Source organism: Coenobita brevimanus, chromosome 110 (genome assembly GCF_032717465.1).
Source record: "Coenobita brevimanus isolate Jiangsu-jjx chromosome 110, ASM3271746v2, whole genome shotgun sequence".
Classification (NCBI taxonomy): Eukaryota; Metazoa; Arthropoda; class Malacostraca; order Decapoda; family Coenobitidae; genus Coenobita; species Coenobita brevimanus.
The window spans coordinates 48282874-48427052 of NC_137063.1; the positions used below are offsets into that span (position 1 = coordinate 48282874).

General features: G+C 41.3%; 2 protein-coding genes across 2 annotated transcripts in view; both read right to left on the reverse strand.

Annotated features, from left to right (window-relative positions):
- Positions 1 to 3392: 3392 nt before the first annotated feature.
- On the reverse strand, positions 3393 to 80928 carry LOC145417476 (uncharacterized). Its single transcript, XM_080286182.1, has 19 exons — positions 80582 to 80928; positions 74413 to 74514; positions 69668 to 69895; positions 68271 to 68387; positions 60118 to 60138; positions 56109 to 56288; positions 55671 to 55831; positions 53033 to 53238; positions 44376 to 44603; positions 41630 to 41741; positions 39448 to 40331; positions 29624 to 30299; positions 24512 to 24662; positions 12183 to 12474; positions 11664 to 11883; positions 9791 to 9941; positions 9314 to 9457; positions 4673 to 5247; positions 3393 to 4270 (listed from the first exon to the last, which is right to left on the reverse strand). The coding sequence occupies exons 1-19, from the start codon at positions 80777 to 80779 to the stop codon at positions 3835 to 3837; spliced, it is 5082 nt and encodes a 1693-aa protein (XP_080142308.1). The 5' UTR covers positions 80780 to 80928; the 3' UTR covers positions 3393 to 3834.
- A 54627-nt stretch (positions 80929 to 135555) lies between these two features.
- Positions 135556 to 144179, reverse strand: part of LOC145417581 (glycine receptor subunit beta-type 4-like) — a 311160-nt gene continuing 302536 nt past the window's right edge. The window contains exons 9-10 of the mRNA XM_080286285.1: positions 138418 to 138677; positions 135556 to 135741 (exon numbers count right to left, since the gene is read on the reverse strand). Of these exons, the coding sequence (XP_080142411.1) occupies positions 135556 to 135741; positions 138418 to 138677 (446 nt within the window). The remainder of the gene's footprint in view (positions 135742 to 138417; positions 138678 to 144179) is intronic.

The following is a 144179-nucleotide window of genomic DNA, read 5'->3' on the forward strand; positions in this document are numbered from 1 at the left end:
TTCCCAGCTTTGGTGACCACAAAAGACTTAAAGTGCAATGTCTCCAACCCCATACACCCATCCGTCTGCATCTTTCTAAGTCTCTATCCTATAATGCATACTATATGAAACTTAAAAAGGGCTTTGAGGGAGGCATCACTAGCAGAGCTGCCGGAAGTTAAGCTTGAGTACACATCTAAAACAATGAAGTTCTCAACTGCAACTCTCATATTTGTGTACTGTATGTACCTGATTACTCACCATTCCACTATATGGGAGTATTAGCAGCTCAGAATTAATAATAACATATGATACCGTATTAAAAAAATAAATAACCATTGGAAGATCAAATTTACTTATCAAGCTACTTAACATGATTAAACTTGAGATGTAATAATAATCATCTCTCTGTAAATTACTGACAGAAGTGTCTTGCTGGTTGTATTTGTAAACTGCAATAGCTGCCAACACTTTTATTTCTATTCTATAATTTCAATGAAGCTGTCTTAGCTCAATGCAGCACCTAGACATCCACCAGAGATGAACAAGAATGCTACAAAAGTCAAACACATCATTTTTGCATACACACTTTCTTAGTACTGCACCAATTTCCACATTACCAAACTGACTAATGACCTGCACCTAACCAGCTTGGATATATATACAGGGTGTCCCTAAAGTAACCACTTATAGTGGAGTCGCCTAATTTGCGTATCTGTAAGCTGCGGATTTGTAATCTGCGGTACTTTTCCCAAGCAGTCCCTATTTTTTTACTCCATGGAAAAAACTTGAAAACCACGGTTCTTAGGTTCCAAAGTGGCTCATTTTCAGGAAGATTTATAATATCCGGGCACCCATGATGTATTCTGCGGCTGCTAGCCAATCACAGACAACCTAGACCCAGCAGCCAATCACAGCCCATGTTTTGTTTACCTCCTGTCCTGCTAACCACCAACTACGCATGTTCCCCTGTGAGTTCTAATCATTACCTGGCCTTTTTTTTGTCATGGTTACCTCTCCCTGGACTCTGTTATGGATGGCCCCAACCCCCCAAGGCGACGTTCGACCCAGTTGGGGTCCAAGAAGAAGGCTCCTCTCAGTTAAATACATGCACTGAATATTTCTAAGATTGTTTGTGTTTGCTGATGGCTAGTTAGGTGTAGGTAGGGTGCTGTAGGGGGGTTCCACGAGGGTCCAAACTAAATATCCTTTTTTCCCATTGGTTCATAACTTTGTAAACCACAGATTTCATAATTCACAGGTAGGTACCAGTCTCTAATTGCTGCAAATTAGGCGACTCCACTGTATTTTGGTGAAACAGGGCAATTTTTAAACATCTGTTCTATAGGCATTATTGTACGCATAATTTCGAACAAAATATTTCCTTACATTTAATTTGTTTAAAACTCATTATTTTAAGTTTTTTATATTTCCAAACTTTTCTTTTTCTTTTCAGACCAATTATTGAAGATGAATAAGCAAGAAAGACTTCTTTCATATTTACAGGCAATTTAAAAAGCATGAAGTGTAATAAAATTAGAGAAAAGTTTGAAAATTTCAGGCAATTTAAAAAGCATGAAGTGTAATAAAATTAGAGAAAAGTTTGAAAATTTCATAAGACAGGTCAATGAGACCATTATGCCACACAAGTTCGAGAGTATCTCAACACCTGCTTTCCTGGTTGTTGGATGTGCCGTGGAGGACCTCAACCATGAGCTACATGTTCACCTGACTTAACACCCTTAAACTTTATTGCTTGACATTTCATTAAATACAGTTTGCAGTGTACCGTACAAGAATTAGAGATCTTGCTCATATTCGTAACTGTTGTAACGAAGTGGTGCAAAAAATCACACATGAAATGCTTGAAAGCATCTTCCATGAAAAATTTGACCACATCTGTAGAGACACTCATGGCTGCCACACAGAATCTAATAATTAAACTTGAGCCCCTATTGTTTCATTCACATAGTTTGTCAATATACTGTATATATATATATATATATTTGTTTCTTAAAGTTTTATTTTATAAATTCCTATTATTTTTTAAAACAGATGGTTACTTTAGGAACACCCTGTATATATGCATATATACATTATACATATATATACTGGTACTGTATATGGTATATTTATACCACCATTTACACAAAACACATGAAGCTAAAACCCCACATGTGGATATAACTTAATTAGCAATGTATAGCATACTACAGCAGAGATATTTTATGAAGATTAATTATTTGATTTTCTTCAGTGGAATTTTTACTTCATTCATAACCAATCCTCTCTGAACTATACAATCTAAATCCGAAGTCACCATGAAACCAATCTATCCACTTCTCTATGCTACTCCATATAATTCTGAACCAACACTGAATCACATTTACCATCTCAAAACTACTTCAATCATCCCACAACTAACCCTCAACCAAATATACTACCAATGATATGAACCTCTCTTTTTTAATCACATATTGTTATACAGTGTGAGTAAGGATACAAGATCCACACACTAAATTATGTATGGAATTAAGAACTACTAATGAAATAAAGAAATTTAAATGTACAATGAATAAAGTGTACATAAGTTAATATGATGTGTAAAGAAACTTCAGACACACACACAGGCACTCTGCTAACTCTGAATCTTACCTCTCAAACTTCAAAAATTACCACTGATAGCTCACAGTGAAGAGAAAGTCCAATATAAAAAATAATAATAAGAGCTGTCTTTTACCAACTTTGTTAATTTTAAGTATGCTTTACTGGTGTCTTCTTAAACTAAGATTATGAGCCTACCCAGCTGATACTCTAACGTACTGAAAACACTACCATACATCAGAGTAATATTTCTATCTATCAAATCTTTAGTTTATGAGAAGCTGTGTCAAGGAGAACTCAAGGAACTGGATAGCTTGAACTGGTGATGGTGGTAGGAATCATGGCCACAGACTAGGATCCATACCTCTTTTCGATTATGGGGGCTCCCTAACATTCTTCCTTAGCAGTGTACTGTACTTTGTTATTACACCTTTCTCTCCTTCTTCGTGTTACATAAATCATTGTAATATCACTATACTCTGCATATATGAAATACAAATGGATATTAACCAGCTGTACCCAAAAATAAATTGCTAAGAAAAACATGGCAAGGACTCTCCTTAACCAAGAAGAATATGGGCCTAGGTGGCACAGTAGACTACATGGTGTCTCCTCCTCAGCAATTTATTATGCATACTGCACCATGATATCCTCTTTTATGTTATTCATACATTTTTAGTACCAACATACTTTACATCAGTTACATCCCAGAGTAAAAAAGTATCATCATCATAAAGTATAATAAGCAAAATACACTGCTATGGAAGATGAGCATGGAAATCTCTAACAATTTAGAATACAGCCCTCAGTCTGAGTTAGCAAAGCACCAGAGTGGTTTAATCCCCCCTCCCCCCATGTGAGTGCCTTGATTAAACCCCTTGAAACCGAATGACATCCTTTTTAGTTTATTCCTACTCATAAACTGATAATTTGATTCAGTTTTGGAAGAGTCTCCAGTAATGAAGGGGTTAATAAACCCTCTAACCCCTCCAGACTGGCATGCCTCTCCTAACCTGAATAAAACTGCCTAGAAACAGCAAGAATACTATACAATCATAAACAGATCACTGGATTCAAGGGATTAACTACAGACAATTCTAGCTACATTCTGATGTGCTGGTGTCATGTATAACCAACTGGTGAGAAGCCTATTATCTTGGTGTGATTAGCCTCATCCCACTCTGGCTGAACTCCCCTTCAAAAGCCTTGATTTAAAGAGGGTAACTTTATCTAAATCGTGATGTGCTGGTGTCACGCATAACCAACTGGTGAGAGGCCTAAGATTTTTGTAAGATTGGCCTCATCCCACTCTGGTGAGGTTGGGGAGGCCAAGCCAACATGTGAGGCTGAGAGCTGTTGTGCACCATCACTTCTCAATGGCAGGTCTTTGGGTCTGGGTGATGAAAGGTTAGGATGGTCACTGTGTCGGACTGAGGAGAGGTTGGACTTCACGCCCCGGAAGGCTGACCTCCCTAGGCCACCATCTAGACTTGAGAGGAATGTGTGTGCCTCTGGGGCAGGTAGAGGCAGGCCTGGGGCAAGGGAGCGCTGGATGACCACATACAGAGCCATGTTGACCACTCGAGCTTCATCCACCTCACACCCTACACTGGATCTCCGCCACACTCCAACCACCTCTGTCTGGATCTCACTGCTTATAATGTTGTTCCAAATCTCAGCTACACCCCTGCAATAAACAAGAATCGTTAGTATGAATGACCCTACCTGCAACTCTACCCATGTTTAGAAATAATATCCACAAAACAAATAAAATACCATATATAATTTATGTCAAGGCAATTATTCATCAAACTGGACAAAGAATAAATTATGCAAGTCTGTCATTACCTTGATACGTACCTAGGCCAAACTGTGCCATCATCATCGCTAATCTGCGATTCCTTGCTATCCTGAAAACCACCCCAACAGGGGACTGGTCATGGCAATCATTTTCAGGCTACTTTATCCTCACATACCTATCTCCCTCATTCAAACACTCCTCTTCTTCCTTCTCTCAACCCAATATACTGTCCCTGTCTCTTCTTCTCTATCACTAAAGGGCTGCCTCTTCCAAAACAATGTGCCTGACCTGAATATGTCGGCAGGAGAAGCTGCATGAGTGAGGATGCGTGCCAGAAGACGAGGGCCATGGAGAGCTGAGGAAAACCCAAGTGCCATTAGTGTTGCAGCAAGGCGGCCCCAGGCAGCAGCAGCCCAATCCAGCGTACGGCGGATGTGGGAGGAAGGCGAGGGGATGAGTCCAGCATGGAGGGATGCAACGTGGCGGGTGAGGGCACGTGCCAGGGTGGAGGTCAAGGGTTCACGATCATGCCTTAGCTGCACCCACAATACTCCACCTTCTATCTGGCCTCCACCTGGTCGCCGCCATGCATCCATAGTGGCCAGGACTGTCCCAGCTGCTGCTCCCTGCACAACTGCCCACACGCTTGCCCATGCCTCTCGTCCCACTCTCTCAAGCACCACTGGGCCCCCGCCACTCTCCACCACCCCTCGCACTCCCTCCATGGTCGCCCCTTGCCCTCCCAGGTCCATAACCACTACTCCCCGACCTTCCCCAGCTTTGAGGTGAGCTAGGGAGCGTACCAGCGATCGTTTCCCACTGTCTCGTGGACCGTAAACCACCACACATGCGCACTGACCACTCTGGGGCATAAAGATGAGGACATAAATCAGTATAATATAAACAAATATCATCATCATCATCATCATCCTGACCTCTATATTCTACTTGCATCCTTCCACCTCTACGATGGACGCGTAGCATCCATCTAGCAACAAAATCGCATCCCTTTTCTGTCCAACTCTCTCACGCAAGAGTTAACCGTTACTCCCAGTCCTTCATTTATGCAACAGGTCAACTCTGGAACTGTCTCCCTCTGTCTGTATTTCCTACTTCCTATGATTTCCAGTCTTTCAAATGCAGTGTGTCAAGGTATCCCGAAATGAATGGATCTTGAATTTGGCTCTCTTTTCTATTATTTTTGTTTTTTTTCTTGCAAGGAACTGTTTTGCAGGCTCAGCCTTTGGTTCTTTCTTCCTCACACACACACACAAAAAAAAAAAACATGCACATCCAAAGCCACTCCAACATTACAATCACACTTACAAGCACTTCTCACCCTCCAAACAATCTCTCTATATAATATAATTTTTTGCTGTATATATATATATATATATATATATATATATATATATTTTATGCGAGGAAGAAGGAACCAAAGGCCATGAGCCCGCAGTAACAGTTCCCTCCAAGAGAAAAACAAAATACAATATAGAGCCAAATTCAAGATCCGATCATTTTGAGATGCCTGGACACACTGCGTTTGAAAGACTGGAGATCATAGGCAGCAGGAAATACAGACAGAGGGAGACAGTTCCAGAGCTGACCTGTTGCATAAATGAAAGACTGGGAGTAACAGTTAACTCTTGCATTAGAGAGTTGGACAGAAAAAGGATGAGAGTTTGCTGCCAGACGGGTGCTACGCGCCCGTTGTAGAGGTGGAGGAATGCAAGCAGACAGTTCAGAGGAGCAGCGACCATTAAAGTAGCGATAGAAAAGAGATAAAGATGCAACAGTTCGGCGAAGAGACAGAGGTTGAAGGGAGTCAGTAAGAGGAGAAGAGTTAATGAGACGAAAAGCCTTTGACTCCACCCTATTGAGAAGAGCTGTATGTGGGGAGCCTCCCCACACTTAAGAGTTGTACTCCACACAGGGGCGGATAAAACCCCTGTATAGAGACAACAATTGTGCAGGGGTAAAGAAAGAGCGGAGTCGGCTTAGCACACCCAATCTCCTGAAAGCAGATTTTACAAGAGATGTAATATGATCTTTCCAAGATAAGTCCCGAGTAAATGAAACCCCAAGCATGTTCAAGGATGATGCAGGATTAAGATGAATATTATTAAATATTAGTGGGTATACCTGTGAAAGATTTTGTCGGGTTGATAGGTGTAAGAACTGAGTCTTAGATGCATTAAAGACAACCATATTATTTTTACCCCAGTCAGAGATACGAGCCAAGTCAGACATTAGGTGTGCCATATATATATATATATCTATTGCCAGATGCCTCAATCCCGTTCGGGGTGGCCACAAACAAATCGCCTCCACGTCGCCCTGTCCCCCGCCATTTCACTGCCCTGCTCCCAACTCACACCCCCCTTTCTCATATACCTCTCCACCCCATCCCTCCATCTCATCCTCAGCCTCCCCCTCCCTCTTCCCCCCTCCACCTCACTCACATACACTCTCTTCGTCAGTCTTTCACCCTCCATCCTCTCCACATGGCCAAACCACCTCAGTGTGTTCCTCATAACACTTCCTATCACATCCACATCCACACCACAGCGCTCCTTTATATCCTCATTCGTCAGCCTGTCTCTCCATGTGACTCCACAGGCTCCTCTTAAATACCTCATTTCCACTGCTCTCACTCTTGACTTGTGTCCTTCCAACAACGTCCAAGCTTCACTTCCATACGTTAGAGTTGGTATCACAACACTGTCATGTAGTAACTTTTTCACTTCCATGCTCACTTCCCTGTTTCTTATCACTGCTTTCAAAGAACCAGCAACCTTTCTTCCCTGCTATACCCTTTCAAGCACTTCACCCTTCAAACCTCCATCCTTTCTCATCACACTACCCAAGTACTTAAACATACTCACATTTTCCAATTCCTCACCATCCAACCTCGCTGTACATTCACTGACTTCACCTCTCTCAAAGACCATCACTTTACTCTTCCCTACATTCACCTTTAGAATCCGTTTCTTACACACTCTCCCAAACTCATCCACCAAGCCTTGCAGCTCCCCTTCGTCATCACTCAACAACAGTGTATCATCTGCAAACAACAGTACAGGGAGTTTCCAAACACTACCCTCTCTCACTAGGGCCACTCCAACATCCACTACCCTACCTTGTACCTCTTTTATTACCCCATCTATGTACAGATTGAACAACCATGGAGACATGACACATCCCTGTTTCAACCCAACCTTCAAAGAGAAAAATTCACTCAGTTCACCATCCACACGCACTGTAGCCTTAGCACCATCATACATACTCTTCACAGCATTCAACAATTTCCCATCTACTCCATATATTCTTAATACTTTCCACAATCCACCCTGTCATATGCTTTCTCCAAATCCATGAAGGCTGCATACAACTTCTTTCCCTTCTCTAGTAACTTTTCCACTAAGATCTAAGAATGAATATCTGATCTACACAACCCTTTCCCTTCCTGAAGCCTCCCTGTTCTTCTCCAACTAATTCCTCTGTTTTTTCTCTAACTCTGTCAATTAGTATCCTACCACACACTTTTCCTATTATACTAAGAAGACAAATGCCCCTATGATTACCACACACTTCTTTTTCCCCTTTTCCTTTGTACAATGGAATAATTATACCTGACTTCCAATCCTCCGGGACTCTACCTTCCTCCCAGGCCAATCTGCACATCTTCCACATCCATTCTACTACTATCTCTCCCCCATGCTTCAGCATTTCACCACACACTCCATCAATTCCTGGGACTTTCCCCAATTTGACTTTCTTCATTGCTTCCACAACTTCTATCCTACTGATTTCTTCCTGTCTTCTCACCTCCCTCCTTCTCCCAGCCATTCCCCAGCCACTTATACTCGCATTACTTCCATCCTCTATGTTCAACAACTTAAAGTGTTCTCTCCATCTGCTCACTTTTTGTCCCTTCTCCACAAGTAATCTACCATTTATATATATATATATCATCCAGATCTCCTTTCCCACCCTAAATCAGGGTGAGGAGTAGCAATGTCCACACAGCCCAAATTTGCCCAAACCCAATGGGCCACAATTCCATTCACTCTCCATTCAAGTATCTTGAATCCTGGTTCTGATACATCAAAAACATTCCCCACATTTTGTAGCTTCACCTAAATGTATCCATCCTTCTTTCCTTCCGTCCTCTTCTGTCTTTCTTTCCTTCATTCTTTCCTTGTCCTTCTGCCTAAGGGTGACTTTACACTCCCTCTTCAGTCTTTCTTTCCTTCATTCTTTCCTTTTCCTTCTGCCTGTGGGTGACTCTAAACTGAGTGACAAGCCAAATGGTTTCCTGTACACCATGAAACCATTTACTACGCTGGGTGGTAACCAAATAACCAAATTTTGGCACCTGGTGGTTTAGTGGGTAATTATTGTGCTCCAGTCGGATTGAGCCGGTGAAGGTTTATATCCAAGGGATGATTGGGGTTGATTGCTCATGTAATGCCACTCAGGGATGAGTGAGGCTGGTCACTCTCATCTTAAATGTCGAGACCATCTGTCTAGCCCTGGGCTCCTACGCTCCTCGTAGGGCAATGTAGGATTGGATGATGGATGGATGGGTATACATATATATATATATATATATATATATATATGCTTTGCTCTCTAATGGTAACCTGTCAGCAAAGAACAATATAATAAAAAATTAACAAAATATAATGTCACTCACCTCTCTCAACACAGCATACAATCCTACAAAATCAATCCTGATAATACAGACTCACTAAAAGTCAGTTGTAGTATATATTGCCAGGACACTAATTACATGGAATAACTCACCATCCTCATCATCAACAATCTCCTTTCCTGCATCACCATAATCATCAACCTCCTCTTTTTCTCTGTCACTGGAAGTAACAGCTCTTCGAAACAAAAGTGGAACAGTACAGGTAAACTCACCAAGCGCAGATAGTTCTTGAGTGTAGGCAAGGGTATGAGCAGGGAGTAAGCAGCAGCCTGGAGATGGTGCAGGTGGATACAAACAGTTTGATCGCTGTTGTTTACCAGCAGGTCATATGGCCCACTTACTAGCCCATACTCACCCTATCAAGATACACAGATTTATAAGATTTATTCTGTTTTTTTCCAAGTATGGTACAGTATTTTCATCTCAGTAACCTAAATCGTAGTTACACATGACAGATATCAAATACAAGGGTAAAGTTATAAAGTATGCAACATAAACATCTACACTCTATGTATAACCTACCAAAACATATGACAATTTTAAGTGTTAAGTGCCAAGATACTGAAATACCACTATACTGAACTGTAAGGAACTTACTGCAGTGTATAGTATTTACAAAGGACTCACCATCCTCATTCCAATAGCAATCTTCAGTAACATCATAAATAATAATATCAGCAAAATCTCACCCGTGTCCACTTATGGTGCCCTATGGAAAAATGACTGATGGCTGCCTTAGTAAGTCCAAGGCAGGGTGGGCTGACCTCTGTATCCTGCAATGGGTCAGACCTGCGACGCTCACCCCGTGTCCTGCTGCTGTTGGTGGTCCCACTACCCTGCCTGTAAAAAATAAGTAAAGGGCTGAGTTTTAAATCACTATTTTTACACTTTTATCTGCTACTACATGCATAGGAAACTACATAAATATGCCTATTAAGTTCTACAGCCACATACAGAGCCAATCAGCCAGTTTCCCACAATTTACAGTGCAACCAACCATCGTTTTTCATGGTTTTGACTTAGTCAATATTGGTTATTTGGAGATGAGTAAACCATCACAAAATAAACTATTTTATGGCTTGTTTTGAGATGACTTCTTTTTTACAATCTGAAAGTATGCTTTAAACAAGTATCTTCTACAGTCTAGTAATTCTTTAGGGCACTATAATGAGTTTTTAAGCACCTATATAGATAAAAGCACAGCTGTGGGGGCCCTTTTAGATGGTCTTCATTATTTACAGATTTTGATCATTTGTGAGTGTCCGTTCCCTAACATGTCAAAAAACAAGAGATGACTAACTTCTGTAGTTGCATGGGAACAGTTGTGATATTTTGGAATAAACCCCTGGCTTTAATAGGCAATGATTTACCATCATTAACTCAACAGACTGGTGAAACAGGAATAATAGAGAGAATTTCAAGGAGGGGGGAGGCGAGGTAGGCCAAGGAGAAGGTGGAGGGGTATGGTGGACGAGTGTGTCAGGAAAAGAGGTATGGAATTCAGTAAGGCTCGGGGACTGACGAGATCAAGCCAGCTGGATGAATGTTGTAAGAAGTGCATGATCAGCGATTTGCCACCCCTTTTTAATGTGACAGCATCCAGACTGACTCTATTGGATACGTTTATGTGAAGCTACAAAATGAGCTGAAAGTTTTTGGCATATCAGATAAAGCCAGGAATCCATGGGGCTTGAATGATAAGTGAATGGAAGCATGGCCCATTGGACTGGGCAAACTTTGGCTGTCTGGACACTGCTACTCCTTGCCCTGCTCTATGGTGGGAATGGAGGTCCGGATGATGATGACGATGATGAACTCAAGCAGGTTTGCCATTAATAGCAGGGGATAATCAAGAAAGGAAAAGGAAAGAATAACAATCAGACAATCTTGAACTATTACCATCCATTCATTCATCACCATCAGTTTAGATAATGAAATTCACGTGAACAGCAATGAAATCTTTAACACACAGTAAACTCATAATTATCCATCATTGTAACATCCAGCCCAATGCAATATCCAGTGCTCCTGGCTCAGATCTATTAAGACAATATCTGGCAAAATTATGCAATATCCGGTGTCGAAATGGGACGTAACCGGCAGTTCTACGCAATATCCAGCATTGAGTTGTATCAACCGACTTGTAAACAGTAGCCAACTGGTGCTGTATTACTGTGCTGTATCATTACCTTGATGTATCAAATGCTTAATTTTCAGCTTTTACTCATGGGATAGTTTGTAGGACAGAAGTTCGAGATGGACAGCAACGCAATATCCGGCTCGATGCTGAATATTGTGCTGATGAGAGATACTATGCAATAATGCAATATCAGGCATTTTACTTTAACCAGTGTAGGGCTTGGCTAAATTACACCAGATAATTGAGAGTTTATTGTACTGAGATAATAAAGCCACAAAGCACAGTGTTCCTGGAGCTAATAATTTAGTACCAATACACAAATGAACAATGCTATGACCTCTGGGAAAATTAAAGAGGAAATTAGAGAAAACATTACAATATTCCAGCAGCTGACACAACAAATGTAAGCTGAGGTAACATACCGAGCCAGAGCATCCCAATGGTGGAGTGCAAGAGATGTAAGTGTGTCCTCAAGGGCAGCCCAGAGTGTGGCGGGTGTAACACGGACTGTGCCCACTGCCCACCTCTCACCCTGTCTATTCTCCTGCTCTTCTGATTTTTCCCGTCTCTCCTCATCACTGTTGGGTGTTTGAGACAAATCCATGCCCTCCAGCCACACAGCGCAAGTCACCTCACTCCCGCCTGGTACAGGAATAACCATTTATACATAAACATTAAGTGTAAACTTTACCATAATTATTTGTATACCACTGTTAGTCCTATACACACCTATATATCTGTACCCTTCCATGAAACTGCTGGTATACTGTAAATACATCAGATTCTCAATCTGCTGAAAAAACACTTCTTCATTATCATCCTAATTCACTTCTCATGTTATGAGGATGTATAGATTAAGGCTCTGTGATCTCACTAAGGAGAGAAATGCAAAGAAGAGGAAAATGTCCCACTGGTACAACATCCCTTGCACCTGCACAAACCTGCAGAGGAAAGGAAGGCAAGGGCAGCAGAAGATGCCACATGAAGTAGCCCGGGAGAGTGACTGAGCAGGCCAGGGATATCGAGGCCAGCATGAATAAAGGCCGCCAGGATGTCTGTGGAGGGCATGGCCAGGGCGAGGGCCAATGGAGTAGTGTGGGAGTGATCGGGACTGCACGCCAGCCGCTGCAGCAGGCCAGGCCCATCTGGTGTGGCTGCCAGGTGCTGTAGCAACACCTCAACACACTCTACCTCACCAGACTTTACAGCCGCATGTAAAAAGTTGCCGCCATCCTTAAAATAACACAAACATGAAGGATATCAGTGCATCAGTCCAGTGTCACCTATTTTGAGTATTTATGTCATACACTATTAGCTGCCACACAGAATAAATACCAGATTTCATAGTCAATAACAAGCAAACAGTCATTTTACATGAAAAAACTACTCTAACATTACCTGCTATGTGTACCCAGTAATAAACTAGTTTATTATCAGGTACATAATACAAGACCTCATCCCTATGGATGTACTCGAGTGGAGGGGTTGATACTGTGATGCTTATGGGTTATACTAAAGAAAGTAGGTGGGTCCCTAGGGATGCTTAAAAAATCTAAATTAATATATAATACCTGGTTTTGCAGGACTATGGATTAGGTGAACTACAGGATTATGCATTAGGTGAACTAGGATTACCGGTAATATGTTTTCTTGTTCATCTAAATAGAAGTACAAAACTCTATACCCACCACACTCACAACATAAGCTTTACTGAGGTATAAGAGCTCAAAAACAGGCTACCACACTCCGTGGGTAGATTAATTAACAATCTATCTATCTATCTATTGCCAGACGCCTCAATCCCGTTTTGGGTGGCCACAAACAAATCGCCTCCACGTCGCCCTGTTCCCCGCCATTTCACTGCCTTGCTCCCAACTCACACTCCCCTCTCTCATATACCTCTCCACCCCATCCCTCCATCTCATCCTCGGCCTCCCACTCCCTCTTCCCCCCTCCACCTCACTCACATACACTCTCTTCATCAGTCTTTCACCCTCCATCCCCTCCACATGGCCAAACCACCTCAGTGTATTCCTCCTAACGCTTCCTATCACATCCATATCCACACCACAACGCTCCTTTATATCCTCATTTGTCAGCCTGTCTCTCCATGTGGCTCCACAGGCTCCTCTTAAATAACTCATTTCCACTGCTCTCACTCTTGACTTGTGTCCTTCCAACAATGTCCAAGCTTCACTTCCATAAGTTAGAGTTGGTATCACAATACTGTCATGTAGTAACTTTTCACTTCCATGCTCACTTCCCTGTTTCTTATCACTGCTTTCAAGGAACCAGCAACCTTTCTTCCCTGCTGTACCCTTTCAAGCACTTCACCCTCCAAACCTCCATCCTTACTCATCACACTACCCAAGTACTTAAACATACTCACATTTTCCATTTCCTCACCATACAACCTCGTTGTACATTCATTGACTTCACCTCTCTCAAAGACCATCACTTTACTCTTCCCTACATTCACCTTTAGATTCCATTTCTTACACACTCTCCCAAACTCATCCACCCAGCCTTGCAGCTCTCCTTCGTCTTCACTCAACAACACAGCATCATCTGCAAACATCAGTACAGGGAGTTTCCAAACACAACCCTCTCTCATCAGGGCCACTCCAACATCCACTACCCTACTTTGTACCTCTTTTATTACCCCATCCATGTACAGACTGAACAACCATGGAGACATGACACATCCCTGTTTCAACCCAACCTTCAAAGAGAAAAATTCACTCAGTTCACCATCCACACGCACTGCAGCCTTAGCACCATCATACATACTCTTCACAGCATTCAACAACTTCCCATCTACTCCATATATTCTATACTTTCCACAATCCTTGTCTATCCACCCAGTCATATGCTTTCTCCAAATCCATGAAAGCCGCACACAACTTCTTTCCTTCTCTAGAAACTTTTCCACTAAAGATCTAAGAATGAATATCTGATCTACACAACCTCTTCCCTTCCTAAAGCCTCCCTGTTCTTCTCCAACTAATTCCTATTATATCCCTAACTCTCTCAATAAGTATCCTACCATACACTTTTCCTATTATACTAAGAAGACAAATGCCCCTATGATTACCACACACTTCTTTTTCCCCTTTTCCTTTGTACAAGGGAATAATTATACCTGACTTCCAATCCTCCGGAACTCTACCTTCCTCCCAGGCCAATCTGCACAGCTTCCACATCCATTCTACTACTATCTCTCCCCCATGCTTCAACATTTCACCACACACTCCATCATTTCCTGGGGCTTTCCCCAATTTAACTTTCTTCATTGTTTCCATAACTTCTATCCTACTGATTTCTTCCTGTCTTCCTACCTCCCTCCTTCTCCCAGCCATTCCCCAGCCACTTATACTCTCATCACTTCCATCCTCTATGTTCAACAATTCCTTAAAGTGTTCTCTCCATCTGCTCACTTTTTCTCCCTTCTCTACTAGTAATCTACCGTTTTTATCTTTCACTCCCCTGCTAACTTCACTTCCAACATGTCTTACTCTCTTCACCTCTTTCCAGAACATTTTCTTACAGTCCCTCCAATTTACACTCAAATTACCTTCCAAATTCCTCATCCACTCTCTTCTTAATTAACAAACTTCCAAAAAATTCCCTCTCAACTCTATTGTGTATGTTGCAAGAAGGAAAAAAGAGAATTTGCAGTTTTCCCACATTTTTCACTCTTCCAATAAAAATAAATCTTAGTTACGAAAGGAAAGTTATTGTAACTTTTTTTCACCCTAAGAATCACCAGCAATGGACTGGGTGAGTTACAAGACTCACCCAGTCACGTGGTTGTTTATGAATCTGAGCTTAGAGCATATGAGGGTCAAAGAGAGATCTACAATACACCCCTGGCAGCAGTCTAAAAAAACGATTTGAGCCAAAGTGCTTTAGGCACAAATGACCAACTCCAACAAGTGCACTCTACCACTAGACCCCCAAGTGCTTAACATCTTCAATCTGATGTACAGTTTTTTTCATTTTATTCAAGCTATTATCGATGAATCTGTTCAAAATTTAGAAGGGGTTATCAGACTGACAAAAACGTATCCTTTAAATTTCATACAATCCTCCTGCGAGAGTACAAAATACAATACAGGTATATGCCATGATACTCAAGGAGTTAAGGTGAAGATAGCAGGTGCTAACACTGAAAAGCAGTAAGTGAGGAGGATGGAATTATCTCGATGTTGTTACGATGACAAAGTTGTGTTAAAGTCAAGTGGGCTAAGAGAAGAGAAGGAATAATATCTAATGCAAGAATACATTACTCAACTTCTTTTCCTGAACTTACTTATACAGCATCACTATGTATATATTTATACACACTGGTTCAAGAATGGCTCCTGTTTATTTACTCATCTCCTACACATGGGTGATACACTCTTATTCCCTCCTTCCCACCTCTTTGACCTTTGGGGTAAGGGATTTATACCATGGAAACCTTGCCACCTACAATTCTGGCTAGTTGTGTTCAACTGAAAAGGCACAGGGAGTTAAAGCCTGGGAACATGGGACAGTAAGGACACGATCATTCCTTGTTTTAAATCAGGGTTGAGTTCCATAATATCATGTTCTTTTTAAATACAATCGGTACTGTAAATTGGAGGAACTTGTAAAATAATCTATATAGGGTATCAAAGAAACTTTAATTGGCATGTCCACTTACTGTGGACTTGAAAGAAGAAGAAAAGATCATCATCATCATCATTATAGGGACCTCCTTTCCCACCTTAGGGCAGGCTGAGGAGTAGAAATGTCCAGACAGCCGAAATTTGCCCAATCCAATGGGCCACGCTTCCATTCGCTCACCTATTCAAGTCCCCCGAATCCTGGTTCTATCTGATATGCCGAAAACATTCACCACATTCTGTAGCTTCACATACACATATCAGACAGAGTCAATCTGGAAACTGTCATGTTAAAAAGGGATGCCAAATCCCTGATCATGTGCTTCTCCTCACAATATTCATCCAGCTAGCTCGATCTCTCGTCAGTCCCATAGCATCACTGACTTCCAAACATCTCTTCCTCACATAATCATCCACCATATCCCTCCTTCTCCTTGGCCTACCTCACCACCTCCCTCCTTCAAATTTGCTCAGATATACCTTTTTCACCACTCTATTGTTATCCATTTTCTCCATATGACCATACCATATCAGCACACTCTCTTCGATTCTGGCGTCCACAGACTTCCTCACTCCACATCTTTCATGAATCACACTATTTCATAGCCTATCCAGTCTCTATACTTCACATAGAGTCCTCAGCAGTCCCATCTCCACTGCTCTTACTCTTGACTTTTCATTTTCATGCCACACCATAGTCTCACATCCATATGTTAAAGTTGGCACTAACACTCTATCAGGCAAGCCTCATGCAGCTGCAATACTCAAGCCTCTGTTTCTTATCAAGGCCTTCATTGTACCAGCTACTTTCCTTCACTGTGTCACTCTACTTTCCACTTCTTTTGCTCATTTTTCCTCTTTTTTCTATCGCTGTACCATAGTATTTGAACTCTCTCACTAATTCCAATCTCTCTCCATTCACTGTAACACTGCACTGGGAGTCTCCTTCTCTCTCAATAACCGTCACTTTACTCTTTTCTACATTTATTCTCAAGGTATGATGCTCACAGACCTCAGCAAAACTCCGCACTACTCTACCAAGCTCTTGTCCGGTACTTGCAAATAGTTTTGCATCATCAGCATACAACAAATTTGAGACATTCCATCCATCACCGTTCATTACCAATGCCGTCCCCCTCTCCATTACTCGTGTTTTTACTTCTCTCAACATCCCATCCATATACAGTATATACTGAACAACCGTGAGGATATCACACAACCTTGTCGCACGCCCACACCAGTTGTGAACCTTTCACTTAGATGCCCATTAACCCTTACACATGATTCACTACCATCATAAAAACTCCTGATGGCACCTAGCAACTTACCATCTACACCGTATATGCGCAAAACCTTCCACAATCCTTTTCTGTCTACTTTGTTATATGCTTTTTATAGATCCATGAATGCCATAAACACCTTATAGTCCTTCTCACAAGCCTTTATCTGTCTCACTGCAGATATTTGATCCACACATCCTCTGCCACTTCTAAAGCCGCCCTGTTCATTACTCACTAGGACTTCTGATATCTCTCTTACTTTATAATAACTCTTCCATATATCTTCCTTACCACACTGAATAAACTTATACCACGATAATTCTTGCACTCACTTAGCTCACCATTATTTTTGTACAGAAGTACAATCACAGCCTTGTTCAATTCTGCTGGCACAGTTTCACTCATCTATGCCTTCTTACATATCTCCAACAAGCACTTCATTCCACTCTCTCCACTACACTTAATCATCTCTGCATACACCTCATCAACCCCAACTGCTTTCCCATTTTTCAGCCACCTCACAGCACTCTACACATGTGCATGCGTCACATATCCTGGCACTGCATTCTTTCTCTGCTCACCCCCCAAACCGATCAAGTTTACAGTGGCTCTGCTCTTTATTCCCATTCATCAGGTTTTCATAGTATTAATCCTCATGGGTTAATAGTCTACCACCTGCATCCTTCACACCTTCACATTGCTTTCCGCTTTCACTTCTACACTTCCGCACCACTTTCCAGAATAACATCCTTTTTCCAGAGTAGTTTGCATTCATTTTTCTTCCTAGATCATCATTTACCACCTCCTTTTTCCTCTTCACTAGTCTCTTTACGTGCTTCTTGCTCTCTATATATTCAGTTTGTATTTCAACTGAACCCCTGTCCTGTAACCACTCAAGCCACTTCCACCTATTTTCCTCCACTGCTCTCTTAACCTCCTCATCCCACCATGTCATACCTTTCTTTGTTGTTACTCTTGCCACACCACACACCGCTTTATCATTCCTAACTAAGCAATCCCTATATGCATTCCACGGGCTGTCCAGATCCATTTCATTCCACTTCAATGATTCTAACTCCTCCCCTACTTTGGACCTGTATTTATCTGCCATTTCTTTGATCCTCAGCTTCTCAACTTTCAGTCTTTCTCCCTGATTGCTCCTCTCTCTCTTGGTCCACCTCACTCCTCTCAGACTGATCTTGCATACCACAATCATATGATCTGACAGACCTCCACATCATCCTCTCATGGCCCTCGTATCAGCAACCATTCCCAGCATTGATCTCTCTATTAGCACGTAATCAAGCAGACTCCTTTCAACAGGATCCCAGTTCCCACTATACTATGTATATTTATGTACACCTTTGTTTGAAATATGAGTTACAAATGCACAACCTCCTTTCCTGACTCATATCTTTCAGTTGCTTCCCATTATCATTTTCTCCTGGTACACCATTACAACCCATTATGTCATCCTCAGGACCAGTGCCTACTCTTCCACTCATACCACCCATTATGATCACTTTATAGCTCCTGGGCATTTCTCCCACTACTTCATCCAGGTTATCCCAAAACCCGAACTTGTCTCTCTCACTCCTGTCCTCACACAGTGCATACAGTACACTACAATCACCACCGCTTTCACCTTCTCAAACTTGAACTCGACATACATACACCTCCAGCTGACACATTTGTCATCTCTCATTCCACTCTGCCACACCTCATTCATCAACAAAGCAACTCCTTCCTTGCATCTTCCTCGCCCATTCATGCCCGATCTTACACATTTCACACCCTTCCACTAATCCACTTCACACCGTTTCATCTTTTTCTCACAGAATGCCATCACGGTGTATCTCGCACTCTTGAACACATTCACCATTTCCACCCCCTTGCTCTCCTCATTCACACTTCTCAAATTCCACACGGCCATGCAAATCTGCCCATTTGGTTGGGGCCCTGGGCAGGTGTTGGGCCCTACGAGGCTCTCCGAAACAAATGCCATGATTAAGTGATTTTAGATAGGGGAATCTGGGGGACACTTAACCCTGGACAAAACCCCCGGTTACATGGTTACCACCCAGCATATTAAATGGTTTCCTGGGTACAGAAAACCATTTGGCTTGTCACTCAGTGTAGAGACCATAAGGCATCCCTACACTGAGTGGGTGAATGATGGGTGCCCCCATCCACCACATAATAATAAGAACAATAACAGGAACCTAGTGCCAAAATCTAACACAAAGCCGGATCATCGGCTACAAGTTGTGTACGTTGGGTGGGCCGGGAGCACAGATACGGCGTTGTGAAAGAAATGGGCCAATGGAAGAAGTAAATCATATCTCAGATGGGACTAATTAAGTAAGGAAAGGAATTAGATGTCAGAAAGAAGACCAACAGAAGTATGGAAGGACATGATATTATGGAAGGAAAAGTACGGTGATTCTCGGAGAAAGTCTGCAACATCCACCACATTAACCTTTAGCCGCTGGGGGGTTCCCGGCCGCTCCACACTCCTCCCTACGGGTGATTTCCTAGATTTTGGAAAAAATACCCTTACTTCAAACCCTTATATCTGACAAACTATAATAGCTAGAGAATTCAATGGAAGTTCATAAGACTCACCAACTCTTCCTCTTTCCAATGAAGGTATCCCGAGGTCTCTAGGTGGTCCCGTCGATGAGTAAGGATGAGTTGAAGACAAGTGGTTTTCACATTTTGACGCCCGGCTCCAAGCGTACGCTACTGGCAATGGCCTTGGCCCGGCCGGCTAGCGTTGGCAGCACTGACTGGAGTGGTGATTGTAACACTGCCCGTGCATCCTTGGAATGTGGAATATTCCACTCGTTTTTTCTACTTCACCCAGTTCGTGTGGCTCACCCAGGGATTTACCGCCCACACCACCATGCCACTATGCCTTGTAGGTGTGTGGGAAAGGAAATATCTCGTTGTTTTTCTGTACTCACTTCTTCCTTAAATAATCATATTTCTCCTTTACTATGACACTTAGAGCTGCACTTTACATCACGATTACAGGTAACTGCACTTTGACAAGTAAGTGCTGTTGCTCTTTCACGCATGATCGTAAAGTATGAGGTAAATAATTGTACTCTAAATCAGACTGCTTTGTACTAATCAGGGTTATAGTGACAATCATACAACTGTTTTACACAACTAACATTATTTGTACTTCACATTACAGATACACTGATGCTCATATTTGGCACAATCCCCCTGAGTATTGAGTGAAATAATTTAGGTACAGCAAAGCTTGTATTGTTCATTGTGGCCCACTCACAAGTGGTTTTCTTTCAGGTAACAGGTAGGCAAACTCAAGGTATATCCAATAATTTTAACAAATATCCAATAAAGAGTATCAACTCCTGTATTGCACTTACTATAAATCACTTATATGCATTTGTAGAACTTATAAAAGACTTATATCTAAGCACTTTCCATAATTCACTTATAATATCACACATTTCACTCATTTATGAAAATACACAAACTTCTGCACTGCTGTACACTATTTACACTTCCCCTCACACCTGCTCAGTACTCACACCACTCCCAAAGGGCCTCGTTGTGGAGATTCTGCCCTTGAAGTGGTAGGCTGATGTGTGGGAGAGCGCTGGAGGAAGATATGTCGGCAAGCAGGCGGTGAGAGTGTGGGGGAAACGGCTCAGCAGCGTTTTTTTCCGCAAATGACCACCAGGTCCGCAGTCACTTTCCCGATGTCCTGGGTCATCTTGCGTCTCCTCATCGCCGAAATCATCACTCTCGTAGACTGCCCCTTCCTCCTGGAGAAGTCGGAGAGCCCTCTCTGATCTCGGAGGGCGGGTAGGGGTTGGAGGGCAAGAAAGCTCGCTCTCCACGTCGCAGCTTTTTTTCTCCTCAGAGGACGTACTCTAGCTGAGTATACGAGAGGAGACAGTATCGTCAAGGGCATGTCCTATGGCACTATCACTAAGCCCTTTACCTGGCACTAAGTGCTGAATTTTCGCGGGGGTTGATGAGGCAATCAGCCCTTCATGCAGTGGGACGGAATCGGATGATGTCGAGGAAAATGACACAGCTCCTCTCGCTACCACTGCCGAGCACAAACTGAACCGCACAACTGTGGGGTACCTGGAGGTCCTACCTACCCCGTAGGTATCACAGAAAATGGTCCCGCGCTCAAACAGTGGCGGGAAGGCGAGTGCGGTATATCAAGTCAACCGGCGGCCCTCCGCGCCCTGAATCCTGTCATGCATACACGGCAGCCGGCAGATAGGGGTAAAAAAAAAAGTCAATAAGGGCAATACCTTGTTTTGTGTAACCCCAGTCTGTTGAAATGAGCAGACCTATCAACTGCAGGTACGCAACTGCCTCTGCAGGGCTGTCCCGTGCAGTAAATCAATGTTCCCTTCAGGGGTGTACCTAGAGATTTGGGGGCCTAGGGGGCTAGGCTCTTTGCGGAGCCTGGGGGGGCCCCGCAAAGAACCTAGCCCCCCTCATTCTCAAAACTTATCTACTATCTCAGCCGGGATTGTCAGGATGATAAATACAGTATATATATACAGTTGGGTCTGGTTAGTACTTGGATGGGTGACCGCCTGGGAACACCAGATGCTGCTGGCATCCCCACGTGTCAAGTGGGGTTGGTGGAGGATTAGTGCCCCTCCCTGTAAAACAATTAACTCTAAGCCCTTGGCCACTCCGTCTGGGATACATGGCGTCTGGCAATGAATGAATGAATGGATGAATATACAGTGGGCTCGCACAGTGCGCGAGAGATTGGGCAAGCACGAGCTCGCGCACTGGGAATTCGCATACTGGGAAAACATAATCTTATGGGAATAATTACATATGGGCGGTACCCCCTCATACCTGGACATTTTTTGGCCCTTAGAGACATAATAAAGGTCATATGTTTCAGACATTGTACTAAAGCTATAGCTACAATAACAAAATATGGGTAGTCACCTTAACAACAGTAGACAACAGGCCTGATGACCTTAAATAACAGGGGCTCCGAGGCACGGCAACACTTACAGCGCCGCACTCCCCACCGCACCTCCCACTGCACCAACACTTCCCTCCACAGACTTCTCCTGAGCACCTTCCCCAGGAGCATCAAAGTCACTCACTTCGGCCATAAACCCTTCAAAGTCCAATGCTGACACTTCTGACATTGCATCCTCTTCATCCTCAACAGGAACAGGAGCAGATGATGTCGATGGTTCCGCAATTTCACCAACTTGAGCCCACTGTGTGTAGCTTGTTACGAGCGTCTGTCTTCTCCTGTTTATTTCTTCCCTGTGCCTGTCTGTGTAGAAACCAACCAGAAGTTCCTCCGTTCTTAGATTGCTCACTTCCTATTCCTTCACCTCTTCCTTGAGCTTATCCACGGCAGCAAGGATCTTGCTAATGTTTGACATACACAGCTCAGTCCTGCTTTCCATCACGCATCAACATGACAACACGTGACGCGCTGTGTGAGGGGTGGTCGCGCACTAGTAGAAAATGGCATTTTTGAGCCACTCCTTGCCTCTGCCTCGTGTTCTATGTGGTAAACTCGCGCGTTGAAGGGTTTTTGGTTATGATTTTTGGTCACTCGTGCACAAGGCAAATCGCACACTGCGATGATGCGCACTGTGCGAGCCTACTGTGTGTGTATATATATATATATACACACAGTAACCTCTCAAATAACGCGAGCGTTAGGTTCCTGGAGAGGTCGAGTTAGTTAAAAACACGTTTTTAAAACAATTTTCCCATAAGATACGATGGTAATATTGGGGGTTACGTTCCTGGACTCTGGGAAAGTCTACCCATCTGGGGAGTTATGCTACTCTAAACTTAAAAGCAACAATATTAATTTGAAGGAAAATCCACGTAAAGAACAAAAACAGTATATCTGGGGAGAAATAAACAACATTTGAGCCCTAGTTGGGCCAAAGCGTAGTTACTTCTCCCCAAATACATACTGTTTTCGTTTTTTACGAGGATTCTCTTTCAATTCTGCTTCATTCAAGGCATTGTGAAAGTTTCTCAACATTATTAATGCATTAGTAGGTCATAAAAACATTACAGTAAGAGCAACATTTTCACAGTAAGTAGGTCACAAACAATAACAACACAGCCTCACTTCAATCTATGCATCACTCGTCGTCTGCTGCTGTCCCTCCTTACCCCTCTACCCCACCTCCCGCCGCTCCCCATCCCAAATTTGTTGTCCCTCCTCGCTCTGCTGTCCTTCCTCTTCCTCTTCCTCTGACTCCCGTGCTACTGGTGATGAAGACAACTCCTTTTAGTTTTCTGTCTTCTTCATAAAGAGCTGCTCTATCTTGGTCTGAGTGGTTCTCTTCTTTCTGTTCTGCAGCATCAAGTTGTAACAATTTAGATCTACCATCACTTTCCTGGCCAAATTTTGTCCGAAAATGAGCCAAATTGTTCAGAATGGGGCCAAACTTCATTTTCGAATATTATAGTTCGAATAAAACCAGTTTAAGCAACAGACAAATAAAAAATTGTATTTATGCATAAACTGCCACACACAGTCTATCAGCTCAGGACTGTCCAAGGCGCGCGCAGCTAATTTGAAACCAACACGTAGGTGTAAAGTCGCGTTAAATCAAGAAACCCTTGTTAGTTAAACATATCTCCTTAAATATTTGCTCGTGTCAAAACGAAAACGCGTTTTTAAAACTCTTGTTAGTTGAGAGGTAACTGTACATATCTATCTATCTATCTATATATATATATATATATATATATATTTAAATATTAATAAAAAAACATAAATTTTTAAGGATTTTTGGGGCCCCCCCTCAATTGGGGGCCCGGGGGGCAGTTTCAAACAGTCCCCCCTGCCCCCCCTCAGGTACGCCACTGGTTCCCTTGTGGCAGACAATACCTCACCACAGAGAAGAACATGGAAGAGTGTGGAAATTTGGTTCCTAATTGGACACCACACTTACGTCTCCCCACCCGTTAACATGGGCACCAGAGTAGGCTTTACATCACCCCATTACTTGGTTATATTGTTTCTACCCAGTGATGTAAATGATTTCCTGGATTACAGGAAACCATTATGCCTATCACTCACGGGGGAGCCACCTGAAGTGGAAATAACAGTAATAAAAAGTGAGAGGAAGGATAGGAGAAATTTAAAGAACAGAAGGCAGACAAAGGAAGAAAAAATATCTACATAATCTATTAAAAAAAAAATAAGTGATGGAAGTAGGCAGCACTACATCAAGTGCATGCATGATGGTCACTGCCACCTACCACCCAAAGGTGACTTGTAATATGTACTAACTGTAAGGCCATTACGGTGAGGTGACTGTGCATAACTACCTTGGTGGTGTGCTCTAAGGACTGAGGGAAGGTGAGGAGGGCAGCAGCAGCAGGGGTGCAGGCATACAGGAGGGCCAAATAGGTGGGGGTGCGGCCCTCATCATCCTCAGCACTCACACTGGCACCACAACGCACCAGCATTGGCACCGAGCTGACAGAACACAACAGCTATACACCTTACTCAAACCCATTCGAGTTATCATACTTTCCATCTAGTCTATCCAGCTATACATGTTACTTGTATCCATTCAATCTATCGTACTTCTATCTAGTCAATACAGTTATACACCTCAGTCATACACATTAGTTGCTATACTTTCTCTCTGCTCTATAAAGCTATACACCTTTATTATACCCATTCAGGTTAGTGCATGTTCATCTAGTCTATACAGCTGTATCCCTCAAGCCACTTCTATTTATCATACTTTCTTCTATGATAGTGAAGATCGTAATACAGAATATATTGTACTTGAAATGATACTACAGTGCAGTATGTTATTAAGAATCAGTATACCGGCAGTACTTAGTGCTTTTGCTTTACACATCCTTCATCTCAAGAAACTATGAATCACATACTCACCTTCCATACCTGTTCTTCAAAGAGCTTCTCCTAGACAAGAGTCTGAACATTCTAGGCCTTTCACTTGATGCAGTAATGACCTCTGCACAATACATAAGAATAATTGCCAAAAATACATACCATCCATCCACCATCCAATCATGTGTTGTCCCAAGAGGAGCATAGGAGCCAGGGGATAAGACATATAAGATGAGAGTGACCAGCCTCCCTCATCCCTGAGTGGCATTATGTGAGCAATAAACCCCAACCACCCCTTGGATATAAACCTACATAGGCTCAATCTGATTGGAGTGCCTTAATTACCCACTAAACCACTAGGCATCAAAAATTTGGTTACATTGTTACCACCCAGAACAGTAAATGGTTTCCTGGTGTACAGGAAACCACTTGGCTTGTCACTCAGTGTAGAGTCACCAACAGGCAGAGGGGAGAGGAGAGAATGAAAGAAATAAAGAATATAAACCTGAAATTATAAATGAAGAAAAAAAAAACTCTAGGCAACTCATAAAACCAAACCATCCACCCATCCATCCATCATCCAATCCTATGTTCCCCCATGAGGACAGCACGGGCCCGGGGCTAGGAAAGTTGGTGCTGACATTTAAGATGAAAATGACCAGCCTCACTCATCCCTGAGTGGCATTAGTGTGCAATAAACCCCAAACATCCCTTGGATATAAACCTTCAGTACACAGGCTCAATCTGATTGGAGTGCCGTAATTACCCACTAAATCACCACGACCAAAAATTTGGGTATATGGTTCCTACTCAGCGTAGTAAATGGTTTCCTGGTGTACAGGAAACCATCTGACATGTCACTCAGTGTACAATCACCCACAGGCAGAAGGAAGAGGAAAGAATAAAGGAAAGAAAGACAGAAGAGGATGTATAGTCACTCGAGTGCAGAAGGGAGAGGAAAGAATGAAGGAATGAAAGGTAAAAGAGGAAAGAAAGAAGAGAGGAAAGGGCAGACACCCAAAGCAGCACTACATCAAGTGAGTCGATAGTGAGCACCCCCACCTATACTATAATGACAAATTTTAACAAATAAATAATATACAGTATACACAAGTCCCTACACCTATATTAACATCTGGAAAGGTACCATACGATATGTCCTAGTTAATGTGGACACCAAAACCACCTAAACAAACTGCTGTGTGTTAATACACTATTGAGAATATGATAAAAAAAAAATTTAAAAGATAAATGTCTAGCCCCTTAGTCTCTCAAGACTGCATACTGCCCATAATGTAATTCTCATGATTTAAGATGCATATCATTTTTACCTTAACTACCGGGTATTACCGTAAGCCTGTTAAGTACTGTACAAACAAATGTAGAACCTACCCAATAGTTTCAATTAAAATAAAAACATTTCTCTGGTTTCCACCTTACATTGAATAAATTTGTGTGCTGAACAAGTACAAAACCTGGAATGTAAATTTTTCATTACTTTACTTATTACCACCTGAAGCTCTGTGCTGGGATATAAAAAGCTTTACATTTAAGGCAACTACAGTATGATTCTTAAACTTCCATGCTGTAAAATATGGATATCCTCCAGACTAGAGCTATGTGCTACGCTCTATATATAACAGTAACTGCAACATCAGAGCTCAGACAATTCAATTATTTCGGTTCTGATTCCTCAACTTGCTATGGTACTCTTACTTATAGGTTATGGTAAACTGTATATACAAACATAAATGAAATCATAAGGTTGCATAAAAAACTTCCATTAGACAATATAAACATCACTAAGCATATATATATATATATATATATAGTACAGTATATATATATACAATAAGTATGTTGTAAGAATTGTCTAAGGCCTCTGATGTTCAATGATTCTACCTTCTGCAATAACGCTACACATGGCATAATAAGACTAACATGTCACTCACTTGACATTAAGGATCGCATCTTAGGCCGGGCCCTTGGATTACTATAGAAAAATATGCAATGTCAAGAACTGGATAGTCAAAAAGGGAGAAACCTGAGGATTAGAAAATGATAATATAGCGAAAGACATGAAAGATCAAAAGCAGAGGTAATCAAACTAAGAAATGTGCCTTTGTACTGAAATAGTTAACTGCATCAAAGGGAGACCATTCTCTACAAAAATACACATGGCATCTGCCAATGGTAATAAGTGCATTACTCACATCATACACACAAACCCCTCCACCTGCCCCCACACAAACACATACTGTATATATAAAAGAAGCACATGAGGAGATGGAGAGAACACTTTAAGGAATTGTTGAACATACAGGATGGAAGTAATGTGAGTATAAGTGGCTGGGGAATGGCTGGGAGAGGAGGGAGGTGAGAAGACAGGAAGAAATCAGAAGGATAGAAGTTGTGGAAGCAATGAAGAAAGTCAAATTGGGGAAAGCCCCAGGAATTGATGGACTGTGTGGTGAAATGCTGAAGCATGGGGGAGACAGTAGTAAGAAGGATGTGGAAAACGTGCAGATTGGCCTGGGAGGAAGGTAGAGTCCCGGAGGATTGGAAGTCAGGTATAATTATTCCATTGTACAAAGGAAAAGGGGAAAAAGAAGTGTGTGGTAATCATAGGGGCATCTGAATTCTTGGTATAAAAGGAAAAGTGTATGGCAGGATACTTATTGACAGTTAGAGAAAGAACAGAGGAATTAGTTGGAGAAAAACAGGGAGGCTTTAGGAAGGGAAGAGGTTGTGTAGATCAGATAATCATTCTTAGATCTTTAGTGGAAAAGTTTCTACAGAAGGGAAAGAAGTTGTATGCAGCTTTCATGGATATGGAGAAAGCATATGACAGGGTGGATAGACAAGGATTGTGGAAAGTATTAAGAATATATGGAGTAGATGGAAAGTTGTTGAATGCTGTGAAGAGTGTGTATGATGGTGTTAAGGCTGCAGTGCGTGTGGATGGTGAACGGAGTGAATTTTTCTCTTTGAAGGTTGAGTTGAAACAGGAATGTGTCATGTCTCCATGGTTGTTCAATCTGTACATGGATGGGGTAATAAAAGAGGTACAACGTAGGGTAGTGGATGTCGGAGTGGCCCTGGTGAGAGAGGGTTGTGTTTGGAAACTCCCTGTACTGTTGTTTGCAGATGATACTGTGTTGTTGAGTGAAGACAAAGGAGAGCTGCAAGGCTTGGTGGATAAGTTTGGGAGAGTGTGTAAGAAACAGAATCTAAAGGTGAATGTAGGGAAGAGTAAAGTGATGGTCTTTGAGAGAGGTGAAGTCAGTGAATGTACAGCAAGGTTGGATGGTGAGGAATTGGAAAATGTGAGTACGTTTACGTACTTGGGTAGTGTGATGAGTATGGATGGAGGTTTGGAGGGTGAAGTGCTTGAAAGGGTACAGCAGGGAAGAAAGGTTGCTGGTTACTTGAAAGCAGTGATAAGAAGCAGGGAAGTGAGCATGGAAGTTAAAAAGTTACTACATGACAGTATTGTGATACCATCTCTAATGTATGGAAGTGAAGCTTGGACGTTGCTGGAAGGACACAAGTCAAGAGTGAGAGCAGTGGAAATGAGTTATTTAAGAGGAGCCTGTGGAGTCACATGGAGAGACAGGCTGATAAATGAGAATATAAAGGAGCGTTGTGGTGTGGATGTGGATGTGATAGGAAGCGTTAGGAGGAATACACTGAGGTGGTTTGGCCATGTGGAGAGGATGGAGGGTGAAAGACTGATGAAGAGAGTGTATGTGAGTGAGGTGGAGGGGCGAAGAGGAAGGGCGAGGCTGAGGATGAGATGGAGGGATGGGGTGGAGAGGTATATGAGAGAGGGGGGGGTGAGTTGGGAGCGGGGTAGTGAAATGGCGGGGAACAGGGCAACGTGGAGGCAATTTGTTTGTGGCCACCCCGAACGGGATTGAGGCGTCTGGCAATAGATACATAGACATAAGGCATGAGCAGCATAGGACAAACCATGTTAGTATAACAGATATTAAACATCTTCTTTAGTAGATTTTTGCTGCATCCACAGGGGCAGCCCAATCCACTGTATATGTCTACATTACTTAATCACTCACTCACCAAGTTTCTATACCTTTCAAGGGATAAAATCTGGTTAGTTGTATAGTTTTATGAGAGTCACACTTAAGGGGTGTCTTAGGGAGTGGGGGGTATTGGTGGTGTCTTGTGTGAATCTGTGGTGTGTGGTGTGCCTGGGACATGTCCAAATACAGAGGACATCTTTTGGGACACATTGGGGTGTGGATACACCTGGGGTGTGTGTGGCTATCAAAAGTGTCCATTTGTCACGCTTTAACAGACGGGTGAATATAATACAATATAAGAAGTTACTACCGTTGTTGTTATTGTGGCTCCAGGTTCATCTGAATGTCAACTTGTTGGATGATTCTGCAGTCCAACATCCTCCAATCAGGGGACAGGGAGGGAGTTGAAGAACACTTGTATAACCAGGCAGCAGAGACATCCAGTTATATCCATGCTACCACATGAAGGCATCCCTTTCCAACATCTAAAAGATCTATATTAAAAGAAACAAAATACTCTTCAATACTTACTGCCAGTTATTGCCTTGTGCAGCAAGGTGAAGGGCGGTCATTCCATCAACAGTGAGTGGGGTCGAGACGTCCAGTGGCGAATGGGGTGGTTCAAGGTCCTCTCCTTCCATGGCCGTCAATAGAGTGGATGCGTCGTTCAGGAGTATTGGGGTTGGGGGACTTGTTGGTGAAGTGGGGAGAAGGCTGGTAGGGGATGAAGGTGGGGGGGAATGACAGTGGTGATTGATGGCAGAGTTTGATCTTGCAGTCATGCAGTTCTGGGAGTCGCAATCCAATGTAGGGGAATTTAACGGTGGTGGTGATGATGAGGGCAGAGGGGGAGGGGAAGGAGAATGTTGTGTGGGAAATGATGATGGGGCCTGAGATGAATGAGGGGTTAAATATGAGGGTGACAGTTGAGGTGAGCTTACATAAGACAGAGTTGAAGATGATGTTGCTGACAACTGATCTGAGAAGTTAAAAGCATGAGACATTGGAGCTACAGTGCAAGCAGGAGGGGTTGCCAAGGGTGGAGGTGAGAGGGGAGGGGGAGGTGGTGAAAGGGGTGGCAGCAGCAATGGCAATGAGGGCTCCGATAAAGGGGAGGGAGGGGGTGGGGGTGGAGATGCGCTGGGGTTGGGCGTGTCAGGGGCAGGAACTATGGCTGGGGTGGTGGGAACTGCTACGTTTGAGGAACCTGAAATACAGTCATTCAATTAGCTACTTTCACAAAATTATCACCTAAATGAGCCTGTAAAAAGAACATGGAAGTATGTAACAGTAACATCAGCATAAAAACATTCTCACAAAAATACTTTAACACCACAGCTTAATAATGTTGTACATAAACAGAAATACGCAAGAAAAATATAAATGAAAATTTTTTGCAAAATTTTTAATATGAAAGAAGAGATGCAAAAACTTTAAAATTTACTAGTACCAGGAGAAATTTAAATTCTAAGCATGAGACTGTACACAGCTGTTCTGAGTCCTGTGCAGTGAAATACTGTATACAAAAGTGAGGTAGCATCAATCATTCTACGGCATGCTGACAGTATTACTAGTCAACCAGTTCAGTTAAATCTAATCACATGAGGCACACTATAACCAACCACACTATTAAACCTGACCCTAACTACCAACAGATCTTGCACCTTACCAACAAACCTTACAACTGAATCCAACTTCAATTGCACTGCCAATATACACCATAAAAGACAAAAATCTTTCCTCAAATTATTAATAATGATTACTGAGTGATATGAATGGTGATATGAATGGTAAAGTAGGATTTGTGAAGGTGGATGGAACAGTTGGTAAGTGGGGTGTGTCTGCTGAAAGAGATGAGAATGGCATTAGTTGACATTTGTGCCACGAGGGGTTGGTGATAGCCAATACCCTCTTCAGGTACAAAATGATCCACAGGTATACATGGCGAGTGATGAGAAGGGTGGGTGGTGAAATGAATAAAAGGAAGGCAGTGATTGATTATGTGCATGTGGATGAAAGGATGCGAAGGTGTGTAATGGATGCAAGAGCTTATAGAGGTTGGGGGAGTGGACTTTCTGACCACTACCTGGTGGTGGTCAGAATCAAGATCCAAGTAAGATGGAGAAATAGAAGAAGGGAAGGACAGGAGGAAGAAGTAGTTGCAAGGAGAGTGGAAAGGTTACAAGAGGATGAGAAAAAGCCAGAATATGAAAGAAGTGGAGGAACGACTGAGTAAATATGAAATGGACCAGATGGGGGAAATGGAAGGTGTGTGCAAGATATTCACAGAAGAAACATGTGCAGCATGTGATGTGGTGTGTGAGGTGAAGAGAAGACGGAAGGGGGTGCAAGGAACAGCGTGGTGGAATGAAGAGGTGAGACAGGCTGTGGCACAAAAGAAGAAAGCATTCGATGCATGGATGAGAAATAGGGGCGTGGAAGAAGTTGAGAGGCGGAAGAGAGAGTTATATGTAGAATGAAAGAGAGAGGTGAAATGATTAGTAAGAGAGAGTAAGAAGAAAGTGAATGAGGAATTTGGAAGGAATTTGAGTGTAAAGTGGAGGGACTGTAAGAAAATGTTCTGGAAAGAGGTGAAGAAAGTAACTGAGGGTGGCAGTGAAGTTAGTATGGGAGTGAAAGATAAAAATGGTTGATTACTTGCGGAGAAAGGAGAAAAAGTGAGCAGATGGAGAGAACACTTTAAGGAATTGTTGAACATAGAGAATGGAAGTAATGCGAGTATAAGTGACGGGAATGGCTGGGAGAAGGAGGGAGGTGAGAAGACAGGAAGAAATCAGTAGGATAGAAGTTGCGGAAGCAATGAAGAAAGTCAAATTGGGGAAAGCCCCAGGAATTGATGGAGTGTGTGGTGAAATGCTGAAGCATGGGGGAGAGATAGTAGTAGAATGGATGTGGAAGATGTGCAGATTGGCCTGGGAGGAAGGCAGAGTTCCGGAGGATTGGAAGTCAGGTATAATTATTCCCTTGTACAAAGGAAAAAGGGAAAAAGAAGTGTATGGTAATCTTAGGGGCATTTGTCTTCTTAGTGTAACAGGAAAAGTGTATGGTAGGATACTTATTGACAGAGTTAGGGAAATAACAGAGGAATTAGTTGGAGAAGTACAGGGGGGCTTTAGGAAGGGAAAGGGTTGTGTAGATCAGATATTCATTCTTAGATCTTTAGCGGAAAAGTTTCTAGAGAAGGGAAAGAAGTATGTGGCCTTCATGGATTTGGAGAAAGCCTATGACAGGGTGGATAGACAAGGGTTGTGGAAAGTATTAAGAATATATGGAGTAGATAGGACGTTGCTGAACGCTGTGAAGAGTAGTATGATGGTGCTAAGGCTGCAGTGCATGTGGATGGTGAACTGAGTGAATTTTTCTCTTTGAAGGTTGGGTTGAAACAGGGATGTGTCATGTCTCCATGGATAATCAATCTGTACATGCATGGGGTAATAAAAGAGATACAAGGTAGGGCAGTGGATGCTGGAGTGGCTCCAGTGAGAGGGTAGTATTTGGAAACTCCCTGTACTGTTGTTTGCAGATGATACTGTGTTGTTAAGTGAAGGCGAAGGGGAGCTGCAAGGCTTGGTGGATGAGTTTGGGAGTGTGTGTATGAAACGGAATCTACTGTAAAGGTGAATGTAGGGAAGAGTAAAGTGATGGTCTTTGAGAGAGGCGAAGTCAGTGAATGTACAGTGAGGTTGGATGGTGAGGAAATGGAAAATATGAGTACGTTTAAGTACCTGGGGAGTGTGATGAGTAAGGATGGAAGTTTGGAGGGTGAAGTGCTTGAAAGGGTACAACAAGGAAGAAAGGTTGCTGGTTCCTTGAAAGCAGTGATAAGAAACATGGAAGTGAGCATGGAAGTTAAAAAGTTACTACATGACAGTATTGTGATGCCAACTCTAACGTATGGATGTGAAGCTTGGACGTTTTTGGAAGGACACTAGTCAAGAGTGAGAGTGGTGGAAATGAGTTATTTCAGAGGAGCCTGTGGAGTCATATGGAGAGACAGGCTGACAAATAAGGATATAAATGAGCATTGTGGTGTGGATGTGGATGTGATAAGAAGCATTAGGAGGAACACACTGAGGTGGTTTGGCCATGTGGAGAGGATGAAGGGTGAAAGACTGACGAGGAGAGTGTATGTGAGTGAGGTGGAAAGGGGGGGGAAAGGGAGGGGGATGCCGAGGATGAGATGGAGGGATGGAATGGAGAGGTATATGAGAGAGGGGGTGTGAGTTGGGAGGAGGGCAGTGAAATGGCAGGGGACGGGACAACATGGAGGTGATTTGTTTGTGGCCACCCCATACGGGATTAAGGCGTCTGGCAATAGATAGATAAATTACTAAGTCTAATGATACAAGTCATCTTTAAATTCATCTTTAAAACTGCATAATGATTACTAAATTTCCTCTGCCCTTATGATGTGAGGAGGCAGCACAGCTGTCTGATGTCTCAGGGAGACACAAATCAAGAGCTATTAAACACCTGATATAACATCCTCTCCTCCTAGGCCACGGAAGGTACAGGGTAACTCATCCAATACTTATACTGACAGTCATGTGGCTGCAACATCCACTATACCAGTAAGAAGGATGGCCTGCAGCCTTTTTTTCACACCCTTTACAGTTGCTTTAGTGACATGCAGGGATACATTCTCCTTTCTATTCAAAATTAAGAATCAAAGCCTGGTAAGTTTTACATGACATGCAGATAACTTTCTGAAGTGTGTACTTTAATTAAGGAATCCTATCTGGTAGGTTTAAAAAACCATAAAACCTTACTATAAAACACAGATACTGTACTGCAGAAATTGTGGCTCCCGAGGTCCTAACATTCATAATAAAATTTATTACAGTACTGCAGTTCAATTTGAAAGCACTTATGGTCAGTTAAAAAATGTTCTTCACCATATATCAAAATTGTCAACCATCTGAAAATATTCAGAAAGCATCCAACACACCAAACGCATACTTAGTACCTAATGGCTAGAGATTACAATACCACGAATCAGATGTCCTTACTAAAAACACAAAGAACTGATGCCTGGAGAAAATTGATTATGTACAGTAAAGTAATATAAAGATAGGCTTTGTAATGACTAAGTAACCAAATAATATAACATATGAGTAAGTAGTAATCCAAACCACACACACTTGGTTAACTGGTGAATACCCAACAGCACTGATGAGAAAACACAACACTCCAGATGACAACCAAATGCTGGGTAATCAATGCACGAATGTCCTAAAGTGTAAGTAACCTGATTAAGTAGACTCCACTGATGCATGAGTAACCCTAGTAGGCATGTGAGTTCCCAGTGTAAGTCAAACAAAACACTCGGGTAACCAAAGTGTCACAACGGCAGAGTGAGTACATCACATATTTAAAAAAAGCATCAGTAAATTTGAGTCACTGCACTGAGTAAAACAGTATGAGTAAATAAGTGGAATGAGTAAGAGGTCAAACGGCTCCTGCCTGAGGTGGAGACACTGGCGTGGATGCCGGGTATTATCTAAGGAGACGCCAGGAAGGGATGGGACTTGACACCTGCAAGTTAGGATGTTCAGATGTGCTGTCAGAGCCCTCCATGTCAATAAAAAGAACCTATACTGTTGCGTCAAACCACCACCCAATTATCTGACTTCTCTAAACTTACTGTAGCTTCAAATACAATACCCAGTTAAACTTTTTGCTGTGGCATCAAACCAACACCCGATCATCTGATTCCTCTAAACTTACTGTTGTTTCAGAGAAAAGACCCACAACAGGTATTTAACTTCAATGAACCAACCATCTTTAACATAATACTGTTAATCAGACCTGTAGCTAAAAATACAACACCCAACTACTGTAACTGAATTCCCTAAATTTAGAGTAACTTTAAATAAAACACCCAACTATAAGTATTTAGCTTCTCTAAACTAACTGCCAGTAATATTTTACACTGTTTGCTCTGCTACATATCCAAGGGGTGGTTGGGGTTGACTGCTCATGTAATGCCACTCAGGGATGAGTGAGGCTGGTCACTCTCATCTTAATGTCGGGACCAACTGCTTAGCCCCGGACTCCTACGCTCCTCATGGGGCAATGTAGGATTGGATGATGGATGGATGGATGCTCTGCTACATTGCCTGATCAGATACCAGCAAACCATTAGCTTTATGTAATCTGTATTACAATTGGTATTCCATTCAATTCTAACCATTTTCATGACCTAGTCTTTGGTTACTCAAAAAACTTAGCATACACCAGTTCCTAAGCTAACCTGCACATCAATTACTTCAAGGTTATCTCTCTGCTGAATCTGAATGTGGATTGTGTTTATAAACTAGCCTTGAGCTTCAGGTCAAACTGGAGTCCAATATGAGCTGTACATGCAACAACAGGGAATGGACTCAGATTGGTGTATTATGTATGCATCAGTAATTCCCTCAACTTCTGTATATATACTGTATATGTAAAACAGAATTTAATAGTACAATGTACTGTTCATGGAGTATGATTTGATATCTGGGAAAGACTACTGGGGTTAACTGCTAAACTGAAAAGATGTCCTTAATACCATACACGTACTGCCTAGCAAGCCAATGGATCTCCCCCACAAAGAAAACTTCCAGTAACTTCTCACGAGAGGAAAACAAGTCGTAATATGTGCTAAATGCTACTTACAAGCAATCTTCAATGTTCTTATTTAATAATGAATTTCATTCACATGCTGTCACCCTAGTTCTGGTTTCACTAAGTATGCCATTTCTAGCCATTTTTTTTTTAAGTAAATGAAGTACTTAACAATGTCTTAAAGGTACTTGTTGATTTTTATGAACTAACAATGTAACACACAAATTATCAAACAAGCTAACACTAATAAATGACTTTTCTTTAGAATTAACAAGAACATACATACCAGAGGGAAAGAGTACAAAAGATATTAGTAGATCAGACGAATATGAATAACTACTACTTTGTGACTGAAGGGCAAGAGCAGTCACACCAGTTCCTGTGATGAGTTGCAACTCCCGCGACTAGCATGGACAAAGGGTGGTATTCTAAATGGCACATGAGGCTTCATAACACTTCTTTAGCAATTCATTCTACACAATACACTTCAACATCCACTCATATGTTACTGAAGCAAACGATGCTGATATCAAAACCACACAAACAGCATATGGGAGAAGGTGAAGTGTACTATGCAACATAACTCACTCAGAAACAGGTGCTACAAAGACTTATACCACCCAGAATATGGCCCAAACACAGACACAGTAATGCAACATGCACACTCCAACCCAGTCAACAAACATTCTATCTAGTGCAACAAACATCAACAACAAAATGATGATAAGCCATGGGACTAGTAAATTAAATGTCAGTCACAAATCATGAGGCATGCACTGAAATATCAAATTTAGTTAATACATACACAATTTTTAAAATCTGTCTATTAATATTCTTCAAGTAATTTTGTTTTGATACTAACACCACCATGCTTTAATATGACTCCTACAGAAATAAAATTCTTAACAGGAAGACCTGGCAGCTAATCAACAGTTAAAATCTCGCACTTCAAAGTCAGTCACATTTCTTATGCTTAGATATAATAATTCAGCTCAAAGTCAAGCTCTGCAAATTCACACAAGCGATTCTAACATGGAAGACAGTTTGGCACACTGAAAAATCATTATCTTCCCAGACCTACCATCCACCTAAAAGACTGGGTGAGGTATGAGCCAGAAACAAAGCAGCAAAAGCACAAAATTTTTCTTCATCCTCTCAATACCGATTAATGCAGTAGAAATGTGTTCAGTAGTGGCCAACACCGGAGCCCTTGTTTAAATATCACAAGGTAAATACTACCCCCTCCCTTAACTCCTGGGAACTGCAGTGAAAGCTAATGGAAAACATAAATCTGTCTCCTTGTCACTTCATTCCCACCTGCGTTTTTTGTGATGCAGCCCCTATCTCTCTGCATTATTTCTCATATTAAGTGAGGTATTATTCCAAACCAGGTAATGTTTTCCTATGCCAACACTGGTCTCAAGAACTGTCTTCAGGAACTACCCTTCCCACCCTAAAAATGTGTATTCTTGTTAGGTATCAATACCATTTCACAAGAATTCATGTTTATCAGTCCATAAAATCACATATACCTCTTGAGGCTCTCTTCTGTACCACTGTCAAACACTGCTGTATTAATGACATCTATCCTTCTTACTTTATGCCTGCCAATGATCTGAAGTTATTTCTACTGCCTGCCCCACTAAAAAATCTGTTGGTTGCAGAAATGACATTAATACTAATGAAAAAATTTAAAAAAAAAGTGTGATTACCATTAATAAAACAAAACAAAGTGCTTGTTAAGCCTTAAATCAATTCTAATATTAAACACTTTCTTTCTGAAGCTGTCTTTTATAGCATATAGAACAGATCCCTGAAGAAAACTAGGGTTTATAAGTAGCAGCTCCAACTAAAAACCACAGAACTTTCAATCTGAGTATGCATTTTTCATTACATTCTTCCTACCCCCAGACTATTTTATTCATATTTGGAGAAACTTTTTGAAATGGAAAGGCTAGAGATTGTCCTCACTTACCCCTTCACTACAAAATGTCACCCAAAAACTGAAAGAAATAATTTGGAGGTAGCAAAAACAAGCCACCAACATATGTCACCAGACTGGAAGGTTAAAACACTGGAAGCATTAATAAACTTAACGCTATTTTCAAAGTTAGTCACCACATGTATGTACATTCTACTTAATGTTAAACAACAGTGAGGTAAGTTTCACATGCATACTGTCCTAAGAGTAATGATACAGCACGCAAGGCACAGGTAACTGGAAAGAAAAATTATGTCAAAGTGAAGAATGATGCACTAATGGAGAGAGTGATCACATTCAGCAGGGCCAACACAATATTTCATTCATAAAGCTACCTCAATTCTGTACACTGAAACTTAATGCCTGTGGACTAGACTGGAAAGGGTTGTAAATTTGTTTGTATTTACAAAACTTCTGGAGATTAAATTTACAAAGTGCTCTAGTGGGGTTAGTGTTTTCTCATTGATGGGAAAAAATTAGATGATGGAAGGGTGGATGGATGGATGGAAAAATTAACACAGTGATTCCTTTGCCAATGGCTTAAATAATAATGATAGAAATGATAATACTAGTAGGGGAAAAAAGCATAGATACAACTTTGCATTTTGCCTTAAAAAAATAGTTAATAAATAATTTTGTTTTAAATTTAATCTCCATTTCACTACATGAAGCATTACACATAACTTTGCTTTTGCCAAATACACATTTCTTAGGTACACTCAAACTTTCAACCACATAAAACATATATACATGAAATGAAACTGGGGCACAAATCAACTTTGCAACCCTCATCAACGTTAAGTTATATAGATATTAAAGCCATTAAGAAATTAATTTGAATTAAAAAAAAAAAAAAAATGAATTACTACTTTTAACTCATCAAATGAACGGATCTTGAATTTGGCTCGAAATGAACGGATCTGGAATTTGACTCTCTTTTGTATTGTTTTTGTTTTTTTCTTGGAGGGATTGGTTTGTGGGCACCTGGCCTTTGGTTCCTTCTTCCTTAAAAAAAAAAAAAAAAATCAAATATCATTTGTTAAGTTCACTGGCTCAGGTAATGGATTAGTTCATCTTTAATTATGATCTAAAATATTTAGGAGTGAGTAATAAAATAAGAAAAAACTGCAAAATAAGTGAAATTTGTTTCACTCTGTGACTATCTTTAATAGAACAGACACAGTCAAGGGCAGAGACGGTGCTTCAGCCGAGTTGCTATACCGTATCTAATAAAGTTCATTACCTTGCCAATTTCGAGCTTCTTCCAATTTCTGGCTTGTAATGCTTGACTGTATCTCTTAAACTAATGTAACTGAACATAAAATCCTCCATCATGCACAAAATTATATTCTAATAACAAGAAAAATAATACATGCCAAGCTCATTCACAAAGCCACCCACATTTTCTTTACCTGACTCTTTCAGGTGCCATACATGTTGGGAAAGACCTAGGGCAAATTTGATTATAAACAATGCATGTACAGTTTGTCTTAGATACCTTGAAAACTATTTCACAAGAATTTCCAGCTTGCAACATGTTTAACGGCCAAGCAATTATCGTAATGTTTTCAATGCAATGACCATCAAAATACATCACATAATGCAATAATTTCAACCAATAATTATATAGTTATGGTAATAATAAAAGTACTATATATCTGATGACTAAGACTTTGAATGAATGATATAGTGATGGCCGGAGTTGCAAGGTGGAGTGTGGCTTTGTGGTGCTGTGGTGGTGCTTTACCTGCCATGCTAATGAGTAACTGGTGGAAGTGCTCTAGTTCAGGAGAGAGGGAGTCCACACAGGCAGTGGCATGCACCGTGGGGCGTCCTCCACCAACCTGCGCACCATCCCTCCTGGGAGACACAGCTCCCCCTTCCACTGAGGGGGCCACAGGGGTCTCAGAACCCCCACCAGACCCTCCCGCCCCCACACCGACCACTGCCTGTCCACCGCTGCCACCTGACCCCAATGACTGACTACCACTCCCACCAGTCTTTGATATGGTGATGCCAAACTTGACTGTCTGTGGTCCCACCTTCTGTGGCTTCACTTCTACACTGATTGGGGTACCAGGCTCCACTGCCACACCCTGACCTCCCCCCGCCCCCACTCTAGTCACCAGGTCTTTCTTAGGTGGCACAGCCGGCTTGTTTGGCGGCACAGGTGGTGCCGCTGCTGGTTTGTTTAGTGGCACTGGTGGTGGAGGGCCCCCAGGCTGGGTTGACCGGGCTGGGGGAGGCGGTTTCTTGGTCATGGTTGAGGTCTGAGAAAGAGCTGCTCCTTGCTGCTGCTGCTGTTGTTGTGGTTGTTGCTGCTGTTGCTGCTGCTGCTGGCCATTGGAGGCAGGGGAGGGGGCAGGTAGAGTGGTGGTGGGGGCATTAGTAGTGAGCTGGAAGGTGACTTTTCCCCCATGGGTGGTGGTAATCACCTTGGTGCCAGGGGAGGCTGAGACATTCACCCGAGGGGTTACCTGCACCACCTGGGCCTGACCCCGGGTCTCTCCCCCTGGTCCTGTCACCCTCACAACTCCCCGTTCCACTCCCCCCATCCCTACCACCCCAGGCAGGCTAGATGGGCCCTCCCCCTCCCCACCTCCACTCCATCCACTCTCGTTCTCACTCACGCTGCAAGAGAAATAATGCCTGGTAACCCTCGGTTTGCTGAAATAATTAACTTATGATCACTGGTATACAGTATTAATCTTTCAAAATGCATAATATTGGCAAGCTACATAAAAATTGAAGTCTGAGGAACAGGGAAAATAAAAAGAAGTTGCATATCAAAATAATGTGTAGTAACAAAGAAATATCAACTGCTAAGCTTTGGAAGAAGATAAACAACTTGGCCAATCAAACCAAAATGATGGGCGCATTAACTCTCCATGACTGAAGCCACACAGAATATGAAGTGTCAACGTACCATGGCTAGTCTTGTGTCTGGGGCTGGCTGCCGGAACATGACTGAGGTCAATTAATAAAACACAACAACCAATACCAACCTAACTAATTTTCAGTCAGGGCTGTATACTAAGCGATGCGAGAGATCTCCTAACACCTCACCCTTGGTGATTTATTCTGCATACTATACCCCAATATCCTCTTGTAAGCTACTGATTCTATGTCAATATTAATATGATACGAAGTGCATTCAAGAGAATGTCAAGGTGTCAAATGCAAAATAAACCACCAACGAACGAGTGTTACAAAGCCTACTATGGCACTTAGAATATTACCCTCAGTCTTGTCTACTTTCAACTGTAGGTATGACAAGTTCCACTGTGACTAGTGAAGGTTACTATGTGTGTTGCAATCATTAAGCAGCAAATATTTCAGGATCTGCTTAACATAAGTCCTTCCAAGTATGCTTAGATAATAAGACATATCAAATGGTTGAAGAGCAGAGAAATAAGTGATAAGAGAACTCTGAGACTACAACTGTTCCAGTACTAAACTATTATACCACAGTATACAAGAAACTATGTCCAATTCATTCCAAAGTAAAGTGTAAATTAAAAGATTGCTCTATTATATACCAGTAAGAAATGAAATAATTTGCAATATATAAGTACTGTACAATACTATATATATATATATATATATAGATAAGGATAAAGAAGTAAATATGGTGTAACAAAGTGATACAATACTACATCTAAAGAGCTATATCTATCTAGCATCAAATTATTGTTAATCTCAAAATAACAAAAATATACAGCAATAATAGCAATGATCAATTATAAACAACTAAAGGAGGTGGCTGGTACAAACATGTCCATGAGTTCAATATCAAGAAAAAAATAATTTATACTGAGAACGTCCAGATGTGACAAATAACTCATCAAAAACATTAAGAGTTAGTCTGATGTAACAAGCTTTAGTGAGCCACACTCTCCTGTCAGTAAGATGTGGTTTGTATATCTTACCTGTATGTCTTTGAAGCTGTGGAGACAGTTCTAGTGACTTCTGTGGTAGATACACTGTACATCACTGGCCGTATTCCCACACTAGGCTGCACACCTCGTGCTATACCCGTAGCTAGGAGGAAGGTGGTTTGGCATTACAAATATAGGCTGGTTTACAATAATTGCTAATTCTGCTGAAACTCCATCATGACACCTACAATACATTCAACAACATGAAGTAAAACAAATCTGGCTCATGACTTACATTACTTTGTAAAGTATTGTACAAGGAACAAACAATACTATCCAACATACACCAAACCCCCATCACCACCACCATCTCCTTCATCATCATCTTGACCAAATATCCCATATTTTTCTTCGTCAAAGAGGTTATGTATGGGCTTTGTTTGTGTCAGTCTGGTAGATACATTATGGCAAAGTCATTAGATGGAATTCCTCCAAGTTAGCAATACAGTAAAGACTGAGGACCATGAGAGGAACATATAACTAAATTTGCATGAAAAAAAAAAAAAAATCTATGGTCAAGGTCAAAAAAGGAGATGGGGCTGTCTTGGCAGAGGTATGTACCGTCTGAATGCTCTTATTACATGTGAGGTGGAGAGCCACAGCCTGGATAATTGATACAACTGAGGACATGAATCAAAGGAAGGGAGCCCAAGATACACTCCCCCTCCTTTTGTGACACAGGAGGCACAAGTCTTCTTACACAAATGCTTGATGGTGGGGTTGCCAAAATCCTAAGCCAACACAAAGAGCAAGTATTTCCTGCATTCACTTCTGCTACTTTTGTGACATGCAGGGAATACATGAACAGCATTTTTCCTCCTGTCTCCAAGGATATTTTTGGCAATGTAATAGAAATCTAACACACCACTATAATCTGGCAGTCAGGTATATTGATACATAATATGTTAAATTCTGGGTTTTGCTTTGCTGCAGTTATACAAATGCATTCCATCACTGTTATGAGGTACATAAGACGGTATTCCGTTTTAAAGGAGTGAAAAGATAGTAAATACAGATCATCAAAGCAATGAATATTTGTTTTGCAAACATCCTAACAATATACACTACTGTAATATAAGCGACTTCAGTGATAGTTGCTAACAGTAAAATCTCAATTTCATGGCTCACGTCCGTTCAACTAGGGATTATACGTTTGAAAGATAAGGGGTGTTTTAGGTAAAGAATCCCCAACTTACTAACATACCACTCATTGGGTGCTGAGATGCATGAATCAACTTCACTTAGGGATCACAACTACAATAGTTTCTTGAAACCCTTATGATTTTTATGAAGGGAACCTTGAGGTAACAGAACAAAGGGAAGTATGATGTTGATGAGAAAAAAGTTATTGACTGTAAAGTCCTAAAGTATGCAAACAGATCTGAACTTAGCGTAAAAAAAAAAAAAAAAGGGGGGGGGGAGGGGAGGGGGGGTAGAATAACAGAGTGGTTCAAAGAAGAATGAGGGTGGTGCTAAGAAGGCCATGCTGCAAAACAGGACAGGGTCCAGAGGCTGTTACTACAGGAATGGAAGATAGTGAGTTGGAGACTACGCTAACATACACAAGCTGGGCTTTGGAGAAGCATGATTTTGTAAAGTCAAGGGCGTAATTTGGACTTCAGTATTGAGAGTATTGTCATATTAGTGTGCAATGTAGGTTGGACAGAAAACAGGACATAACAAATCCGAATGAGGTGAATGAATGATTTTCGATCAGAGGGCATGATTTATTTATTTTAATGCACTTGACTCTGGTAGGTAAAGGCACCCACCATCCATTCACTCAGTGCTGTGCTACACTATGCAACTAGCCATATGATTGCCTATAATCCATGAAATCATTTACTATGTTGAATGATACCCATATAATCAAGTGATCCATTATGGTTAGTGGGTAAAGAGGTGCCAACTGGATGGGGCCCACCAGGGTTTACATCAGAGGGAAAGTTGGGGTTTATTGCTCACACATGGCTAATCAAGGGCACGCAAGGCTAGTCATTCTCGCTTTGCATGTAAGGATGAAGTAGCCTAGCCTCAGGCTTCTGATGGGGCAAAAATATGACTGGGTGATGGATGGATGGAGGGATGAACATCTGGAAGACATTTAAGTATGATGTATAAGACAAGACTATAAGAGAAGGCTGAAAGGTGAAAGTACAGGGAGAGAACCCTGTGAGACACCACTGGGAACAAAATGAAACTTGATCTTTGGCCCTTGTTGAAAACTGTCCTTTGGGTGGTCTAACTGGAAGAATGTTAGTTAGCAACTTCTTGTCATTATCTTGCAGTCTGGTTTTCAGAAAATTACGGACAAGTCTCGGTATTGTTTTTAATGATTACAGCTGCAGGTGAAAATATTTAAACAGAGATTTGAATCAACTCAGAATAAGTGCAGCTTATGACTGCTGAAGTTAAAATCAGTGTTATGACTCATTCTTATGAATGTCTTGCCCTGATAATGGATGGCAGGCAAAACAGTGATACAGAGTGGTCACCTACACGACACTGGGCTGTTAGATGGTCTGACCTGCTTCAGTACTAGGATGATGAGGCTGGAAAGTGAGATATGTGGACCCAATTCGGTATCAGGATTATGCAGCAGGAAAGTGAGAGTGTGGGCTCAATTCAGCAAGGGGATGATAAGGGAGGAAAGTGAAATGTGTGGACCCAATTCAGCATGGCAATGATGAGGCAGAAAAGTGAGAAAAGTGGGCCCAAAACTCTTAGCAACACTTACTGGGACCAGCAACAGGGACTGAGTTAACTGTGGCAGTGAGTTGGACTGCTTTAGTGACACTACTCATGGCTGCCACTCCTGGGGGTACTGCTCCAGTCACCCCTCCTTGGGCCACATGCATCTGACCCCCAGCAAGCCCCCCTAGGCTCAATGGTACTCCTGCCACGTCTTCCATTCCTGGTGAGGAGGCACGCACTCGCGGCGTGATTTTTGGTGGTGTCAATGCTCCTGTAATACATGCAAAGATACCAAATCTTATTTTTGTAAGTGGGAGTTGCCAACCATACTCTCACCTGATGCAATGCAACCTTCAGGTGATTCTACATTGAGAGAAATGCCAAATGTTTTCTTGTGGGATTGGACACTACTTACAGTACTGCACTGGGTTTTAACCACATAGCCAATGGGACACCTGGTGGTCTAGTGGGTTAAGGCACTTCAACTGGATGTGGCCAATAAGGGATTACATGAGGGGGATGGCTGGGGTTTAGTGCTCACTTAGGGGTGAGCACCTGGTCACTCTCATCTCATATGTTTGGACTATATAAGTGAAACCTATACTCCTAAGTGGAGCAATACAGGAATGGATGTGTCATGATACTGAAATTTGCTGAACACAGTTTTTATTCATTTTAATATAGGAGTTTCTCCTAAGCTTAATAAATATCGTCTAGTGGTCGCTGGAACAAAATGTAAATGACATCAGGGGACTGAATGATATAAAATGTAATTTGTAAACCTTTCACTATAAGGTATTTCTCAAAACTTTAATAATAACTGCCTGGCAGTAGTCAGAATACAAGACAAAAGACTTTAATTGGGTGCAAAGAGATATGGGTATAAATGCAAATACACTGAAGACATCTTGGAATATAATAGTACCCCTGATATATTTGACTTATGGAATACTTAGGGACAGACCCATCCAAGAAAACTGACTGAAAAATGTCACTGCAAACAACTACATGTGTAAACAGAAGAGATGCCTTCATACAGGGTAGTTAAAAGTGGTCTCAGGTTACTGTACTGGCCTTCATAGTAAAGTACTTGAGGGAGTTTTTTATAAACCAGTACTGGACGGATCATTATCAACATCATCATCATCATCCAGACCTCCTTTCCCATCCTAGGGCAGGGTGAGGAGTGGCAAAGTCCAGAAAGCCTAAGTTTGCCCAATTCAAATGGCCATGCTTCATTCACTCACCATTCAAGACCACAGAATCTTGCCTCCATCAGTAGACAGGGGTGCCCATCATCTCCTCACCACTCAATGTAGTGTTGTCTTATGGTCTCTACACTAAGTAATAAGTCAAATGATTTCCTGTACCCAGTAAACCATTTACTACACTGGGTGGTAACCATATAACCGGAGTTTCTGGCAGGGTTGTCCCCCAGATACCACTATCTAAAATCACTAAATTATGGCAAACATTTTGGAGAGCCTCATAAGGGCCCAACTGGACAGATTATATAAACATAATCTGACTTCATGTCTGGGAAGAATTCTAATGAGGCAATCCTTATCCCAAGGAACCTGCTGGAAATATCATCATCATTCCAATCCCAATTCCTACCCACACCACATTCACAAGCTCGCATCATTGGCAATGCCAGTGACCTCAAGGCACTCTGCCACAATGGCCAAGGGACATCCACCCAACCATTACTTTGGCATAGTGACTGAGCCATTATCTGCCACCCACTGATATGGCTGTCTCCTAGGGTGTTGCTCATCAGGTTCTGATTCTTCTCAAACTGGAGGAAATGGTAGCTCAGGAAAATGCAATACTCTGTACCATATGGTGCAGGCAGGGCCCAAGCCCTGGCTTGACAACAGCAACATGGTCAGTGATAGCACCAGTTCCATTCCAGCCTGTCTGTGATCAGGTTGCAGAGACAAAATGCTATTACTACTATTCCTTGCTTATGTCAACTCACTGAGGAGACTTTGGTTCTATGGTTTATTACTCAAACATGATTAGAAGTTTCCAGATAAGAAGAAATATATTTTGCTTTTCAACGAATGAGTAGGTATTCATAGGAGGCATGGATGACCAAGAAAAAAGGGGCTGGTTATGGCAAAGTAATATGTAAGAAGGCTAAGTATGGATGCTGGGGAAGCAAAAGCACTAATAAAACAATAAAAAGGATGGAGAATACAACCTGCAAAGTGATGAATATAACAAAGAGCTGCACCATTTTTTAAAATTTGACAGTCTACGAAATGGAATGATCTACAACTGTTTGGAAAAAAAAAAAAAAAAAAAAAGTGGGTGGTATGCTTGTGAAGTAGAGCAGAGAATTGTGAATGCTTAAAAGACATGTAATGCTTTGTTCAAGGCACTTCTTTTGTTATGCTCATGCTCTTAACCTCCCTTTTCCAACTTCTGGATACTACAGCTCCCATTTTAAAAAAGCATACACGAAGAGGATGGTTGAAAATACAGTTTGGGACCATATGGGTGGAGTAATCAGAATACTCAACCCTGATTTTTCAGGTTTTGAAAATCAATTTTTTTTCCTTGCCAAACTGAAGAGGAACGTCAGATGCACCTGGCAGTGCAATCTTGGGCTTCCTAGACCCATCATGAGCTATGCAACGGAGCACGGAAGTTGCGTAAATTTATGCAGATGTCATCGGTAACAAAGATTTTTTTTTTTTTCTAATCCATCCATCCATCATCTAATCCTATGTTGCCCCATGAGGAGCATAGGAACTCAGGGCTAGGAAAGTTGGTCTTGATATTTAAGATGAGAGTGACCAGTTTCACTCATCCCTGAGTGGCATAACGTGAACAATAAGCCCCAACCACCTCTTGGATATAAACCTATACAGGCTCAATCTGACTGGGGCATCTTAATTATCCACTAATCCACCAGGCACCATAATCTGGTTTTAGTCATACTTACCACCCAGCATTGTAAATGGTTTCCTCTTGTAGAGGAAACCATTTGGCTTGTCACTCAGCGTAAAGTCACCCATAGACAGAAGGAAGAGGAAAGAATGAAGGAAAGACAGAAGAGGGAGTCTAAAGTCACCTATAGGCAGAAGGAAGGGGAAAGAATGAAGGAAAGAAAGACAGAAAAGGAAGGATGGAAGAGAGGAAAGGGCAGACACCCAAAGCAGCACTAAACTGAGTGAGTGGATGGTGAGTGTCCCCAACTACCCTCCCCCCAAATTTCAATGGTGCTGAAATGGTTTGAAATGAGTAGATATGTGTATTACAAACAAAATCAGTACATAATATGGTAGGTTTCATTAACCCCTGCACACCTGGGGTTTTCTGATGTTGCACCCTCCTCCCCACAGAGGATTTGGGGATTTGGGAAAAAATAATCTTACTTCAAACCCTAATATCTGCCAAACTATAACAGCTAGAGAAAAAAGTAAAGATAAATATGACTTATCAACTCTTCCACTTTCAAATGAAAGTATCCCCACATCTCCAGGTGGTCCCATCAATGAGTAAGGGTAAATTAAAGTTCAAAGGGTGGCGGGATGATGCTTGCGGCTATATATGTCAACTGGCGTTGCTCTGTGCCCAAAATCATGACAGCTATACACGTCAACCGGCGCGAAGGGGTTAAAGAAACGTTATTTTTTTTTGTTTTCACATTTTTTGAAGTTTATTATGTTTATGCAAGTATCAAGTTATTTCTGTGGTCCAAAGAGAGGCGAGAAATGATATTTTCAGACTATAACCAGATAAGAGTCCACCTTTTTTGTGAACAGGCCGGACAGCAAAATCTAAAATTCGATATGACTTGTGATTGGCACCTCACACGAGGAAATTAGTGTGAAGGGAAGGGATGGTTTTACATCCATATATTAGCCACAAGAACACCTATGTTGCTGGAATGCTTGTGCAAAGCAAGAAATATGTAAAATGAACATCATCAAACAATATTGTGCTTATAAATAAAAATACCATAATTATGAATCCTGTACACCAGGAAACCATTCACTACGCTGGGTGGTAACCAAATAATCAAACTATGGTGCCTGGTGGTTAGTGTGTAATTAAGGCACTCCAACCAGACTGAGCCTGTGTTAGTTTATATCCAAGGGGTGGTTGGGGTTTCTTGCTCATGTAATGCCACCCACGGATGAGTGAGGTTAGTCACTCTCATCTTAAATGTCAGGACCAACTTGCCTAGCCCCAGGCTCCTACACTCCTCATGGGGTAACACAGCAGTAGATGATAATGATGAAGTTTATCCCTGTATGGAGTTGCTTTTATTTTTACTATGGGTGGTCTAATTTGTGAGGAAAGAGAGACTAAGGATGCTATTTTTAGTCTGTTTCAAGATAATGGGTGCTCTTCTTGAACAAGGGAATTAGTGTCATGGAAAGGGAATCTTTTACATACATATATTCACCACGAGAGTTGGGGCGCTCACCATCTACTCACTCAATGTTGTGCTGTTTTGGGTGTCTGCTTTTCCTCTCTTCCTTCCTTCCTTCTTGTCTTTCTTTCCTTCATTCTTTCCTCTTTCTTCTGCCTACGGGTGACTTTACACTCCCTCTTCTGTCTTCCTTTCCTCTTCCTTCTGCCTCTGGTAACTCTACACTGAGTGACAAGCCACATGGTTTCTTGTACACCTGGAAACCATTTACTATGTCGGGTGGTAACCATATAACCAAATTATGGCGCATGGTGGTTTAGCGGGTAATTAAGATGCTCCAGTCGGATTGAGCCTGGGTAAGTTTGTACGGAAGGGGTGGTTGGGGTTTATTGCTAACGTAATGCCACTTAGGGATCATTAGCTAGCCCTGCCCAGCCAGCTAGCCCTGCCCAGCCAGCCAGCCCTGCCCAGTCAGCCAGCCCTGCTCAACCAGCCAGTTCTGACAGTGATGAGTGAGGGCTGTGACTGTGAGGCCAAGTCGGGACAATTCGCTGTCAGGACGATTCCCCGTCATTTATTTATGTATCAGTTTATTTAGTAAGTACACTAGTTTTTGAATTATGTAAGTTATAAAAGTGATGGTGGTTTATTGTTTATATAGTAAATGTAAAATATGGCATCAAATCATGGGTATTAAATGAAAAAATAACAATATAGTAATCCCTCTAATATCTGAACGCCCAATATCCGAACTTCCCTACTAACTGGACATAATCGTCCTGGGATCCAACATTCCCAAAATGGGCCAAAAACCGCAAAAAATTCGGAAAAAATCTGACTATTTTCCCACCCGTAATTTGAAATTGCCGCCTGGCGCCAAACAACTGTTACACCATGGTCCCTTCACCCCTTCCTTCCTCCCCCCTCCCCTGTCAGGGTTGCCATTTGGTATTTTTCATTACAAAGTGTGGGCCAATTTGGTAATGAAAAATTCGTTTGGTAATGAATCAGAATAATGCATTACCAAATGGACTTTTCACATGTATGAGGATACACAGGATGGAGATGGTGGATTGTTTGGTCTCTCTGATTAATCTGCTACCCTACACAGTGTGAAAATAATCAACATGGTGTTAATTATAAGGAGAGTGATTACATGTATTTCCACTTGTATATATAATTACTGAAGAATAAATGCTAGCTTTACGAATTTGGTAATGAAAAGTTAAATTTGGTAATGAAAGTTGAGGAGATTGGTAATGTGGCCATTGCGATCTGGCAACTCTGTTACCCCGCCATCATCAACAGTCACAGTCTAACTCCGATCGAGAGCAGATGCTCATAGCAGTGCAAGCCACAGGTGCTTGTTTTTTGTGAATAAACTGTGAATAAACTGCAATACCTCACCACTAGAACACACAGGAATTTACAGTGTTGTGCAGTGTTAAGAAATTAGAATTTAGAGTGCAGAGGATTAACTGTGGACTACAAACTGGCAGTTCAAACCAGTCCAGGAGCCAGGGACTTGTAAGTACCCAGAATGTTTAATATTGTATAAACTCACCTCTAAAACCTCATTTTATGGTTCTTTTGAATTTATTTCAGTCTTTTATGTCCCTTATTGGTGGATTTGGGTCTTAAATAGGTGCAATGCATGTCCAGAGGGAGTTGTATAGGTGTTTTTCTGAGTTAGGGTCCATAAGTACAAGTCCAGGAGGCTGGGGCCCAATATCCGGACAGGATCACTATCCGGACATGCCTTTGGCTCTATTACATCGGATATTGGAGGGATTACTGTATATTGAAACATGAATCAGCTGACTTGTACCTCTTCACAGTCATATTAAAATATACCCAGGATGTTGTAGTACCAATCGAAATTAAAGAAGACAGTTCAGGGAGCTCTTGCCTCTCCTGACATTGAGGGGGCTCTCCCTATGTGCTAAGGGGTCTTTGTATGCAGCGTGTGTTAGGAGTGTAATGCTGTATGGCAGTGAGACCTGGGCAGTGAAGGAGGAAGACATTCGCCGGCTCAGACGTACAGAAATGACAATAATTAGGTGGATGTGCAGTGCGTCCCTGCGTCCAAGGCCTGGAGGGGCTGGGTTTACAATGGAAGAGTTGAGAGGTAGGATGGGACTGGAGTGTGTTGGTGTTGTGATGAGGAGAGGTAGATTGAGGTGGTTTGGACATGTGGAGAGGATGGGGGATGATAGTTGGGTGAGGAAGGTGAGAAGTGTTAATATTGGGGGTGGGGTTATGAGGGGTAGACCGAGAAAGACATGGGATGAGGTCATTAAGTGTGACCTTAGGGTTAAGGGACTGAACAGGGAGGCTGCAATGGATCGTGCAGCATGGAGAGCCGCCATTAGGTGACCAAGGCCGACACATGCAAGCATGTTGGAGCCTTTAAAAACGAAACGAAAACGAACTACAGCAAGGCAGAAACAAGTTAAATATTGTCTAAAAGTGCAACTTACAAACGATGTCAAAAGCCTACGCTATTGAATGAAAACAGACTTTGATAGATCCCCCTGAAAATTAGTTATTAAAGTATCAGTTAATCAGTAATGAGTACATTTATAGAATGACGGGGAATTGTCCATATTATGATGGCGAATTATCGACTTCATGGCGAACTGTCTAGGAACCACAAACAACCCTGCTTGCTTCAGTAAAGGTAAGAACTACTGTATAATGTAGTTTTCATGTTTTTTTTCTCTTTATTCACTATCAATGTGTTACTTTAAATGTTTAAACATAAGGATATTTCATGTATGTGAGTGCTAAGGTGTGTGTCTGTGAGAGTTTAGGCAGGTCTGGGAAAGTATCCCCACTGATTCCATGTCATAATGGGCTTGCTATACGATGGATTGCTTTACGATGGGGTTTTCAGGAACGGAACCCCATCGTATAATGAGGGATTACTGTATATATTTACTTACTATTAGCAATAAAAGCAAGAAATACAGGCTGCACACACTTTAATCTGTTAACTACTCATGGTGGTTTATTGGAGGTGTCCGTGGTGCGCAGACATAGGGGTAAAAATGAAATTTCCCAAAGGCCAAATTTTGTCTTAGGAATTGAGAAAACACATGCCAAAGTATATAGCAACAAAATATTAGCTCAATAATTACCTTGGTAAAGCCATGGATGAACATCGAAGTGTGTAATTCCCTATTGCAATGTGTGGTTTTCGCATTCGTTTTCGGTTTTGAAGGCTCAAACATGCTTGCATGGGTCGGCCTTGGTCACCATGGCACTATATTCGAAATTCACCTGCACAGCCAGGGCTGTATTGAGCAGTCGCACTCAGAACAGCCCAGGCTGTATAGAGCAGTTAACGGGTTAATATAGAAAGAATGAAGCTCCTGTGGTACAGTGTTGGGTTCCAAGACAATTCACCATCAAGTCAATTCGCCGTCAGACAATTCATCGTCAAAACATGGACGATTCCCCGTCAGGACAGTTTGCACCCTGGCCGATTACCCGTCATTCTATTAATATACTTATTATTAATTAATCAATACTTTAATAACTATATTTCAGGGGGGGTTCCATCAGAGTCTATGTTCAATAACGTAAGCTTTGGATATTATTTATTAGTCGCACCTTTAGTCAATAATCAAATTATTTCTTCCTCGCTGTAGTCACCTTTGAATTACATTCTAGTGTCACCCATAGCTATCTTCATTAATGACGGCGAATTGTCTTGTTATTGTTATGACAGCGAATTGACTTGACGGCGAATTGTCCCGACTGGTTCCAAGGTGGTGGTTGAGTCACAGTAGCCAGCCACCATTGTCACCCTCGCTGCCATCACTCATGCTCGCCCCAATCCCTCTTGAGTGAACACCTTCCTTGTCCTTGTCCCAATCACCATGGCCACTGCTGTTCATGCTTTCACTGCCTCCATCATCACAAAAAAGATTTCAAACCTTTGAATGAGGGCAAGTTTCGCCAAGTGACTGGTAGGTGGCATGACAGATGAACAGATGAGCATTGACATGCGCTTGCAACCCGGCCTGAGTGATTGAAGCACAACTTTTGAAATCAAAGCATGAATTTTGGACAAGCAGGCGAGTCTGACTGAAGTACAAAATATTGGAGTAAGATTAATCAAAGATCGAGAGCCTACTGTACATGGTGAGAAAGAAATATAGAGATTACTTGAGACATAGGGGAAGGGGCAGATGCTGAATGAGAAGTCCTTATTAGGAAGATAGAAAAGACGGCAAGCCATTTTGCCAATGTCACTCCTAAACAACTGACACTGGATAACAGAGACAGAAACATTCCAAAGTTACCTGGCATTCTGGGTTGGGGCTGTGTGAGTGTGGCAGGTTTGGCGGGGAGTTGTGGGGGGGATGGGCGGGTCTGGATGCCAATTCGAGGCGGCGAAACTGATAGTGTCTGCTGGAACATGGCTACATTATGGGCCTCCTGCAGCTGCTTCTTATAGTGGTCTACCTCTCTTTGTTGTTTCTCTAATAATGCTTCCAGTTCACTGATCCTGGAAAAAAAAAAAAATGCTTTTGATAAATGAGTACAAGCAGTCCTCAACTTACGAAAATAATTGGTTCTTAAAGGTCTATCATAATTTGTTTTTTTTGTAAGCCCATTTCTCATTCTTATACTCTCTCTCTCTCTCTTCTCCAAACCAATCCTAACCCCATAAATATTAAGGATACAAAGTTCTTTCCCTCTACCCCATCTCCTTTACACTCCATACCTACTTCTGTGCTGTCCCCTCTCTCTCTCTCTCTCTCTCTCTCCAACCCAAGCCTAATTTTATAAATACTGAGATCACAAAGTTCTTTCCCTCCACCACCATCACCTTTCTACACCATAAATACTTCTCTCTCTCTCTCTTTCTCTCTCTCCAACCCAACCCAACTCTGATCTCATAATTAATGAGGTCACAAAGTTCTTTCCCTCTACCCCATCTCCTTTATACTCCAAACCTATTTCCATGCTATCCTCTCCCTCTCTCTCTCTCTCTCTCCAACCCAACCCTAATCCCATAATTATATACTGAGGTCACAAAGTTCCTTCCCTCTACCCCCATCGTCTCTCTACTCCATACCTACTTCCGAGTTACCCTCTCTCTCTCTCTCTCTCCAACCCAACCCAACCCTAATCCCATAATTACTGTGGTCACAGAGTTCTTTCCCTCTACCCCATCTCCTTTATACTCCATACCTACTTCTGTGCTATCCTCTGTCTCTGTCTGTCTGTCAGTCTCTCTCTTGTCCAACCCGACCCTAATCCCATAATTACTGAGGTCACAACCACATCCACATCCACACCACAGTGCTCCTTCACTTCCTTATTTGTCAGCCTCTCTCTCCATGTGACTCCACATGCCCCTCTCAAATAACTCATTTCCACTGCTCTCACTCTTGACGTCTGTCCCTCCAACAAGGTCCAAGCATCACTTCCAAATGTTAAAGTTTGTATCACAATACTGTCATGTAGTAACTTTTTCACTTCCATGCTCACTTCCTTGTTTCTTATCACTGCTTTCAAGGAACCAGCAACCTTTCTTCCTTGCTGTACCCATTCAAGCACTTCACCCTTTAAACTTTCATCCTTACTCATCACACTACCCAAGTACTTAAACACACATTTTCCATTTCCTCCTCATCCAACCTCACCATTCAGTGACTTCAGTTCTCTCGAAGATCATAGCTTTAGTCTTCCCAACATTCACCTTTACATTCCATTTCTTACATACTCTCCCAAACTCATCCACCAAGCCTTGCAGCTCCCCTTTGACTTCACTTAACAACACAGTATCATCTGCAAACAACAGTACAGGGAGTTTCCAAACACTGCCCTCTCTCATTAGGGCCGCTCCAAGATCCACTGTCCTACCCTGTATCTCTTTTATAACCCCATCCATGTACAGACTGAACAACCATGGAGACATGGCACATCCCTGTTTCAATCCTACCTTCAAACTGAAAAATTCACTCAGTTCACTATCTACATGCACTGCAGCCTTAGCACCCTCATACATACTCTTCAAGGCATTCCACAACTTCCCATCTACTCCATATATTCTTAATACTTTCCACAATCCTTGTCTATCCACCCTGTCATATGCTTTCTCCAAATCCATGAAGACTGCATACAACTTCTTTCCTTCTCTAGAAACTTTTCCAATAAAGATCTAAGAATGAATATCTGATCTGCACAACCTCTTCTCTTCCTAAAGCCTCCCTGTTCTTCTCCAATTAATTCCTTTGTTATTTCCCTAACTCTGCCAATAAGTAACCTACCATACTGTATACTTTTCCTATTACACTAAGAAGACAAATGCCCCTATGATTACCAAATACTTCTTTTTCCCTTTTTCCTTCGTACAGGGGAATAATCATACCTGACTTCCAATCCTCCGGGACTCTACCTTCCACCCAGGCCAATCTGCACATCTTCAACATCCATTCTACTACTATCTCTCCCCCATGCTTCAGCATTTCACCACACACTCCATCAATTCCTGGGGCTTTCCCCATTTTAACTTTCTTCATTGTTTCCACAACTTCCATCCTATTCCACTCACACACACACACACACACACACACACACACACACACACACACACACACACACACACACCGAATGAAATAGTGTGTGCCAAAACAATTCACAAATTTAAGGATATGTACGATAAATGTGGTTTCAGACACGGGACAGTACGAGCTTGACTCATTCCTGTAAAGATACAATTAAGTAAGAACACACATTTTTTTCATATCTGGATTTTTCGTAAGTCGATCCTTGGCAAGTAGGGGTCTGACTGTACATGGAACTCTTTCTAACTAAACCATTCAAATACTTACTACCTAAAGAGATTAAGTCAACCTCTCTAAAGCTATTCCATTCATCATTATCTTTTTATTAGTAAGCAGCCAGCCAGTGAATAAGATATTTTCTTACCGTTCTTCCTTTTTGGCCAGCTGTCCCCTCATTTGCTGTCGTTCAGTATCAAAGTCTGCCAACTGTTTCTCTAGTTCTGCTTCCATTTGGAGAGATTTTTTGCTCTCCTCCTCCAAACCTTCTGCCATTGAGTCTATCCGACCCTTCTCTTCTGAGAGTATCTGTGAGCAAGATGAAGGTCTTCAGAACCTAATCAACTGTTTATGCAATAAATCACCTGTAATATCATATACTATATACCATAATGCATACTTTAAACATCCTTTGCTGTGATGTAAATGAAAATAATACTTGTACTTTAAAACCAAATCCAATAATTAGAGAAGTCACTATTAATTCATTTAATTTTAATGCATTATCTTTTCCTTTATGACCCCCACACACTGCAATATCTCCCAATCGAATGAGTCCGTCCCAATCTGTTCAGCCATACCCTACCTGAGCCAAGTCCTCCGACCGTTTTCTCTCCTCTACATACTGGAGTGCCAGTCTCTTACGCTCTTCTACTAGCATCAGTATTATCTGTTTTTGTCTTCCTCTTTCTTCTTCCAGGGTTTCTTGCACCTTACGCAGTTCCTTTTCTAGCTTCTTCTTAGCTGCCTTTTCAGACTCCAACTCCTGGAGAAAAAAAAAAAAAAAAAAAAAAAAAAAAAAAACTCTTGTACTGATAAATTAACACCACATATAAGCAGCCTAATTAAAATGTCAATTAATTAGATGCCTATGAACTACAGTACTCTTTAGCAAATATTTATATTCCTACTTGTTAAAGAACAGGACGTAATGAAACAGAATGTAGTACTAAAATATTATCTAAATTCAGAATTACTGAAAACCGTTCAGCAATATATTGTAAGAGCACTACAGCACTACATAATATACATATCTGACTCTGGCATTGACAGTGACTGCCATCTCACAATACAAATGGAAAACTAAGTTGATTCATAGGCTTCAAGATGGTGGGATGTAGATACTGAGTGAGATCGGAGGGGGGAAAATGGGAGAGAAAATACTGATGTGAATGAGATGAAAGACAAGGATTGTGATGGATGTAAATATAGGTAAAGGAGTGTTGGATTAAGAACAAATTGTCTACACATAAGCATAGAGAATAAAATAAAGTAAGAAATGAGTAACAGCCTACAATTTGGATACAAAGGTCAATTTATGAGGGGAAGGTGAAGTAGGGAGAAGGTGAGTAGAGCTGGAGATGAGAAGTATAGTACTGTGCATCACTGTGTGTGAAAAGTACTATTTAAAAAAGGGGGAAGGGGGCGCTTCTTTAATAAAGCACAGATTTTATATTTAAAATGAAAATGGTATAGAAATAAATGATATGTAGGGAATGTTAATATCACTGGCTGAGTGGACAGTGAGCTCAGGAAGGAGGAATGCAAGGAAGTAAAGCAGGCACCAATGAAACCGGTTGGCAGGGTACTGAACCCATTCAGTTTGATGGCATAGTTTAAGTTTATATTTCCTATCTCCAGATGATTTTATTAAACTTAGAATAAACTTCTTAAACTGGAGGATTTGACACTACCTTCATTAACTCCTCCACTCCAGGAGGTCTCTTTTAAGAATTAAAACCACTTGGAGTAAGTAACAATGAACAAACAAAACACATCACTGAACTAAGTGGTTAACTGCTTCAACCAGATGATATATTTTACAGTTTGCTTTCTAAAAGTTAATTTTACTTTTCTTAAGAAAGACTTTTCCAATAGAAGGGTTCAGATAGTTTTAACTAACCCCTTCACTGCTACAAGTTATTCTGAAGTTCAATAAAAACACCAGGAAAGGCATGAATAAGCTAAAATACATTTCTATTGCAAAGATGCTAAAACTTGTGTCAGAGTCACGTAAATGGGTTGATGGAAAATCTTGGGGAATAAAAACCACTACAGTACTTTATTTTGGGGGGATGTTATTAACTCTTGTCTCTATTATTTTAGTCTCCATGTCATTCCTCACTCTGCTTACCCTCAAGGACAGGAGAGTTCTAATTCATATAAAGTATACCCTGATATATACAGCTGGTTTATGTTTATTTGAAGACACTAGACCATACCCATACCTTGAAAATATAAGTTTTGGTTGCAGAAAATTTTATAGCTAAGCCTTAGCTATGATGCAGGGATATGTCTCCTTGGTTAACAGTGAGTTCAATAATCCAATCTGACTATATGTGGCCATGAGCTTAAATGAAAGGGATTATGGATTTTTATCAGATTAGAACAAGTGTGCTAGCCTAACACTACAGTATATTCTAATCCTTTGCCTCTTCTCCAGTGTATGAATGATGGCACAGGTATTGCAAAGCTACTGACTTTTAAAATTGTATAGAACTTTGTTAGTGTGACATGTGAGATTTTGGAAAATTTAAACTGAATAAAATATTTAGCGGAAATAAAATATTTACCAGCCACACAGGTGAAGCATGCTGGATTGTCAAGAAAAAAGAAATTGCGGGTGACAGGAAGTGAGAACCCTGAAGCAATGAAAAACAGAATATGCTTTCACTCTTAATGAAAGATGAAAGAAGAAATGTGTAGAGTGGAAAACATGGGAAGCACAAGAGATCTGCAAAAAATGTGGTGTACGGAGGTCAAGAGATTACAGGGTAGAGGAGTGTTATTAGATGGTATGGTCATATTGAAGACAAGGATATAAGTGAACAATTCTTAAGTTGGAAGGAGACTCGGCAGGTCAAGAAGGTGACTGGATATGTGTGTGTGTGTGTGTGTGTGTGTGTGTGTGTGTGTGTGTGTGTGTGTGTGTGTGTGTGTGTGTGTGTGTGTGTGTGTGTGTGAGAGAGAGAGAGAGAGATAGAGATGGGCATGAGAGTTGAAGAAGGTATAGAACTGATGAAGGATCATAAAGGATGAAGTGCTTATGGCTTTGCTTGTGAGGTGAAGCTAGGATTGTGATGGCTTGAATGACAGATGACAATGTGACCCAATTCGAAAAGTACTTCATGCTGTTCAATAATATCCTACTTCTGTGATTTCTCTTTGTAGGTCAATTCTTTCTTACCATATCTCTTAGGTGTGAACAATGTGAGGATGATCTCTTAGGTGGGAACAATTTTTGCAGGGATGATGATGATTTAATAAATTCATAAATAAAGTCAAGGGAGAAAACGGATGCAGCGTGTGTGTATGAGCAGACTATAACCCATACATATACACACACAACAATTTGACGAGCTACTGTGTTTCATATGATAAAAATGGCTATAAAATTAAGAACAAGTGTTTTATGACCAAAGCTAAACATTACATGATGCAGGAAGGATGGGTAGAGGGAACTGGAATGGGAACGATCTCCTACCTTCAGGGAATAGACCGATAAGAATATGCAGTGTACAGAGTGAAGTACAATACTGCAGTAATTTCAAAGTAGTTGCTCAGTTTTTCTATTGGCCTACAGAATAACAATAAATAAAATAAAATAATGGTTAGAGCTGGACTGAGAATCTGCATTATTTATACAAGCAGTACTGCCAGAGCTGGGTATGAAGAAACCCTCACAAATCTGATGGATTTCAGGTACAAAATTGTGGGAACTGAAATTTAGGGCCTAATTATTTACTGTGTATGACAAGGGAAAACCTAAACCATGAAAGGACCATATAATACTGGTATAAAAGTGGAAGCCAGGTATTATATATAAATATGCATGTATAATTATTCTACTGTACAGTATATGTACATGTATGCAGTTTCAAAAGTCATTAAGTTCTGATTATGGCACAATACAGTAATGCTATACTTTCCTAGTAAACTGAGAAAAGGTTTCTTGCCAACGATTTCACAAACTAATTTGTGCGGGGAAACACAATACCATGGTTTCCTGAGCTGCTGAGAAGCACACCCCATCTGACTGCAGACTAGTTTTTCTTATAAACAAATTGCATGCATAAATAATGGTGTGCCAAGTTTAGGGACATGCTTGAAAAATATGCTTAGGGAATTGAGGTGCTTGTTGTACCACTCCTTAGACACACTGTACTCTTTTGGGGGAGGAAATAAAATGGAATAAAATCATTTTTATATTGCCACTATCATACCCAGCTCTTATATATGGGAAGAGATAGAAACATAACACCTTAATCAAGTGTCATTTATATTACAGTGGATATTTCATGTGATGCATATTATCATTACTTTAAGCATTAATGTTACACAGTATATCTACCATCGGACAACTAGCAGTCCCAAACATACTACAGTAATTCAGACAGAGCTTACTATGAAAGACTGACCAAAGTAGCTTTATGTTTGAGAAAGAAGAGGTTATATTCAACACTTACAACAGAAGTCATGCTAATAATTGCTTCCTACAGCTTTACTGATATTGCACAGTTTTAACTACTGATGCCAATTAATGATATGCTTCTCACAAGTTAAGCAAAAGTTGCACAAAATGTTTAAACTCTAACCTTAAGCATCCTCAACTCAGGCTGCAACAACCCAAACATCACAATTACTAATCATGTATTACATCTATATCTGGTGAAAATACAAGAATAACCCAAGAAATATAATGTGCACTAAGCAATCAGTGAAGCACATACTGCTCTGAAAAGCAAGTACAATATATGTGAATGCGTAATACAGTAATGGTATATACTGCAATGACTCCTAAATAAATCTTGTGATTGACAGCCTGTCTTGACACTCCATAAACCATGAAACTGAGTGGTAGTTTATACACTGACCATTCATAAAATGAATCTTACATATGTCATGAAAGAAAAAAAAAATCTGACCAGAAACTTCAACCACAGTAAACGGGTTGAACAAAGCTGTTAGACCTAACGTTCTCTGGCTGACAGCAAAAAGAGCCAATATCTATTAAAAGGTTAACTATAATACCTTAGGCCCCTCTTCTCCTCAAAATGTAGGAAGTAATGACTTATGGAAAGTCCAAGGGATGTCAGCTACTCACAGTAATGGGGCATCACCTACTCACAGTACCAATGCAGGAGACAGACTCTTCTCCTATAAAATGTGTGCTAATCTCTTTCACTGCATATCCCTTGAGTTCATGTTATAAGTACGGTACCAGTATTTGTTTGTTTTATAAGAGTAAGGTCCATAAATTATGAATATTATCCATTTCTGGACACTGATCCTTTTCGCATTCAGAGAATTTCATGGTAAGTATATCTGCATGGCTGACATGTGGCTTCAAAGGTTATCTAATAGCAGTGCTGTTCAAAACTATTTCTTAACACACAAGATTTATGCTTTCACGATGAAGTACTAACTACTGGCAAGAAATCTTTGCAGACATATTGGCCTGCTTTCAAAGTAAAAGGCCAACGAAAACTTAGGCTGCATTAACAATGGTCTGTGTTCTTCATTATATCATTACTAATCAAACAAAGTAATTTCAGGATTCAATGTATGGGTCACAGCCAATAATCTTAAGTACCCCACAACATATGGTTCTCTAATTTCATTAGTGCTTAAAACACCAAACTTCCACTTTCAAAACTCAGTATATACATATCGGTATATATAGTAAAGAGTATAGTACAGTATATCACTGAAACATAATACATATAAACTTGGAAAAACCTAAGTTAACAATGCCATCCCCACAAAACATCTCTTGCTTCTTGGCAGACATACCTCAGTATATGTGCAAAAAGGTTATGCTGTCCTGCAATGCTAATTTTCCTTTTCATCTGCGATTACAAGAATTTTTTATTACATTCCTATGTACCTAAGACAACGAAAAAGTTTGTACAAAAAAATCTTACATTGTTCTAACATTCTTAGTACTATGGAAAACAAAATATATAAAGTATGTGTAGGTACACCATATATAAAAACAAGCAGAGGTACTAACTCCTTCAGTCAGAGAAGCCTCTCCTAAGCTATATAAAGCTGTGGGGTGTAAGCCACAATAAATTAAAACATTATCTGAAGGGACAACATGACAATGTCTTTTACCCCATAACAAACAACCCTCTAATGGTGAATTATCTTATCTGTCATTTTACAGAATACTGGAATACTGGTGTTAAAAACAAACAAACAAAAAAGTTAATGTAGTAATTGTAATGGGAACAAAAGCACTCAAATATAAGTGTTATGGCACAGGGGATATACACAAGGATGCAATCTACAGTAGTTCAAATACTTAGCTGATTTTATAGTTCGTCAAAATAACATGGAACAAATAAGGTGACTGATCTTTAAATTTTGCTCCATGAACTTTCTATTGCCAAGACAGTACACCAACAGTCTTATTAATTTTCTTTTATTCATCATTACTGTAGGTAAATGGTCAAAGTTCAGTCACATCCACTAAATAGGATGGCCCGCAAAAATATTCTAAATACTGTACTGAAATAATTATGTTCACAAACCTGGAAGTTTTGTGGTATGAATTCTAAATACAGTCATCTCACATAAAGTGACTGAATATGGGCGACCCAGCCCATCGCACTTTATAAATTCGCACTTTGCGAAGCATAGGATCCCATGATAAAATGGCAACACATTCTGAATTTTCGTATATTGATTCACCAATACCTATCCCTAACTAAAATGCAAAAGGAAAACTTACAATAGAAACATACAAGAATAATACTGTATATTTATTATAAAAATTCAAGACCTTACCAGCATTGTACAGAGGGTCGGAAGCTGAATCACAACACTCAACAGCTGTTCTGCACGGGCTACATCCCTTGCCTCACTTATCACTCTCATCACTACTGGATTTTGGCTCTATTTTGTTTTTTTTTTTTTTTTTTTTTTTTTTTCTTGGAAGGAAAGGTTTGTGAGCCTCTGATTCCTTCTTTCTTGCATAAAAAAAAAAAAAAAAAAAAAAGATAATTCACTGTCTCCATCCTCAGTACACTTATACATGTGAAAAATCCTTCTGGTAATGAATCATTCTGAATCATTACCAATCGAATTTTTGGCACTTAATCATTCTGAATCATTACCGAACGAATTTTTCATTACCAAATTTCCCCGCATGTCTATCTATCTATCTATATACCTAGGCTGCTTCCCCCAAGGAAAGGGAGGTAGCTGAGACAGGACGACACACTCTCCATTTACACATCCATTCAAACACATTCATTCGCATCTTAGCCCCAAAGGGGAGAACGGACAGATCCTCACCGCACCACACCGCACAAGGGTCAACTGCACAATGCAATCAGTGACATCCGCAGCAGGGCCCGACAGCAGAGCTGGTTTACCCCTGCCACATCATAACAGACTCATCCCCTTACCCGCACCTGACCTGAAATAGCTGATCAGACCAAATGTGGGAGAATATCCCCTCAGGGCTGCGTCATCACTTATTCATTCACAATTTCTCTCCATTTATTTCTGTCACGCACAGCCACTCTTCCTTGCTCAACAGACATCCCTCTCGCATCCAGCGCTCTCTTCACACTGTCCATCCATCCTATTCGTGGTCTTCCTCTCAGCCTTACACCTCTCACATCAGATCTAGTTATCTTTTTCACCAATCGCTCATTATCCATTCTCTCCATATGCCCAAACCATCGCAACACCCTCTGCTCAACTCTACCAGCCATCTCCCGAACAACTCCAGTTCTCCTTCGCGCTTCATCATCCCACACTCGATCCATACGCGTCACTCCACACATACTCCTCAGACACCTCATCTCCATTACATTCAAACTTTTCCTCTCTGCTACACCCATATTCCATGTTTCAGCACCATATAACGCAGTCGGTACCACAACAGCCTCATACAGCCTTCTCATTACATCCATTCTAGGCGAACGACATCTAAACACTTTTTTCATTCCTCCCAGCACCTTTCCTACTTCATTTATTCTAAACTTCACTTCTGCATCTATTCTTCCATCCACAGCAACATGTGACCCTAGATATTTAAAACACTCTACCTCCTCAAGCAACTCGCCATTCAAAACTATATTCATCCCCCTACCATCTACCAACCTCGTACACTTCATCACTTTACTCTTATTCTCATTTACTTTCAATTTCCTCTTTTCACACACCCTTCCAAACTCATCTACCAACTGTCTCAATCTCTCCTCTGAATCAGCCACCAGTGCAGTATCATCTGCAAACAGCAGCTGCTTCAGATTCCACTCTCCACCATCAACATTCACCAGACTCAGACCTCCACCTAAAACTCTTGCATTCACCTCCCTTACAACACCATCCATGTAAATATTAAACAACCAAGGCGACATCACACATCCCTGTTGCAGCCCCACTCTCACAGGAAACCAATCACTCACAGCATTTCCCACTCTTACACACGCTCTACTATTTACATAAAAACTTTTCACCCCTTTTAGTAACCTACCATCAAGTCCATACAATCTTAAAACAGTCCACAAAGCCTCCCTATCAATTCTATCATACGCTTTCTCTAAATCCATAAATGCCCAAAACACATCCTTGCCTTTCGCTAAATACTTTTCACACACTTGTCTCACCGCAAACACCTGATCCACGCATCCCCTCCCTCTCCTAAAGCCACACTGCTCATCACCAATCACTCCCTCTGTACCCTCTCTAACTCTCATAATTAACACTCTACCATACACCTTACCTACAACACTCAACAGACTTATACCCCTAAAGCTAGTACATTCATACTTATCACCCTTGCCTTTATACAACGGGACCACACAAGCACTTGCCCAGTCAACTGGCACCATACTTTTCACAAAGCACACATTCAACAATCTTACTAACCAGTCAACAACAGTCACTCCACCACCCTTCAGGCATTCCACAGCACACCCATCCATACCTGCAGCTTTCCATGTTTTCATCTCCTTTACTGCCTTCTCCACTTCCTCCTTCGTGATCAAAGAATCATTCAACTCTCCCAACACATTTATTCCTTGCACCCTTCCATCCGCTACAATCTCAGCCACCCTTTCCTCCTCTACATTTAATAATCTTTCAAAATACTCTGCCCATCTCTTCCTTACTGCATCCATCTCAGTTAACATCCTTCTATCCTCTGCTTTTACTCGTTCTTCCTACCCAGACTCTCCCTTTCGCACCATTTTCACCTCCTTCCAAAACATTTTCTTATTCTGTTGAAAATTCTCTGTCAGCCGCCTACCCCACCTCTCATCTGCTGCCACTTTAGCATCACGCACAGCCCTTCTCGCCCTATTCCTCTTTTCCTTATACCTCTCATATGACATCTCATCCTTCCTCTGCAGCCACACTTCATATGCACGTCTCTTCTCAGCCACATCCATACTTACTTTCTCGCACCACCATTCACTTCCTTTTCTTACACCACACACCTCTTCTGCATGCCCCACCACAGCACTCTTAAATAACTGCCATTCCTCCTCAACACAGCCATTTTCCCGATTTTTCACTGCGTTCCACTCATATTTCAATTTCTCCTGATACTCTATCTTTTTCTCTCTTTTATCCAACTCACTCACTTTCAAAACCTCCCTGCCACACCTAACCCTCCTAGCTCTCACCCATCTCTTACCTACTCTTAACTTTCCCTCCACCAGGTAGTGGTCAGACATACCTCCACCCTCCCCTCTCAGAACTCTCACATCCAACAATCTTCCTATTACATCCCTAGACACAACCACATAGTCCATCAAACCTCTATCAACAACCCTTCCACCCTCCTGTCTCACCCACGTATACATATAAATATCTTTCTTCTCAAACAGCGTATTTCCAATCACCATCTCTCGTTCAACACACATCGCTATCATTCGCTCCCCATTTTCATTTCTTCCAGGCACACCATGCATACCAACTACACCTTCAACTGCTACAATTCCCACTCTAGCATTCAGATCTCCCATCATTACCACATTCACATTCGCTCCAAAACTCTGCAGACACTCATCAACATCATTCCAGAAAGACTCCCTCTCTTCTTCATCCTTTTCACTACCAGGCCCATATGCACTCACAAACACCCACAACTCACGTTCAAATTTCGCTTTCACCCACATCAGTCTCGATGACACCTCCTTCCATTCAATCACACAATGCTGTACTTCCGGACTCATTAACAAGGCCACACCTTCTCTTGCCCTTCCTCTATCAACACCTGACAATCTTCCATTCACACTTCCAAACATAGACTCACCCTTCCCTTTCATCTTCATTTCACTCAAAGCTAACACATCCAACTTTCTTCTCACAAACATTCTCCCAATCTCTTCCCTTTTAGCCTCAATCGTACTACAATACATCCACGCACATTCATACACCCAATCTTCAGGGTACGGGGATAACTCCATCCCCCATCTCTTTCTCTGGCCTGTCTCTTTTTAGGAACTAAAAAACAGAGGAGGGGGTCCCTAGTCCCCTCATCCCCCCCTTTTTAGTCGCCTTTTACGACACACAGGGAATACGGTGGCAGTATTCTTCCTAAAACAACCTGGCTGCAGAGTAGTAGTACCATCCCATAGTGCGGCCAGATTGTCCCCCCCGCCACAGTGATTAACGAATGCTCTTAAAGCACAATATTGTATGGCCAGTTTTATGGAATGCACATCTTAGTTTGCACTAGGTTAGGTGCTGCCTGTTGCTGCTCCAGGAAACCCTCAAAGGCCAGGTCAGACACTACAGACATTACATCATCATCCTGCTGCTGTGGCCACCACTCACACACCAGCTGCACCCCACCACACATACTCACCAGCCCCACCCTTACCTATCACACGCTACAAATAATGCTCACCAGTTGTGAAAAAACACCGTATTTGCCTCAATTTTTCATGCCCGTTGCATATTGCAAGTAGCAAATGCACTTTCTAAATAATTAATTATTGTCAGACCCCCGTCGCACATTAGGCGAGACGCACTTTGCGAAGGCGCACTTTAGGTGAGATGACTGTACTGTAATAATTATGAAGTTCATTAACCTGGAAGTTGTGTGGTATAGGAATGTTGGTATCATTTCCCATAAACAAACCTGTTGATGACTTTGGATGGACTGACAAATACCTAATTAACCTACACTGTACAGAATGTGAAGATATTGCATATTCATAAGTACACTCGATCCTCTCTTTCCCATACCCTGAATTCCTGGATTTTGGATTTCACGGACATGGGCTGAGGCTGAACAATATTATCAAACGACAGACAAATGCCTGTACAAGTCTGGGATTCCCACGAAAGTCCAGCCATTATTCTTTCATATATAACTATAAGCAGTCTGCTGCACACAACAGTATAATTATAGCAAGGTTTAGACTCCACAAAAGCCATTTGTAACACACACAAGAAGATATTTCATACATGAAAGCATCATGGCCACCATCCTGCTTCACCCCACAAGTTCCTAACTCATGGTAATATCCCATTTGCCTCTTACCTTTCTTAAGTGCCACTATTAATAATTTATTGCATAACAGTAAAGTTTAAGAAAGACTTGGACACAATAAAACTCATAAGTAATTTTAAACACACTTTCTTATGGAAAGTCAATGGTATCCATTCCTACTCACTTAGCTCACTGAGTCACCCGACTTGGTGCGACTAAATACTGAACTGGCACTTGTCATGGGAAAATATTTTAATTTTATTCACCACAGTGGCTCATACACACCTAATTATCTGAAATCCGCTAAAAATATTGTACTTAATATAACTCAATTAAAAAATTAGGTTTCAGAACTAAAATGCACCAATGTTAACAGATAATTCCCCTTCAGATTGTTAGCACGGCTTGACAGACTTCTAGTTTGCGTAAATATTTAATCTGAGTACAAAAAAATGCATCTGCATTGTAAATCGATATTTATACAAAACAAAAGTCCATCAAGGCGAGTTGTTAGGCTTGAGGCAAAACACTTCTTCTAACTAAAGAAATTTTCGCTCTGAATCCTGATTTTCTATTAATAATCAAATTAAGCACAAATTTTTGACTGGATTTCAGATAATATGGTGTGCAAACCTATATGGTGATAAAGACTGAAATATTTTCCAATTAAAATTGCCGATTCGGTCCAAGACTGAGATCATATTCGGTGCCTGCGTGTTTGTATCTTGGTGGGCTGATGAGTGGTTGGCTCACCTTGTGGTGTTCCATTCCTTGTTCATTTTCCTCTTTTTCCTCAGCTTTCTGATCTATCATATCCTCCACAATCTCATCAACAACTGTCTAACCAACCATCGTTGGGGTTGTAGCTAGCAAAATACCACTATTGTGTCAATGTTATTGTTATTGTCAGTGTTACTATATTATGTACTGTGTATGTCAGTTATGTTGGAATAGGTAGCCTACATTCCCGAATGCTCTAGAATATCGGAATAACTGCCGGACAGTATTGGAGAATTCGGACAAAGTATGGTAAAAGTCCGGGGAGTGGAATGTGGGGCTGGACTTTTGCGATTCCCAGACTTTTGGGGTTCCCGGACTGGTCATTCTCCCCTTGTAGTCCAGGAAATGGACGGTTGAGTGTAATGGCCAATCAAAAATTGTAAGTGCAGCACTGTAATGGCCAATCCAAAATAAGTCCATATGTTTGAAGTATGGCCTATCCAAAGTAAGTTTAAACATCTGATACTGCACTGTGTTAGTATGTGTATAGGCAATACAACTGACCTGTTTGAGGCGAGTACGATCCTTCTCTAAAGCATAGGTCACATCGTCTCCCTGGGCTGTGTCGTGCTCATGTTTACGACGCTCCTCTTCCAGCTCCGCCACCACCCGTGAATGGCGCTGAAGACACAGAAAAGTATTATTCTATCCATCAACCCATTCTTTACTGCCCCATTAAGAGTACGAGGCACTGGGCTCATGGCTAGGTTACTCATCCAGACATTTAAAGTAAGAGTGAGTAGTTGCTCACCCACAGTGGTTTTATGTGAGCAACAAACTTAAACACTCCTTGGATGTAAACTCCTATAGGCCACATCCAGCCCACCAAACCACCAAGCATTTTAGAAGTATTAAATCACACCTCAATATGAACAGCCAATGCTGAGATGTGGACATTCACTGCTGACATCTTTTAACTACAGTACCTCACAGTCATTAACAGTACTTTCCCTACACAAACCGTAATTAAAGTACATTAAGCATACTTAATTTGGCTTTAGTAATAGATGGAGTAATGCTGACCACTCCCACTACATCTATAAACTCTTCCAAAATTTGCCAAGGTAACTGTTTGAACTAATTCATTTAGGTGGATTTCAGTAATCCATTAGGAAAAACTTAACTTTGTGCCCAGTAACAAACTGAAAATAATAACATGGCACTCAGAATGCTCCCACTGAAAGGACAGGTATCTAGCAGGCTCACAATAGTGTGGTAACCAAATATGTGAAACTACTGTATAAATAAATGTGACTATCAACTGAGGGTATTTATCTTATTTATTTATTTTTTCTCTTCTTGGATCATGATCTATAGTAAATATTACTGCCACACAAAATATCCTGATAATGTAAAATATATTATTATTACAACACACTATATACACAGTCTTCTAGTTTGTATGTTTATTCATGCATGATCACTAACACAAACAACATAAAATTACAGAAGATATAAAGAATGCACATAAAAAGGGTGCCACAGAAGTGTCTGAAGGCCGGGCTGAAGATAATTCTGAAAAACAGTAATGATTATATGTATCATTCTCACTTTCACTCTCATCTTAAATGTCAGGACCAACTGCCCAGCCCCAGGCTCCTACGCCCCTCATGGGACAATGTAGGATTGGATGATGGATGGATGGATGGAGGGAGGAATTGGAGCAGTATGTTAGTGGGAAAGAAGGAAAGGGAACAAGGGTATCTCGGACAGGGAGAGAGGTATGTGAAGGCAAAGTGAGTGGACCAGTATACCAGTGAGAGAGAGAGGAGCAAATGGAAGAAGAGTGTTTGAGACAATGAAAGAGGCATGAAAGGTCAAATGTACGTACAACAGAACAATTAAAAGAATGTGATATGGACTTTATTTCCTTCAACTGAATACCAAGCCAAACTATGTACCTTTTCTACCTCCCTGAGCACATGTCGCATCCTCTGGTGAGCCTTTCTTTGCTGAGCTATGAGGTGTTCTAGCTGGTTAAGTTGAGTCTCCTCCAGGGCCCTTAGCTCAGCCTCATTGACCCCACCACCCCGTACCACAGAACCCCCGATGCTGTCCCGCTGCAGGGCCAAAAATGGGTCACTCAGCCCCACACGGCCATACTGGAGAAGATTCTTGACTCGCTCAGTCTGGAAGAGTGGAAGGAAGACACCCATTTAGTTAGGTAAAATATTACTGATCATATTCTTACTACCAACACTCTGATAATGTCAATGATAAGCAAATTTCTCTCTTTAAAATGGATCAAATGAAACATGAAGAAGGGAGGGGAGACAAATAAACAGGTCAAATAATAAATTTACAAAAGACATTCTCCATATTTTCTATGCTTGCATATGTTAACCTGAGGGCAGCTCTTCATGCTGCGAACCTCTTGTTGCATTCTTAATGAAATTCTCTACCTTGAAACTCACACAGCACCTTGTCCCAGATTTTCCTAGAATGGCCTCTCCTTCCATTCTCAATTACTCATGTGTCTTTTTACATAAATATTTGTCTTCAGTTACTCAGTTACTCCAATTTGTCTGAGCCACCTCAGGCAACACCATACAAGACTATTGATACCTTCTATGCCTAGCCTACCTCTCAACTGTGCAACTCTTTATTGTCACAATCCATTATATAGCAGCACAGTACTGTAAGCAAATGAAGTTACTTTCTCTTGTCTTCTGGTATAACCTTGCTGGAACAGGTAACAAATACTGTACAGTACATATATACATATATACAAGGTGTCCTGGGAGTTAAGCCCAATACTTTGGGAAATGATAGATGAGGGAATTCTAAGCAAAAAATGTTGTATGAACATGTGTCCAAATCTCAACCGTTACAGAGCTACAATTGCTGATGACCTTATGGGTGAAAATGGTCTCCATAATTCACCCATAAGGTCATCAGTAATTGTAGCTCTGTAACGGTTGAGATTTGGACACATGTTCATACAATATTTTTTGTTTAGAATTCCCTCATCTATCATTTCCCAAAGTATTGGGCTTAACTCCCAGGACACCCTGCATACATAAATATATATCACAAATAGTGCCATGTGCTACAAGAATCTTGCTTCCAATCTATATACTACGGCTCATCCCAACTTCTCTCTACCTTATACAATATGCTCTAATGCTTCTATTGTTTTGTTCACAATATTCTGTTTTTTTGCTTCAATAAAATTTAGGGTATATATATGGCAACAAATAAAAATAATTTGGTTAAAAGCATAATCTTAAATCTAATTAAAAGCAGTAACTTGGTCCCTCTTCCAAACAAAAAAATTAACAATTACAGTACATAACTGAAGATGTTGCAACACATGCATGGATAAATAAGTCGTAATGTACCAGACCTAACAAAACAGGCATTTCAGTGAACAAAATACTGCAGAATGTTAACCACAAAAAACAAAAAAGATATAAAAAGTGGACCTCAGAGACTGATATCACAGTGCTTTAAGACATGCTCCAGTTGCCTCTCTAAGGGATTGCTGTAATGCAGATTAAAGTTTGGAGGACTATTCCTCACATCATGGAGATGAAACTCCTTATGGTAAATATTTTCCATACTAATGTGCCTACTACTGTATTGCTACATGCAGCAGCATTAAAATGACCCTATATACTACAATATATATATATATATATATATATATATATATATATATATATATATATATATATATATATATATATATATATATATATACACAGCTACCACAAATTGACTTAGGACCTCCCCCTACAAGGTATTAAAAAATGCAGAAATCACAGTATATTACAATGTTTGTTCATGAAATGCCATTTATTAATATGAAAAATTGTTTCCCTTGTTTTTCAGGACCAGTTGGATGTGTTTTGGCATGGAATCACTTAGATCTCTAAAGTAATCTAAGGACATTTCTTTGCACCAAACATTTGTCAGTTCAGTCTTGAAGTTGTCCAGATTCAGTGTCTTCTTCTCTGCCATGATTTTCTTCATTTTTGTCCAGCAGTTCTCTATTGGATTTAGATCTGGACTGTTGCCAGGCCAGTCGAAGACCTCAATCCGATTATCCTGAAGCCATTTTGTCATTTTTCTTGACTTGTGATATGGAGCTGAATCGTGCATGAAAAAGTCACACCCATGAATAGCAAAAAAGTTTAACAAATGATCTTTCAGAGCTTGACTGTACAGGCCACCATTCATCATCAAGTTCTTAGTAAGAATGTAGAGGCCTCCCCTTCCCATTACACCTGAGAAACACCCCCATACCATTACTGATTGTGGGTGGTTAACGGTTGGCACCGTCTAAGCAGGGTCATATCGACTACAAGAGACAGGGCGACAAACCTTGGCAGAACGCACCTGGAACACCTGAAATGTGTTTTCATTGGAAAACATAATTTTTCTCCACTCATCCAATGTCCAGTGTGCATACTTCTTGGCAAACTGAATGTGATGTGGTCAGTGTGAAGCAGTTTCTTGCTGTGGTGCGACTTGGTAAACCCAGCTCCTTCTGCAAGCAGTGTTGGACAGTTCCAACTGAGATGTCTTGTAACAGCTGGGGATGCATTCTCCTCAATTCTGCTGCTGTCAGTCGAGGATTCTTGATTACTTCCCTCTTCAGAAGCGTATCTGTACCTCTGGAAGTCATCCTCTTCTTTCCACTGCAAAGCTCGTGCTCTGGTACAACTTCAGGTGGCTGCAGCAAGAATCTTCATGATGGTCAACTTTGAGCGTCCAGTGTGTTCACAAATTGTGCTGACAGGGACATTATCCTGCCTCCATGCAATGATATGGACCCTCTCATCCCTGCATTTACTGTACATGATCACTCATCGTCATCACTCACCACCGTCACATCATCCACATCAGATTTAGATTCAGAGGGAGGGCTGGGTGGGGGTGACACAGTTGTGGGTGATGCAGGCTTATCGACATGAGTGGATAGGCTGGCTGGGGGGTTGAACAATACTGATGGGGAAGACTGGTGGAGCAGCCATTTTTGCTAGAGTACATGCTGGTACCAACTGCGTTATATGGGGCTGAAACATGGAATATGGGTGTAGCAGAGAGGAAAAGTTTGAATGTAATGGAGATGAGGTGTCTGAGGAGTATGTGTGGAGTGACACATATGGATCGAGTGCAAAATGATGAAGTGCGAAGAAGAACTGGAGTTGTTCGGGAGATGGCTGGTAGAGTTGAGCAGAGGGTGTTGTGATGGTTTGGGCATATGGAGAGAATGGATAATGAGTGATTGGTGAAAAAGATAACTAGATCTGATGTGAGAGGTGTAAGGCTGAGAGGAAGACCACGAATAGGATGGATGGACAGTGTGAAGAGAGCGCTGGATGCGAGAGGGATGTCTGTTGAGCAAGGAAGAGTGGCTGTGCGTGACAAAAATAAATGGAGAGAAATTGTGAATGAATAAGTGATGACGCAGCCCTGGGGGGATATTCTCCCGCATTTGGTCTGATCAGCTATTTCAGGTCAGGTGCGGGTAAGGGGATGAGTCTGTTATGATGTGGCAAGGGTAAACCAGCTCTGCTGTCGGGCCCTTCTGCGGATGTCACTGATTGCATTGTGCAGTTGACCCTTGTGCGGTGTGGTGCGGTGAGGATCTATCCGTTCTCCCCTTTGGGGCTAAGATGCGAATGAATGTGTTTGAATGGATGAGTAAATGGAGAGTGTGTCGTCCTGTCTCGGCTACCTCCCTTTCCATGGGGGAAGCAGCCTAGGTATATAGATAGATAGACATGCTGGTGTGGACATTGATGCATCACTATCTGGGAACCCCACACATGAACAGGATAAGAGTGAAATGTTTGCTGTTTTTGCATGTTTACCCCTAGTGAAAAGTTCCTGATGTCTGACTGTTTGATTGCTACATGACGGTGATTTTGGAAGTCATCATAATGTCTATGAATATGAAGAAGGTCATTAGCTGTGTAGGCTGGATTTCTCTCCATGAATCGGATGATCTTTCGAAATGATTCCTCTGCATCTTTCCACGAGACGAACATAATCCTTCCTCCTCTTCCTCATCGTTTGAATCCACGTCTTCAACATCTTTCTTTTCAAGCAAAAGAACACTGTCGATGATTTCCTGGTCAGACAGAACTGATATTCCACCAAATATTACGGAAAATTGTGATAAAACAGCGGTGTGTTGCGGTGTTTACACTGTTAACCTTTAAAACAATGGCAGGGACTGCGGTGATGTGCTCTGGCGATGAAGAAATGAAAACATTCAGGCGGGATGGTTGCGCAGTGAATTTGAAATGCCGCTTAGGTCCTGGAATTTCCCCGATTGATCAGTTTTGGAATTTTTATTTAAACTGTTCAGTTTAGCGCCAATTCCAGTTGATTGGCTCGCAGATAATCGAGGTTCTACTGTATATATATATATATATATATATATATATATATATATATATATATACACACACACACATGCACACACATAGCATTGCTAAGTAAATGTGAAATAGAGTACACTGTTGTGCTAGTGGCAGCCATGAGAATTTGCATCATTCAAACAGGCTCTCTGAGCTTACATGACCAGCCTTTTCTTTTCTATTTCTGACTTACTTTATACAAAATTGCATTACTGACAAAAAACAAACAAACAAACAAACAAACAAAAGTAAAATTAAAACCTGTAACTTGCCTTGAGAGTGGCAATAACAACATCCCGGGACTGCAGTTCCCCCTCCATGTACGACAATAATCGCAGAAGGTCATTGCGACTCAATTCTAGCTTGGGATTTAGCTGAAAGTAGAAAAAAATATCAACTGATGAACAGTGCTGTATAATATGGTAAAGAATTAGATTATACAATACTTATTAATTAAATACATTGCATTATATAACTAAGATACAGTAACTGAACTTCAACTTCCACCCAGCCATCATGCAATCCTCTACTGTTCCATTAGGAACATAAGGGACCTGAGGTAGGCTACACATTCCAGACATTTAAGGCAACAATAACCAGCTGCTGTCCCCCAAGTGGCCAGCTGCTGTCCCCCACATGGCATTATGTAAGGAATAGATACCAACCACTCCTTGTATTAATGCCTATATGGGGCACATCTAGCATGTCTTAATTCATTAGGCCAGAAAGTGTCTATTCCTGGGTACGTGGTTACCACTCAAGGTATTATCGTAAATAATTTGCTGGATTACAAGATACTATCTGGCTTGCCAGTCAGTACACAGCCATGTGAAGACAGCATAACCAAGAGTGACTGGATGGTGGGTGCCCTCACCTACCACAACTGACTTACAATATATATACTGTATAGGCAAGTCCCAGTTAATGAGCAACCGCTTAACGAGAATTCACAAGTACGAGAACTTGAAATCTGCACCAGGCAAGTCCCAGTTAATGAGCAACCGCTTAACGAGAAATCACAAGTACGAGAACTTGAAATCTGCACCACCACCTGTTTAACGAGCAGGTAAAATCCCCCCAAATCCCAACTTACGGGAATCGATGAGGGTATTTGTATTTCATGTGTATTAGCCCTTTATTCCTACTTAAAATTGTCTGTCACAGGTGTTGGTGGTTGGTGGAGGTTACTTGACTGGTTGTTCATTACATCCCTATTTTACCTATAATTTATATTATTCTGCTTATATTAATGCTGTTTTTACATTTCACATTTATTACCCTCCTGTATTAACCCCTTATTCCAGCTTAAAATGATCAGAAAGTCAGTTTTGGTGGTTTAGGGGAGGTTGCTCAGAGGCCTTGCTCCCTAACCCTATTTTTTCCCATTAGTTTTTCACTTCATTTAACAAGAATTCAGCTAACGAGCAAAATCCTTGCTCCCATTTGGCTTGTAAATTCAGGACTCGCCTGTATCTTAATGCTACTGTACCTAAATTGCCAAATAATGTTTGCCAATACTTCAAAAGTGTCAGGTGGACTCAGCCTCACACTCCCCCGCATGGCAATACTCTCTTAGCTCCTGCGCAGCCACACACTGACTCCCTTAATCAGTGGTGGGCAGACTGAGCTATACCCTATTCAACAAGTAAAACAATATTTTTGCCCTAAAAACTCTTACACTGATAAAACAGCAAAGTTGAGATACCTTCTCAAGACAATCTTCACAAACCTCACACACAAATGCTTATCAGGGATTCACTTCAGTAAAGGTCCCATTCATATGCAAATTCAGATTACATCCCACACGCATATTGACACTCCCCTCCCAACTTGCACCCTCCATCTCGTTCATTATACTGCAACGAAGCAAGTTATGTTTTTGTAGAAAGAAGGCATTGCGAGGAAATTATATGGTACATTACCATGTAGCTGCTGTACAATGATGCAAGAAATAAAACAAATTTCATATGTAGTAATGAAGGCATAAAAGAAAAGAAATCCTTACAAGGAAAATAAGTACTGTAATTAAGGTATACTGTATATAAATACTGTAAATCAAACAGTAATCTTGTTTATGGAAAGGATGATATATATACTTGTGACAAGGTATCTGCACAGACATTAATCAAAACATCTCCGCCAAGTAACAGAAATCAGTAACTTTACTCTGAAACTACCAAGATAAACTCCCATTACCAAGCAATGTGCTGTACTGTAATTATCGGGTTAAGCTACCATGCCAAGGGCTAATACCGGAAAAAAATAAAAATAATTTTTTGGTTGTCGTCACCACAAATTAAACACCTCTACAGCAGTAAAGCCATAGATGGAAACTACATAGCTACTATATTTTAAAGTTAAATGCCCTGAAACTTTCCTCATAAAATTAAATTAATTCTGGCCAATATCTGAAAACCCCTGCTGATATTACCCTATGAATGGTGTGATAATGACATGCTGGCTTTCTTTTATACATAAAACTGAGTGCAGCAGCATATTAAAGTGAATGTAATACAAAATCTTCATAGATATTCTAGAATAACATGAAATTCTAAGTATAAACTACATGCTATCTTTGAAGTAAATTGGGTAATGTCTTAAATTATATATAAAAACAAAAAAAATTGGAAACTAGTCCCCAATCATTTCACAAACATCAGAAGCTTTTCTTTATGCATCAACAGGGAAAAAGCAATGGGCGCAAGTGATTTTTATGCATAGAAAATAGACTACAGTATACTGTAGTGAGTCTTGTAGTAATACCGGTACTGTACAAGTCACAAATTGTAAATTTATAAATACAGTATGAACTACAAAGCACTCAGAAAGCACATACCTCCACCAATGCCACTGCCATTAAAACGGATCCAGAACTGGATCCGTGGAGATAGGATCCTGATTCGCCCCCAAATTTAATCAATTCTTTCTTGGTCCACCCTTCCACAAAATTTAATTGAAATTAATTGAGAACCTTTGGAGATATTGTGCAGGATACTCTGGATCCGGATCCTGTTCCCCCAAATTTAATCACTTCTTCCTTGGCCCATGGCCCACCCTTCCACAATGTTTAACTGAAATTTATTGAGAACTTTTGGAGATATTGTGGACAATGAAATTTATTGAGAACTTTTGGAGATATTGTGGACAAACAGGCAGAGACAAAAAAACACTGGTGAATACATAACCACCTCCAACTTCATTGGTGGAGGTAAATACACTCATCACAAACTTCACAGTTTCAGTGTTTTAAATCATCCTTTTCCATACAAACTAAACACTTTCCCTTACCACAATCAGCATATGAACTGGCAGTAAATCACTTTGCTCTGTTTTTTTTTGTTTTTGTTTTTTTCTCCATTTGTTCACCAAATAATCAGTGACCTAAATCATTCTAAACACTTTCCCACTCTTACCGAAACAATACAGCCTCAGTTTTTCACAATACGGTTTTTGTCAGTGGGTAGTAGTCGTCTGACTCTTATAATGTTAGAGACCTTCCTCTTTACTCTTTGTCTCTGTAAGTCTACAATATTTCACCATGTACAGTACGGTACTTGTCAACTTCTTCATCAATCTTCTTCAGAATCCCCCCCAAGTGGTGTGCAGGCCTCTGGCACCTGCTATACATGAATACTGTCAGCACACAGTCTCCTTAATTCAACTCCAGATCTGTGGCCACTGTACAGTTTTCACTTTCCGTGCCTCTACTTTATCACCTGTCTTACTCATTTTAATTCCGTCTTCTTGGCTTTGAACTTGACAGACTCTGCTGATACAAGCAAATCGTCATCTGATTCCACTGTTAATTCAGCAATTGTCGGGGCATCTCTGACATACCTGGTAATTCTCACACACCTAATTTACAAATTACTATACTGTACTGTAAAAATAATCATTCAACTGCACTGAGTTTAGCTCCTATTGGCAGAAATAAACCAACATTGCTTACACTGACACACCAGGCAAGCCGATATTACCCAACCATGGAGAAAGGCTAATTCCATATATCCATCATCCAAACCTGTGTCGCCCCATGAGATGTGTAGGAGCCCGGGGCAAGGCAAGTTGGTCCTGACATTTAAGATGAGAATGACCAGCCTCACTCACCCCTGAGTGGCATTATGTGAGCAATAAACCCCAACCATTCCTTGGATAGAAACCAACACAGGCTCAATCCAACTGGAGCACCTTTATTACCAGACACCATAGTTTGGCTATATGGTTACCATCTGGTGTAGTAAATGGTTTCCTGGTGTACTGGAAACCATTTGGCTTTTCACTCAGTGTAGAGTCACCCATAGGCAAAAGGAAAGGGAAAGAATGAAGGAAAAAAAGACAGTCGAGGGAGTGTAAAGTCACCCATAGGCAGAAGAAAGTGGAAAGAATGAAGGAAAGAAAGACAGAAGAGGAGGGATGGAAGAGAAGAAAGGGCAGACACCCAAGGCAACACTATATCAAGTGAGTGCATGGTCAAGACTAATAAGTCTATTACCTGTTTACAGGTAAAAGGTACATTACAGAATCTGTAGTATGCATGGGGTATACAGTATGATCCAAGTGGGCTATCTGGGTGCCTCACAAACTTATTTCTCAATACAATTTTCTGTCTTTGGAATGTCTCATATTTCTTTTTGTCAGTCAACAATATGCAACATAATGAATTCAAAGTTGATTTCAAACGAAACCTATAGTCATAAGGAACACAGCCAATATTAAGAAAAACATTTGGCAAGTGTTTCTACTTAATTTTAAAAAATATTGTAATAACATATAAAACTAACCACACCCAACTTACTCATCAACAGTAAGATACTTGACAAACTTCACAATAAAACCAGTACCCCTTACGGGATTATGGCGTCTGGCAATAGATAGATAGACAGACCATATATAATTAGAGAACCTATAATAAGATCTACTTTCTATGGCCAACAAACAACATGCATCAACTAACTGATACAACTGTTCCAAATGTACTCAGTAACTCAAATTCTAAATTTTTTTTCCTAAGCTGGCTCATAAAGTGATAACTGTTGGGCTAAAAAAAAAAATAGTATGAGGAACAATGATAAAGCAAAGGTTAAAGTGGAAAGGAAAAAATGGTTTGAGAGGATGGGGAAGAATCACAAAGGGCAAAGTGGCAGGGTAAAATCAGGAAAATAAAAAAAAATAAAAAAAAACAAGAAATGTCAGGAAATTATAACGGTAACAAGAATGCAATGCATAACCAGACAGAATTGTGAATGGAAGTAAGCAGAACAGCTGGGAAAGGCAAATTATGAAGTATACACAATAATAATAATAATAATACCGTAATAATAATAATAATAATAACAACAAGATCTATCTATTTATCTACTGCCAGACGCCATAATCCCGTAAGGGTGGCCATTTGACTTTGAGTTATTTGTTTTACAGGGAGAGGCACTAACTCTCCACCAACCCACTTGCTGACACGTAGGGAGCACGTATGGTTTGGTTACATGGTTACCACCCAGCATTGTAATGGTTTCTTGGCTTACAGGAAACCATTTGGCTTGTCACTCAATGTAAAGCCACCTGTAAAGGAAGAAAAACAATAAGAAGTGACAGGAAAGATGGGAGAAATAGGAAGAGAGGAGGGCAGGCACAGAAAAAGAATGATAAAAGCTAAGGAAGTAGGCAGCACTACATCGAGTGGATGATGATGATGATAATAATAATAATAATAATAAACAATAATAAAAATAAAAACCCAGTACATGAAAATGGAAAATGAGGAAAATACAACTTTAAGCAATATAAACGTGAAACATCCTGAGAGTTGCGAAATGAAGTAAAGGGTTCTTGTGTTGGAAGGGGCAATTTGGTCAAAGTAAAAGGACATAAATAAGTGAATACAAAATATGGAAATGAATTACCGGTACCTATGCAAATGCAGGAAATAGGAATGTAAAACAGTCACAGGAATTATGAATGAAAAATTACAGCAGCCCATGGTTGGGAAGGCCACACAATGGCAAAGTAAACTGATAACTAGCCTGATAACTAACATGGAAGGATAGGGTGAGAGAAAGAGAGAGAGAAAAAAAAAAGCAACAGGAAAGCAGAGACAGAAGTTAGGAAAGAAAGCAAAACTGAACAGTGTTGGGAGGGGCCAATTAAGGCAAAGTAAAATAATATAAATCATTAGTAAACATACAATTTGCAGGGGCAGGAAAATAAGCAAATATTGGGGGCAATTAGTTAAAGGAAGCAAAGTAGTCCAGGGTGGGAGAAGCAAATGAAGACAAAGTATAAATAACAATGAAAAATTAAAAACATAAAACTGTACAAATGATGGTAACAGAAAAGCAAAGCAGAGGCAGAGAGAGTTGTGAAAAGAAGAGCAGGTCAAGGCAAAAAAGGGGCAGGGCAGGGCAGGGTCAAAGGCTGCCCCACTCCCCATCGGCAGTGCTTTACCTTCACCGTCTGGCTGACAGCTTTGTCCAGGGGCTCGAACGGCTGCCCCTGCTGCTGCGTGGACTTCTGTGGACTGGCGGCGGTAGCAGCCATGGCAGGGGGCGAAGGTGAGGCGGGGGTGTCGGCGGCGGGGGAGGCGGCAGCAGCGGCAGGAGGCTCTTGAGGGTGGGTGTCGGGGCGCGGGCCAGGCGACGCCATCTCACCTCGAGGACCCACGCCCTCACTCACGTCACTCTGGCACTCCACTACCCACTACACGGGGCCGAGGGCTACCACCATCCACATCTTTAACACTTTACACAAGAGGGCGTCGCCTTTTGTGCCTGCTCCGTGCATCCCTCCTCACACATCTCCATTCCTGCTCACTCTTTCACAAATGGTTCCAATAATACTCCTTCCTGAAGATAAAAATGCCACGATAATTACAGATGTTATTTCATCTTGACAATTGCGAACGAGCAAATAATATATTGATCATAAATGTATATGTGCCCTTTTATAAGTGGTATTATTATTATTAAAAGACTTTCCTTGCCAGGTTAGGGTCCGTGACAAACGTCTCCCCTCCGCCTGTTTGCTTCAGCTGGCGCGCCTTTTAAACTTTAAAGGCCCGGTAGTAAAAATTGTATAATTACATATTTAAAAGAGTATTGCTTTCTTGAAGTTCCCTGGGTAATCAGAGTTCTTGTAAGAAGAGAAAACGTTGCACCGAGAATATGCGCAAAGAGGAGATATTAAGAAAACTAACAAAAGAAATTTAGATGGGATTTAAACTTCAACCATCACACACTCGCTACGGATTAGCAAGTATATTGCGTAAGTGATGACAGCTTTAAGGTTCAGTTAATCGTAGGATATATACCCTTGCAAGAAGAGAGTTGTCATTATTAGAAACTGAAATGTGAGGGAGGGTGATGTCTATGAAGGACGGTGTTGATAAGAAGCGGATTTTTTTTTTTTTCCTCCGAAGATGCAGCATTAGGTAAATCTGCTGGAAGGTCATAGCTACTTGAGGCTTACAGATAGTTTTTTAAATCCTATTTCTGGTCAGGTCTTTTATATAACCACCATAAAAAAAAATACAGTGTAGCCTAAGTCATGTGTGCCATTTAAAATCCACTTTGAAATGTTACCAACACAGGAAAATTATTCGATTTTATAATATCCTGTCACTGGCGAATGAAAGGTTAATGTCTTGTGCCCTGAGAGAGTATGCCTCTTAGTTTAACGAAACCATAATAATATCCGGAATAGATTATGTAAAAATCGGATCATTGATGACTCTAGAATAAGCAGATTTATATTAGTACAAGAGTTACTTGATTATTTCCTTTTTTCCTTTTCTTGTCCTTGTTTAAACTCATTTCTTTGCCCTTTAGAGGGCAAGTATTTCCCTCGGAGGGATAACATCGTGGTCGCCAGAATAAAATGTCTAATTCAAGACCCTACCCTCAAAACTGTCAAATAATTCATATCACACCAGTCAACTACAGTACACTTCCGCCGTTCTGCTCTTCTGCAGGTGAGGCTGAAGGTGTGGTCTTTCCCTTGTACCCCTCTGACCTTGTTTTTTCTTTATTAAACTATCTCTTTTTTTTTTTTTCCGCAGTTTTTCCCTTTTTCCTGAATTTTTGTAACGTGTTTTGTCTCTTAGCAGCTTATTAACGTACCGAAAAATTACACAGTAACGCACCACTCGACTCTCATGCACAGTAATCAACAACAGCTCAATAATTTCCTGAGTTTTCCGCAGTGTGAAGCTGATAAAAGATAGTAACAACAACAACAACAATAAGCCAATAATTTCGCGTGGGAAGTTGATAAGTGAGTCATTTGTGTGTCAGCTTGTGTGTGTGTGTGTTTTTTCGCCACTTTTGATGAACGTTTTGTGTGTGACTGGTGTGAGGAGATAGCGAGATAAGGGAGAGATAAGAGATGAATGAGTGAGGGCGCGCATATCAAACGGGACAGACACAGTGATAATATGACGCGGGGATATGACATTGATTATTACCGCCATGGATATTAACCCTACAGTACATTATTCACCTAAATACTGTTATGAGTATTAAGTCTCTTTTTCACGTTTTCTGTTCACTTATATAGGCGTAGTTTCCATCTATCTCTTGAATGCTGTGATATAACAAGAGATTAACCCTAGAAAATAATGCTAGTCACGAAAAAGTGCCGTGGAAAGGATGTAGAGTGGTAGTAGTCAAGGCATTGGTAGTAGCATTATTTTAGTAGTACTTTATTCTGCCATTGAGCTACGGGAAATAGGCTGCAATAGGACGAAAGACAAAAAATTCGCAAAAATGAATGAGCTATGGTGATCTTATTCTCCCTTCCCTTGTAGATATTACTCTCCCCTCCTTCCAGAGATATTACCCCTCCCTTTCAGATGTTAAATTCCCTTGCATGGGGGAGAATGGGGGTACTGCTTTATCAAAGCTTGGAGATTTTTATATTTTCGAAGCTGAATTAAATTGTCTGGCGGTTATAAAATAAAATATACAAGGCGTCCAGCGAGATTTTTTTTTTTAATAGAAACATCAGGAGGTTATTATGAGGTTAATTTTGAGTATGAAAGAAGAAAAAACATAATGCTCTATCAAGTGGGTCTCGTTTTCATCCATAACCGAGCTACGTTTGTTGATAACTTTATAGATTAATTTTTAGTTACACTATTTTCTCCCATAAGATCTTTACTAATCGCTGTTCCGTGACGGTTGAAATCTGGACCCACTCATTTAGCCACAAAATCCGAGCCAAAGAGAGAGAGAGAGAGAGAGAGAGAGAGAGAGAGAGAGAGAGAGATCGCAGAATTAACTCTTGCCCCTTCACTACTATAATTCACACTTTAACTTGGCCCAGATTTTCATCCTTTTGCAGCTTATTTCACGTAGCCCAGTGGTGGGAAAAGACAGTATTGCTTCCGTAATGTACATCCCATCCGTGGCACTTCGCGACTAGCATCGTCTTCTAGCGTTCATCTATTGCAACAGCATTCAACACGGAGGAACGGCAATTTTAGGACAACGTAAACAGAGTATAGGGATTTTTTAATATAATCGTTTTGCGGCTCCTGTAAGTGGTGTGTGGCAGTGAGGTGGTTTGTTATGTGGTGTGGTGGTAGTAGTGTGGTGATAATGTGGCATTGTGTGGTAGTGTGGTGCATGGCGGCGTATTGTGGTGTGCGGTAATGTTTTACAGTGTATTGTGTCGTGTGATAGTATGATCGTGGATAATGTGGCAGTTGGTGTATGACTGTGTATTGTGGCGTGTGGCAGTGTATTGTGGTGTGGTAGTGTGGTGGTAGAAAATGTGTGTGCTAGTGGTATATGACTGTTATTGTGGTGTGTGACAGTGCATTAGGCTGTGGTAGTGTGGTGGTAGATAATGTGGTAGGCAGGGATGGCCCGAGGAGTATGTGATTGGGGGGGGGGAGTAAGGACAATTTTGACCAACTTGGTCCGTTTGGCATTAAGGTTTGACCAACCAAATAGATATAAACAAACCAAATTTATGACCCCCCCCCTCCTTGCCACCGTTCCATGGGTGAAAAAGGTCCAGGTCCAGTCACCTTGATTAATTACCGTGTGGTACTTGATTTTGACTTAGATTATTCCCCTGACAGAAAGGAAACTAGAGTATTTTGTATTTTGTCCCCCCCCCTCTCTCTCTCTCTCTCAAGAAAAACGTATGTAAAAAATATTTTGTCCTCTTGGAGACCTTTCCTTTTATGTAAAAGAAAAAGTCTCCACTCTCCATTTTTCACCAACTCAGTAATTTTTTGACCAACTCAGAACAGACCCTGGGAGCGACACCCGCCCTCCCCACTCGGGCCACCCCTGGTGGTAGGCAAGTACGAAATAGGTCTTGAGGTGGCTGCCCCTGTCCCGAACATTCCCCTTTACACTATTGAGCCTCCAGTCCATTCAGGCAGTGTGGTGGCAGAGGGGCTACCAGCGTCCACATTAACGTTACAATGTCTCGTAAATTAACTACCGCGTACTCGTTTCTTGAGGGAGGGGTAAAAATAGGACTTTGAGAGGGCCTGTGCTATCGACAGTACCGGTAATTTGAGGGTACGAGTGTTTTATTTATTTATTTATTTATTTTGGTTTTGAACGTGAATGGTACAAGTTCCGATCGTGTCATGCGTTTGTAAGCCAACAGCTACTTTATTTTTTTTTTTTTTTTTTTTAAGCAAGGAAGAAGGAATCAAAGGCGTTGGCTCAATCGGTAGAGGGTTGGCCTGCAGTCCTGACGGGCCCGGGTTCAAATCACGCTGGGGCAGGGAACAGGTTAAGGATTTGAATTTCATGAAAGCAGACTTTACTGATCTACAAGAAGACCCGCCGACATGTCGCAAAAGTACCCCCGCTAATACCAATACATCAGTCCTACATGAGACAGCCCTAGCATGTATTCAATATGGACGGTGGGTGTTAGCGCAGAAGTGGTGACATGAAGAGGTGTGCGGTGCGTAGGAGGACTACTGGGCCTTGAAAGCAGGCTGTGAAGCCTATGCCCAGAGTCGGTCACATAAAAAAAAAAAAAAGAAAAAAAAAGAAGCCCGCAAACTGTTTCCTGCAAGAAAAAATAACAAGATAACTGAGAGTCAAATCCAAGATCGGTTCATTTCGAGATGCCTGGACACACGGCGTTTAAAAGCCTGGAGGTCATAGGCAGTGGGAAATACAGAGGTAGACAGACAGAGGAAGATAGTTCCGTATAGATATCTGTACTTACAAATAACGGTGTACATAATGGGAATGAAAGGGTGCAAGGGTCACAGATCACCCACATTAGACACTCCATTAGGTGACCCAAGCCACAAGGCCGACGCGTGAAAGTATGATGAAGCCTTTATAAAAGAAAAAGAAAGTGAACTAAACATGTAATATCAACAAATAAATAAATGAATGAAGGAAGGAAGGAAGGAATAAACGAATGAATAAATAGACGCAAATAAAGTGTCTCAAGAGTGTATGGAAATAAGTCATGGTCTTTGGGACGCTCTCAGGTAAAGGATGTAAGGCTGATCATTGAAGACCGGTCCAGAAATAAGGACGGATTACTAGATATTGGGAGCCTCAAAGCCTTTATTCATGTCCTTGACGTTGTGTGGTATGAGAGGGCGATTTTTGCACAGTGTGGTGGAAGAGGATGGTGTGACGTTGTGTGACTCAGACTGAGAGTGAGAGAGAGAGAGAGAGAGAGAGAGAGAGACAGAGACAGAGACAGAGAGAGAGAGAGAGAGAGAGAGAGAGAGAGAGAGAGAGAGCTTTGACGGGGAGAGGAGAGAGAGCTTTATCATGCCACCCCTTCACCCGACGTGACCGCCCTGCCAAATGCATTCCCTGACAAGACAGATACATCGTCGATTATATATTTACTTATTGCCTTCACTTACACTGGGATTTTTTTTTTTTCTGTATCGCCTTTTCTTACATGGATCTTTTTTGTTTTCAGCGACTGTCCTAAAAAAAAAAAATTCTGTATTTTTCTTGCAAGGTTCTTTATGTAACTTCAGTAGGCCTACCTTTATCTATTATCTATCTATTTATCTAACTATTTAACTCCATTTCCCTGTCGGTCTATCTATCTGTCTATCCATCCATCTATCTATCTATCCATTTATCTTTCTGTCTATATATATATATATATATATATATATATATATATATATATATATATATATATATATATATATATATGTCAGCCTATCTATCTATCTGACTGTCTGTCTATGCAAATACCTTCCTCAGATCTTTGTATATTTCTCGGATCTCTTTATAGGTTGTTTAAGAATAATATTCAGAATAATTCGGTAAGGAAAAAGTATTACGAAGTCTCATGCCAGAGAGAACACCGGCCTCAGATACTGAGGTAGAAACGAGTCTCCTTGATTACTAGTCAAAGATATTCTCCAGTCTAACCACACCTGGCCATCACCTGAGCTTAAAAAGGTTACAGATCTTTATAAATATATATATATATATATATATATATATATATATATATATATATATATATATATATATATATATATATATATATATATATAGCAATATTATTTAAAACTGTAATGAAAAGATAACACCTAATACGTAGACGTGTGTGTGTGTGTGTGTGTGTGTGTGTGTGTGTGTGTGTGTGTGTGTGTGTCATAATCTCTACAGAGACCACAGCTGCACGCACATTTATTTATTTAATTTTATTTTTTTGGGGGGAGGATTAGCTCTTCCTGGGCGCCTGGCAGTTTCTATATATTTGTTCGCTGAATTTTATCGCCATCTTGAACCTTCCGTCGCTCGGGGATAATCATGATGATGATGTTAGTAGTAGTAGTAGTAGTAGTAGTAAATATCAAGATATCAAGTTATCAATAATAATAATAATAATAATAATAATAATAATAATAATAATATGTTGCACGTGTCTATAAGCACCCCCCCCACCGCTCTTTTTTCTTAGGAGGGGTGACTACTGACTTCTTGGTTTTCAGTTAAGAGAAATTAGACCTACTGAATTCTCCTTTAACACAGAAAATTATTTATAAGTTTATTAAAATTTGTGCACCAACTATAATGCTCCTGATCGCTCCCTAACACCTTTTCTTGAGTGATTTGTTCTGCTTGGCTTAGATACGATTGATATAAGACTTAGATACTTAGATACGACTTACATACGACTTAGATACGACTTACATACGACTTAGATACTTAGATATGACTTACATACGACTTAGATACTTAGATACGACTTACATACGACATAGATACTTAGATACGACTTACATACGGCATAGATGCTTAGATACGACTTAGGTACTACTTAGATTCTTAGATACGACTTAGATATGACTTAATCTTGCCCAGTGGAGGGGAATACGATCTTCTGGTAGGCCAAACACGAACTGACAATCATTCTTAAGGGCCCCATATAGGCTAAGTTCCTCATGTATGGTTGTTAAGGTCAAGGCTCGAATTCTCCTAAGGGATTTATTCGGCTTATTGCACCTTACTGTCCTCGTCTGTGTTACATAAATTCTCCTAACATCGCCATACTCTGCATAAATAACGCACAAAAGGATATCAATCAGCCATTTCCAGAAATAAATCGCTAAGAAAGGTGCTAGGGAGCTTCCTTAACCCCTGTATATAAGAGCCTCATTCTTCGTTGAAATCTAAGCGTATACTGATCCCTTTACCTTCCCGTCTGACTATTTCGGCCCAAAATTAACACTATACTCATTTCACCTTAACTTGACCTAAACGTGCCACATCTCCACCTTGAATGCTGAGCTGTAGCAATAGATTAACGCTGGAGATGATGCTAGTCACGAAGAAGTGCTATGGAAAGGATATAGAGCCTTAGTATTGTCCTTTTCTGCCACTGAGCTACGTGAAATAAGCTGCAAAAGGACGGAAATCTTAGCCAGGTTAAGTTGAACGGACTATTTCTCATAACAGCTTACTATCATGCATTCACACACACACACAGCAGCATCTGATCTATACACACAATCATACATACATAGCGTACATACATACATACACGTACAGTTACATACCTACAAATAGCGTACATACATACGTAGCCACCAGCACTAGCGTACACACACATACCTACACAGTGACAACAAACTTACACACAGCTATCAGCACTAAATTTAGCTCACACTTATTCTTACTATGACACACACGAATTCATTCTTGCACACACACACACACACACACACACACACACACACACACACACACACACACACACACACACAGTTATCAGGACTATTTTTACCCCATACTGACACACACGAGTACATTCTTACACACACACACACACACACACACACACACACACACACACACACACACACACACAGTTATCAGAACTATTTTTACCCCATACTGATACACACGAGTACATTCTTACACACACACACACACACACACACACACACACACACACACACACACACACACACACACACACACACACAGAGGGGGGGTTATCAACACTAATTTAAGCTCACATTCTTTCTATGAGACACGATTAAATTCTCTCTCTCTCTCTCTCTCTCTCTCTCTCTCTCTCTCTCTCATAACTTCCTGTGAGAGAATCAATGGTGGTTAATGCAGGCGGGTCCCTCAGATGAGTCATAGGAACCTACCACAACTACCACCACAGCTACCACAATTACCACCATAGCTACCACAATTACCTCCACAACTACCACCACAGCTACCACAATTACCTCCACAACTACCACCACCTCAACCACAACTACCACCACATCAACCACAACTACCATCACAACTACCACAATTACCACCACAGCTACCACCTCATCTATCACAACTACCACCACAGCTACCACAACTACCACATAATTGCCTCTATAATGATCAGTGTCTACCTTTCATCCACTGCTACCTTCCACCACAACTGCCAGCATCTACGACCACAACTACCACCATCTACTACCACCACTACCACCATCTACTACCACCACTACCACAACTACCACCACATCTACCACCGAAAGATCAATGGTGGTTAATGTAGGCGGGCCCGTCAGATGAGTCATGGGAAGCTACCACAACTACCACCACACTTGCCACTTTCCTCCACCACAGTTACCACCATCTACTACCACACTACCACCACCACAACTACCACTCCCTACTACCACTTTCTATATCCAAAGACACCACCACAATTACCACTATCTATCACCACAACTACCATTCTCCACAACCACAATTACTACCACTACTACCACAGCGATCAGACCTCCCTCAACCATACTCTGTTCACTTTAACTTGGCAAAAGAAAAAATCAAGTTGGATGTTGAACTGTAGCAATATATGAGCGGCAGAATATGGCGCTAGTCACAAAGAAGTGCTATGAAAAAAGATGTAAAGTGTATTTCCTTGTTCAGAGTGACGGAATATAAGCTGGGAATAACTAATAGAGAGAGAGAGAGAGAGAGAGAGAACTAACGAGATCCCCCCCCCACCCTAGTACTACCTCCATTGCTGTTACTTCTACTACTGCTACTGCAAATTCCACCACCACCACTGCTACTACTGCTACAACTGCTACGACCACTCTTACTACAACCACCACCACAACAACCACAACCACAAGCCACCGTCAAATATATCCGATTACATTTCAAATCCCTTACTCGCATTGCCTTGCTTGTTTTTTAATATCCTCCGTTCTCATTTAAATAAGCTCATTTTTTTACGCCCTAATTATTTTAATTTATCTATTCAGTTTATCATTACCATTATTATTATTATTATTGTGATGATGATGATGGTGATGATGCTGACGATGATGATGATGGTGTTGTGGTGGTGGTGATGATGATGATGATGATGATGATGATGATATTATTATTATTATTATTATTATATCCAAGGGGTGGTTGGAGTTTATTGCTCACGTAATGCCACTCATGGATGAGTAAGGCTTGTCACTCTCATCTTAAATGTCAAGACCAACTTACCGAACCCCGGGCTCCAACGCTCCTCGTGGGTCAACACAGGGTTACGTGATGTATGTATGTATGTATTATTATTATTATTATAATCATCATTATTTAACCATGGCATTTCTTATCAACCAAAGAATTAAGAAACTATACATCCGAACGATATCAAGTTTTAAGTTTCAAGTATGAAAGATTGCTATGTTGCTATGACCCTTTCAGTCCTCCCCCCCCTCTCTCTCTTATATTTATTCTTGTTGCTTCCAGGCGATTATACTTGATTTTGAAGAGATTTTTCGAAATGAAGGAGGTAGATTTTGCCTGGAATGAGAGAGAGAGAGAGAGAGAGAGAGAGAGAGAGAGAGAAACCAGCGTACTTTCATGAAATGGGTAACACAGATCGTTTTTATTACCCTTCCTTCGACAAAAAAAAAAAAAAAAAATCATATTCAAAGACCAACTAAACAATTTCGAGTTTTACGTTCCCCTGAGTGTTGGGGCTTGTACTGAATGGTAAATAAAGATCCTAAAAAAAAAAAAAAAAAAGACCAAATTGATGATTATATTCAGTCGAAGAGAAACTTGATATATGGTATTGCAAGTACTGAAAGCAAAGGGCAAGGAGGGAGGGATGGAGGAAGGTCAGAGAGGGAAGTGTGCACCCGGGGCTGAGGTGCAATCGATGTTTTTCGGCGGGAGCGGGAGTCAATATCCGGTAAGCCCGCTTCTCGCCACCCCCGCCCCCGCCCAGGCAATGAGCACTGGTCTTTGTTTACGCCAGTCTTTTGTGGTGTTGTGCGTGGTTTTTCTATGGTTTTGTTCATTATTGTTTCTATGATTTTGTGTGCGATTCTTCTGTGGTTTTGTTCATGAGGTTTGCATGGTTTTGTGTGCGATTCTTCTGTGGTTTTGTTCATGAGGTTTGCATGGTTTTGTGTGCGATTCTTCTGTGGTGTTCGTTGTGGTTCTTGCGTGGTTTTCATCATAATTAGTGCGTGGCTTTGTTCATGAGTCATCTGTGGTTTTTGTTCACTACTATTGAGTGGTTCTGTTCATGAGGTTTGCACGGTTTTGTTCACAATTCTTTTGGGGCTTTGTGCACGAATCTTTCGTGGCTTTGTGCACGATTCTTCTATAGTTTTGTTCACAACTCTTGCATGGCCGTATCAGCCTGTAAAATGTGTTAGGCTGCTTTCCCTGTGTAGCCAAAAGTGTCTTATTTCTGCTTATTTATTTATTGCTGAGACCCAACGGAGCCTTCTTCCCCGTCCTAGCCCAGAAAATGTACGCTTGATTTTCTTTTCGATTCTTGCTCGTCTTTATCAGTTTCTGCCAGGATGCTCTGTGTCAGAATATACGACTGTTCTGTATATCTACCACTTCTTCATGACTAGCACAATATCCAAAAGTTATTCTTTTGTTACAGTTCAGCATTCAAGATAGAAAGATGGCAAGTTAGATTGAACAGTGTAAAGAAAATGGAGGTACGAGGACAGACTTAAATAATCATCCCTCACTCGTACAATATTCACTTTTGTTTAAATGCTGAGAGGCTCGATCCCGGTAGTCTAATTACACACAGACAAAGGGCTCCATACCATTCACGCATGTCACCACTTAGTCATTAATATCCATTGTAGATGTGATAAGCTGGTATAATGGAGTTACCGTGTGTGTGTGTGTGTGTGTGTGTGTGTGTGTGTGTGTTCGGGAAGACCTGACTGATACTAGCACTTTTTCGTGACTAGCACCATATTCTAATGTAATCTCTCATTATAGTACCATATTCAAGATGGAGAGATATTACGCCAAGACTAAGTGTCAGACGGCACATTTACGCAAGATAAGGTGACAGACAGCACTTTTCCGCCAAGCTGAAGTGACAGACTACGATTTTACGCCAAGATTAAGTGAACGGGGCATAAGAGGCCGGGGGAAGGGTGGGGGAGGTGAGGGAGTTACGTAAGACAGTGGCTGTGAGGCCGGGTAACTTAAGATGATGGGTATATCAGATGCCGAGTGCCCGTCTTGTGTGCTATGTGTGTGTAGTATGCTAGAGGCTGAGGGGGGTATACTTAAACATTAAATTTTTAAGTTTGTATGCACACCCCTAATTACTGAACGTTATTATTATGATGATGATGATGATGATAATCATCATCATCATCATCATCATCATCCGGACCTCCTTTCCCACCCCAGGGCAGGGTGAGGAGTAGCAATGTCCAGACAGCCCAAATTTGCCCAATCCAACGGGCCATGCTTCCATTCACTCATCATTCAAGCCCCCGGAATCCTGGCTCTACCGGATATGCCAAAAACATTCACCACGTTCCGTAGCTTCACATAATCGTATCCGGTAGAGTCAATTCAGACACTGCCATGTTAAAAAGGGGTGCCAAAATCACTGATCATGCACTTCTCCTTACAACATTCATCCAGCCAGCTCGAACTCCTGTCAGTTCCCTAACCTCACCGACTTCCAAACCTCACTTCCTCACACATTCATCCACCATATCTCTCCACCTTCCCTTTGGCCTACCTCTCCTCCTCCCTCCTTCGAATTCGCTCAGATATACTTTTTTCACCATTCTATTGTTACCTATTCTCTCCACATGACCATACCATCTCAGTACACACTCATCGATTCTGGTGTCCACCGACTTCCTCACTCCGCATCTTTCACGAATCACATTATTTCGTATCCTATTCACCCTCTGTACTCCACATACATTCCTCAGCAGTCCCATCTCCACTGCTCTTACTCTTGACTTTTCATTTTCATGCCACACCATAGCCTAACATCCATATGTTAAAGTTGGCACTAACACTCCTTCATGTAAGCCTCGTGCAGCTGCAACACTCAAGCCTCTGTTTCTTATCAAGGCCTTCATTGCACCAGCTACTTTTCTTCCTTGTGTCACTCTACTTTCAACTTCTTTTGCACATTTTCCTCTCTTTTCTATCACTGTACCCAGGTACTTGAACTCTCTCACCATTTCCAGTCTCTCTCCATTCACTGTTACATCGCACTGGGAGTCACCTTCTCTCTCAATAACCATCACTTTACTCTTTTCTACATTTACTCTCAAGGCATGACGTTTACAGACATCAGCAATCCTCTGCACTAGCCTACCAAGTTCTTGTTCGGTATTTTCAAGCAGTACTGCAACAGCAGCATACAACAAATTTTAGATATTCCATCTATCACCATTCATTACCAACGCCATCCCTCTCTCCATTACTCGTGTTTTGACTTCTCTCATCACCCCATCGATATATATACTGAACAACCATGGGGACATCACACAACCTTGTCGCACGCCCACACCTATCGTGAACCATTCACTTAGATGCCCATTAACCCTTACACGTGCTTCACTACCATCATAAAAACTCTTGACGGCACCTAGCAGTTTACCGTCTACACCGTACATGCGCAAAACTTTCCACAGTCCTTCTCTGTCCACTTTGTCATATGCTTTTTCCAGATCTATGAATGCCATAAACACCTTTTGGTCCTTCTCACAAGCCTTTTCTACAATCTGTCTCACTGCAAATATTTGGTCCACACATCCTCTGCCACTCACAAAGCCACCCTGTTCATCACTCACTAGGACTTCTGATGCCTCTCTTACTTTCTCTGTAATAATTCTTCCATATACCTTCCCTATCACACTCAATAAACTTATGCCACGATAATTTTTGGACTCACTTTGCTCACCTTTATTTTTGTACAGGGGAACAATCACAGCCTTCTTCCACTCTGCAGGCGCAGTTTCACTCATCCATGCCTTCTTACATATCTCCAACAAGCACTTCATTCTACTCACTCCACTACACTTAACCATCTCTGCATACACCTCATCAACCCCAGCTGCCTTCCCATTTTTCAGCCGCTTCACAGCACTCGTCACCTGTGCGAGTGTCACGTCTCCTGGTACTGCATTCCTTCTCTGCACACATGTCCATGGGTTAATAATCTACCACCTACATTAGCGGTTCTCAAACTTTTTGTTGTGTGACTATTTGGAATATTTCGAGACTTCGCGACCCACAGGGGTAGAGAGAGAGAGAGAGAGAGAGAGAGAGAGTAACCGGTATATGGCCTATCGTAGTTGTTATGAATATGCTACAGTAATAGTGTAATAAGGCTAATTACAATTTCAATTAAGTAAGTAAAATACATTGAAAGCATTAGGCCTATTCTATGTCCCTGCTACCCATCAAAATTCCTCTCGCGACCCACCTTTGGGTCGCGACCCATAGTTTGAGAATCACTGACCTACAACCATCACACCATCACATTTCTTTCCACTTTCACTTCTACATTTCCGCACCTCTTTCCAGAATAACTGTCTATTTTCAGAGTAGTTCGCATTCATTTTTCTTCTTAGATCCTCATTTACCTCCTTCTTTTTCCTCTTCACTAGTCTCTTTACGTGCTTCTTGCTCTCAGCATATTCAGTTCTTATTTCAACTGAACCCCTGTTCTGTAACCATTTTAGCCACTTCCTCCTCTTTTCCTCCACCACTCTCTTTACCTCCTCGTCCCACCATGCCGTACCTTTCTTCTTTGTTATTATTACTCTTGCCACACCACACACCGCTTTAGCATTCCTAACTAAGCAATTCCAATATGCATTCCACAGGCTGTTCAGATCCATTTCATTCCAATTCAGTAATTCTAACTTCCTCCTCTACTTTGGTCTTGTAATCAACTGCCATTTCTTTGATCCTCAGCTTCTCAACTTTTAGTCTTTCTCCCTGACTGCTCCTCTCTTTCCTGATCCACCTCACTCCTCTCAGGTTGATCTTGCATGCCACAATCATATGATCTGACAGACCTCCACATCGTTCTCTCACGGCCCGCATATCAGCAACCATTCCCATCATCGACCCCTCGACGAGCACGTAATCAATCAGGCTTCTTTCAACACGATCCCCCTTCCCTCTGTAGGTAAATTAGTGCATCTCACTGAGATTAGAAACCTCGGTAGGGAAGACTTTTTAATCCATCTAACTACCTATTTATCTGTCTGTTTTTGTTAGCACTATAATGCCTTGGGTTATCTTCCTCATTTGATGCATGTCCCTCCTTCTGAACTTATAAAAGGGTCAAGGTTCAGGAGTGATGACGACGACGACGACGATGATTATGATAATGAAGATGATAGTGATGCTGTCGTCTGTGGAATGTGTGAGTTAGGTAATCTATCTATTGCCAGACTCCTACATCTCGTAAAGCGTGGCTACAAACAAATCGCCTCCACGTCGCCCAAGCCTCAGTTTGAGTAAATAAGTTGAATCTAGTAGTAGTTGCCTCACCCCTTGTATATAGCTTGCTTCTATCTACAGCATTTTCCAGTGGTTTTCAGCTCCTCAACGTACTCGAAGGCGTTTTGATGATATAGAACTTAAAATTGCATTTGTTACCCCGTTTAAGAACATCAAGCAAGTTTTCTCTGGTATACAAAACCACAGAGAATTTGAGAGGTACACTATGCTGTTTTTTAGTCGCTCTCTGTCTCTCCTGCTTCATCCTTTTCCTCCAGACTAGTTGACGTTCTCTCAGATTCCACTCATCTAGATCGGATCAGGCATACTCACTGCGAGGCACTGCATCCTGGCTAAAACGAATTCGTTCAGCACTCAACTGTCCTCTCCAGCTTTCTGGCCGTGATTCCGCCAGCATCCGTGCTGATCTCGTCATTCCCATCCCTACTGACCCTTTGCTCCCTACCTGGACACGTACGACTCCTGCTGTACATTACACACCTTCTGCCACTGCTTGTGACCGTTTACCAATTCCCTCACAGCTCTCCATCACTGAAACCCTTAACTCCGTAGCCCGCACCTACCCTTCACCTCCTATTCATGTCTACACTGACAGTTCTGTCTTTGCTAACGGGCGGACGGGAGCTGCTTGCATTGCCTTTACTAATTCTGCTTCCTCCGTCTTCTCCATCTCCTGCCGCCTTCCCAACTGGGCTAGCAGTACCCAGTGTGAACTATTTGCTATACTCTCTGCTCTTGACTTCCTTCTCTCACCACCCACCAGGTCTAATCATCAGCGATTTCCAAGCTGCCCTTGCCTTACTTCGCAACCTACCCCCCTACGCCCCTCCCTTCTCTTCGCCTCCCTCTACTCTCGCCTCCATCAGGCTCATGCTCATCATCTCAGGGTTTCTTTTATTTGGATCTCAACCCATGTTGGTCACATCCGCCACGACCAGGCAGATCGCCTGGCCCGAGCTGCCTGTAACCTCCCCTTATAGCTGCCATCCGCCCCCCTGTGTTCACGACAATTGTCCGGAGAATTCCTCTCGAGGAGTCCAGGGAGGACCTAACCCTCCGTACCGATGCTGAACGTGCCACTAGTGTCACCATCCAGCACTATGACACCTACTGTGGCTTGAGACACACCTATGGCAAGCACCCCACCCACACCCGCCGCTGTGATGTGGCCGTCGCCCGCATTCGCCTGGGGTATCGCTCCCCAGGGGAAATCACCGGACGACCGACCGCTGCCACAATGCCATAGATGAAGCAATATCCCATCATGTCGTTAACTGCCCAGTTATTGCCCCCTTCAGACCCCCTGGACTCTTGTTTGCTGCTTTGTGTACCTACTTCATCACACTTCTTGATATGTACTTGATGACATTCTCTCCCTTCACCCCGACTTCCTTTCATTGTAATGCCCTGGCACTAGGACAATGATCGGACATTTTAGTGTGTGTGTGTGTGTGTGTGTGTGTGTGTGTGTGTGTGTGTGTGTGTGTGTGTGTGTGTGTGTGTGTGTGTGTGTGTGTGTGTGTGTGTGTGTGTGTGTTGTCCACGCACACACGCACACATCAGGTGCATGTGCACGTATTGTTCTAGTGCTGGGATTTTGAATCGAGGTAATTTTATAATGCATATCGTGTTTTTTTTTTCTATCTACCTACCTTTGTATGTGAATGTATATGTATCTACCTAGGGTGTATATGTATATATATGTCTCCCTGTCTATGTATATATATCATATATATGTGCATGTTGCATAAGTGTATGTATGCACGCCTGTACACATATCCATACCTTTGTACATGCGTCCCCATCCTGTACATGCAGTATGTCTGTGGCTACATGCGAGTGAATACATACATATATGTATAGATATATACGTATACAGTATGTATGTTTGCATAAATGCCTCTCTCTGCATACGTTTGTACATATGTGTGTATCTCTGCTCCACTTCACTCATTTCACAACATGTAATGATAATTACTGACAACTTTGTACCACGTATGTGTCATTACGTCTTTGTTCATTATTGTGCTTGTAATGATAATTCCTTCTGTACCTTCTATGCCCTGTGATACCGCTTTTGTTTTCCTCATGCACCCCTCCCTGCTTGGCCTTCAGGGACAGTTTTCCCCAGAGTGTTGGGGCTTAATTGTACTGAGTGGTAAATACCTAAATAAAAAACAAAGCGCTCTGTCGTCTCTGCCTTTCTGTCTGTCTGTCTGTCTGTCTGTCTCTCCCTTGTTCTTGTTACAAAACTATTTTGCAACATTTTCTTAACAGTAAAGTACTTCAAAAGCATTTAATCATCATCATCATCATCATCTAAAACTCTTTTCTCACATAAGAATGAGTGAGGTAAGGTCTGAAGAGCAAGATAATAATAATATTATTGATAATGATACTAATTATAATCCTACACACTGATATATATATATATATATATATATATATATATATATATATATATATATATATATATATATATATATATATATATATATATATATATATATATATATATATATATGCACCTTGGAACTGATAATACATACTGTAAATTGTATCAAATTCCAAAAGCAACGAAAACACTGATATTTCATGTGCTCTCTGACTACTCGACAATGGGCAACTCATCTTTTCCCTTTAGCAAAATTACAGTACACTCAAAGGGTAGGACCCCCACCATCCACTCACTTGATGTAGTGCTGCGTTCAGGAGACTACACTGAATAATAAGCCAAATAGTTTCCTGTAACTCATGAAACCATTCCATATAGCCAAATGACGTGGTGGTCTAAATATGGGTTAAAGTGCTCCAACTGGATAGGGCCCATATTCGTAAGAGTTTACATACCAGGAATGGCTGAGGTTATTCACATATGACGTTCAGGGATGAGAGGGGCTGGTTACTCTCCATCTTAGTGTGCGGCCACACTTGCCCTCTAACACTGTCGGAAACATTGCTCGTGACATGTTAGATTCATGATCGAACACGTTAGCAACATATCACAGACATGTTATGGGCAATGTCAAGAGCATGGTTTTCAAGAAAGTCACTGACGTGTTCGAAACAAAGGTGAAGTAGTCGTGTGGTCCAGACTTGTTAGAGACAATACCCAGCAACATGGCAATGAGGGAGGACACCTTACTTGCCGCAGCCGCAACGGTTGTATAATGTGCACAGCAGGAACAAAAAGTGCGTGCTCGTCGGCGATTTTGGGTGCGTCCATCACTTAAGGCAAACCCCATGGTGATGGGCATCAATTTTGTAAATGACCTCGTTAGAGATGACATTGGACTGCTACCGGTGCAAGTGGGGAAGGCTTCAGAAGTTCGTAATTTCTTCAGGATGTCAAAGACAGATTTTGAAATGGTACCACTGTCGCAGGTATTGGTCTACTGCTGTGTTAGATTTATGTCCGCAGCTCAAAGCCTTGTCGGTGCTACCAACATGATTCCAACAGGGTTGCCAACATGTTCGAGACACTTGTGTTTCAAACATGTCTGTAACATTGTTCCGGGCACAGTTTGAAACATGTTGCCAACACGTGTTTCGAGCAATTGTGGCCGCGCCCATATATGTCTGGACTTTAGGCTAACTCATGATGGGCAGATAAAATGGGATGATATACAGGCAGATATAAAGAAATATATTCAGCCTAATGCTATTCGACGTGCCACATCAGATGCGATAACGTACGGAAAGAATGACGATTTAAAGGAGGTTTAAATGAGTTTTTGTGTCTGTGTCTGATACCAATGACTCGACTTCACTTGAATCTGAAACGGTTTTATTTGGTTGATCCTAAAGACTTGTTCGTTCCTCATCGCTCAGTATTTCCAGATTATTTCGATGACTCTTGCATTCGTTCATAGTAATGTCATACAGCTGATGCAATTTAAAAAAAAATAATTTATTACGTTATAAAGGAAGGGAATCTGAGTCCTTATAGATGGGGTAGTATTTTTTTGTTATTATAAAGGAAGGAAAACGTAACGATTGAAGATGAAATTTGCTAACAGACGAACGCTAAGGGCAACATAAGCTTATTTTTTCTTCTTCCTTTCCTATATTTCCGCCCTTCCATTCAAAACTCATTCCTGATTCACTCCAGGGAAAGAGCATCGAATCCTAATGATCACGAGTTGCAGCCAGAACTTTAGACTATTCCAGCACACATCTTATAGTGCGACGGGTGACGTGTATTAAGCGGCCCATTTGTTTAGTTGAGGTAGGAGTGCTGTGGTAGCTGTTGGGCTCTATAATAGTGACATTGAAGTACGTCCAGTATTTTTAATTTCCTTTTTTTCGTCTAGCATCACTGTGCATTTAAGTACTTATAAACGTTATCAATTACTATACAAGCACAAGCGCAGTAAGTATAATTATTGTTTTAGCAGGAGTGGAAGTGTTTATAGTAAGCGTGAGTGAATAAACGTATCTTGTCCTTTTCTATGTGTGTGTGTGTGTGTGTCAGGATTCTGGTATGGCCTTCCACTTGTCTTCATGCAAGAACAGTCATAGTAACTTATCTAACGTCTCTCCGTGTCCCAATACAAAAAAAGAAAAAAAGAAAAGTAAATAAAATAAAATTAAATTAAAATGCTGTGGTCCTAATTTTTTTCCAGACCATTTCATCGTGGTCAATTACATGTGTTAACTTGGATTCTGCGTTGCCCCCTCTGCCCTTCTCCTGTCGCATTGTTTTTACGGCGCCCTATCGAAACAGAGTTCAAGATAGGCGAATAAGATTGCACGTCACACAGCCATGGCCACTAACGAGCAACTTCATCTGATGAATTTTGCAAGACAAAAATATATTGATGGGAACTCTGGGGACAATAAATAAACAAAATAACTGAAATAAATGAAAACAAATAAATACTCAGCCATCTTAAGTTCCTCAAAGGCTGCCAGGGTTTTGGAACACGGGTACCACATCAGACTAATTTAAGGAACATGATAAATTTGGGTTTCTGTGCAAAAACTGTGTTCAGGGCAAGGTACTAGCAAACGTCTCAGTGCTGCTGAAGGCTGTATTTATCCTCTCTAGTTCGAAAAGTCTATCCTGAGTAAAATCGTTAGGTGATTTGAGAATAAACTGAAAAAGTCGTTCCTAAATTTAGTGGGATAGCCGCCCAGACCAGAATCCTTTACCATCAAACCCGTGTCCTTGCCTGGCATGGGTTTGGGAAAGCCCGTGAGAAAATATTTTGTGGGCATGCGGGGAAACGGGAAAAAGTCCTGCTGGGTGTTTGGTTAATCCGCAGGTGAAGGGGAGCTTGGAGAGGGATGGAGTGGAGGAGTACAACAACAAGAGGGAGTTATAAAGGATTCGTGTGCTGATTGTTTTGGTGGCGGAGAGACTGTCTGCAACTGTGACGAATTAAGAGACTGGAAGAAAAATATTTGAGGAGAGATACATTTTCCCACAACTAAAAATACACAGATTACTTTGTGCATATCTGTGTCTGTCTACCTGCTCCTCTATCTACCTATCTGTCTCTATATCTATTGATCTGTATATCATCGCAGTGACAGTGGTTGCCTTATTTTTTTGTTCTTCCTGTCTTTTTGTTTGTGTCTCTTAATTGTCTGTCTGTCAGCCAGTCTGTCAGTCAGTTTGTCTGTCTGTCTGTCTGTCTGTCTGTCTGTCTCTGTCTCTGTCTCTGTCTCTCTCTCTAACACCTAATAGCAAAAGAGAGTGCTTCCGTCTTTCATACTCCCCTCCCCCATCCATCCCTCTCACTTTCCCTATCTCTAACTCTCTCTCACTCACATATCCCACTCCTACCCACAGCACTCCCAGGACACACACCGCCATGTCGTCCAACATCCTGGAATTCGAGGACGCCTTCGTCAGCGGGGTGGTGGCGTTCCTCCTAACAGGCCTGGTGTTCTCCTGCCTCATCCTCTGCTTCCATCTCCTCGGCGTTCACCTGGGCCTTGTTCGATCCTGCTCCCACAACATCTCACCGTTACCTGAACCAGACGCCAGGTGAGTGTGTGATGGTCTTCATACATACGCACATACATACATACCTGCATACCTTCTTCCCTACCTAGTTACCTACCTACATACATACATGCATACATACGTGTTTGTATTTTATAGACGTGCATACACAAGTAGGAGACATACAGTACACGCACGTATAATGAACACACACACACACACACACACACACACACACACACACACACACACACACACACACACACACACACACACACACACACACACACACACACACACACCGCGCCGGCTTAGTGGTAACGCTCTTGCCAAGCATCTGCTAAGACGGGGGTTCGCGCCTTGCTCGGGTTGTGAAAAATTTCACTGACGAAGCGGGTGGGTACTGTCCCCCTTGAGCAAAGGGATGAGTATGTGCGTGTGTGAAGGTTAAGGTTTTGCCCTTAGATCGGACTATATGAGCTCCCAGCTCTCTTCCGGGAGGATAAAAAGCTGATGATCACGACCATCACGTGATCCTGACCGATTCGGTGAATCACACACACACACACACACACACACACACACACACACACACACACGCTCTTCATATGCATTATAATCTACACACAGGCACTACGTCCATAGGTCTGTTCATACACGTTACTGTGCACACAGAAGGGTTATGCCATTTGTAAGAATTATAACACAAATGAAGGAAGAATATTGCACTTGTGACCTCCAAAAGAAAAAGATCAAGAAAACCTCTCCGCCCCCTGTACTGAAACATTTCCACTGAGTTCAGCCTCAGGGTTTCTCCACTCCATATTTTTTAGGATAACAGATTGCTGATGTTCATAATTCAATACGAAAATGTCCTTTGAGCGTTACACAGCCTCCATGCACTAATTTCCTGTATCCTCCGTGTTTAGACATCTCAAAATGAATTGATCTTCAGTTTGGTTGTTATCTTTTCTTCCTGGGGGGAACAATCTGGCTATCTTCCAGCTTTTGGTGCCTTCTTCCTTACATTAAAAAAGAAAAAAAATCTGTAAATATCCTTTGAACCTAACACTTCTTCCTTGCCCTAATTTCGTGCATCCTTCCCCCTGCAGCGCCAGCCACAGGGAGCTGTACACTCGTCGCATGTCTGCTGTGGGACTGGAGGGCGTGGCGATGAACAGGCAGGCGCCCCCCCTCGTCAGGACACCGCCCCCTGCATACTCTGAGGCCACCGACTCCCTCCCCTCCTACAGCTGTGCCCTCAGACGGACGGTGGGTGATGCGTAGGAGCTTTCAGTTGCTTTGTTTTTAGTTGCGGGTTCGAGTTTAAGAACTGAAATAGGGACCTGGACTGTAAATGCGACAGTTGTGTGTTTTGCTCTGCGTGAATGTTTCCTGGGTGCATTTCGTGTTACATACGCTTTTACAATGAGAGGTGGGTGTGATTAGGAATAAATTTGGTTAGGCCTGGATTGGATTAAGAATTATTTCTGTAATAAAAATGAGTTTAGGACGGTTGGCTGGTATTAATTTCACCTCAATAGTTGCAATTAGGTCGTAAGATTAAGCTCTGTTAGGGTCAGGTTTGTTGTTAATTTGAATCTCAATTAAGTCCTTCCCTTGCATCCTACCTCATCTCTCCCAGGTCAGTCTTCAAGGCAATTTATGTAATATTCTGCATCGCCTCGACCTTTTCCAGTACTAAACGTAATTAGCACTGTCTCCTCCATCACTTTCCCCTCTTCCTCCCTCTCTTTCCTTCCCTCCTCCATCTCTTTCCTTCCCTCCTCAATCTCTTTCCTTCCCTCCTGCGTCTTTCCTTCCCTCCTTCATATCTTTATTTCCCTCTTCTATCTCTCCCTCCTTTCTTCATCTTTTCCTTTTTTCCTTGTCTGAACGTTGCTTACATCGTCTCCGCTTCTTTCCTCCCTCCTGCATCTCTCTCTCTCTCTCTCTCTCTCTCTCTCTCTCTCTCTCTCTCTCTCTCTCTCGTAGCTCAGTGATTAACGCACCTTGCACCTCCAGGTTGAAATGACCTCTGACCCGGTGCAATGTTGCCCTACGGCTGTTAAGGCCAGAGACACAGGCACCTCACCAGTCCTGCAACATCGCAACAACAACAACAGCAGCAGCAACAACAATAACAGCAACAACAACGACATCAACAACAGCACCACCACCAACAACAACAACAACAGTAACAACAACAACCCCACTGCCACCACCACCACTACCGCTACTACTGCCAACACCACCGCCAACATTGCCAACATACACACTTTCGGCGTTACTTACCTACACCCCAACCCCTCCCACCCAGACCCCATCCCTTTCGCCATCCTCTCTCGTAGATCTCCTTCCCTCCATTCCTCTTCTTCCCTCCCTCCTTCTTCCCTCCTTCCTCCTTCCCTCCCTCCTGGTCCTCCTCCATCCCTTCCTCCTCCTCCATCCCTTCCTCCTCCTCCTTCCCTTCCTCCTCCTCCTTCCCTTCCTCCTCCTCCTTCCCTTCCTCCTCCTCCTCCAACTCCACCTCTTCCTTCTGCTTCGGCGCCCACATTGAAGCCTTACAATCCTTGACCTTTTTCTTTACAAGCTCTCTCTCTCTCTCTCTCTCTCTCTCTCTCTCTCTCTCTCTTGTAGATCTTCCTCCTTCCATCCCACTTAATTCCTCCCTCTTGCTCCCCCCCCCATTCTCTTTGTCTCACTCCTTCCACTTCCAGACCTACAGTGCACTTCCTCCATATTACAACTACTTCTCCCTCCCTCTCTGATAAACTTCCCTCCATCCCACTTCTTCCCTCCCTCTCGCTCCCTCTCTTCTTCTCTCCCCTTCTCTTCTTCCCTCCCTCCCTACCTTCGTTACCTCCATCTCTCCATTTCCTTTTCTTCCTCAGCCCCTTCACTACGAGTTAAATGGTTATGGTAATGGAGGAGTAACTTCTTTTTTTTTAGCAAGAACATCGGTAAAAACAAACCATTATTTTGATCTTACGTCATCCTCAAAAACTATATATTTAACCATAATCTAAGTTTAATGTTTTTTTTTTTTTTTTTTTTAGTTTTGTGTTAACGTTTTAGATGTTTTGTGTTTTGTGTTGAGAGTGTATTGTATGTTTGATATTTAAATTTTATTAATAAACAGTTTTTATATTCCAAGCATTCGTTCTTGTATTAACATCAAAATCTGTTCATAGGACTTTTATTGTAGTAAAGATTGTAGCTAGATTTCTCGCCGCTAGATGTTAGACTTCCGCTGAATAGAAGTAAATATAACCAAACTTAGCAACTATGACGTGAAATTGACAATGTGTTTAAAGGACCCTGTTGGAAGGGTACAAGCCAAGAGTGAGAGCAGTGGAAAAAGAGTAAATTAAGAGGAGATGGAGGAGTTAAAAGGCGAGAGAGGCAGACAAAAGAGGAAGTAGTGGAGTGTTGTGGTGTTGATGTGGATGTGATCAAAAGTGCTAAGACAAATACCATGAGATGGTTTGGACATGTGGAAAGGATGGAGAATGAAAGACTGACTAGAAGTGTGTACTGTATGTGAGTGTGGTGAATATACGAGTATATGCCTCGGTGCTGGAGGGTTCGGCGGCTGGTGCATGTTGCAGGGGAACCGACCCTTCTGTGAATCAAATATTTGGCAGGCTTGCGGCTCTTGGATTATTAACTTACAATTTTCTACTTTAATCTATTCTAGTTTTGCTTTCTCCTGACGGGACTGGGCCACTGCTATAGTCGTGGTGGTGAGATTGGATGAGCCGAAGTAATAAGGCGAGAATGAATCTCCTCGGTTACTAAGCAAATCTGCCCGCCAGTCTTAATACACTTGGCCATCATCTGAGCTGTAAGGGTTAGGGGATCTTTGTCAGGTTAGTATGAAGGTGTTATAGTGATATGATTACCTTACAGTCAGCTTATTTATTTATTTATTTCTGTACGATTGTTTACCCACAGTACAGCAGTCTCGGCGCAGCAAGAGGTCGGCCCTGCTATGAATGAAAGATTGGGAAGGCTGGAGGCACTAGGTTCGCCAGTTCAGCCATATGTCTATCTGTCTCTATTTTTCTATCGGTCCATCTATCTATCTGCCTATCTGTCCATCCATCCATCATTATCTATCCATTTGTCTCTCCATCCACTCATCCATCCATCTGTATCTAGCCTTCCATCCCTCTCTCCCTCAATCCATCGATCTATCTATATGAAGCTTTTAGAGCAGTTTGACAGATTACAGTCGCTAAAACGTCGGCTTTTGTCTCAGCCTCCCAAACCTGACTCATGCAAAGTTGGCGTTCTCAGTCAACTCTCATTTTCTGTTGTGTTTTCTGAGGCACAAACTTTTCTTTTCTCTCTCTCTCTCTCTCTCTCTCTCTCTCTCTCTCTCTCTCTCTCTCTCTCTTTCTCTCTCTTTAATTCGTTCTGAAACTGGTAAATCTAATTCCTCTTCTTGCCTTGGGGACGCGCGCACGAGTAAGGGGAAGCAGCCCTCTCCTCCCCCCCCCCCAAAGAAAAAGTTGAAAGAAAAATGGAAATGGGTCATTCTGTGAAGCTTTGTCGGAAACTAAAGCAATTGAAGTGGTGAATGTGTGTGTGTGTGTGTGTGTGTGTGTGTGTGTGTGTGTGTACCTTCCTTCCCTCTGTGCGTCCTACATTCGTGCACATTAATATCGCTCGCAGTGTAAAGGTCTGAGTGCGGAAAAAAAAAAAATGTTCACTCACGTCATGGAGGGCAGTCTCTTTCTCTCTCTCTAAGCAAAAGCAAGTTTCGCTGCACTTTCATAATGGTCGCTACATTAAAGCAAATGCATTTCCATAAAGGTTACCAATAAGTTTTAAGCACAGTACCACCCCGGCTGGCCATCACACCACGCCTGCATGACATATTCCTAGCCCATCGCGACTTACAGCCCACGGGGGGTTGTTGCGCCCCAGTGGTGACGTGCGAGAGTGGTTGGGGAGCCCTGTGATGTGCGAGTGGAATATAGGGCCTCCTAGGGAAAGGGGTTTATAGATGTACAGAGTCTGATGCTGTTACACACACACACACACACACACACACAGGCGGCCTCTCACGCAGCGGGATATAGGGCGAGTTGCCAGAATTGATACCATCCTACTTCGCAAGATTAATAAAAAAGCTACGTTTCTCGATTTTCAGTGCTTATTACCTCCCTCCCCCTGCAACGTGGGCTGGATGTGCATATAGATTACCTTTTACGCTCCGGGTCTCTGGAAAATCGTACTTTCAGCATTAGTAACGCGCCTTCCTGCCTCACTTCCGCTATACTTTGGCACACCTGAGCCGGTAACACCTTCAGTAATTTATTTTACTCATCACACCTTACTGCCCTCCTCCTCTGTGTGACATAAATCCATTTAATAGTCTGGCCTTTGGTTCCTTCTTTCTTGCATAAAAAAAAAAGTACTCCGCATAGACATCGTACTAAAAGATGTTCTCCAACCATATCCAAAAACGAAATCGCTGAGGAAGACGAGCTAGGGAGCCCTCTTACCTGACGAGAATACGGGCTCTGATGCCCGTTCATTTCGGAGTTAAGGACGCCATATCGTCATCTTAAAACAAAAGAAAAAAAAAGAAAAAAAAAAAAAAAAAAAAGGATACAGTAGTTGAAACGCAGTCTCACCAAAAAGCATCCTAACGCTGTAAGAGCACCAAGCATTTTGAAATGATCGAAAAATTTGAAAACAGTTCTTCATGTGTACAGTACCTCTGCCAACCCCCATCCAAGATGACACGCAAAGTTTCGCACATATTCACATCCTAACGTACACGAGTCTTCGTAATAAACACATAAGTAGTTAGTCATCATTATATTCTTGAGGCAATAAAGCAATAAAGAATGAAATAACTCAGAATAATAAAAACGACAAATAGTTACACAGGGAGATAAACAATTCATATTCATTTTTCCTTTTTAAATATAACCGGCCATCTCACCTCACTGGTCATGCAAACGTCCCTCGCTTCCTTCCTATCCCGCAAATGGAGGATGGTGGATTGCAGGAGGGAGATAGACAGCTTTGGGGTCCCAATTAGATAAATCCGGAGGTACAACAACAACAATTACTACAACTACTACTGCTACTATTACTACTACGCAATGCAGCATGACGAAACGAGTACACAGGTCTTCTTACACTCGCTATCTCTTTCCAGTACGCATCGTTTGTCACCGGAGTGGAAGCTTTCCCATAACAGTCGGTGATTAAAGTCGGTTACGACAACCTATTCATGGACTATCAGCAATTTGAGGCGCCGAGCAATAACCATTAAAGTTGCTGGCTCGCTCGCAGGACGGACACAATTTCAAGGGATACTGGGCTAAGGGTATTTCTTTATTTATCTATCTTAATTGCTTGTTTCCGTGTGCTAAATGGATAATTATGAATGAAATACAAGAAACGTATGATAATACCTCTTGTTCGAATGTATACAGTGGATTTTTGCAGTATTGCATGATCATGCTTCCTGTAACATCCTACAGCGAAAAAGAGCCACATTCGTTGAAAACGGTTGACAATAAATATTAGTTGATATTTTGTTATTCCAAAACTATGTTAAGAATTATCATGCAAAAGTACGGATAAATTTTACGGAAAATGGAAAAAGAGCGTGGGATGCGCAAAAGATGATGCTCAGTCGACGTGCGGCTGAGTAGGAACGTTGTGGTAGCGTGGGGTTCGGAAAAATTTAGTGCTTCTGGCGAACTACCGTTGTTTACCGAATGGCCGTCGCTATGACCGTGTGCAGCAGTTCCCCGTGACGACAGGGGTACAGGAAAACTGGGCCCGAGTGTAAAATTGACGGGAGAAGTGCATGGTAAGTTGTGTAGGCTCTGATGCTGTGACGCAGTTGTTTATATTTTGGTCAGCTCCCTATTAAGGAGGGATTGGAACTCTCTTACAGGGGCCCGAATTCTCGTCATTGAGGATAACGAAACACCTCTTCCATACCAACCTGTGCCACACATTACTATTATCTTGTACAATATTTATACTATTTGTTTTGGTATTAAAAGGATGTAAATAGTATGAGAATACCAAGGTGCAACATCGCAAAGCTCCGTAACCATGGAGATTACGAACCTTGATCTTCCTGCCAATCAAACTTTGAATTACGAGAGGGCATTGATCATAAGTGTGTGATTCCTGACCAGAGGTTGTGGTGTATGAGCTATAGTTCTTTCACATTAACTTGGCTCGGAGTTTAATTATTTTTTGAGCTTATGTAGCTCAGTGGCAGAGAAAGACATTACTATGAGTCTGTGTCCCTTTCATATCACTTCATGACTAACATCTTAATCTGTTGCTAATCTTTTGCTACAGCTGAGCATTCAAGATGGGAAGATGGCAATTTTAGGCCAAGTTTGAGAAAAAGGGTACCGGTATATATACACACCAGTTTGCATTTTATAAGTAGTGAAATTTATCGCACAGTGAAATTTTTACATATAATTTATTCTGTAATGGGAGTTTGTAGGAGATGGAATTTATACATATATCTTGAAAATTTTTTGTGTTCATTTACAGTATATTGAGGAAACGGAGAAGTCTTCCTTAGTTTGCATTTTCCTTTGTTTGCGGTATGTCTTCCTGTCTTTTAAATGAGATTTGTCCATAAATCTCAAAATGAACGATCGTGACTGACTATATTATGTTTTTCTTGGAAAGAGCATTTTTTTTTTTTTTGTATGTTTCCAGGCTTTGTCATTTCTACAAAAAAATATTGTAATGGGAAAGCGTAGCCTTTTCGTATAATATTAATTTTTAGGTGTCACTAAACTTTTCCCATAGCGAGGATTTGTCGTGTAGTCGTTACTCTATAGCTGAAATCTAATACAGTATAGTTGGAAGTGCGCCAGAAAAATTACCCGCAGCTCATAGCCTCTGGAAATGTACCGGTAGTATTGCCATCCATAGGCGTTTTTGTAATCCATAGGCGTTTAGTGTCAAGCTAGCTAACTTAAGGAAGACTTTACTGCTTAAAACCAAAGATACACAACCAATAAAGTCGAAGGTAATGGTTACTACAGCAAGGGAATTTCAATCGGGTGAAAACAATTACTCCGTTAAAAATATATAGCCTAATTAGCTTTCAGTACTTATATCTTTAGGTGTTTGGTATCTGTTTATGCAGATTGAGCAAGGTAACATATGAGAACAAAGTTACGGTAGTGGATGCACATGTAACCTGAGTAGCATCTAGTATTTTTATCTCTAGGCGTATGGTATTTAGTCATGCAGATTCGGCAAGCTAAACATATAAGAACAAAATTACTGTGTAAATACGTAGCCTTATCAGCGTTCGTTATTTTTATCTGTAGGTGCTTGGTATCTAGTCATGCAGATTTATCAAGGCAACAAGACGAATAGACATTGTACGATTAAAATTTAGGCTACTGGATGTAAAATTAACCTTGTCAGCATTCGTTATTATTATCATTTTTATCTCTAGATGTTTGGTATCTAGTCATGCAGATTTATCGAGACAACAAGGCAATTAGATAAGATTAAAATTTATTGGATATACAGTATATGTAGCCTTATCAGCATTCATTATTTTTACCATTTTCGTTTCTAGGTGTTTGGTATCTAGTTATTGCATATTCAACGAGGCATCAAGACGAAGAGATAAGGATAAATTTTTTCTTGATAAATATGTAACCTCATCAGCATTCAGTTGGCTAATCTTAAAAAAAGATCCCAGCTCAGTATGATAAAACTAACCATAGATAAAAATAAAAACGATGGTGATAACAGAAGTGATATCATAGAAACGGGAACAGAATGATTCAGTAAATACAGTATATGTCTCGGTGTTCAGATTTTTTTAAAAATAATATTTTGGTCTTCAATGTCAAGGTATGCAAATGAGAAAGACAGCACGGTATGGAAAACATAAAACAATGATGTACTTGATAGAATAAAACCTACAGTATTCGGTCGGTTTTTATTTGACGGAACTGGCTCATATCTACAATATATATTAATCGTATTTGCGTGAAGTAGGAATGAGTCTCCTTGGTTACTAGTCAACGCAACCCTCGAGTCGTATGACACTTGACCATCAGCTGAACTAAGAACTTTAATCATGAGGTAGGAATGAAGCTCCTTTATTACAAGTCAAATCTACCTTCGATTCGTACGACACCTGGCGATCAGCTGAGCTAAAATCTAATATTGAGGTAGGAGTGCGTCTCCTTGGTTACAAATTAAATCAGTCCTCGACTTGTACCACATCTGGCCATCACCTGAGCTAAAAGGAGTTAGGGATCTTTGCGGGGTTAGAGTCAACGCGCTATAGATCTTCATTATATAAACTTTTGCAGTGAATTATGCTAAACTCTCTCTCTCTCTCTCTCTACACACACACACACACACACACACACACACACACACACACACACACACACACACACACACACCTTTACAGCCCAGCGTCTCGTCCTACAATATTTCAAACTTAGAAAGAACTTATGTAAATTCTTGTCTGACAGTAAATATGTATGGTGTAGTGCTGGATACGTATTCATTGAGGCAGCAGGGATGACTTACTGCAGTGAAATTAGGCTAGGCAGGGATGGACACTCGAATTACTTGGCTCAAATAGTGCTGCATGGGCAATTTGAGTTGACGATGGTAAGTGATGAGGTGCTGCATTTGTGTCTGTCAATCACTGTCTGTCTGCTCGACTATCAATTTTTGACTGTCTATCTGTATCTGTCTGTCTATTTCTCTGATGTATCTATTATTTGTCTACGTATATGTATGTGTATGTACCCTGTATGTATATCTGTCTATATCAGTACCGTATGTAATTGTTAAACCTTGGCCGACGACTAGATCAGCTTTGCTCCTGATTTACTAGTCACGAAGAAGCGTCTGATAGGTAAGGAAGCTCAGTAAATATTAACAATAAAGTTGTTGGTGATGCAGGGCACAAAATTATTCTACGTGATTATTTTCTAGTCTACCTTGCATTATTCTTATTTATTTACCGCAGGGGGCACAGTAGGTTGATTTATTTCAAGTTTTTTACCCTTAACGTGATTGTTTTTTAGTCTGACCCAGATCCATAATAAGAGAAGTGAAAGTGAGCAGTTTTGGTTTTACATTTTTTTTTTCTCGAAACGTTACTCCCTTCTCCAGATTTGTTTCCCCCCAAACTTCAACCTACAGCAGTTCAAGTCCAGCTGTTCCTGATTTTTCTTTTCTTATGAACTGAAGACACCTGTAATCTGGTGTATGGAATATTTTAAAAAACTGATTTTACTTCATCTGTTCATCTTTAAATAAAAACGACAAGATTACCTGAGACAGACAAGTGATAATAATAATAATAATAATAATAATAAAAATAATAATAATAATAATAGGTGTAACTGAGATCCGCTTGATACACGTTAATTAATACATTAGAAGTACTTAATTTTTTTTTTTTTTATGTAGGCGATGTTGATTGTAGACATTAAACTTCATTTATTTTACAGTTTGTCGGTATGTATTTTTCTTCTATAGTACGGTACTGTATCTTCATGTATTTTTTGTATTTTGGTTAATTGCTCTTTCGTCCCTTAATCGGATATAGAACCATATTCGACATTCAGTTTGAGTGTAGTCCATGCATTGTAACGTGGTGGAGGTTTCCATTCCTTTTATTTCTCGTATCTAAATATAGAATAAGATAATAGGCGGTGGCGTGTCTGCGGTTGATGGGTCTGCTCGGTCATACGGACCTGGGATTGCCTGTAACAACAGCATCCATCTATTTCGGTGCATTGGGTAACGTTATCCTGCCTCCAGCCTGCCCCAGTATCTATTTCCCATTGAGCTGGTGATGGATTGGCGGGGGTTTGATAAGATTACGTTTGTAGATAGCGATGGGCAGGGGTTGATAAGATAGCGTTCGTGGATAGCGGTGCCCCACTTGTCCTTTCTAAATTTGATAAGCCTGCGTTCTAGATGGAGATAGGCTTGTGTCCTAGATAGAGATGAATGGGCTTGTGTCGTTGATATTCCTCTGCATCTTTCCTTCATTCTAGTGTCCTCATTTTCCGGTAATCTTAAGCTCTCCGTTGATTTTCTATATGTTACTGACGTCCTGTTTCCATACAATCATTCATTCACACACACACACACACACACACACACACACACACACACACACACACACACACACACACACACACACGCGAGTATCGCACTTATGAATTCATCAGACGCCAATTCTTCGTCACATCCTTTCCCACGCGACTTTTCCGGCCCAATCTTCGTATGCAAATCATCCCTTTGATCATTGACGAGGAATTAAATTTTCTTAAGACCCCCCTGAAATCACCTGCAGGCTATCCCTCAAGCCATATACCTCGTTCGCAGGTGTACCGTACCTTTTGCAACATGACTACTTTTTGCGATCTGTCAGTTTCGCAATGTGTGTGTGTGTGGGTGTGTGGTAGAGGTTCAGCCAGGCCTACTGATGAGGATATTGTGTCCTAATTGAGTCAATTTTGGGTTACAGTGTGTGGCGGGGATGCTTCATTAGTCCGATAGATTAGGCAGCGCTACCGGGACTACCTTCAATCACCGCAGGCAGGTAAGGGAGAAGTTACCTTGGTATATTTTTGGCTCGGATTCTCTTCGGTTAAGGAAGCTCCCTATCACCTGTTCCTCAGCGATTTAATTTTGGATATGACAGGTTGTTAGCATCTTGGGCTCTGGTTATTAGTATCTTGGTCTCGTATTCTCGGCGGATAAGGAAGCTCCCGAACACCACTTCTTTAGCGATTTATAATCATATAGAGATGACTGGTTAATGTCCTTGTTGTCTTTAGTAATGCAGAGTGGTGATTTTTAGAAAAATTTGTGTGACGCGGAAGAGTACATCAAGGTGCAATGAACATGATAAATCGCTGAAGGAAAGGTGTTGGGGAACATCCTGAACCGACGAGAAAACGGACTTTGATGTATTACGTGGCCTTGTATTTTATACCGTATGTATCTTATGGGCTACATAGATGGTTGGTATAATTTGCGTACGTGTACTGATATTTTTAAAATATTGTATGGATTTTTGGTTTTGGGTATTGTATGTCGGGATGTATTGTAATTTATGTATAAGGTGTGTTGAATTTATAAATAGCACGTTGTATATATTGTCAGCGCTAAATGAAACGAAACGAAAACGAAACTAACTGTGCACTACAGTATATCGACGTATGTGGATTTTTTTTTTTTTTCATCGGTTTTTTAATTTTTGCGATTTCCCAGTTATTTGGGGATGTTGGATAGAATACTACCCACGTATTCCCTGCATGTCGTAAATATCGGCTGAATGGGACGGCTGAATGGGACGGCCTGGCCACCCTTCGTCCCGGTGTTTTGTCAGGGAAGGGATCTACGGCAGAGGGGGTGGGGTGGGGGGGATTGGAGTTGCGCTGCGCCTTGATCTTCCTTTCTCCCATGATTCATGTCCCCACAGAGATCAAGGAGACTTTCCGTGGGTCTCCTCAGGCCATGCAGATGTGGAAAGTTTGGTTAAGGTCCTGGCACGGCTACTGATTCCTAATTTTCTCGTGTCCTCCAGATTTCTCCCTATTTATTTATGTATTTACTCTAATTCTTTCCTCTTTATAATTCATTTTCTTATTTCCTGCTGTATTTTCTCGATAATTTTATTCTTTATCTCTTAATTCGTGTTGTATTTTCTCGATGCTCTACTGTTTTATTTTATTCGTTCTTTCGTATTTTCTTGTCTCATTTTCACCGTTTTATGCCTCTCTCTCTCTCTCTCTCTCTCTCTCTCTCTCTCTCTCTCTCTCTCTCTGCGCGCGCGCGCATGTGTTTGTGAAAATAAATCATAATTATGTGTACAGAATATTCATGGAAAAAATTGTATGTCTATGTTTCTATCAATCTGTCTGTATGTCTGTCTGTTTGTGTGTATCTGTCTATAAGCATAACGCCTTACACTAAGCCAGCATCGCTGTGGGAGCAACTAATATTGTAAAACTAATAATCTAAAAACAATATCACCGTAATGACATTGGGTAACAAATGACCTGCCCTGACCTTTCGTGTTGATGTGGGAGGTGTGGCCGGGGAGGTGACACAACTCGCATGCCCTGGGGTAATACACTGTGGTCATGAGCTGGGGGCGGGGTCGGCTGCCCTTATGTCATCCCCCTTATGTCATCCCCCTTTACTTATATTACCCCTCGTGGGCACGGGGACGCTCGCATAACCCATAATTAGTAGGGGGTAATTAGGGCAAAATGACTCTAGGGCAGGTAGGGGAAGTCAGGGTAATGAAACTTGATGCCGGTTAATAATAGCCTCAGTGTGATCCTTGTAGCAGGGTTAGGTTTTAGGGGTGTAAATAAGAGGTGTGATTATCGCCCGGCTAAGCAGATTACTCTCCGGGTTTATTACGTTTAGTTACCCTTCCTGACCCTGCTCTAGCGCCTCCATTTTCTTTCTTGCGCCCTCGACAGGGATGTAATGTTGGTGTTTTAGAGTATAACATAAGGATTTTCGGCCTCAAATGCACTCACAGCGGGGAGGAGGGAGTATATCATGGCTAAAATAAGACGTAGATGTGAGGAAGTTTACAAAGTGTGGGTATTGTGGAGGAAAACGGTGGGCAGTAACTATATTTTGTCTTCAGGGTGGACGATACGTGAAATCACCATAATTGTCTGTAGTACTATATATAACGTTAAAATAGATATTGGTGCAAGGAAGTATATATTATAAAGTTGAAGCGTGAGTGTTATGTAGTAAAATAAGAGAGGAGCTTAGATTTCACCCACAAAATAGCCGAATGGTGGAAAAAAAAGACTGCAGTTACTGGTGCGTGGAATTATTAAGCAGTAAAGGAAGGATGAATATAGCAGTGCATGATGGCCCTGAAGCAGAGTACTAACCAAAACTAATTTCAGTCAAGCCAGTTTTTTCTTCCGCTTTTTTCCTAGGTCTTAGCACTCCCCTAGAACACGAGCACGTTCGTCGTGATTACGGTACACGTTCCTTGTACTGGTGAGTGAAGAGGAACAAGGGAGAAGGATGGTCAGATTCCGCGACCTTCACTTCCCTTTACTTGGAGGATTTTTGTTTTTTTTATATCGCATTGACCCAGGAAGAAGGTCATTACCATTTTTTTTTTTTATTAATTTTTATTTTTCAACGTAGTGTATGGTGATGTCAACATATAAGATAAACAAGTCTCGTCACCCCCTAACATCTAGTAACCTAACAGTCCTGAGGAACAAGTTAGTGCTATAAAACCACGCTATTGAGGGGATCTTACCCATGTTTACCCAGCCAGAGTATTGAGGGCTGTGAGGAGGAAGATATAGCCCCATATTCTCGTCGGTTGAGGAAGCTCCCTAACACCTTTTCCTAGGCGATTTATTTAATTGCACCATCTCCTTCAGATATCACCATACTCAGCATACCCGCAACTATCGTGCAGAAAGATCGTAAGCAGCCATATCCAAAAACAAATAGCTAAGGAAGAGATATTAGGGAGCTTCCTTACCCGATAATAATGTAGAACGGCATAACATCCTAGTGTACTGCGGTCTTGGGGTGTGACTTAAGAATATTGCGTTACAGTGAAGTAGGGGCGTGAAGGGTGTGCAGGTGAGGCTTGAGGCAGACTCATATCTACCCGGATTTACTGCAATATCCGACACGCAATTTTATAGGATTTACTGCATTATCCGACTCGCAGTTTTACAGATTTTTTTTTTTTTTTGCATAATTCATAAGCTTCAGAGTGGGGGTAGTACTTTCGGGGGATTTTTATGTTTGTAATCGCGATAAGAGGTAGTTGGGTACTGATTTGCTTGTGTGTGTGTGTGTGTGTGTGTGTGTGTGTGTGTGTGTGTGTGTGAGAGAGAGAGAGAGAGAGAGTCATAAGTAGCCCCGCGACACCTCACTGAATGTGGGCGGGTCTAGGCTTAACTTTACGTCCTCACATTTGTCACTCTGTTTTGGTGCAGTGGACTTGCTGCTTTGCTGGCTGGGAAAATGGAGAGAGAGAGAGAGAGAGAGAGAGAGAGAGAGAGAACAGCAGACGTCTTGGAAAAAACAGACGCTTTAAAAAAAATAGGTACCATAAAGTTCTCCTCCTCCTCCTCATCATCATCATCATCATCATCGTAATCCCGACCTCTGTTTCCCTTCTAAGGATGGTAGGGTGCAGACAAGATTCAAAGTGCAAGGAGAGAGAGAGAGAGAGAGAGAGAGAGAGAGAGAGAGAGAGAGAGAGACTAATCACCTCTTGTCAACGATCATCCCTTTATTCTTATCTACATTTGCTTTCCAATTACGATGTTAAAGAGTGGAACATGATAAGAGCGAGAACGAATTATCTCCCATCAGGGGCGCTGACTGTACTCTTATCTTCATTCACTCCCGAAACACGAAACTCAGACGTACGTGCAGAGAATAATATAAACCAAGCCAAGAAGCAGACTTCCATCAAATCCCAACGTCAGGAGGGTCTCAGGAAAACCAAGGGCGAGAAATAAGGTTCGCTAATCTCCGGCCGACAGCTGTGATCGTGATTAACGCGGAATTGAGTTACGCGGAGACGGGGACAGTTGGTCGCCTTCTCCGCTAATTGCGCGTGACGATATATTGGGTTGGGGAGAGTTTGTGTTGCAAGGTGAAAGCTGTGTTGCGGAGAGAGTTTTTGTCACTCTCCGGTTCGTGGGAATGGTGGTTGTGATTACCGCTGAATTGAGTTACACGGAGAGAGGGATGATCACAGCTCCTTCTCCGGTAAATGCGCTGGACAGTATTACGATGTGAAAATTCATGTTATGCGTTCATCGGTAAAATGCTCAGGGCAGTATTGCGAGGTGAGGATTTGTGTTACCGTATCCAGCGCTGTCAGGGTGGGGGATTATAAGTTATCAATTTCGGGTTAGCCGGGGGAGCCGATGGTGTAATGGTTTGCACATTGAGTTGGCTGCTGGTAAAACATTGGTTTGATTCCCGGGCTGGTCAGATTCTTGGAGAGAGTTTGTTTCCCCCATTTTGACCCTATTCACCCATCAGGGCGTTTAGCAACTTAGGTTTTAATTCAATTGCTGTTTGTATTCTAGATGAGAACTGGAACCTAGGAAGTGGTTGATTGAGAGGCCAGTAACCAATAGGTCAGAGTGAAAAATAAAAGAAAGAAACCAAGAAGATGGGAGAAGCCTTTATCCTTCAGTGGACTGACTCAGGCTGCTGCTGCGGCAGATGATGATGACGATGATGATAATGATGATGATGATGGCATAATAGTAGTCTAAAGGCATCACTCATTGAATTAGCTTGGCTCTAGTTTATTTTTTCCTTATCTCGGTTAACATGACAGCGTCTGCAAGGTAAATCGGGATAGTTTAGATTTAAGATTTATCGCTTTACGAAGTTTTGAAATTCAGGTCATGTTAGGTAAAGCGAAAGTTGACCCTTGTATGAGAGGTCAAACTAAGCTGAGTGATGGCGCCTTTAATTCGACACGAGAGCAAGACCTCAAGTGTAAAGTGTCAAGTGTCGTGTGTCAAGTATCATGTGTTATCTTGCACATGATTCACGACACCGATTATCATTCCTGGCACCTTATCAAACTGCCTCTAGCAACTGTTCTCTGCGGTATCGGTTTGTGTGCCTCGGATGTCGATAAAGAAAATTGTTTTCCTTGGCTTGGTTACTAGAGATAAGGGCTGTTGTCTTTTTTTTCTTCATTTTTATTAGTCTTCGGTAGCAAGAAAAGTAGAAACCCGCATGAAAAGAAAGAAAGAATGAGTAAATGGTTGGTTGAATGCTTGAAAGAAAGAGTGAATGAATGAAAAAAGATGAATATATATATATATATATATATATATATATATATATATGTATATTTTTCCTTTTTGTATCCTTCTCTGGGCATAGACTCAGTAGCTCGTTCCCTTAGGCCCAGTAGTCCTCATACGTGCCACACCCTCACATGATTTTATTTTTTTATTTTCTGTCTGTTCGGGCTCTAACTTTCCAAACTCTTGACACAGAAACTGAACTTTTTTTTTTGCAATATGGAAGCTGTCAGCCATATGTATGTCAGATCAGAATATATATATATATATGATTTTATTTTTTATTTTAAATGATGTTCTGACTTTTTTGTGATTTTCTGAGTACTGTATTTTATTTTTTATTTTCTGATTATTGTTATATATATTTTTTGTGATTTTATGAGAGCTGTTTTGAAGTGGAGAGGTTAGGTAAGGCTTCATTAACTCATTCGCTAATGATAAATAAATGAATAGGTAAATAAATAAATGAAAACTCGTCTAGGTAACGAGAGGAAAGACAGGTAACCGGACTGAGGGGTTCAAAACATGTCACTGTACAGGTGATATTGAGGTCAGGGGTCAGAGGTCAAGGTCACTGGAATGAAATAAATAATTGATGCTGTTTAACGCTGTATTGTGTGTGACAGAGCTAGCGTAACACCTCTTCCATAGCAAATTACTTTGCGTATTACTTTCTGACATTATTTTGTGTGATGTCAGTGGATCAGTAACGTAAAAAAGAATGGTGAGGTGAAATGTGCAGACTAAATCGCTCAGGAAAAGGTGTTAAGGAGCTCCCTATGTCAGAGTACGTCAGAGATACGGTTATACTCCCCCAGGCTGACCCAGTGTCCCCAGTAGCATTGAATGGTGAGGTGAATGTGTACAGTAAATCGCTATGGAAAGGGTGATACGGAGTCTGTCATACTAGCCAGAGTACGATACAGGCACGGTTATCCTCCCTCAGGCTGACCCAGTGACCTCATCCCCACAGTACATAACAGAAAACTTAATTATCGTAAGAGTAGAGTGACGTCATTTAATTAGGTCCGCTTAGTTCAACGTGTGATTTAATTTGTTCTGCGTCACTTCATGGAAAAAATGCTGATGGTGTAGGGCAGGGTAGGGAAGGAGGGAGGAAGGAGGGAGAGAGGGGTGAGGGAAAGGGGGACGAGAGGGAAGGAGGGGAGGGAGGGAAGAAAGAAGGGGTGAAGGGTGAGTTTGGAGGTGTACCCAAAGGAGAATGAGGGAGAGGAGTGGGATATAGAAGGAATGAATGAAGGAAGAGTAAAGGGTAGGAAAGGAGAGAGGAGAGCAAGGGAGGGAGGGGAGAAGGGAGGCAGGGAGGGAAGAACGGTCAAAGGGAGAGTTGGGAAGGGGGAGGAAGGAGTGGATGAAGAGAGGTATAAGGGAAGGAAGAGGGAAGGAAAAGAACTGAAGGAGAGGGGAGAGAGGCATGGGGTTGGAGGAGGGAGAGAAGGAGGGATGGAAGGATGAAGGATAACCTAGGAAATAGAGGAAGGGTATTTTTCCCCTTTCATCCTCCCTCTCCATCTCAAACTAATTTTGTAGTTTTAAGTCTGTTATTTCCCGTCTTATTTTTTCCCCTTCCATTTCTACCCTCCCCTCTCTCTCTCTCTCTCTCTCTCTCTCTCTCTCTCTCTCGAGGTGGGTGTGAGAGCCTTGTGCTGTACTACATACTCGTACATTGTAAATTTTTTCAGTTACAAACTAAGTCAATTAAAATATTGGGCAGACCAATCCAGTAAAGGTTCGTACAGTACTCTCTCTCTCTCTCTCTCTCTCTCTCTCTCTCGTACCCTGTCCTCACCTCGCCGTTATTGGCATGTGTTATGGAGTTTTCTGAAGACTTACGCTTACATCCCCGACTGACTTCAAAGATTCCAATAACGCTGACACACTCTTTTCTCGACCTAATCTCACGGCCGGAAATAATCTCACGGTCGGACGTAATCTCACACCGGGTACTTATTTCACGGCCACGACCGTAACTAATTTCATAGCCGGAACAAATTTCACGACCGGAACAAATTTCACGACCGGAACAACTCTCAGTGCCGGAACTAATCTCACAGTCGGACGTAATCTCAGCCGGAACTGATCACACACCCGGAACTTATGTCACGGTTCTAGCTAATCTCACTGCCGAAAGTAATTTCAGCTGTTAATCCTTTCACTCCGATGCCGTATATATATATATATATTTTTTGCTTGCTGCCAGACAGTTTTATTCAGTAGCCTGTCGTACTGAAGGGGTAAAAAGGAGTGTATGTTTGGAGAGAGAGAGAGAGAGAGAGAGAGAGAGAGAGAGAGAGAGAGAGAGAGGGTAGAGCTTGAAGTCTTTATTTTCTCTGACGTTTCGGGCGTCACAGAATCCATCTTCAGAGTTTTTTTTTTATATTTTTTATATATATATCAACATAGGAAGGAAGGAAAAACAATAAAAACGTTAGAGAGAACAATGAATTTAAGCTCTAACGTGTCTCTCTCCCGGCCAACATTTCCACTTATCGCAATGGATCGTCTGTGGAAGAGTACTGTGCATGGGAAGTGTGAGTATTATCGTCAGGGGCATGAAAAATTATACCAGAAGAAATATACCCGGACAGAATGGGCTGATATGCTCCTTTTACTCTAACGACCCAAAATTGCCATCTCTCCCTCCTGAATGCTGAGGTCAACACTTGAAAACGGTGCCAGTCACGAAGAAGTGCTGTGTGAAGGATGTAGAGCCGCACCGTTGTCTCTTTCTACCACTGAGCTACGTGCAATAAGCTGCCAAAGGACGAACATCTGGGGCAGGTTAGAGTGAAAAATGTATCGTAAAATATCACGCGCATTGTTAGAACTAAATAATGCTATATTGATTGCATTTTTTTATATATTTTTCCATGGCCCCTTTTCTTTTTCGCCCTCTGTACCAGAAGAGAAAGTTCATATTGACAGAAGTGTATATTTTGCCTTTTAGTACTTTTTTAGGTGTGGTATGCGCAGGGAATAAATGATAATAAATGAATATTCATAATTACAAAATTTAAAGACTTTTCGTGGCGTCCTATACGAGTACACCAATTTAAGTTTCCATGATTTCAAATGGTTTCTTTTTGGCAGAGATTTTTCGATATTCAAAAATATTACACGGTTCATTGCTTTTTACCTGGACGTCTTAAATATACATTAGCATTTTGTACATTCATTAACGGTACCTTTATCATGGAACAAAATTTTCCTGGATTTTCTTCCCTCCAGCTCTTTGGCCTAACAAAAATGGCATGGAGTTGTTAGAGAGATTTCAACAGAAGCGTATTTTCTTCGTTCTTATGATGTCTACATCAATGCAGCGATATTTTTGGCAATTATGGAACAGGCTTTTCCTTTCGTTTCTTGCCTCTCATTTTACACGTGTTGCAAAATTCATAAGCAGTAGTAAAAGAGAGATGGAGAGGAAGGAAAAGGAGTGATGGGAATGAAAGAGAGAGATGGAAATGAAAGAAGATATTTTTCCTTTGACTCTCAGCGGTCTCTACATCAATGCAGTGGCGTTTTTACAGCTATGCATCAAACTTTTCCTTGCGTTTCTTACATCACACGTGTGCCTCATACAAAAGAAAAAGAAAAAAACAAAGGCTGAATTAATGGACAGTTCGAAATGAAAGACGCGACATTATTTCGACTCTCATGTTGTGTAGTTTCATGCAGGTTTTTTTTTTAGTTTTACACACACACACACACACACACACACACACACACACACACACACACACACACACACACACACACACACACACACACACACACACACACACACACACACTTCCTACCTTCAGTGTGTTCCTCATACAAAAAGCACATGTAGTACCGATATTAAAATAGTGTTTGAAAGGAAAGAATGTTTTTTTTTTTTTTTTTGACGGTAGTGTACTTCAATAAAGTTTTTTTTTTTTTCCCCACAATTATGCGACACACTTTTCACAGCATTTCTTGCCTTTTACGTTGTTTATACTCTCTGCCAAAAATCACATGCAATATGAAAGACAATTTGAAAGAAAAGAAAGTATTTTGTTTTGACCTTAATGGTGCCTTTTTCAGTGACGATGATTTTATAGTTACGAGAAAAAGTCTTGCTGTGTCTCTTACTTCCAGCCCTGTGCCTGCAGCGATGATCAGGACAGCGTTTTAAAAGACAGGCGGAAATTGAGGAAGATCTTTTGTCTTTACTGCTGTGTGTGTGTGTGTGTGTGTGTGTGTGTGTGTGTGTGTGTGTGTGTGTGTGTGTGTGTGTACCTCAGCGCAGACTTTTAACAATTTTGAGGCTGAATTGGAACTGCTCTGTGTTCCAGTTTGCCTTTTTTTTTTCTTTTTTTTTTAAATAAGATTTTCACCGTGATCAAGAGGCCAGTAACCTTCACCTCTCTATTTTGCATTTACTGGGACCTATCGTTTCAGCATTTTTTTCTTTTTTCTTTTTTCTTCTCTATGTTTTTTCTACATCTGAACAGCTGCTGTCATTAGGCGAGGAGTGTCATTGGCCATGCCCTTTTAACTGTTCGTTTCTGTTCATTCTTCGTTGTCTCATTTTTCGTCATCAAAATAGCAAGCATTTTGGAAAGGTCAATGAGAGTATTTTTTGAGTTCCCCCCTCTCTCTCTCTCTCTCTCTCTCTCTCTCTCTCTCTCTCTCTCTCTCTCTCTCTCACAGGTCGAAGGATGTGATTATCGGTTACCTCATAATTATTTAATAGGTCTAGTGTGGTTGCTGGGACAAGTTGAGTAATTTTTATCAAATTTCCTTAGGAGACTTGAAACACTGAATTTCACACACACACACCCACACACCCACACACACCCACACACACCCACACACACCCACACCCACCCACACCCACCCACCCACCCACACACACCCACACACACCCACACCCACCCACACCCACACACCCACCCACCCACCCACACACACACACACACACACACACACACACACACACACACACACACACACACACACACACACACACACACACACACACACACACACACACACACACACACAGCAAACATTTAGGTGCAGTTGTTAATAATGAAAGAAGGCCATCATTTATATAGTTAATTTTAATGAAAGGAATGTACAAAAGATGCCCTATAATAATAAGTCCAGCGATTTATTAGGGAGTACATAAATCATCACTTGGATCGGGACTCACAAACACACTTAAGACCGATTCCTTCTCGTAACTAAGATTTATTTTTTTCTTGGAGGAAGGTCTAGGAGAGTGGAGGACATTATGCTCTGTTTACCTAGTCCTTCCTCCAAGAATCAGTATTTGTAGATGTATTTCGTAACTAAGATTTTTTTTTTTTCTCTTGGAGGAAGGAATAGGTAAGGGAAGGGCATATGGTCTGTTTCCTTCCTCTTAGAAAAAATATTTGTATAATTTTTTTCTAAGGACTTACTGTATGGGAAAATCCTGCGAACTTCCCTTTCCTTGAGCTTCCTGTATAAATCAAACCGAGTATAATGTACTATAAAGATTTGTTTTTTTGCAAGAAGAACAAGATAAATGGAGAGACTCTGTTCTTTTCTGTCCTTCCTCTTTTATTAAAAAAAGAAAAAAGCTACAGTAATTTCCTAACCATCGTAACTATGAATCACAGTAACGAGAAAATTTTTATCGTAACTATCAATTAGTCATAGTTACGAGAAGAAATGGCTTGTATGAATATGTCTGTGAATCCGGACCTCTCTGCTACATAGATTTTACCTGTATAATACCGATACAAACCACCGTAATGATGCGTTTAATACAGCATTCCATGTACCGTGTGGCCTTGTTAATAATTAGTCAGCTTTATGTAGATTAAGCGGGTTAAAAGAGCAATACATAAGGAATACTATTGTACACGTGATAAGGGGGATTTTCGCTCTTATTGGCATCCGGGATTTGGCTTTCGTTTGAGGTGTTTGTTGATGAGGTTAAAGTTGACTGGATTGGGGTGATTTAGACTGGGTTACGCAGGGTAATGTTAGGTTAGATTAGAATATGTGAGAGGAGATTAGGCCGAGCTATGTTAGGTTTTGTAGTACACTAGAATTAACTTGAATAGGTTAGACTGGGTTAGGTAAAGTTTGGCTGAGTTTGCTCTAAGCTTGATCAGGTTGAGTTCGTTCGGGATAAGGGTAGGTTGGAGTGACCGCTTATTTGTTTATTCACTTTTGTTACCCAGATAGCGCCAAAAATAGCGACGTTTCCCCATTACCTTACAGATCATACAAGCAATACAAAGAATAGTGTAACCTCCAGCAGGATTGTGCGAGTCCCGGTACTTACTCTTGGTTTACGCGTTGTGTACCTGATTTACGCGGTTATGCGGTGTGCATGTTGATTTACACTGAGTACTTTGGCTGATTTCTGTGGTAATGTAGTATGGTGATTTAAGCGGAGTATTGTAGTTCAACGATTCATGTGGTTATGTAGTTTGACTCTTGAGTTATGCAGAGTTGTGTCGTTCAACTCTTGATTTACGCGAAGTAATGTAGTTCGGCTTTTCTTCGATGTTTCATTTCAAAATCAGGCTACTAGATCTTGTCCGTGTACTATTCAATCCGGTGACATCCTCTGTTTCATCCTTGCTAGCTCCGGACGATTTTATAAACTCTAGATTTTTTTTTTTTTTAACACATGGGGTTTGGTTAGGTTTCATGAGAGATGCTTCTTGACTTAAATCGTCTGGAGGTAGCGAGAATAAATGAACACGTCACCGGACTGAAGTGGTTAAATATAAACGAAGCGTAGTAATAAAGTCCAAAAGTTACATGAAGCACCATGAGTCAGGCAAGGAAAGGAGAATCATGTTTATTATATATACAAACCACAGGAAATGAAGTGTTTTGGAGGAAGGATCTAACCCTCTACAACTCGACATATATATACAAAAAAAAAAAGAAAAGAAAAAGAAAAACGCTAAGGAAACTAAGGTTGAAATTTGGTCTACAGGAAATGAGGGTTGGGGGAAGAATCTAGCCCTCTAAAACTCGACGTATATATATATATATATATATATATATGCAAAAAAACTGAGGAAACAAAAGTTGGAATTCTATCTAAGCTTTTGACGTATATATACAAATGGCGTGAGGGAAATGAAGGTGTTTTGAAGAACTATGCCCTACTTAACCTTGACATCGTTACCCATTGATATCTAAATGTTGGTCAAACAGTCAACACATATAAACAACACAGATTCCATTATTCCGGTAACACAGAATGACAAAGAAGGGCCGCATTCTCGTCTGCTCAGGGAGGCTGCCTTAGCACTTCTTCCTGACCAATTTAGTTTGCCTGTTGTTTCATATTGCTTTTCTGAGCACCTTTTCCTTACCGACTTAGTTTGCCTGTTTAGCGATCGTCGCCTAACATCTCTTCCTTAAGGATTTATTTTGCATGAATTGTTCTTTTGCATGTTACTTGTGGATTTTTTACATCGATTTTTCGTATTACACATCAGTCTTCTCGTGTCTTGCATTTATATATTTCCTATTATATCGGCTGCACAAATAACCCACCAGAAAATATTTAGGTGCCATGTACTAACATAAAATTAGAGACTTTATTTTGCTTACAACATCTGCAGGGGCGGTTGCTTGTCTGCGGTTAATGAGTCTGCTTGGCCAGACAACAGTAACTACACTGTATTGTTTTCTTGCACTTTACCTGTATCTCTTTTTATATCGATTATGTGAACAGACTATTAGAAAATATAAACTTCACTACCACATGGAGGAAGGAAAAATAACAAAGAAGTGCTTGGGGGCCTCCATAACCGACGAGAACACGGCCCAGAGGGAGACCTAATATGTTTCTCTACTACAGCTGCTGCAACGTAAGGGCGAAGGGGGAGATGTGTGGGGAGCGGCGATGAAATGAATGAGTTCACGGTGTATTGACTGAGATTAGAAAATGCCTCACAGAAAATGGGTGTCGGGTGGGTGATGTGTTAGAAAGAGAGAGAGAGAGAGAGAGAGAGAGAGAGAGAGAGAGAGAGAGAGAGAGAGAGAGAGAGAGAGAGAGAGAGAGAAAGGGGGAGTGAGAGAAGTAACGATGTTAGAGATGGAAACAATTGTAGAGTTAAAGATGAAATATGTAATGTAAAGGATATCTGGTGATGATTTATATTAGTTTAGGTGATTTGAATGGACAAAGTAGGTAAGGATTATACGGTATTTTATTAGTTTACCCAATATGAGATAAAGACATTAGAAGAGAGAGATTTGTAAGTAAGAAACAAACTTTGCGACAATACTCCTTCCTCTCCCAGCAGCGTCTGAGATTTTAGTATATATATGTGGTACATAATTTTGTAGTGTGAGTTTCTTGTAAGGATAAACAGTTTTGGCCGTGTTTGGATCCCCTACAGGTAAATTTGTGATGTAGGTGTGTTTTGAGATGAATCGTGGATCTGTTATTCGACAACTGAATCAGATAGAGTGAGGTTTAAAAGTTATATAGATGTGTAAAAGAATGTTTATAAAAGTTTCCCCTATAGCACGAAAAATGGTTATGTTTAGAATGTTGTGTTTTGAGAAGAGTAATTGCTGATCGACCCTTTGCTTCTGGAATCAGCGAAAATGAGGCGTAAAAAGTTGCGTAGTTGTGTAAAAAGAGGAATAATATATACAAGTGACCCTTGTAGCTTACAAAATGATACGTGTCCCTTATAGCATAGAAAACGGTGATGTGTTGCTTGATGGCATGTGGGAGTGGTAGTATTTCTTCTTCCGTTATGCTTTATTATGAAAAACTTCTAAAAATTGGAAAGTTGTGTGTGTGTGTGTGTGTGTGTGTGTGTGTGTGTGTGTGTGTGTGTGTGTGTGTGCCATTTTACGTCTCCCATTATTGTACGTTTGATGTCTTGGTTCTGTTATATAGTTTTACAAAATTTTATCTCTCGAATTCTGCACTCGTAGTCGTGTTCCCATTCCCCCACATCCTTTTTATTTGTTTATTTTTCTTCCCTTTCTTGCTGCCTTTTGTAAATCTTCAGTTTTCTTACTTGAATAATTCCCTCACTGTTTTAGCCTTCCGTCATTCCTACCTTTTCCATTTCTCATCGTTCATTGCTCTCTCCTTGCTCTTCATAGCTTCATTTTTATATCCTTTTTCAGCCTTCATCGTATTTCTCCCTCTTCCTCATTCTTTTCCTCTACTATTTTCTCATTTTGTATTTCATTTCTTTATTCGTCTTCGATTCTTTTTGATTTTCCTTCCTTCTTCCTCCTCCTCCTCCTCCTCCTCCTCCTCCTCCTCCTCCTCCTCCTTCTCTATAATTCCCTAGCTTGCTCCAGGCCCCGAGAACAACAATACCTTCATTAGTGCCTTGGTGTTGACCCTAATACCGTATCATATTCTTAAGCCTTCCTTGTTTTCGAGTCTCCATTTTCTGTATCTCTCCTCCTCCTCCTCCTCCTCCTCCTCCTCCAATCCCCTAGCTTACTTCAGGCCCTGATAACAACAATACCTTCATTAGTGCCTTTGTGTTGATCCTAATACCTTATCATATTCTTGGGCCTTTCTTGTTTCCGAGTCTACCTTTTCTGTTTCTCTCCTCCTCCTCTACCTTCTTGTCCTTCCTTCTCTTCTTCCTAGCTCACCCTACATCATATAAAAAGCACTACCTTCGTTAATGGTTTGGTGTTATGGATGCGAGTAAAACCTTATATATGTATTTATATATATTCCTGAGACTTCTTCCTTATTTGTATATTTCTGAGACGATTTATGTTTTTCTAGTTTCTTTGACTTTCTCGCTTTGCTGCTTTTTACTTCGTTTTTTCTTAGTCTTGCTGTTTTCTTTTAGTTATTCCTCCTCTGTCTGGTGTCTGTCTCTCTTCCTGTGTGTGTGTGTGTGTGTGTGTGTGTGTGTGTGTGTGTGTGTGCTCGCGCGCGGGGAGGAAGTAACCTTTTCATCCCCACGGCTAAATACTCAATAAACACTAATTAACCCCCAGCCTTTAATTAAGTACTATACCGTGTCTCATTAGTAGTTATTAATCGAAGAAAAATATGTCCAATTTCCCAGGGCCAATTAGCATCATTCAGGTAATTAACGTAAATAATTATCGTAAGAAAAATATATTATCCTCGCTAATAATTTTCGTTGCGATAATAAAGCAGTTTCTCTCAAAGTTTTAATGTTTCTCGTCACGCTTTAATTTTTGGGTAATGGGGAGAGCGTTTGTTAGTTTTTCTTCTTCATATGTTGTGGGTTTGTTCAGGGAAATGAGGGCTGTATGTGTGTGTGTGTGTGTGTGTGTGTGTGTGTGTGTGTGTGTGTGAAACAAAACATAGGTGCTTTTCACGTCATACTTTTCTTCCTGTCTTCATTCAGTTTTTTTGTTTTTTCTGTCTGTCTGTCTGTCTGTGTGATCGGGAGGTCGCAAGTTCGAGCCTCGCCCGGGCTACCGTTGCCGGGAGGGGTAGCGCCCTCCTGTAAACCAGCGGGGCTATATGGCCTTAGTTGCCTAGCTCGGGGAGTTCATTTCTCCATCTCTCTCTCTCTCTCTCTCTCTCTCTCTCTCTCTCAAACAAAAACACAGGAGCGTTTCTCATCTCGTATATCTTCCTATCTTCACTCACAGATTTCTCTCTCATTTTCATTTTTTCTTTATTTTTTCGTTTGGGAGACGTAAAACAGCGGAGTGTGTTTTTTCCCTTTTACGATCGGCGAGGGTGAAGTGTTTCATTAGTGTGTGAAATGAAACGGGGAAGACACGAAAATATTTGACTCGCAACTGTGTGTGTGTGTGTGTGTGTGTGTGTGTGTGTGTGTGTGTCAGAGAGGAAGGGATCGCTTGTGTATGTGTGCGTATGTTTAGTTAAATGGGTTAAGAGAAAGGCGAACATTATGAGTGCAACCAGGTGATTCTTTTCCTAATATATCGTATGAACTATAATAGGTCGACACTATAGACTTTTTTTTTTTTTTAGAAAAGGGAAGTCAGCTAAGCGAAGTATTCCGAGGTATCTATGAATTCTACATGTGTGAGTTTATATGTGTATGTATATGTACACACAAATTCAGGCTTATATATGTACACATTTTCCATCGTCCGTCGCTGTGGGTGAAAACAACTAGCTATATTTCCATCCACGTGGTTTTTGTTTACATTTGCCACGTGGCTCTTGTTTACATCGTGAGCTGGTGTTTATTAAAAGCTACTGTCCGTCCCTAAGGAGAGAAAATATATGCATAATATATGTATATAACTCGTTCTCAGCAGCGGGTAGCTATGCATCATTTATGTATATATATTTATATTTATAGCAAGGACAGTGAAGAAATATGTGTTCTTTTTTTTATGTCCTTAATTACCTACGTTTGACATAAAGTTTATAAACTTGATATACAGACCTTAAAGTTACTCTACAATATTTGTCCTCTGGTTTAAGGAATGGGGACTTGGGAGGGAGAATGGGGAGAGGGGAGGAGAGAGGGAAAGGGGAGAGGGAGAGGGGAAAGGAGGTTAGGAGGGACAAGGGGAGGGTTCGGAAATGAGGGATGGGAGTGAGGGGAGAGTGAGGGATAGCGAGGGGAATTAGGGAATTTGAAGGAATTGGGGGATAGGAAGGATGGAGAGGGGTCAGGGGACCGTGTGGGGGAGATGGGGGAATGGTAATCTACTCCGGGAATCTTCTTAATAAATAACATCACGTCTCATATCCAAGGAAGGCCCACACTACAGTAGCCAGATCTCCTTTCGTCCACATCAAAATACCGCCCTAATTTCTAAACATAAACAGTCTATATCCATTCTTAACCCTACGAGGAAATATATATATTTATATTTATTTATATATATGGTTATTTTGAGGTGAAACGCAGGGGGGGGGGTAGTATGAAAGTTTGCGTCAAAAGGTCTCATGTGTGTATGTTTTGGGGGGAATTACAGAATGACAGCGACTTCAAGTTTTATAAAAATAGCTATGGATCTAGAGGTTAACTGCAGGTGCTTCAGTATTCATACCTCCACACTCTTTCTTCTATGGGCGGTAATGTAAGGGGCATAACATGGAAGCCCTCGTAGCGCTTCTGCCTTAGTCATTTATTTGCATGGTACATCTTAGACGTTTCTTTTATGTTACATCTTTTTAATACTGACACTGTGGGCTTAAGTAACCCACAAGTTGATTAGTACGGTGTGATATGCAGAATAAATCACTGAAGAAAAGGCGTTACGAAATCTTCGAAGCCACTTAGAGTACAACCCTTTCTCTCTCGCTCACTATCTTTGTGCATCAGCTTACAAGCGATCTGTGCCTCTGTGCAAGCTAAAAGGTTAAAGAAGGCCCTCAGTTAGGCTGCTATGCATTATTCCTTGTTCCAACTCTGTCATATATACAAGGTTACAAAAAAAAAAAAAAAAAAAAATCTCGCATCTCCTCGTTCACATGGTTCAGCTTATTCTTAGTGCTTCATTCAGCTTATCCTTAAAGCTTGTCCCGTATGACCGATCTCTTCTGAAGCCCGCCTCCGACCAGCAACAAGAAGCGTTTTATTTATTTACAATGTCAGAAGTTGCTTTATGAGTTAGTGAAGAGATTAGCAGCAGTTGTTATTATTATTATTATTATTATTATTTTTTGCAGTGATTCAGGAGTCGAAGCTTTGAACTCCTGGTTAAACCAAATAAGTATTCAGTGTTTTATATTTTTGCAGAGGCTTAGAAGTCGAAGTTTCGACCTCTGGAAGCTGCTTTAAAGTCGAAGAAGTGCTTAGCATTATTTATTTATTTTAATAAAGTTCAAGGAATCGGAGCTTCGAACTTGGAAGGTGATTTACAGTAAACGGGGTGAACAGTGTTTTATATTTTTTGCAAAAGTTCAGGAGTCGAAATTTCAGTATCCTGCTTCAAGGTGGAAGAAGTGATTTGCATTATATATATATATATATATATATATATATATATATATATATATATATATATATATATATATATTAGAGGAGCAGGATTCGAAGCTTCGAACTCCTGCCTCGCAAACGACCCGGTTACCGAGTGATTATTTGTAAATTTTATGAGTTCCGACCTCTCCCCGATACACAATGTCGGATTCCCTTGCCAAACTGAAATTAATGTGGTGAAGATGAAATGTTAATCCGTTCAGTCTGATGACATTCTCTTTCTTGATATCCCTTGGCGATTGTAGTCGGTTTGTAGGCTTTTGGCAATAACAGGGTTTATAGGCTTGTATTTTCGTTGGTTAAGGAAGCTCCCTAACACCTCCTCCTAAGCGAATTGTTTTGCCTATTACACCTTGCTGTCCTCTTCGGAGTTATTTAAAACATATTAATATGACCATATTCTGCATAAATAACTTGCAAAAGTACGCTAGGCAGCTTTATCCGTAAATGAATAGCTAAGGAAAGGGCGTTAGGGAGCCCCTGTAACTGAGAGAATACAGGGGCATTGACTTAAATGACTCGTATTCATGTGGGTTAAGGAAGTTCTCTAACGCTTCATCCTTAGCAATTTACTTCTGGATATGGCTTATCAGTATCTATTTATATGATATTTATGCAGCGTATGGCGATATTTGAAGGATTTATGTAACACCAGGGGACAGTAAGGTGTGACAACAAAATAAATCGCTCGGGAATAGTTGTTAGGGACCTTCCTCATTCGACGAGAATACGGATCAGCAACCCCTTCATTTGAGAGAGTCTTCCAAACCTGAATAAAATCGTCTGTCAGTAACGAATGAAATGAGGTACGTCATCATGGTGAAGGGGTCAGGAGTTTTGATAAGCGGAGGAAGACTTGGATTCCTCGTGAGAATTTGAATCCAAAAGGTGGAATGCGGTGTGAATAATAAAGAAAGAGGACTACGGTATGAATACAAAAAGAGAGTTGCAGCGTGAATACAAAATGAGCAGTTGAGTATGAATCCAAAAGATGAAATTACGTTATGGTAAGATGAAGCATGAAAACCTGGCCATTGTACGACTGTCGGTCCACGGTAAAGTTGCCGAACCATTAGTTTAAACATCAAGGTCCCACAGAGGAAGTTAAGAACCGGGACCTTGAAGAGTAATAATCTTGAGCTCTGAATCTGCGAAAAAATGTTAAGCTGAAGGACTCATGGCTGCTTCGAACTCTATCTGAAGCACCGGATAAGCAGAACTTTGAGAGGAAGCATAAACAGGATACAAAAAGGACTGATTCCGATGCACTGAAGAATCTCTTTAAGATGTTTATGAAAAAAAGGGGGTCTTTAAAATACCTGAAACCATTTTTGCGGGATTAAAGGGAGGGTCGAAAGAGATTGAGCGTATAGGGTAGCGAAGGGTGCCCAAGAGCGGATCTGAGCCCACATTTACAGGATTAAAGGGAGGGTTGAAAGAGATTGAGCGTATACGGTTGTGAAGCGTGCCCAAGAATATATTACTGAAGCTGAGGACATAGAGGTATAAGGAAGCGTGTATTTTTTTATGTCACTTATGGAACATTTGTAATTGCTAGGCTCTTTTTACTCTAACGTGGCTCAGATTACCGTCCTTTTAAGGTTTATTTCACACAGCTCAGTTGCGGAAGAAGACAGTATATACTACACCTCTACGTCCTTTCCACAGCACTTCATCTTGATTACAGCAGCATCATACCCAAAGTGTCAATCTAGTGTTACAGCTCAGCAATCGAGGTGGAGAAACGGCAATTCTAGGCCAAGTTAGGGTAAAAAAGAGTATAGATGTGATGAGCCGGTATCCCACATTAGAGAATGGAGTGAGCATGAAAAATTAAGACATACCCTATCATTATCACACGCTTCAGAAGTGCTCGTAAAAAACAGGGATCTTGTCCACCCTTTTGCTATTAGTTTTAATACTCCTGATCTTAGAATGCAACTTTGAGCCTATTCTCGCCTAAGCCTACTCTCGTCTCAGGTCCTCTGTGACGCGAAGATGGATTACAGTTGGGCTGAGGAGAAGATAAAGTAGAAATTCCTTGATCTTGTGAGAGACTACTTTTCCTCCAAGTTTTACTCCGGCCTACGCGACTTCGATTTTACTTTAGGATATGTACGATTTGACCGAAGTGAGGAAAGACCCGTTACCGTACGTGAGAGAGTCTTGGGAAGGGTCAACTGATCTTTGGAAATTGTATGGTGGAGTAGTTTTAGATGCCTAGCTTTTGACGTGTAAAGGAGGCAGGTAAAGGTGATGGGTGAGGCAGGGATTGGTGAGGGAGGAAATTGTGGTGAGACAGGAGACTGGTGAGGGAGGATATTGTGGTGAGACAGGAGGTTGGTGAGGGAGGGGATGGTGGTGAGGCAGGGGTGGTGGGAAAGACAGGGAGGGTATGCAAGAGGTGGATAAGTGAAGTAATGGTAATAATAATAATAATAATAATAATAATAATAATAACAATAACAACAACAAAAATAGGCATCTAAACTGTATCATGTTGCCCACTAAATTGCTTCGCCCTGAGGATGCTATTTTTCTTATATTCTTCTTATCTCCAGACGATTTTATTTAAGAAACTGGAGAGACACGTGGTATACTCTTGCGCCAGCCTCTTCAATACGAGAGCTTGTTCAGATGAGTAATTGCGTCTTGAGGTAACGTGAATGAATTAATATTGTACGTCATTCGAAGAGCACGATTTCGAGCACTTTATACTGTATTCTCGTGACGTCCGTAGAGAGGATGAAGAAGAATAATATATTAGGTCACGTTTTCCCGGCCCTTCACAAGAGAGAGAGAGAGAGAGAGAGAGAGAGAGAGAGTTTTACCAAGGGAGTATTTTACATTTCATTTTTAGTGCCTCCAGAGGATTCTTCTCAGACCTACGCAGATTTAAGAAAGACGTCTAGTAGAGCATAAAGACGAATTCTGATATCCATCATTTCCTCGAGACGTCTTATAAGATGGATAACATGGCCTGGCACTCGTAAGATCTTGGTAAATTGGTCTGGTACTAATAAGATCTTGGTAAATTGGTCTGGTACTAATAACATCTTGGTAAATTGGTCTGGTACTAAAAAATCTTGGTAAATTGGTCTGGTACTAATAACATCTTGGTAAATTGGTCTGGTACTAGTAAGATCTTGGTATACTTAAAACGTCATGGTAGTAAGACAAGTTACGTCACGGCGCAAGAATATGAAAAGTAGGATTAGAAGACATCGTAGTGACGCAAATATTAGAGCGTAAGAATAAAGGGCGAGAAATACGTCTCGTGGTCCAGTGTGACGGATTTTTCATTACAGGAAGAGGAGCAGACTTTCAGGACGTGTGATGGTGTCGTTGGAGCAGATTATATCACGTTTCAGCAAAAAAAAAAAAAAAAAAAAAAAAAAAAAAAAGAGAGAGAGAGAGAGAGAGAAGAGTAAAATGAAAACAAGTGTTGGCTTTAGGGAAAAAAAAAAATGGTGGGATTTAGAAAAGTAAGAAGAGGAAGAAAAGAAAAAGAAAATAATGAGCTTTAGAAAAAAAAAAAAAAGAGAAAAAAGTGGGTTTTAGAAATATTTAGCTTTAGAAAAAAAAACAAGAAAAGCAAAAGAAAGTAGTGGCCATTAGAAAAAAGAAGAAGAAAAATGACAAAGAAAACGGTGGGCTTTAGAAAAATAAAAAGACAAGAAAAATAGTGGAATTAGAAAAATGGAAAAAAGGCAAAGAAAATAGTGGGCTTCAGAACTATGAAAATAAGACAGAAAGAAAAAGAATATAGTGGGCTTTCAGAGCGTCTGGTTGCGCGGTAAGAGGAGTGGATTAGCGCAGTATTCCATAGACGGTGGCGTAGAGCACGTCACAGAGGAGGAAAACGAGGAGTAGGCTTAGAACACGTGACGGCGCACTGAGAAACGTTTTAGAGCGCGGGAAAAGTACCGTATAACGCAGTGAGAGAGAGAAAAAAAATTAGGCTTTCGGAGTTTGCGGTGAAGGGAAATGGTATAAACTTTAGAGCACGGTATAAAGCGAGAATAAGAGCTCGTTTTTAGAGCCTTTAGTGCTCCATTGAGAGATCCGTTTTAGAGCACGTTGGAGAGTTGATTTGTAGAGCTTGTGATAGCCCAATAGAGAGGCTTAGAGCACGTATAAGCTTTAGAGCACTTTAAAGAATAGGTTTGTAGAGACCCAGGAGAAGCTTGGAGCATGTACAAGCTAAACAGTTTATAGAGTTGGCTTTGTAGAGCAGGGGGTGGCCCGGTAGGTACAAGCTTTAGAGCAATTTAAAGAGTTGGCTTGCAGCGCTTGTTGTAATTAAACAGTTGGCATGTAGAGTTTGTTGCATTTTATAGAGTTGGCTTGTAGAGCTTGTGATGACCCAGGAGAGAGAGGCTTAGAGCATGTAGTAGCACCAGTAGAAGATGTTGAAGAGGCCGAAGAGCAGAGGGAAGAGGCCTCGGCAGTACTCGTCAATCTGCCTGGCCTTGATCTTGCTGTTCTGCTTGAAGTTCTTTACCAGCTGGGCCGTCACGTGAGCTGCTTCGTCTGCTGCACCTGGAGACGCTGACCCGCCCTTGAGCTGTGGGTGGAGGAGGGTGGGAAGACGTTAGTTGAGATGGTGAAAGGGGGAGGTGAGGGTTGGCTTGAAAAGAGGGGTGTGTGGGGTTTGAAGAGGACAGGAGACATGAGTTGCGGTGGTGAAAAGTGGATATGATGATTGGCTGAGAGAGAGAGAGAGAGAGAGAGAGAGAGAGAGAGAGAGAGAGAGAAAGGTGTCAGAGGGTAAGTTTAGAAAGAGAGGTGTTTAGTGACTTCGTTGAGCTCATGGAGGAGGAGAGAGGGAGCGCATGCTGAGGTGGTAAAAAATAACTGTTCAGGGAGAAAGAGGTGTTATAGTAATACGATAAAGAGACGTTTTGGATGCATAAGAGATGTAAACTGGTTCTGGAGGAGAGGTGTTTGATAGTTTAGGTGCAGAAAGTGTGTTAGATGTTTAGACAGAAAGAGTGTGTTAGCTGGTTGATTTAGGCAGAGAGAGTGTGTTAGATGGTTAGTTTAGGCAGAGAGAGTGTTAGATGGTTAGTTTAGGCAGAGAGTGTGTGTTAGATGGTTAGTTCAGGTAGAGAGAGGTGGTAGTGACTGTTGAACTGTAGGGGGAAGGAGAGAGAGGGGGGTTAGTGAGATGGGAAAAAGGAAGAATTATGGTTAGTCAGGGAGAGATGGGTAAGAAAATTCATATCGAACACATGGATCTTCAGAGACGAGGAAGGCTGAGATTTGTGGAAGGGGAGGGTGATGAAGTAAGGCAGGGAGGAATGGAGGACGAGGCAGACAGAGATGATGAGTGAGGCAGGGGAGGGTGGTGAAGTGAGGCAGGAAACGATATTGGGTGAGGCAGATAAAGGTGGTGAGTGAGACAGGGAGGAGTCATAGGCCAGGTAGGTGAGATGCTGAGTGAGGCACGTAAAAGAGTGAGGGTAAGGCAGGAAAAGGATGATGAATGATTCAAGTAAAGGGAGCGAGGTGAGGCAGGAAATGATAACAGGTAGGGCAGGTAATGGTGGTGATAAAGGCATGTAAAAGAGGTAAATGAGGCAGGTGAATGACAGGGAGGGGAAGGTAGGGTAGGCAGGTATGGTGGTGAGGCAGGGTTAGATAATGATGGGTTTAGGCACAAAGGAGGTACTTGTTGGGTGAGGCAGAAGGGGAAGTGATGGTTATGACTGGAACGGATGGGGTGAGAGATTAGGTAAGTGGGTTAGGAGAAAGAAGGCGGTTGGAAGCTGGGTTAGGAGAGGTAAGTACATGGGTTTGCGGTGAGAGTGGATAGGTGGGTGGGCTAGGAAAAAGGAGGGATTAGGAAGATGGATTAGGAGGTGTTAGATAAGATAGAGTGGAGGTTAGAGTGGCTGGTTAGTGAAAAAGAAGGAATATGGATGGAAAGGGAGGGAAGAAAATGGAAGGACGGTAAGAAGAAAAGAAGGGAAATAAAGGAAGTAGAACAGTGAAATGGAACTAGAGAAGAGAGAGAGAGAGAGAGAGAGAGAGGGAAAGTACGAACCTTTATTGGCTTGGTCTGCTCAGTATTTTAATAGACATAGTGTGTAATTGAAAAAGTTTGCAATGTACGGGTATGTAGTACAGCACAAGGCTCTCACATCCACCGAGAGAGAGAGAGAGAGGGAGAGAGAGAGAGAGAGAGAGAGAGGGAGGGAGGGAGAGAGAGAGAGAGAGAGAGAGAGAGGGGGGGGGGAGACTAACATTTTGCACAGAGGGTCAAGGGATATTGACATACGTAGGCTGGATGACACTGGCATACACAACAGGGATCTATGGATTTCCAAAAGAGAAATATGAGGGACAGCGAGGTGGGGAAGGACGGGAAAAAGGAGAGTAAACGTATGGGTGGGTGAATTTGAGAGAGAGAGAGAGAGAGAGAGAGAGAGAGAGAGAGAGAGAGAGAGAGAGATTCACGACTCACTGCAAAATATGTTGCGAGGGAAGAAAGACCTACACACGGACAATTTATTTTGAATCAGAAACTAGGAGAGGGTTTGGCTAAGATCTAACTAACTACAGAGCGGTCTAGCTGTAAATACCTGCTGTTTCCTCTGAGTCTGAAACTGTTCTCACTCACATTTTGTAATTCCTTGACCCTCAGGCCTCAGGAGATTGCAGAATGATGATTAGAATCGTCTGGTGTTAGACAGAGTAAGTAGATAATATGTCGCAGAGGTAAAAGGGTTAATGTTTAAGATCACGATTTACATCTTATCACCTTCGCCAAAGAAGCTGGATGCAGGTTATATTTTCACCTGTTTCTGTTTATCTGTTTGTGTACAAGATATATGAAAAGAAGTTGGTATCAAATTTCAGTGATATTTGGTGGACAGGTGGGTAGTGGCTCAAGGAAGATTTAAGTAAATTCTGAGGTGGATCTGTTTCAGGAAGCAGGAATAAATAATAAATTTTATTGACGTTAGTGGAGGTATCCGCTCTTGAGCGAATGTTTAACCGGGCAGAGTAAGACCGTAGGATTAATTGACTGTGGGTCTTGAAAGGTAGTCGTCTAATAGGAAAGAGGAATTACAGCAGTAAATCAGATTTTATTGGCATTGGTGAAGGTATGCGCTCTCTGTGTGCATTCTGAAATTAGGTAACCATGTTACCTTTGTGGTCATGCAAATACGGCATTGTTGGTGACTGTAGTGCTGGTTCAGTCAGTGTGTATGTGACAGTACGACATTCCACCCACCATATCGGAGGTGCCCTGCGTGGCTGATCCAGGTGTGGTGACGACGGCCGACCCCACCTGCGATATCTTGACCTCGGTGGCGCTGGGGGCTTGACCTGGGGACCGCTGTGCCAGGGAGGTCAGGGTGGGGTTCAGGTGGTGGTACTGGTCGGCCAAGCAGGCGCCGTTCGAACCCCCCCGCGTCCGTAGCTCCATGTGGGGTCGACGCCGCCACAGGTAATTGACGAAGGTGAATTCCAGCAGGGCGCAGAACACGAACGCTGCGGACGAAAGAGCAGTTTATATCTATCTGTCTGTCTATCTGTTAATCTCTGTGAACGCTGCGGTCGAATGAAGTATTTATGTCTGTCTATTTGTATATATATATCCATTTGATGAAGGTGAACTCCAGCAGGCTGCAGAACATGAATGCTGGGAACGAAAGAGCAGTTTATATCCAACTATCTATCCATATCTATCTATCTATCTATCTATATATCTGCAGTATCTTAGTCTATCTGCTGTATCTATTTATCTATCTATATATTTATACATCTACTATATCTACTTTTTTTTTTTTTACCCGAGACCTAAGGAACTGGGGGTAGTTTTTGGCGAGACTGAGGAGGCATTGTTGTACATAATTAAGATTTCTTTTTGCGGGGGGGGGGGAGACTTAGGAGGCATTGTTGGATATAATTGAAAAGTGGGTATTTTTTTTTTTTGGGGGGGGGGCGAAACTGAGGCGGCATTGATGGATATAATTGAAAAGTGTGTGTGTGTGTGTGTGTGTGTGTGTGTGTGTGTGTTTTTTGGGGGGGGGCGAATCTGAAGAGAAGTTGGTCGGGGGGGGGGGTCCACTATGATGTAAGCGAAGGGTAATACTCAGTGTGGAGGGTGACTTGAGAAACATTAACTGAACACGAAAGGCGAAGGCTGACGAGGGAAAAATGAAAGGAAAAAAAGAGGTGAAAGGTGGAAAAAGGAAAGAAAAATTAAGCGAAGAAGGAAAACTTTAGCAGAAGAAAAACTGAAGTGGAGGAAGGAAATTGAAAAGGAAAGTGACGCGGAAGAAGGCAAAACGATGCTAATGAAGACGCTGACAGAGGGGAAAGAGAGGATGAGATGATTAGAAGGTAACGTAGAAAGGAAAAGGAATACCCGCCATACGCAATAAAAGGTGGACGTTTTTCTTGATACTAACCTGAAGGACATTAATTAAGAAAGAAAGGTAAAGAAAAGACGGAAGTACCTAATTAGAGAGGAGACGCAGGTAAACGGAAGAAGATAAGACGCAAATAAAGCTAATATAGAAAGCAGTGATAATGTAATATATAGAGTAACAGCGAATGCTTTATTGAGAGTGACGTGAAGGATATCAGTAAAGGAAGAAGGGGTTAAGAGTAAAGGTAGGAAATAAAATGAACAAGAACAATGGCCAGTTAAAAAAAAAAATATAGGATTGTTAAGCGAGAGATGTGTGTATGGTGAATAAATAATAGTGGGATTTTTTCTTTCTTTTACTTATTTTATTTATTTTGGATTGGCTGATAATTATGTGAGGAGTAGTGGTTTGATGATAATGGTAAGGGGAGATGAAAGAGAAGGAATGGGGTGAGAGAGAGAGAGAGAGAGAGAGAGAGAGATGAAAGGGGAAGTCATGTGGAAAGGAATGAGACGTAATAATTTGGGAAGAATTTGAGCAGAAGACGAAAGCTTTGGAAGGGAAAGGAGAAAAAATATAATTGCTAAAGAAGGGGTAAGAGGACGGGTAGATTTTTTTTTTTTTTTTTTTTTTTTTTTTAAATAACAGAACGGAGGAAGGAAAAACAAATGGAGAAAAAAAAATAATCCATACACCAGATTACTGGTGTCCTCTGTTCATAAAATATCTGTAAGAATTAGACTTGAACAGTTGTAGGTTGAAATTTGGAGGAAAACAACTCTGGGGAAGCGAGTTCCAGAGAGATGCAGTTCGGGGAATGAAAGAATTCTGATAGGCAGAAGTTCTGCAATGTGGTTGAGTGACATTCCAGTCATGAGCGTTACCAGATGCCCGTGTAGCACGAGGGAAGGCATGGAGAGGTGGCACCATGGACGCAACTTCGTCTGAGCATTTGCCAAAAAAATATCTGTAAAATAATGCAAGGGAGGCAACATTCCTTCTTACTTGCAGGGAGGTAGTTTATATGTAATGGCAGGGTTGTTAATGATTCTAACAGCTTTATTCTGAATTTTGTCTAGTTGTCTTAATGCAACCTCTCCACAACCATTCCACAAGGGTGAGCAATATTCAAGCTGAGAGCGCACATGACTCTTATAAATTATAGCTAACTGCTCATCGGCGAAGAAGTTACGGACTCTGTACAATAATCCAAGTTTCCTTGAGGCGGTTTTAGCAAGTGATCTGACATGAGAGGTCCAGCTGAGGGCACTGTTAAGTGAGACACCAAGAATTTCAATACTTTTGGAGATGGGAATATTAGTAGCACTGAAGGTAATGTACGAATCTGGCAATATCTGTCTATTAGTAAACTGTATATATTTAGTTTTACTAGCATTAAAAGAGACAAGGTTGTTTTGTCCCCATTCACTGATTGTAGATAGATCTTGATTTATGGAGATGGCTGTATTGAGTTGAGAGGTAGAGATATTAGACTTTGTAAATGGATGTCTGAGTGTGAATGAACTATGTAGTGTTGAGTCATCTGCATATGAGTGAATGGGATTGTGAGTGACAGATAAGAGATCATTAATATGAACCAGAAATAGGGTTGGCGCCAGAACTGATCCCTGTGGCACGCCGGCGTTAATTGAGTGGAAATTCGAATATACATCATCTACTTTTACTCTTATTTTCCTGTCACTAAGATAAGAAGAAATCAAAGGAACAAAAGACGTTAGTCCATAGCAAGGGAGTTTGGACAGCAGGGAACGGTGCCATACTCTGTCGAAAGCTTTAGAGACATCAAGAGCTACTGCATGAGTTTCTCCAAAAAGATCAATTGATTGATGGATGGTATGAGTTAAGAGATTGAGTATGTCAATGGTGGATCTTTCGTGGCGAAAACCGTATTGTCTATCATTAATTAAGTTGTTGGATTCAAGATGTTTAACAATATGCTTATTAATTAAAGTTTCAAATACCTTACCAAGAGAAGATGTGATAGCTATTGGTCTGTAATTGGAGGGGTCAGACGAACTTCCTTTCTTCGGAACTGGGTGGATATTGGCTTCTTTCCATGAATTTGGGAATAAAGAAGTACGTATGCATAGTCTGAATAATTTAGCTAGGACAGAGGCAAGTTCAGGGGAACACTTTTTCAAAACAATTGGCGGAATTCCATCTGGACCTGGACGAACAGATAGATAAACTGATAGGTGGATAGATAGATAGATAGATAGATAGGTATCTTTATTAGTAAGTACATTAGAGAGAGAGAGAGAGAGTACAGAAACAAAACAGGCTGGAATGTGACTTACATTTAAAGGGGAAAAAATATGAAAACGAAACAGATGGAAGTGGACAGTTATCCCGCCGAAAACACAGGAAGAGGGATGAGGGGAATGGCGAGGGAGAGGGAGAATAAAGGAGGAAGGAGGGGAATAGAGGAATAAGCGGAACAAAAGCGATGGGGAGGGGAGAGAGAGTGGAGTAAAAAGCGATTTAGTTAGGCTCTTTGTGGGGAGGATGTGATGAAGAGGATGGGGAGAGAGAGAGAAATGGGAGACTGGGAGGAGTGACAGAGAGAGGGAATGGAACTGGAGGAAAGGAGGAAATTGAAGGATGGAAGGAGGAGGAGGAGGAGGAGTATAAGGAGGGGATGAAACCGGAAGCGCTAGAGGGAAGAAGAGGAGGAAAGAGAAGGTAAGGAAGAAAAGATTGAAGAAAATTAAATGAACTGATGATTAGAGGAAGCAGTTAAGAGGAGAGAGAGAGAGAGAGAGAGAGAGAGAGAGAGAGAGAGAGAGAGAGAGAGAGAGAGAGAGAGAGGCAAAAATGTAAGACAGAAAGGTAAAAAATAATGGAGGGAGACCGCTAATGAACTAGTTGTTGACGCGGGAAAAAAGGAAAAAAAAAAAAATCCAAATAATTAGTAAAAGAGGGAGGTGAACAGGTGAGGGGAATGAAAAGGGAGAGAGGAAATAAAGGAGGAGCGAGGGGAATGGAGACATAAATAGAGTAAAGGAGGTGGAGAGGGGAAAGGAGAATATAAATGGATACAGTAAGGTTGTTTGTAGGGAGGGTGTGATTAGAGTGAGGGGAAGGAGTGGGTGGAGAAGAGAGGGGAAATAGGAGGGAGGAAGAATGAAGGGGAAAGACTGGGGAATTGTAGGAAAGGAGGAGGAGGAGGAGGAAGAAGAAGGAAGATGAGGAGGAAGAGGGTAGCAGAGAGAGGAGGGAAGAAGAGGAAAAGGAGAGGATAAGGTAGACAAGAGGAAGAAAAAATAACTTAATGACTTCGAAGGCTTGAATATAAAGAAAAAAAAGAGCAAGGGAAGAAGGAAAAAGAAAGAGGAATGACAGGAAAAGAGGGAAGAGAAAGACGAAGGATACAAAAGGAGGAAGAGAAGAGAGAAAGAGAGTAGGGGGATGAAAATAATAAAATATAGAAAAGAGAATAGGGAAATAAACAGATTAAAGATGGTGTGGAGAGAGGAGAGGAGGATAGAGAGAGATTCAGTTAGGTTGTTTGTGGGGAGGATGGAGAGAAAGATGGAGGAGTGAGGGAGGAGAGAAGAGGGAGAATGAGGGGAAGAGAAAGCGGAAGAAGGAAATGATAGACTGGGAAGAATATGAACAAGAGAATGGCAGTGAAAAGAAGTGGAAGAAGTAGAATGAAAGGAATGAAAGAGTAGTGAAAGTGAAGAAATGGAGAGAGAGAGAGAGAGAGAGAGAGAGAGAGAGAGAGAGAGAGAGAGAGAGAGATTGATGTAGAACTCCAGCCCTCTAGCGGCGAGAAGAAATGAATAAAATTAAAACCATTATTTTATTAGGAAAGTAAAATTGATATTGATGATAAAAGACTTAATAAGTCGAATGGAAAAAGAGAAGAAGGAAGAAAGGAAAGAAGGAGAGGAAGGAAGGAAGGAAGGGAGAGGGAAGAGGAGGAGGGGAAGGAAAGGAAAGGAGGAGAGGAAGAGGAAGGGGATGAGAGGGAATGGGAGGGAGGGAAATAGAGGTGGGAAGGATAGGAGGTGAGGAGAGGGAGAAGAAAGAGGAGGAGAGAAAAAATATGACGAGGAGGAGGAGAAGGAGGAGGAGGATAGAGTATTGAGTTACTTTTACGGGGAAGAAGGAATGGTTTGGTGGAAGGAATATAAAAAGGATTTGAGGGAAAAAAAGATGGTAGGGAAATCAGGAGAAGAGGAAGGGCAGAGTGTGAAGAGAGCAGACGAGAGAAGAGAGAGAGAAAAGAGAAAAGAAGAGAGAGGAGATGAGCAGGTGAGAGTAGATTTTAGGAAGGAGAGGAAAAGATAAAGAAAAGAAGAGCTGTGAAGATATATATATATATATATATATATATATATATATATATATATATATATATATATATATATATATATATAACCTAATATAATATACAGGGAGAGAGAGGAGGGAGTACACCTGCTAGTAAAAGTTAGGGGACTGGGGGATAAAAAACGGAGAGGGGACGAGGGGAGACGCAAAAAAAAAAAAAATAAATAAATAAACCTCACATTTCTGTGGAGGGAGAAAAAAGATGAGGCATAAAAAGAGAGAGAGAGAGAGAGAGGAGGGAGGGAGAGGAAAAGATGAG

Bases quoted from the DNA above. Each gene is read 5' to 3' on its own strand.
- LOC145417476 (XM_080286182.1), bottom strand. From the start codon at position 80,779: ATGGCGTCGCCTGGCCCGCGCCCCGACACCCACCCTCAAGAGCCTCCT. The intron at 24,663-29,623 runs GTAAGTATTGAA...GTGTTCTGTCAG, and splicing joins GCACAAGGCAATAACTGGCA to CTCGGTGCCAATGCTGGTGC. The intron at 11,884-12,182 runs GTTTGTGCAGGT...TTCCTGTACCAG, and splicing joins TGCCTTCCTTTCCTCTGCAG to GCGGGAGTGAGGTGACTTGC.